Source organism: Neodiprion pinetum, chromosome 1 (genome assembly GCF_021155775.2).
Source record: "Neodiprion pinetum isolate iyNeoPine1 chromosome 1, iyNeoPine1.2, whole genome shotgun sequence".
In the NCBI taxonomy this organism is placed as follows: domain Eukaryota; kingdom Metazoa; phylum Arthropoda; class Insecta; order Hymenoptera; family Diprionidae; genus Neodiprion; species Neodiprion pinetum.
The window spans coordinates 30004713-30126608 of NC_060232.1; the positions used below are offsets into that span (position 1 = coordinate 30004713).

The window sequence follows — 121896 nt, forward strand, 5'->3', positions numbered from 1 at the left end:
TTTTTCCATCGGCCAAACTGGCGAGTAACGAGCTGCTGTATAATTGGTTGAAAAACGGACTCGGTTTACTTTTACACCTCGCTTTTCGTATGTCAATTAACGAAAAATGAAAGTCCGCTTCTACTTTTTTCACGTAGCCAGTTGAAAATTCCATCACAATTTTCATTAAGTCGTAATTAAGCCTCCCACACGCTGCCTGTAGATTTATGTTACACGTATCCACAGATTTCTGTCCTTTGGCACACGTGGCGTTAGTTATAATTGAAGGTTTGGAACGAAAGAGAGAAAAGTCGAGGTATCACCTTGCAAGAACAGTTGAAATATCAGGAATCCAGCCCGTTCCACCACAAACTCAGCACTTTTTTTTGATACCCTTGACAATGACACTTTGAAAATTGAAAATAGAAAGAATAAAAATCCTCGAGTGTAAAACTTTAATGTATTTCTTTTTATTATTATTAAAGCAAGTGACCTATTAGCTGAGTTCGTGTCGATTCTAGCAACTGAAAACTGATTGCAAAGTCGATATTTCATTTCTTTTCTATCTTGTCTGGAAATTAAATTATTGAATAATTAGTACATGTTTTCGTAAATACGAGTTAGCTTATTTTTAAAATACGGAAAGTACTTCATCACGTTCCCATCGTTCCAAATTTTGTCACGTACTTTTTTAAGTGCGTCTATCGTTTCTATTTGTAATCACTTTTTGTATTTTGTTAAATATTTTCATCCATCGTCATTCAGCCATTTTATGAAATGTCGTATACACGAAATCATCAAATAACACCTCCGATTTATAGTTGTGAAATTAATTCCAATTAGGAATTTGCTGCACGGGTTTATAATTTAACTAAATAAACCGGCCGGCGCTGTGTTTGGTAAATACACGCTGTAATTTCTGAATGAATAATTGTTTCATTTTACTCGGCGCAAGTCTGAAACAATGGCACATGCGCCCGTGTACGGAGAATTTTCGTTTACAGTTTAATCAATCTAAAATGCGGCAAAATAAGGAGGTACAGAATTTTCGAACTTTGTATTAATGCAGGGGCAAAACAATACCGATAAAATCGTAGTTCTGGTCATATTTCACTTCTCTCTTTCACCTCGGCTTTGTCATCGTATCCCGTTTCGTTCATTGTAATCCTCGGTCGACCTGCAAGCTTAAATTACACTTGCAACACGCTGGTTACACTCGTGGCACGGTATATTCATATATACACATGTACACATATATCTTGAGCATACCGTAATTTGATCGGGGCACAGAAGTGCGTGCAGGTAAAATCATTTAGCGTTATCTGGCGCCCGCGGGGATTAGTTAGTGAAACTCACGTCGAGCTGCCTCTGGTATTACACCGAGATTTTAATTAATCGTGGCTACAGCGCCGAGCACCGGAAATTTCCATGGAGGATATCGTTTATCGATAATATTCACATCCAGTGTCCACCGTGCTTTGACCCTATCCTGTATCCCGTTACACCGGTACTTAGACAAGACTCTTATCGCGATTTCGGAATAAAAATATTTCCCGCATAAAGCCGTGAAAGCGTTGTATTTCACGTCGCGCAAAATTCAAAACGATTCTTGAACGGCTGCGTCCCTTCACTCGATTTTTTTTTTTTTTTTTTTTTCATCTACAAAGTTGCTCTCGGAGATGTCTGCAAATAATAGAGAACAGTCGCTAAGAAAATTTCACTCCGGTCTCTGAGGATAATATTAAGAGGGAATCGTGCTGCTGATATTAGTGCAGGGAACTTGCGGTATGAGTTGTTTTGATAGGAAGCTAAGACAAAACTAAACATCCCCGGGGATCCAGGATGGACTCTCGGATGAAACCAGACAATGAGAATCGCGAGCACCGAGCCGGAGAAACGGTCCGTAAAAGGGAAGACCGACCGTTTGTACGCGAGCGTAACTTTCCTCAGACGATTCGGAGTGTCGCGTGTTATTGTAGAGGAGATCAAAATGAAGAGTTATATTTCGCCCTGCAAGACTGGGCCGTCCATCGGTGTAGAAAAATGGTGCGAAGTCCTCGTGCCGCGGGATTTAAGGGCTCGGACGACCGACCGAAACGCTGTCGTGGGGCTCTTCGATCAGAAGGGATGAGTTGGTGGCAACGGCAGTAAGGACGCATTAACGACAGTTATTGGTCGTAAACAACCGCAAAATCGCCATTCCGGTTAAAGCCGGTTCTATCGCTCGAACAGCTTATCAATAACCTGACCCTCCCACTATCACGACCGTCGCTACCTGCACCTTCGTTTACCGCAATGCCGCCGCTACGATGGACAATCTTCACCCTTTCGTATATAATGAGGATATAACTACCGGGATGGAATTTATTTCCAATATTGAACGAGTTCTGTTGAATGATTTCAAAATGTGGTCAGAATTTTGTTGGCCTTGAAGCTTTGTTAATGAAGTTGGACGGTACCACGGTCATGATTGAAGTGCTATTGACGCTATTATGAGTAAACGTAATTGACCGGTAATTTATAATACGAGCGTTTAAATCAGCTGCCGTGACAGGTTTTCCGATAACATTTTTCTCCTATTTTCCTTTCGCTTATTTGCAAACTTATTTGGTCTTATTTCACGAACCTGCGAACCTTGGGGTCCTTTTGTAGCTTCGCTCTTTTGTGGCAGACCTTATTCAATTATCGGAATTGTTAATTGCGATTCCTGTAAACCGCGGGAATTCCCGCTGAAACGAGTGCCGTGTATAAAAAATCGGGTGTTAGAAATGGGGATATAAAGAATTTATAATCTGTTCGATCCTGAGAATTTTACTATGTAGTATAAAAATGGGTGACGTGCAGTAAGGAAATAGACTATTGCGCGATATACTTGCTGGTCCAAGTAGTAGCCGCGAGAGACTTGCCAACCCGAGGCAATTCCCGTTGTTCCCTTTGCTTGCAAAATTCATGGGTAACTAGCTTCTTAATAATTCAAACAGAACCGCGGCATCTCTCTATCGTGTACGTGTAAACCGCTTCTTTGGCGGATGCAATAACTTCGCAGACGTTTGATCATTAGGGAGTTCGGTGGGTAAGCAAGTACGAAGGATCAGCTGTTGCCGTGACAACTGCCTTATTTTCATTCCTCGCAAGCTGTCCGCGCCAACTTACTTTGTGTGATGAGTAAAATTACTTGCTTTGTTCCCTGCGCCAATTCAATGTGTACTTTTCCAGAGCTCATGCCCTTGGTGATTGTTCTTTGAATTAGAGGATACCGTTATTATTATTATTCCTTATCGTTGTTATCTTTTGCAATAGATAACGAGTTAACAGGTGACGCTGAGTAAATTTACAAGCAATTAATTAAGACTCTCCTGAATTGAAATCGAAGGAAAGGAGAATCGGCTCTTGTTCACGTCGTGGTGAAGATGTAGCATGATATAGAAAGTAATGTGTCCTGAAATGATACTAAGAGTGAATTATGAAGCAAATTTATTTTTTTACTCCACTTTTGGGAACTTTTCTTGTTTTGGAGACTTATACCTTCCGAGCTGTTCGGTTGGCGGAAGATGCTGAAAAGTTTACGCCACTGAATCCGGGATCAAGATAAGATAAACGACTTTTGTTACGCACCGGCACGCGATCAGGGGAGAGAAAAAAATCTCCGCGTAATCGGTCAGCATTTTCACGACGACCAATCCCGGTTGACGGTATGCGCATTTATAGGTACCCCGTCCGAGATAATAACTCAGTAAAAAGGTGTCGTCAAAGCTCCTGCAGAGATAAAAAGAAACTGTAAATCAAAAGAGAATCGCACGTGGCTCTCAAGCGGCAATTCCCACGGCAACATCAACGTTGTTCTCGTCGTTCTTTCCTTTTTCCCATTCTCGAATGCTGTTCAACTGTCTCTTCGCCCGCCGTGGCGAAAAAGAAATGGAAGAAAATTCGACCGAAAAGAATAGCTCCAGACAATTCCCCCGCGCATTGGAAATGCATATCGTTTTTTCATGACGTTTCGCCTCGAAATTACGTCAGTGACGCCGCTACAGGTGCAATGTGCTCACAAAACTCGCACATTGCGCGTAATATAATGCAATCCTTTGCCTGGTGGCACGTGAAATACCCCATTAAAGTACTCCATACGTTACCGTTATAATACGAACTGATTCTGAACGGGGGGTCCTTAGGGAGCTGATCTGATTGTAAGAGCACGGATTGTGCAGTGACAGGAAAATACCGACGTGGCTTTGGTGCGTATAATAGCTTTTCGATCCGCAAACGAATCACGGGATTATTAAACAGAGATTTCACGTCAAAAACAATACGTCTCTGTACAGTCTCTTAATCCGTTGTGCGTGCCTTGCAATTTACACAAAACTCGTGACGCGAGGTTTGGTAAGTCGACTCGAAGGTCGAATTCCATGGTGTTTTCAAATTTTTATAAAGTGACGCTGGTGTAGAATACCTAATAGAAACAGTTCGAAATTTATCAGCAGAGTTTCTAAATCTAATCATTCACCCGGTTCAACCCTTGCTAATTTGTTCATCCCATTATCCTGACCTGCAGGGTGATTGTCTACCCGTGGAAAGCCTCTCGTACGTTCTGACTCTTAATGACATCCGTCATCTACGAAGAAGTGAATTTTGCGGTCTGAAACAGACAGTGAGTCAGCTTCACGCATCCACGAAGCATCGCCGGTTTCGTAATCGCAGTAATTTGAAGTTGGAGAAATTTGTAGACAGCCAAATCGCGTATATTTCCCCGTAGCCGTAATCAGGTGCTCAAGAGCGCCTTGCTACCGATTGCCATCCGCTCGAAGAAAGTTTTCTTCACCGTTGACACGACGATTCGGACTGTTGACAACGAGGGTTTTTTCCTCGGTCTTGATCACGGCACGATGTAATTCGAAGCCTTGTACAGATCTTCGGAGTGATGAATTTAGACAGGATTCGTAGTGCGACAGGTGCTAGTGAGAGCCGAGGTAATCGTATTGACGTTAATTATTACCCACCTTAACTCGAGACAAATTCGCGGGTGAGCCTTTCGTGTATCTCGCCGATTTAATTAATTCAACGCTTATTCTGAATTAATTTATTGTTCAAGTCGGTTGACGAAAATTGGTGCTCTGCTCTTCGGGGAGAATAAGCGCGAAGCGAGCGACCTAAACGCGAGTGACGCGGTTGGGTTTGGAATGCGTAGAGTATCACGCGTAAGTGCTGAATATATTTTCTAGGGCTCGTATAATTAATTGTGCTTGCGTTGACGCCGGCTGAAGCGATGGCTAATGACCTTCGCCGGGGATCCCCGAGGCCTCGTCTGGGCAGGATTCCACGTTCGAAGTAGAAAAATTTACACAGGCGAACATTAAACCGGGGATCGTTCAAGCGTGCCGCTATAATTACGATTTCAGCAACCGAGGCTCGGTCGCGGTTCGCACCCATAAATTCATGCGATCTTTACACACAGGCGGCATGAGCTTACGTGCTGCTGAAGAGTCCTGAGAAAACAGAGGACCTGTACATGCGCGCCGGCGAGAGTTGAAGGGTGGGTTTGACGGGGGTGGCAAAGCTCTTTTAGAGGCAGAAATTAAATTTCGAACACTCCGGACCGCTAACAAAGTTGACTTTTCATCCGTTATGCAGACACAGGGGCGAGCCTGCTGATGCAGAGAACAAACGTACACCCTGAACGGCCTCGTGAGTCGATTCGAGCTTATACCGAAACACCGAAGACTCGCACAGCCGGAAAACCGGTTTTTCGATTTGCTAATTGCGCCGGATTTTCGGGTGTGATTCTTCACTGCAAAACACGCGTCGAGGCGGCGCAAAGCTGTTCGTGTTTTTGGGCTGAAGTCAAATCCTCGACCGGAGTTGCAGCGATTCGTGTTGTATCAGTAGCTTCAAAAGCTCGTGAATATGATACATTGTATGCTGAAATTTCGTCCGGGATACGGAGAGTTTCGAAGCGAAGTTTGTGATTGAATGCCACCCACACGTGACGTGGGAGGGCTGAGTTGGATTATGTCGTGCATATACGTGCGGGGGCATAGGATATATAAATAGGTGCAGATGCCGAGTGATCGACACCGATGTCACCTTCGGCATTATTAATTGGACCTCGATAATATAATCCAGGCTTTTCGTAGTCTGCATTTCCATTTGATCGGGTGTCCGATCGTGACTAGACAAGATGGAGCTGCATGACGGCCCGTGAACCGCAAGTTTTACTGGCCTAAGATTTGAAAGTGTTTTAACCCTCTTTGATAAAGTACGGAGCAAATAGCGTGGAAGTGATCTTAAATAATTCTTGAAAGTTATTGAAGTGGGTTGTTACGGCCCTTCGAGTTGAGTGTTCGTCATAGGCGAGAGGCGACTATAAACTCAAATGCTTAACGAAAGCAGCTTCAACAGTTTCAGTGTTATTAATTCCGGTTGAACGAAAACGGCGTCTGGCTTTGCCTCCACAGTGCCAAGAGTCGGCGGCGTTGCGCTAAAGAAACATTTCTATTTAATACCCTTCCCACGTAACCGCTAACTTTCCAGCGCAAGCGAGAGTTGAAATACCAGCCAAGAATTTTTTTCCACAACGAATTACCGAAGTGAAATTGAGAATTGCATTTGTATTGCAATGAATATTCCTTTGAATAATGGAAATTTGTAGAAATCATGCCATTTCTTTATTTTTGCATTGAATGATGATAGATTGGAGTAGTTTCTGTTCAGAATTGCATGTAGAATATGGTTGTTACATCCTTTTTGCGTTTTTAGATACGTGGACTTGGATAATTCGAGATACATGCGACAACGTCAAAATCGATCGGGGCACCCGCTCATGACGACATTTCGGATCTGAATTCCATTCTCCGTTGACCGCAAGCTCGGCGTCCAGAAAATGGGAGACCCAGGAGGTTTCCGGAAATCAGACTCATCTCCCGCGAGTGAAAAAGCACGACTAATTCACCAGGAAATGGCTCTGAGGGTGCAGAGATGCCCGGCCTTCGGTGGTGAGAAAATCTATAATCAGCGTCGAGGTTGGATACCCGGTAAAATCGGGGCCAGAAGACACTCCAGAGCTCGTGGAAATAATTGTTTTATCGATTCTCTCGCCTCGCAACTAATGATAGCTTTAACGCGACGCTGTGTTCATTCGAATTTCAACCAAAAACGCGTGCGCAAAGTGCCACTTTGTCAGGATATCGTTTTGGGATCGGATTCCAAGTTTGTGGAAGTTAGTTACTACGGATCAGAGTAAAACTCCTGTCTATTCAGCGTTATTGTCTTCTAAGAATATCGTATTCCAACTAGGTGGGTGTATACGAGTTTTATGTGAGGTAATCGAACCTGCTTCCTTTTAGTTGGCACGTGCGGCATTGGTTTCTGGCAATATGTCACGTTCGCAATTTTTGCCAACGACGGAACCTGCAGCTGTATCGCTTCTTCGAAGATTTAACGACACACGCTTTTTGCGCTGGACTCTTATTACCCGGAATATGTGTTTTTCCTACTTCTTTCACGGTTGTTTTCCGAGAAAAATGCCTCGCACACTTTACTCGGGATGTTTCGACGCGTGAGGCTTATGGTCAAGCAAGGCTCAAGTGAGTCCTAAAAATAAACACGAATTGTTCAGCCGTATCCTAACAGCACCTGCATTTTTTCTTTGGAGAAAAATCGGGCATAGTTTTACACCGGGAATTATCAAATGAAGGATATCAGGATTACGCAGAAGTGGAGCTGACTACGGTTAGTCAGCTTACAATTAGCTTAAGAGATAAATTGTTCCGCCATCTTTCTATCAGGGTAGAAAGGATTTGAGGATGTTTTACCGAGATGGAGAAACTTCCCTAAACTGTCGCTATTCGAACTTTCCTGTTTCTTTTCTTTCCTCGGTTTGTATTTTTCTCTTTTCTTCTTCTTATTTGTCCGCTTCGTTGGAACATTGCTTTTGGTTCGATCAAAGTGACGAACAAACGACCGTAAGCGAGAGAAGGAGGACGAAAAATATGTCTTATTATTTGTATCGCTGATTATGAGCTTATGCCGTGACGTACACGAAGCGAAATTAATTTCTCGATACGGAGTCAAAGCATTGAGTTATAGGCGAAAAAGAGAGTTTGACAGATGGGGGCAAGGGAGGAAGGAAAAATAGAGGGGTGTTGACGGCCGAGACTTTTTTCTCGTTGAAAATAGATCAACGTCAAAATTGGATGCTCAGTTCAATAACACGGAAATATTTATTCATCGTATTGGATCATATTTCATATATAGCATATTTTACCGCCATGAAACTTTGGGAAAAGTTTTCGTCGTAGAATTGTCTGCATTGCAGTTGATTTACCAAGTTTCTGATTATTCTTCCCTCACTTCCACGTCGTACACCAAAAAACTTTCGGCATTCCAGCAAAACGTAAAACTTCGATCGAGAAACGGCATCTGCAGCAGCTTGCAATCTTCGTGTTACACGAAAGACTAAACGGGAGAGATCAACAAAAACAAATAGTTATGCTAGAGAAAAGCGTCGGCGAAAAGTTTAAATAAACATATTCCCGCGCGTTTTTAGTAGGTAGCAACGTAAATATTAGCTACCCGAAAGAACACATGCCTGAAAATCTTGACGCCGAAACTGTGAAGGATATAAAATTAAAAACATGTCTGGAGGTGAACTGATAAAGCGAGGAAAGTGAAAAACTGAAAGGAAAAATTATTACGCCGCGTTAACTAGGTAAATCAGTGTCCAAATTCATTTCTAGGCGGCCGGATTTACGAGAGGCCTAAAACTGTTATAAAGCTGTAACCAGAAGATCCCGCACGTATATGCAAGAGGAGGAATTATTACCGCCAGGAACAACGATGACGTTTAGTTTTCAAGTTAGCTTAGGGTAGCAATTTATCTGATACGGGGTTAGGCTTTCTGGCACTATCGTCTATGCAGATATAACTTCAAAGGTTTGACTCTGAACCAAGGCGTCAACGTGTAGTGTACCTGATGTGTCTAAAATCTTGTACGAACGATAACGCCAGATATTGTAGATTTTATTCTGAACCGCGCGGGGCTGTTGAAGTATTCGTACGATCAGTGAAGCAGCTCTATCGGAAATTGTCGTTCGTTGAAAGGCACAATTAGTCTGGAATAAATAAAAAAGTTCCTCGGCAACGTTTGTCGATTTGATGAAAAAATTTCCGTCGACCAAACACCGCCGTGGTGATACAATAGTAGAGTGTACCTTTGACCGTTTGACGCGAGGTTGAATATCATCATGATTGAAACTCTTGACCTGCCAACGAAGCTGCCGTTAAACTTCAGCCTCGACGGCCTCGTCATCCTCAAAGTAATGTCTTCTCAGGTTGTACTTTGGGGAGGCATCGTCGAAGAGAAGACGGACCTACGGTACCAGTTTCCAAGTCAATGGAAGACTGGGAAGCCAAAGTTTGACGTCAGCTTCGTCAGCGGAACAAGAGTTCCAATCGTTATAGTACCTACAAGCTACTCTGCGGGCCTTTGTCACGTGGTAAATAAACCGCACTACCAGCTATATCCACCGGTTGTCAACGGATGAAAAATTTCAGATGTCACGAAGAGAGAAGCAATTGAAAAAGCTTGGGTATAAATAGTTTTGGACAAATTTACTCTTACTCAGCTTGCAGTTCGAACGCTTCGCGAAGCGTTAATTCTGTTGTCGGAATTCGGGACAATGATCGGAGATCCTGACAGGTATAGGATGTCGATACCGGGGGCTGCGGATAAGTGAATCAGGCTACTTTCAAGGGTGGGCTAAATTTTCAGAGAATTAGAGATCGTTTCGAACTTGTGTCGACTATTTTCTCGTGTTTGTCAGAATTAATCGCAAGAACACCGCGCCGCTCAGTTCAGTGGTAAATTTTGACGGTACACACGCAAGCAATTGATGGCTGTACGACCATCAGTCTTCTTTCCAATCATCTCAGATACGGCTGTTTTCTCTCGCGTGAACAAACGACACTGCAAATAAGATAGACGGGGTGAAAATTAAAATATTGAGGTAAGTGAGACCTCGGGCCAAGTGGAATTGAAGAAAATTCGGGAGTGTAGAGAAGCCTCTTCAGCCGGAGCTCCGGTGTCTCGTTCATCTTATTTCGCGTCTTGACCCGGACGCGAGACTGGTTATGGCGTGACGGGTCCTTGTATAGGTAGGTGTGATATTACACCTCGCGCCGAACGCGAGACGCCATCTACGAACTGGCACCCATCTTGCCTCGTCGGGTCTTTGATGCATGGTCGTCGTACAACGGATGTAATTGGGCTGCGTAATTTCGAATTGCAGCGATATCCACGTGGCTAATTTACGTGCTGGCTCTTCTGTAATTACAAGGGGCGTAAGATGTCGGACAGGTGTGATGCCCGGTTGAAGAACAACCTCAGTGTCGCTTTTATATCTGCGGACATGAGAGATAATGTTGCGTCGCATGCAAAATGGAGTCTGACTACAATTTCTGTTTGCATTAGCTGGAAGCGCGGAAATTAATACGTATTTGCATCTCCGGAGGCAGAGACTGGTGGGATTTGTGCAGCACCTAGTGTGTAGGCAGCTATCGTACTTAACACGTAATAATATTGAAAAATGGTGAATAATAATTTGGTCGAAGGCGTATTTTCATGTCACTCTTCTATTTTGGAACTTACCGTTAGCGCGTTGAGTCCGGCCAATTCTAATACTCTGTAGGAGGAGTTTACCCTTTAGCCAAAAAACGAGAAAAGCTTGCTTAGCCGGGTTATCCAGGCTTCGAGTTCAAGGCAAAGAAATATCTCCGCATAGTCACCCACGAATACTTGCAGCCAAAAATACTTGCTCCCTCGGCACTCAAGGATTTCGAAACGATAGGTATATAAGGCTAATTCGCTCAAGTTCTCAATGGTGGGATGTTTTTTCATCGCTAGCCCTGGATGCCCGTGTTCATAATGTTCAAGACGCGGTGCTTAACTGATACTGTAATATTTTCGCTTGAAATAAACCGCCCTGACTATGCCGCATCTCGTCACGTTGCGCTTATGCTTATCCCAGAAACTCCGGAAGCACCAGCGATGACCCAATTAGACAACCTGCGGGCGAGACTATCTTCTCCCACCTCTCTTCGCTCTCTCCATTTTCCCTCCCGGAGCGTTTCTCGCTCGTGAAACTTCCTTCCTACCCAGTTTCCCATCACGGATCTTACTTGGCACTTCTAAAGTATGAGTCCAAGTACTTGACTTGCGTAGCCAATTGGTAAGAACTGTAAGAATCGAATGAAAACTTGACTGTACATTTTTTCAAGACGCGTGGATCAGGATGCGCAAACATTTATCTCAAGCGTAGAACTGTGTAAAATGGTAATTTCTAGTAGTACTCGAACGTGTTTGAAAGCCATTACAGGGGAGTGCTAGACGTGGATCTAATCGAATGAACTCGTTGATGGCTTAATATTCCACGAAAATAAATTTGGTTGGAAGCGGTGCATATTGTGTTGGAATTCTACTATATAATGCCGAGGAAATTTGATGCTTTTGATGCATTACTGTTACACGTGAAACTCGATTGAGCTGAACGCAAATATTCAGCTGAATAAAATTCAAATTGCATCTGCCTTTCCCTATTTTGTATCATTCCGCGTTTTCCTTACCTAAAGTATTCGAAAAATTCCGGTTCTCATGCGGGTGAATTCTTTGCCCTGTTTTTACAATTTAGTTACGGAAAACATCTGCCGCAAAGTGAAATTGCGAAATATCAAGTATTGAAGGTACCCAGAAAAGTTGAAACTTCAGTCTTTGATAACTACATAAGATATAAAATCCCCCGTTCCGTTTACAAGTAAATAAATGATGAAAAACAACATCGTCCCACGCAAGATGCAGTAGAATCAATGTTGATAAAATATTACAGCATATCTCTGCCAGTTGAGGTAATTAAGAGGACGTGGTGTACGGAATACCAGTGACCCGAGCCACCATTAGTCTTGCACAAATCATTCGCTGTTTTGTACACCGAGCAGTGGAAAATGCGAACGCGGAAGCCGTGGATCTTATTCAACGCGGCCCATCTGTTTGAAAGCGTCTGAGACAGCTCGAAGCGCCTGAAGCTCCATCACAGTCCTTGATACCGTCTAAGCTCTAACGCGTCTATCATCAAGATTTACCGATCTATCGGGCTACCTAAGTCAATCATTTATAGTCGGCAAAGTTTTCTCGAAATCTTCCAGTGACTTTACGCATCTGCGATTCTAAGCTTACCCGCTGCAGGGTTTGAATTTTTTCAAGCGAACTTTACGATTGATACCTCACGTGTTTTCACACTCTTGCCGAAACGTGTTTGCGCCACATGCGGTTTAAGCGGGAGATAAATTCTATAGAAATTCAGGCAAGGAAACGTAAACTGGGAGGCCGGATCTTTCGCTATCGCGTTAAAGGGTATATTACATTATCAGGAAATCCGAGACACACCCTCCGATACACCGTTAAAGCAACCACCACCCCACATCAAGATCGCTTATCTTATACGAAACCCTGGCCTCTCCATTCTCTAGATAGGGTTCAAGCCGCAAAGGATGTCGCTGATGTTCGTAATCAGAAGAGCCCCAAACAACCCACGAATTTCGAAGTGGATGCTAAAGGACCTCCCGCAACGCGTTTATCCTTCGATTCCACGGAGTCAAACTCAACTAGTAGTTTTTTCCCATCCATTCATTTTCTCCGTCTGGTTCTATTCCCGCTTGTTTCGTGCTCTGATTAGCTCTGATTCACGCTAAGTTGACCAATCCAATCACTGGTCGAACTTCGAATTTCGACATGGGTAGAGAATCAGGGTAAAATCACGCCCGCGGTCCGAGCGCTGATTAATCGTCGGGTTAGTCGGGGCAACACGAGCTCGTGAAGAATATGAACACCCTTACTAACAGTAAAACCTTTTGTCCCGTGGTGAAAAATGCGTAACAATTTCATAGACCGTTGTTGTTCTGATTCGAAATATTTTTACGGCGAGTCTAGGCAGACAAAAGAACGTCATCGTACATTAATATTTATTCTCCGAATGACAAAACGAACTTGTAAATATACTAACCCACGCTCGCGAGTGCTCTTATCCACCTGTACCAATAACAGTATCACAATTCCGTATAATGTAAAACCAACTAGCATATCCCGAGGCTCTTGCTCCCAGTATGAATTAAGAGTGTACTCTGAACATGCAACCGGAGTTTTATGAGCATCTCTGGTCTAGTTTAATATAACGTTTCGGGCGTTCAATTCTCCCGTGACGTGTAACTCGAAACGTATAGTAATTGAAGCCGTAATTAAACTTTATTACGACTCTATAGGCGAGCGTTGCAAGAATTCAAAAGTTCAATTTAGTAATATATACCTAGTCGACGTTGCATTGAGTTTCCTTTGATCAACGTCCTGGTTTTTTGCCAACGCGTTTCGTCGTCCGTCATTGAGAGAGCTACTTGTTACAGGATTCGCTGGATATGGCTGATATTTCTATGAAAAAATTTTCCTACGATGGGATTTCGTGGTCAGAACGGGCAGGCAGTCTAATTCTGGGTGTTAAGACTCTTGGCAAGTTGTAATTGTGTATTAGGCAGCGCAGGACAGTTTAAACTCGATCAAATGAGTCTATAAACGAAGGCTGCAAGTCCGGGACCAGCGCGACAGTTTACGGCGACCCTCGAGGCTGTCTGGGCTTTCGTGTGCGCGCTCAACTCCAATTAATCAGGAGCCTGGACATTAAGGGCGGCGGAGAACCCTGGAGGACCCCGGGAGACCCCAGGGGGCCTAAAATAACAATTCCGAACAATCTTGTTGACTCAGATTACGAAATTCTCAAACCACGACGTACTGCGCGAGTCCACGTTGAGTATATAATACGTACCTTACGGTGGTTCCGAGTACAAGGTCGCGACGCTCGGAGTAGCTCTTACCTCCCGATCAGTGTAATTACCCGAATGGGTTGTCGTAGACTGGAACTAATTGGGTCTGAATTACAAGATCCAATGTCTACGTCGAGGAGTCGAGTTCTCAGAGGAAATCAGGTGACTGAGTAACTTTTGTAGTCCGTAGGAAATGCGAAAGTGGCCGAATAGGTGTATCAAGAGTCAAAACGATTGATCCCACCCGCTCGGTAGTAACATTCCCGTTCCAGAAATAGTCCAATTTCTATTAACCGGTTATCCATGTACCTACATTGACGTGCATTTCTGAGAGGTGAATCTCACCAGCCCGTCCGGAGGACCTGATACGTAGGATTGGCTCGAAAATCGACAATCGAGTCGATGCGACCGAATTGTCGAAGCATGCGTGCGCCCCAATTGTTATGCACAGCAGGCTGCACGTGGCCAACATGATTTCATTGATGCTCAGTTAGAGATAGATTGCATTCGTGGCTCGATCGATGCAACGTCCCTGGTTCTCCATCGTTACAGAATTTCCAATTACACTGCGAGTCGTGCACCGTAAGGCTGTCGTTACTCCTCACTGTGCGTAACCAGGAACGAAAACCGAGCTTACAGGTAATTGAAATGATTCTACCTCCAAATCCACTTCGATAATATTTATTCAGGTTAGGGTAAAACCCTTGCAATACTCAGACCTCGAATCGATCGGAAAAGAGGATTCGAAAGATCAGTGAAATCGTAACACTACTATCGTGTTGTAAGTTACATGAGCAGGCTTTGAAATTTGAGAAACATATAGAATTCTCCCGTGGCCTGCAGCGTAAGTAATTTGAACTTTGTAACCGGGCAGTAATTATAATAGACGTTGTTTCTGATAAAAACAGATTTTAGCAATGCCCGTAAATGGTTTGATTATTGTGATTTGTTTTTTTTTTTTTTTTTGTTCCCGAGGTGATCAGACGCAGACGTTTTTAGGTACGTAACAACTGCACGTTGTCAAACGAACAGTACTTTTGCTGGGGTAAGAAATTCAGAAGTCGAGCAATTTGAATTATTTTCTCGGGGGTAAATTCACTCGGGGATTCAATCTTATTCCATGTTCAAATTCGTCTAAGATGATTAACCAAATTTTGACATTTGCAAGACCAACTGTCGCCGCGTGAGCGACTCCATTTGTCTGTATATCATTAGTTCACGTGGCAAAGTTCAGCCTCCGTTCTTACCTTCGCATTAAATTCAATTGTAAGTAGAACGGCATTCGTTTTATTAATTTTGCTAATTGTTTACGCAGTTTAGAACATTTTTCCCTGAAACTTCAGTTATATGTGAATTCGATTCGTTATAGTTACCAATTCAGCGCTGAACGGGGAGATGAAAGTTTCTTGTACTCGAAACTACGCAGACAAGCACGCATCTAAAGGGTGGGTACCGATTGATCTAAACCCAGGATAACTTTCGTGCAGCCACTAATTAGTTGAGGTTATAAATATGGATGACGTTGATTAGCACGATGTAATTAAACATAGTGTGACACCGGGGTTTCAAACACAAGTTAAATTGCTACAAGCGGTGAAGGATCAAAGGAATGTTTGACGTGTTTCGATCACAACTAGATCCCCTTATCTCGTACGAGAATATATAAAATTAATAGTTTTTGTTTAGCCACAGGTTCCAAACAAGAAACAAGCTCTTCCTGTTTTCCTGTAAAAAGATACGGAAAGAAGAGGTCGTAGGACAAACAAAGCCGTCGAATACAATTGTTAGATGACGTGACATTCCATTCCCATCAATGCCTGATCGCATGACTGGTGCATTGCGATTTGGAGAAAGGTTTCGAGGCTCATCTTTTACCGCTTGCGGGTCTAAAGAAGGAAAAAGAAAAAAAAATAGAAAATTCATCCCAGCGGATCACAAAGTGATATTAGATACAAAGAAACAAAGAACGTTGATCTGGGGCTTGGCTATCCACTTGGAAACTCTTTCAGGGTATTAGGAGAAGGTAGGTATATCAAACGCGCGCGGAAAGCTGAGTGAATAAGTCAAGCGATACTTTGGACGCGTGTAATTTATTATTTATCCCACGTTTGTTCGCCGGCTGGGACCATTTTCATTGATGAAAAATATACAACCACCGCAAGTGAATATGTATATAAGCACGTGTACGAGCAAAGCTCACAACCACGACGAGCCCTGAAAACCTGATTTCGCTTTGTGCGTCGTAAATTCTCGCCATGGAGGAGTTATTTTTGCGTCGAGCAGTTACTAAGACGACTGTAAAGATCAGTAAATTGATCAATACTTGTGCCTCGCTCAGAGAAAATATAATGTGAGAAGCCGCTCGTGATTCTTTCCGAAAATTTCAAAACTGCCGGGCAATAAGCTTGTTTTTAATAACTTCTTGTAAGATACGTTGCACAGCAAAAGTTTCTTCTAGGATTTCTCAAAGTTTATCGTTACCACGATCCGACTCGCGTATACTGAGATTAATTCTTGCAGAGCTGAATACAGTCGAGGTACCAGATCTACTTGGCGTAAAAACCAACCTAGAGCTACTATATAAGCCTGGAAAGCCGTGAAACTAACAGCCTCGAGGAATTAATCCTCCGTAAATGCATCCCTATTAAAGGTATAATGCATACTTAGGAGATGGTATTATTCTATCCCAAGCATCATTGATCTGTGGCCCGGAGTTGCCAGCTAACCTCGAGTGTCCATCAAGTGTGATTACAGCCATTATTACGGATGGGTCATCCATTGTCAGCTTTTTTACATCGGCGTTAAGATCGCTTACCTCTTTCAAAGTCACTGGAACGACCCTGTCTCTAGTAAAAAAAATTAATGATTTCATGCCGAAGAAAGGTGAACAATCTCTCTCTCTCTCGTTTTAATGTATATTTTTATTAATTTTATTTTATTTTACTTCGACTGCGCGTCCATTTCTGCTTATTCATATTTTTATATATTTCTACATTTTATGTTTATTGATTTTTTATCTCTTTACTCGTTTAACCATAGTTCTATTTTCTCCTTCCTCATACGTATCTTAGTTTAGTACCAATTTTAATTTTATTGCTTCTTTTCGATTTAGCTTATAATTTTTTCTTTTCCTGCTTCGTCTATGCACTGTTTATATTCGCATCCGAGGAGACTTGTCCCAAGGCGAATAAACGCTTCTCTCTCACTCTCCTTTTCTCTCTATTGATTGTGTATAGCCGAACAAATTCTACTCTGTATTTGTCCGGGCAAGTTTCGAAGACGGATAATGCAGAGATCAAATTCTACGGCTATAGCACATAATAATACATCCTATTCTCTGCAAAGCTCTTCAAACCGGAGGAGCCGAATGTATTGCTGACTGAAGAAGCTTCCAAGAGCTCAAGAGACTCAACATCTGATCGCTCCCATGTATTTCACTAGCTGAATACTCTTTGCACTTCTCGAACGTGTTTGAGACGACTCGAATTTCTGCACAACGAACGTCGAGTAAAAAATCAACCCTCGATATTTGGCTTCAACGTTTATTCCCCGATTGACGAATAAAAAAAATAAAAATAAAAAAAAATAATCAAGAAATTAAAAACTCTCCGCAAGTGCAGAAGTGATAAAATTTTTCTCTTCAAATCGACGCACTCGCGATATCCGTATAGAATAAACGCCCAGTCATTAATCAAATATTTATCTTCAAAAGGGAAACGTCGTCGTTGGCCTGTTTGCAGAGGAGTAAATTCCGGTTGTCCGTTGCGGTGTACCGGGACACGACAAACGGGGAGAAGACGCGACAATGTGAGATCTACGACCCCGGAATGAGGCTGCTGTATTTAATGAGAGACAGTTGCGCGGCAGGAAACCTGTCGGATGCACAGATGGCGAAGTTGCATATAATTGTTGGCACTGATATAGAATCCCGTCGCCGGTTCTCATGAACCGGAAACTCTACAGTAAAACGGTTTCATCCCTCCCCCGAAGTTAACATCATAACGTTAGCGATTCGCTGATACGAACTCTTGGAAAATCACGTCCAAGTTTCCCCTTCGTAATTTTCACCACCTTCCGATCGAGCGCAATCCTAGAATAGACGACTTCCACACTGGGACCTTGTCCAAAAGGGTGTCGAAGCTCGATCTGCGATATTGCTTTACCTTTCTCAGGGCGATAAAAACAAACAACGACCCCCGCATTAAAACAAAGGGTCGAGAGTTTCGCGGAAGTGGCGACAAGGTTAAATTACACACCCACGCTCCAAAATATCTTTCATGCATATTGCGATGTGCAGGAATTATACCGCATCAAGACCAGCTGTTCGGAACACGCGGTTCCCATGCAGATTCTCCCCGAGTCCTATCCCTGGATCCCGTCTCCGTTCTATTTTGCCCACACTCGATTTGCACCCGCTCACCTCCCGCTTGTCGCTACACCGGTGGGTATGTTTTTGTGTGTGGGTGTCTCTCTCCTGCAAGCTGCGTACATGCACATCCATACGTACACGCAGGCATACATATGTACGTACGTAATATTATGTGCATATGTATTGCTCGTGTTAGTACCGAAATGCAGGACATAACACCCGGTCTGCGAGGGAGAGGCACAAACCTGTTTATACGGGGGGCAATCCGCGTGAAATTTCACCCAGTTTCAAACCTAGTGTATATAAATCACGAATTTGGTAAGCGTACGCTTAGGTAGGTTTTGCTACCCGCCATCCACCAATTCGCAGTTGTGCTTTGTTAAGGCGAGGATTTGAAACATTCCGGAATGGCAAGCGTACCAACCCTTCGTTGTAATCCTTCGCCGTCCGCTCCTGGTGGTGAAAAGAAAAAGAAGCATTTCGGAAGGGAGCATTCAACCGGTGATATTTCTTGGCTTGCAGGCAACTTTAAGGGCCATCGAAACATCGCTCCTTTACCGCTGAACTTTTATCCAGATCCTTGGACCTCCTCCGAACACTCTACCGCAACTTAATCTTGAAATGGAATTTCAGTCAAGTCAAATCGCTGCCCGCAGCAGAAAAGTACACGTCTACGTATCATTTGCCACCGAAGGTAAAGCGCGCCATGTTTTAGTCTAACTGAAATCCTTGGATGTGAAGAGTCCTTCGTAGGTACATCGCAACATTGCAGCCAAAGCATTCTCACAGTAAAGTTAAGATCGCGTGTATAAGTAATTTTATGCAGAATGTCGACGACGCCGATCACAAAATTATCTCAGACCTGTGGATTACACATTGGCAACTGAAATTAATAAATTCGCAACGTCGACTCCCCGTGACGAAGGGTAATCAGCAAAGCTATGCCTGCAGAACTCGAGAGAAATGCCTGTTGAATTGGAACAATGCGATTAATATATATTCTGACGTAGGGTAGACCGCGGATTAAGTTGCACATGCGTTGATATTAGTCTATTCCGTTTCTAAACATTCTCCATCCTCAAAGCAGAGACTGTTCTCGAATCATAACTCGCGTTAATTGGGCCCTGATTGGCCAGATTATTAGTTCAGTCTCTACAGAAGGAGTTTGAGCATCCGGGGAATAGTGAATTTGAATAATAGTGTTCACAACATCGCACAGATGTCGAGGACAACCGATGTACTGTGAATATCATTACCGGTCGTATTAAGTCGCAGAAATGCTTCTACCTGAGGCGAAGTAGTTGGATAATTATATCGAAAGAATAACGAGTTGCAACGTCTGGGGATTTCCATATTACTGCATGAATTTCAATTCGGTTGAATCTCGTTGATATTAGATTAGTAAAGTTACACAACCAATGGGACATGTCGCCTTCTGCGTTAAAGTCGGAAGAGTTACGCGATTTCTCTGATACAATACAACGTAAGGAAATGGAAAATGAGTGGGATGAATTTTTTTTTTTTTTCACCTCTTTATCGAACGCCATGCGCCTGAATAGCATTCGGTAAGAACGAAGTCTTGGTATGTGTTTTATTGTTATATGTATTATATATATATATATATATATTGCTTTATTATGAGCAACGCTAAAGTAGTTACGTCACATAGTTTTATTAAAATTGTTTATCACGCAAGTCACGGGACGTTTTTTACTGTAAGTTTATAGTCCATACCGACCAGGAGCAACGATAAAAGTGTACGAAACACTGTCACCAGCTAACTCGTAAAAAATTGTTTATACCTTTGAGACGGCCGCGGAATTTCTTTGCATCGTGCACTGGTTAATAATTGTTCGGTGTAAGTTACGCCTTAGGTCCGCACATCGAATAGAATGGTAATTGGCATTTACTATCGTCGCTCTCGATACTGTGATAAGCAATATTCCTAATGCCGAAAGGTAAAATTTTCCACACCTAGGTTGGCATAGTAATGCAAACGTAGTACACGTATAACACAAGCGCGAAAATATTTCGCAGTAGATTTAGCATATCGAACGTATAGGGATGAAGAGTGACACTCTGTCGCGGTATGAAATCGAGCATGGATTTGAATGGGTAAATATTTCAGTTCACCCTCGATGGCGCTCAATATCCCGGAATGAAGGCACGTCATCAACGCTGGTTGAAGATTGGATTGTTCCGCACACCGTATTTCTCCACCCCGATCGGTTTCCTCTCTCCGCTGTTTTTTTATCACTCCCTCCCTTTTCACCGATATTCAGCAAAAATCCAAGGTTACGCATACGCGCGTATCGGCGTGCCGATGAAAACTCACAGATTAAAGTCGCGAATCTGTAAATGCCCAGATCGGAAAAGATAGAAATAAAAATCCTCCCCAGTTCGCCGGCTGCCGTACGTTTCAATTACTTTCTGCACGGGGCGTCGCTGCGATGAGATTTCTCCTATATACCAACCCCAACGATTCGCCAGACGAAGACATTCCCAGTAGCTATAATCGTAAAAGTTCCAGATACGAACCCTTGAGTACAACAAGGCTCACCATGAATTTTTTTTTTTTTTTTTATCTTTGCAACCTCTGTGCACACATCGCTTTGGAGAATCGTCTGTCCTATACACACGAAATGAGGAATTTGGAAAATTTATGCTCAACCTTATACTTCGTCTCTTTTTGCACACCTACAACTTACCTGTATCTGTAAGAATCTGGAAAAAAAAGTCAAGGAAAATGTGCAGTCGTGTCCCAGAGATCACCCCTCATCCGTTTCAATTGTTTTTAATATTTTTCTGCATCAGCATTCTTCGGTTCAACTATCGCCACAACGCTTGAACGACATATCCGTACTGAAAGGTGCAAGTAATAATGGCTGTCATTCACATCCATTCGCTGTTTATTATAAAATCCGGCGTGACGAACAACTCATCGGTTTAAACAATACCGGTAGCTAGCATGCATCCCTGAAGTACGTTTTAGCCGAATACCACCGATCTTCTCGTCGAGACGAGTTGACGAGTCTGACAATGAAACTCGTCACGAGCCTTTAGCGCTTATGCCACAGGACGCAAAGCTGTTCATGTGGCATATTATTCGGGTACAAAACATATCTCCGTGCGTACACAACGCGAGCGCTCATATCCGGCGTTTCCTCAGGCCATTAAAGGAGAAGTCTCGAATATAATCGGACATATTAACCCTTTGAGTCACATGTTACTGTGCTGAGTCAACTTTTATAACAACATACTATTCCATAATTTTCGAGTCGCTGATTACGAATCTGAAATCGTATTCATTCAAAAATTCAAGACTGCAGAGTCAATATGGTAGACGGAAATTTCAAATTTCTTCGAATACGGTCAAAAAACTCTATGCAAAGATTTTGGGAGTCATTGATTCGACTGGCCGTACTGTATTTTCAAAAATATGATTTCAGATTCGTAATCAGCGACCCAAAAGACTTACGATTCATGTAAAACATGTATACGTGTAGAGGGGCAACTTTCTCGCAATTGAATTATTCCTTCAATTTTTACGATTCTTTTCAATCCATTTGGTTCTAACAATAATAATTTACATTATATCGCAATAATTTATTTCAAGCATTGAAAACTTATTAGTATACTTTAAGAAATAGCAAAAATCCGCAAGGAAATATATTGAAAAGTTCTCTAACTATAGAAAAAATGGATGTAAAATTGGTGGTCAGAATACTTGCCACTGTGACTCAAAGGGTTAACAGGCACGTACAAAACGCGAGATAATATTCCTATTTTTACTCACTCTATGAAAGTGAAGTATAATTGTTTTTCCCGCACACAAAAGTTTAAGGGTGAAAAACAGACCCTTCGTTTACGAATATACGTATGTCGACGGAATGAATACGTCGAAAAGGCGTGTTACTAGACGATAAGTTTCTGGCACGAATTCAGGTGACAGTTAAGATTTTATTTAGCCGTCGAAAAATACCCAGCAACAAAAGCGAAGCAGAATTCTATGACTCGCGGAAACGAGGAGGAAGAGTGTGAAAGAAAAGAAAAAAATAAATATAAATATGACTCAATTCCAGCGAAGGTTCGCTGGCAATCTTGTCGGTGCGCGTTATACTTTGAGCCAGCCTCGAGAATCTGGGAAGAAAAGATAAAGTCACCTTTAGTCTGGTATAACTAGGGTTTCCTCGGCAACGCCGCCACGCAGGTGAAGTGTCGGAAGACCAAGAGGGCTTCGGGGAAACGTACACGCGATAGAGTGGACGACGCGAGTCGAATGGCGGATAATAAGGTCCCAATAAGGCGTTTTCATCCCCAGGGAGATGGTTAAATTATAGTTACCGCCTTAGCGGGCTTTTGGATCTGGGAGAGACGAAGCAGCGGCGGACCTGCGAGGCTTTTTGGTAAACCTTTCGAGGAAAGGGATTATGAATTATGGTGATAAAAAAAGATGCGTGATACAGCTACCTATGCAAGGTGACTTGGCGTTACTTTTCGCATATACAGGCGCTCTTACGGGTGTCCGATAAAATTTAGCAACCGCAGAAACGGAAGAAGTTATACAAGTCTCAAGGCTGGCACGCTCCGTGGATTTAAATAAGCGAGTTACACGTTAACAAAGTTATCGAATGAAAAAGATGTAATTGCGGGAGTGTAATTATAGTGGGTTGTTTTATGGCTGGACCGAATATTGTTGGAGTGTTTCATTTATTTTTTTTTTTTTTTATTTTTTCTTTTTTTACATCCTCGATTACATTTTTAATCTAACTTTTCCTTCCACGCGGAGTTATACACCTCGGATTAAAAGAAAGCGGTGGCGGCCAGCAGCCGGCACACGAAGCGGAAAAGGTATGGAGGATCACGTGTGTGTGTGTGTGTGTTTGCAATCTTGTGTGTGTCCTGCACACAGCCGCGAAAAGTTGTACGGAGCAGTTAGAGCAGTTGGAACAGTTGAGGTTAATTGTAACCCGCCGGATGTCGATTGCGGGTAAAATTTAGCGGCTCGCGGAAAATAAAAGAAGTGCAATCGAACGTAACGAATTTTCACCGTCCCGGCGGTATAAAACATGCCTTATTGCCCCCCCCCCCCCCCCCCTTTTCCCGCCCGCGAGCCGAGCTTCGGCAACTCCTACAATTAACTCGAGGCGAAACTTTCGCCTCCTCGGAGTCCCAGTCCTGCAGAGGGAGAAAAGGAAGGGATAGGAAAGAGCGGAAACGGCACACAAAGTTCGCCGACAATTATCAGGAAATGTGTCGAGCGCCTACCGAGATCTACCGAAACCCAGCCGTCTACCCACTTATTTCAAATTCATTAGGAACCCGCGGGCAAGACCGACACCCAAGGCGAGCACTCTATTTCCACCGCCCTTGGCAGCTTGCAGGGGATAAAAGCTCTCGAGAAGCCGATGTCTCCGTGTTACTTCGCTTCGAGGTGTCTTGTACGAAGAAATTAGGGGGCTTTAACTCCGAGGCACTTGCCGTACCCTTTGCTAAATCACTTCGTGGATTATATTTATACGCGGTAGTGTTTACCGGCAAACCCTGCAGGTACATTTTGGCTCGCTTGTGACGTCTAAGGTAGATTTTATGTATAATACACACCGATCCACCACTTGCCACCTCTTGGCGCTGATGATTGGCGCGGAAGAATGACGTATGGAAAAATCGACGAAGGGCGGCGTTTACCCCGAAATCCTCTGTCCGTAATTATAGTTTTAGAGGCTCTTGGCTCGTTTTATGCCCGGATCGTGAGATCTTCAACCGACTTCAAACACGGATAACCGCTCGTTCAATTAGAATACAAATTAGAGGGACTATTGTACGGACGGAATGCCGAACGTTTATAATTGTCCAGTATCCCTTGGAGCCGGGTCTGAATGACCGCTGGATCGCATTCTCGGAAATTCGAAGCTTCGGGAGTCTCTGGAATGCGAGAACCGACATTGCTGAGCTGTTTCTGACCCGCGGTGTCGACCGGCTTGTCAATCTATTCACTCGGATGTACACGGGTCGAAACACATTAGCTGCCTCCCGCCGCCCCTGCAATTCATCTCCAATCGCACACAATAACCGCGCAATTTCCGTCAATCCAGACAACCCGCGCAACGTTGTCTCGAATTTGTACGAAGACAGTGATGCATCAGCATAATTCGTTCGGGATGCCACGCATTTTTGCCGAGCAGAATGTTTTATGGATTTTCAAAAATGTTTTTCTCAAAATTACCTAGTTTCTTCCTCTTTTCATCGCATCGATAATAATTATTCAGGCCTCAAAGTTGGGACATCTAACTGTAACGATGAAAGGGTACAAACGTCGAGACACGAGTTTCAACGTCACCCGCTCGAGTCTCCACGCTTAGGTATTATTGGTGACGGAACAACACGCGTCTGAGAATCATTCTCAGTGATTAATTCCCACTCTGTGTATTCGCAAAAGCCGGGATTAGACTTTGGGCAACAAATCCACCCTAGTGAGGAACAAACGTCGAGTCCGTGCGAACCTCGTCGGTAGCTGTGCCGCCATACGTCAAAACGGACGGAAAAATTTCAGGGTTTCAAATTCATCCGCGAATAATCCATAAATTGTAGAACGATGCCGGAGAGCTCAGCTGGACACGCCGGGGATGATGCTAATGTACGGTGCTGACCGTGGAGGGAAAAAGCTCACCGGCATGGCATGAATAAGTTCCAGGGTGCCTTTAAGAGATCCGTAGAATATCGTATGAGACTACCGATGTGCAACATCCGGAAGGATGACTCCGTCCGGGAAATGAGAGTGCCCTCGTGCGCACTAAGGAGTTAAGATCGCCAGAGTAAGGAGAAAATGTAGAGAAAGAGGAGGAGGGTGGGGGCTTGTAGGAAGGGTGGAAGGGTTCGGGATCTCGGCATCTCAGGGCGTCTCACGTTAGCTGGAAGCAATTTTAGCCGAGCTTCCCAAAGATGGTGCGAGTGAAATACGCTATAATCCTATACAAGGATTCCCCGAAGCTACGGCGCCTCGCGAACTTAATCGTTATTCATCCCGACGCCTTTTGATCTCGCCTCGCTGCAAGCCCTTTAAACTGTAAACGAGTCTGTTTAGACATGAAATCCGATTTCACACGCGTTCCCGATGCGTAACAGGAGGGGGGAAAAAACACCGAACGTCGCTTAGCCGGAGAAAAAGCTCTCCGGAGAGATGTCGTTATTGCTACTTCCGGGTAAAACTGCGCTCTGGCTTTGTCATCCGGATATTAAACGGACTCGGACGAAGCGCAGGGGCCCATTTAAGAGCTTAGCGAAAAGTCTGCGTGTGCGTAAAACCGGAAGCCTTTGTTACCCATTTCAAGGGTCGGTACGTCGCGAAACCTGCACGGGAAAGCTCGTTGTGTACAGCTGCGCCAAGCAGCTGGTCGCTATTCCTCGGAAGGCAGGCGGTATACTCGTATGCACAGTCGATTTCTCGTAACTCTGTTCGATATTCCTGCATCGTGAGAATCGAAGGCGAACCGAAATTACGACGTGCGTTAAGGAACGTTACATGGCCGTTTGAAACTTGGCTCACCTTGAACCCCGTAATTAGGTATTGATTGGTGCTTACGCTCAGAGGAGACTTGAAGCTGCAGTTGGTACCGTGTGGTAAAGATCTGGCGGTGAGCTTTGTCCTAGCTTGACATTGTCAGGGAAATTTAACAGGTAATGGGTATAACGTACGTACAACCGTATTTCTTGATCGGTTTTTTTATTTTTATTACCGTTTTTTTTTCCTTCTTTCAAAAATCCTGCGCGACGTGCCGTGTGATTATTATTCGTGAAAAGTAGATAGACATACAGCTCAACTCCGAGGCTGAAAAGTGCTGGGCAAGCTGAGTAAAAAAAGAGAAAAATTGCCGAGATAGCACTTGCGCTGCAATTCTCGAGTGTGCAATGTTACAGCGCGGATAGCGATTCTGTCCTACCGATATAGAAGTTGCAGCAAGACTGGATGGAATCTCAGGTATAACTGAATTCTCCACGGTCCGATCTTCCTAGGCATTCCTTCATATATATCCGTATATACTGTATATACCAACTACGAATTTTCTTTCGCTCCATTCTTTCTCCGCTAAGTGTGATCATCCTTTATTCATTCGTTTGTTAACTAGATTATTTCACAAGCCCAGGTCTACTTTGGTCCCCGGGCAAAGCGAGCCTCTGGAGGAATCAGAGTCCGGATGCAAATTCAAACGGTAGAAGCAGGACCGACTATGGGTGAGAAATTTAATTAGGACTCCGTGCCAGACGCGTGCTTCTTTTTTTCCCTGTAACAGACACAATGCCACGGCTGTAGGGGAAATCTTTATCCAAAGCGACGGCCAGACGACGAACGTCGTGACAAATCTCGGCGCATCGTTAGCAATGGGAAAAAATGTAACGGGGATCTATGGACGGGATTAACCCCGATATTTCGACGATTCGAGATTACGGGGACGGATGGTTGGGAGACTCGATCGCTGAGAACTGCACCTTCGAAACTCACTACGTGCTGGAGGTTATTCGACGATGAAGAGCGGAGGGCGTTAAAATTCGACTGTATAAAAACGCAAACTGCAGACTCTTGGATGGAACACGCGTCGTTTCTCTTCGTGGATAACGGAAAAAGATGATCGGTGGTAGGTAATAAAATAATATAAAGAGAAGCGATCAATTTCGATGAATATTATTTGACAAGAATTTAAAAAATCCCGCGTGAGGGCTTCCTCGGAGATTCTCGAGGGATTACGACACGGCGAATCGATGGGAAAAGTAAGAAGCGAAAAAGAAAACCGAAGAGAAACTCGGCGTTCTTGGGACGAGGACGAAAACTTTCACGGAGATTTCCTGATTTATTATCACCACTCACGTAACCGCCACCATAAAGTCTTTCCACTTTTCGCACATCTTACAGATAGGCACAGGTATGTACACCGTGTATATTATTTATATGCGTACTCACATATCTCTTGTTTTCATTTCGTTTTACGCGTGATTTCCTTCCTGTATATTGCCAGACCGTATCTGACGCACGCTTCGGTTATCGACGGTGTTTTAAAAGTCAAAAATTCGGCAAAGCAGCCTGCACGCTTTCCACGAACTTTAAAACGGCATCTTCTCGACTAGGAGCCACCTGTCGCAGCAACCATTTCATCGTCGTCGGACAGACAATCGCCACAGCCAAGGCGCTGATTGTCAGCGGTGCGATTAGCGCCCAGATTACCTGAGATAACAAAGAAGAGCAAAAGTAAAATTAAAAATACTCGGGACGTTGAATCACTGGACAATTTTCACAGAGTGAAAATGTCGATTCTACTACTGTAACGTGAGACCGTATAACTTACAGAGCGATAAGCGATATAGAAGAGCGGTAATAAAATGAAAACAACTGCGGCAGAAAATGGTGGGAGAAAGTCGGGGAGGAAAATGTATATCGGTCATATCTTTAGCAGGTATCCGACGACAGGATTCTTTTATTTTTAAAGCTTATCAAAGTGGTACAACGCGATGTGAGAGGGAATAGAGGGTGGGCTATAAATTTTTCTCGGAAATTTCCCCTCGATTCGTGCAGCCTGCGGGTCTCAAGATCCTGTAACAACTCAAGTTGAAGCGATAAAAGTGCGAAATAATAGAAGCGAGAAGAAGAAGAAGAAAAATGAAAGGAATAAGAAGAAGAAGAAGGAGAAGAAGAAGGGGGAAAAAATTAGGAAATATCGAAATAAGAAAAACCTGGGTCAACCTGAGGGTCCAGGCTTGCTTCGTCAGCGAGTGATTGTGTTCGGTAATGCAAAGTCTAAAAAAGTCTCACCTCTCGCACCGATTTACGGGGTGAATCGTCGCGGCGTTGTCACTCGACAAAGGCTTGTTCGCCGAGAAGGGCGGCGGCTTCACGAGCACAATCATTGCGTCGATCGACGACAGGCGCGCGTTATTTTTCCTCAAATAATACCTACCACCTTCCGCCGTAACTCAGAGAAGCGATCCGCATCGCGGAACTACGAGGAGATCAGATATCTGGTTTGATCGCGCATTTACAGCGCTGACCTCGTTCTCCGGAGTAACAACGATTTATCACAGCACGCGGTGTATCTACATTTGCAATTTTCTAAAGCACGCTGAGGATCGCGCGGATCTCGCAGCTTCCGAGCTTCGACTCCCGAGGATATTTGCACGTCACCCTTTCCGGCCACTCCCTCTATGCATAACGTGTTCGTCAAATGAAAACAGTCGTAAGTCGGAAATCGAATATTCATTCGATAAACTTGAACGGGATATTTGCGTGTACCTGCCTTTCCGACATCCGTTATTGTAATACAACACGCTGCGATCAGGCGCGTTACACCTGTGATCATTTGGCGAATAGCGCTGCTGGATAATTAGTGAGTAATTAGCATTGCAAAGGGCAAATTCTCTGTACGTGGGATACCCAGGCGACGACGATCCATCCCAGGATGACGGTGCCGGCTGTGTTCAAATACGACGTGTATTCCGGCCTGAGAACCGATCGGAGGAAGGGTGCCTTGGTGCACAAATCTGCCAGCAGGGCTTCAGTCTATCCGGTAGTAAGGAAAGCATCGATTAGTCATTATCTAATTAGCACGCGGAGCTCCGGATCGCAGTTGAGCCACCCCGCGGTGATTATCCTCGAGTTTAATCTTTCCCGTTCAACAGTTTGTCCTTCGTTCCATTTTTTTTATACGATCACCCCCTATTTTCACAATTTTTACACTCGCGATGGAAAGCGCATAGACGTAGATACCCCGGATCGCTTGCAAATTCGTCATGTTTTATTTTTCGTTCAACCGGAAGTGGTCGTATGGAATAGAGGCAGTACGCCAAGTACGCAGTTGCGGCCGGATTGCGGACAGCTGTGCTAACGGAAGAACGCGGTCATCCTGGGAAAAAGTTATTTTCTAGCAACCCTCGTGCTCTTCCGTAATTCAACGCGAGTTTCTCGTTACGGGAACTCATTTTGCTCCCAGCCATTTCGTTGCCAGATTTTCGGTAAACTTTGTCGCTTCGCGGTTCGGCGAGGACAAGCGGAACTGACGATTCGTGTCACGCGGAGAAATGGAAGCATTGTTGCCGGAAAGAAACGAACGTACGTCAAAGACGACGTAATGTGAGTATAAGAGATAATTTTTACCGATATCCGTTTGTTCCAAAACTTACGCGAGGTGAAAATTACTGAATCAAGACGCTGAAACGCCTGACAAGAGGGGAAACCGAAGTGGCGAAACAAAACTAATTTTCAAATATCGACGCGGAACGTCTCGTGAAAATTTTATTGTCAACGTATGTTTGTGACGAAATGGAGGTCGAACTCGCAATTGATCGGTCAAATTATAACGAAGCAATTTTACGAGCTCCGGAATATTGATTCAATTATTCAAATTCCATTTCGAATGGGTCACGTATCGCATATCTTGGGAGGGATTTCTCTCTCAATGTATATGCATACATAAAGCGTGAAAAGCAATCAAACAATCGGGACTTTGTACTCTGAAGGAGAATTATATTTCAGGAGTGCTAAAATTTGAGATTCGAGCTCTAATCGTGACCCGTAATCTCGATTTCACAGCCTTTCGGGCGAAGTTGAAACTTCGCTCGAACGAAATATCCTGACGCGGCTTTGTGTACAATTAATTATCTTGGATCAACCTTTGCCATCGGCTGCTAATTGCTTCGTACAATTAAGATGTGAGCACTTTGCATTTCCACTTAGTCCGTGTATCGATGTAGTGCCATTTTTGAGGTTATTCGGCGAGACTGAGAGACACGGTATAATTACTTTTAGTACTAACAAGAGCCGATGGATTAAAAGCGTTATCGAAATCTCTGCGTTACGGAGCTCCTCCAAAGTAAAAGTCTACCTACTTACGTTCATGTTTCGCGAGCGGTGAAAATTTATCGAACTGAAAATTTGGATTTATGATGAAAAATAACGATTCAAACGAAATCTCGTGGACAATTGAAGAGTGTCCGGTTTCAATTCATTTTTCCTGCTATTTCTTTTGCCGCGCCGCAATCTGTTTGGTTTTATGAACTTCAATAAGCGTCCCCATTTTTTATGCATTCACTTCCAGTTCACAAAACTCATCAATATCGTAGGTATATTGCTATGCACTCGGATGCGTAAAGTGGAAAACGGTAAATACGGTAAGAAAAGAAAAAAAATCACGTTGACGTCACCGCTCGATCGTCAAAGGGAAACGACAATATTATAAATCAAATATCAAATAATTCTAATACGATATTCACAAAATTGCCCGTGGTTATTCATTACGTATACAGCAGAGCCTTGATAATCGGAACGATGCCGTTTATTTCCATTTTTGATTTGCGAAAGAAAATAAGATTTCATCTGCAAAAATTAATCAACGCCGTTTATACAGGTGAAAGCCAGAATAAACTTACCGTGGAAATAATTTTCTTCAATTTTGTTCTCCCTCAAAGTTTTCTGTTGTCTCAGATAAGCAGGTAGGTATGTAATCAGAGCTAATAGGGTCAGGCTGCATCATACCAAATATTTCAATCGAGACGATGTAAGTTCAAAATTGAAAAATATGTACGTATAATATAGACTCAAAAAACTGAAATATGAAAAAAAATGTGAAGTAAAAAATAACAACTATTGTCGTGTAGAGCAAACTTAAATTATTATAATTTATGTCAAAATAAAGTGTGTTCTACTCGGCAATAGCTGTTATTTTTTACTCCACATTTTTTCATCAAGTCTCTATTATATGTACATATTGTATGTAGGAGAACAAAGGCGAGAAGATGAGGAAAATTTTAAGAGTCGATACCCAAGTTAGACGATAGCTAGAGAATTGAAAAAGATGCGGAAACCCGGGATTCTGACATGCGTATAATACCATACGATACGTAATTAATATCTCGTGGCCTCGTGGCCGAATATACTTTTACCCGGCCTCGATTTCATTGGTAAAGTGAAAAAACGTACGAAACATACCGCGAATTACTCGAATACAGATTCTTTACTAATTCGTTGATACGACTTGAGAAAGAAATAAATAGTCCTGAGCCGTATTCGGAAATAAAATCGTTTTTTACTTTCGTCAAAAAATGACGTCGTCGATTATTGTGCGACGGTGTACAATGATATTGTAGTTTCGTTTAAAAGCACATGTGATATGATCATAGGCAAAAAATTGTCATGCGATTGTTTTCAAAGCTGAAAGCCAGTAGATTCGTAACAGGAAAAATATATCCCATCCATAACCGCCGTATGACTTGTAATTCGACGATTTGCGTAATGGCCAAGTTATTTATACTCGTGCGATGCTTCAGGAACAGCTCGATCCGCTACTCGGTCCATTATTCTCCAGGTATTCTTCAAGATCTAATTCATCAGGGGGAGAAAGAAGCTCGTCGATGTCGTCGAGGTTCGGGCGTTGGCTATTCGAGGAATCAGCCTCTTGGCAGTGAAACATTTCGACCGTCACACGGGAACTTAGCCGGGCCGTTAAGATGATCAGGATCTGAGAGCAACCACGAGTACAAGATTAACTGGCAGAGGGCTCGTCGGCCATGCCTTGTTCACAACGTGTCTTTGACGGTAAGCCCAGCGCCAAACCGAATCCCTCGACTTTCCTGTCCCGCCCCGAATTTCATCCCTACAACCAGACACCGGACCGGGGTTGGAAACTGTCCTTGAAAAGTCGAGGTTTCGGTGACTCTGGACCACGTATAATTTTCGCGACATCCGTAACACCCAGTTATTTACTCTCTGTATCGTTTTATTTGCAACGAAGTTATGAATAATCAAGATTTTCGGTTTCAAGGTCGCATTATACGTAAATACGTATATATTATACACCACGGGCTTGATTTTTACTGCTTATAAAAACACAAAAATCCAATTTTGAACGAGTAACCCTAATCGATTGGTTTTTAATATCTTTCACGAATCTTCTGTTGAAAAAGGAATATTTTGAAAACATGATGAAAGTGGGCAGGCTTTTGGTTCAGAATCTACAGGCGGAGCAAGTAATTAAAAAATGAGAAAAATCGGATTGAATATAAATTCCAAGAATACGAATTTACGTTTTGTTCGTTCCGTCTCACTTTTTTTCTCGCACAAATTATGTTTCCAATTTTGGGAGCAGTAAAAATTAAACTCTATTCCAACAAATTTAAAACCCAGTGAAAAATGTTTTTTTTTCTGTACACTCTACGCCATGATTAAAAATAAAAAAAACAACCGCCGATGATTAGGGTCATACTTAGGTCGGTTTGTTGTGAAATGCGTCACGTACACTTTTCTCTTCGGCTACAACTTTCGACACATAGTCCGCGCCTCCGACCGAACCCTTTACAAATCCTGCCGAATTTCCGATTACCCACGCAACGACGAATATTGTTTGCACGAAGGTGTGTGTGATATAGTATACAATATAAAGGAAAGACATTCTAACGCGAAGAATGTCGCATAGTTCGCGTGCACCTCGTCTGGCCATCTGAACTCGGTTTGCATCACAATTACAGTGTACGTAGATACGCTGAGTACATGGTGCCGGTGTAATTATGGAAATGAGCCTCATTGTTTGTTAATCGGACAGCAGATCTCTGCGGCGAGGACGCGACGGTTTATCTGCGTTGGCTTGAATCACGTATACCGCAAGGTACCTACGTAATTTTGAAGCGAAAATAAGTTTCAGGCCAAGCGCCGTAGAAACAACGCGGAAAGAATATCCTTACAAATACTTGACGCGTGAAACTTGTTCAATCGACATCTCGACGAGGTTGAGTTAAATTAAAAATCAGCTCGCTGGAATTGTAATTTCAAATCAATGTAGGCGTGACAGATACGGTCTAGATACCCATATTTCAAGGCTCACAGGCGAAGAATCGAGGAAAATAGAATCATCTCGTTCTGAACGCACATGATCTGCATTGTTCAGTGTCAGAACACAACTAACGCAGTCTGTCGTGTTTGTTTATGAATTTTTAAGCCTCGTTGGCAAGGTCTGTTTATACCTATAGCTCCGGCTGCTCTTTTCTCTGCATTTTTTTTTTTTTAACTCATTTTTCGAATGGTGCAATTTATTATCTCGCAATAGTCGGTTAATTATACAGTATTTCTTCTCCCCTTCATCCGTTTACGGTAAAATAAATAATGAATTTACGTTTGACGCATTTTATATACGCCTCCATACCGAACTCAAACAAAGTTCTAAATTTAATCGTAAAATCAGACGCAAATATTTATCCAGTTTGAAGAACGACAATATGTGCCGAAATAATTAATTATTGGTTTTCAAACGGTGAAATTCCCTCGTATACCAAACTCAAACACAGATCCGAATTTAATCGTAAAATTAGGCACAAACAAGCAGGTTCGGAGAAACAGAAAACAGCTAAAAACGACGTAACAATTAGCGAGCAGGACTCGATGCGAGCTCGTTGATACGGTGACGATAAAACAATCTGGCAATCGGAACGGATGAGAATATGAAAATTACGGCAGTCAAAAATTATTCGCGACGACGAGGACACCGATTTTTTTTTTTTATTTATTACTCACAAGTATCAGGTCGTTCACTTGATGTAAAAAATAATTTGTCATCGGTGTGACAATCACGAATATCCACTCGGCGATGTGCGACAAGACTGACAACATCACGAGGAATCCAGTCAGTATGAACAATGCGGTGAGTTCCAAAACACCGACGGCAATCTGAAACGTGAAATAATATCGTACGCCCAAAATCAGACTGCAGCACCTAAAAAAATCCCCCCTCTTCAAAACTGCTGTAAAAACTCGTTACTTTAATTTGACCAGAAATTCGTAAGAATACTTTTTTCCAGATGTTACGGTTCTGTTTTAGGGATGCGACATGTGAACCGAATTGCTCACATCGAATAACGGGACACGAACGACCCTAATTTTATTTTCAACGTAGCGCCGATATTTCAATTTGTTTCAATGTATACAGTATTTATTACATGTTCGTGCGACACTCGGATAGCCGTGCAATTATCTGTAAAGCGATTAGATACGAGCGTGTGATTGTGTTAGCTGCAATCCTTTAATTTCAGCCGATTTCAATCGCAAAACATACATTTCCCCACGATCAGGGGGCTGGACGGTGCCAACTTCGGGCCTATCATCGTCAAATAAATTCCCCGATAGTCGAACGCGAAAAGCTTGAATACTCACCGTTAAAATCGTCATTTTATTGGTTTCGACGCCCAAAGCGTGCGGTTTGGAGGGTTAGCCAGGGTGATCAAGGCCGAAAGATTGTGATATCCTGATCCGAAAGTTTCATTTTAATTCCGCCGTGATTGTGGAGAGGCTTCTTCGTCGGACAACATTTTGGCTTCTGGGACAGTAATTTTACCTCCGCATTTGTTCAGGGATTCAGAAAGGACGAGTCAAACTTCGAGGGTTGAAAAAATTCTGCCGACCGACACGCGATCCATCTTTTTAGACAGATGCGTAAAAAGCAGCCGGCCGCCGATATCCTTTTGTTTGCGATACGCAAGCGGAGAGTGAGTGGGACGTGCAATCAGGATAATCGTAGACACTCTTCGATATTCGGCCGAACCGTTTCACCGTGAAAGATATCATTGGAGCCAATCGTCGGGGGTTCACCGGCACTCAGATCTACCATTAATCATATCTCCGATCCCGTCATTGGCAGTAAACATTCAACGAGCTTTCGGCATTAGACGTTTGACGTTCAATCAGGTCTCGGATCGGTCCGTCGCGTCGTCGTCCTGCAGAAGTTGATTGGTCTGACCGATCCGAGAAGCTTTCATTCACACCCGCTGGCTCGCATCAAACGTCCAACGCTTTATTTATCTTTTTACTCACTCAAGCCGTAGAAGCCTCGTACAAGGCTTATCTCAGCTACGGTAGACGTTACATGTTGAATGGTTATTCACGTCGAAGAATACGCTCAACGTTTTCCCAATGCAGCTGTATAGGTACCCCTTATATTATACTCTAAGATATAACAGCGAGGAAGGAAAGTGGAAATGGTAAAACGAAGCGTCGATTTTGGACTGCTGGACCTGCAGGTTCGCGGATCGAAAATTGAATGGAAAATTTAAGGATAGAGCGGGAATTGTCCCGAGAATTTGCATCTCGAGTTTCGGACAAATAATGTAGCCCTGGCCTCTGTATTTCGAGCTCGTCGGCGGAAAGTTTCGATTCGTGTCGCGTGTCGGGAGAGATAGGCAGAGGGGCGGGAATTGAGAGGGCAACCGGACTACGTGTTTTCTCGTTTCAGCGAACTGGCACCGAGCTGATTATTTCGAACGAGGACGCCGTTCTCCAGGTGCCGGTTTCGCGACATTCGACAAATGCAAGACGGCCTGCATCCTCCGGTCCTCCTTATATTTTCCCGACACTCGGAAAGCGTCGAGTTGAACGTTGAATGTCAAGAATCTCATCTCAAGTGTCGTATTTGCGATTTGAACGTTTTTTTGGCTTGCGATTGGGTTTCTCCCGAGATACTCTTGCGTAACTAACGGAGTTTAGGAATACTTAAACGTTATTATGCAACGTAAACCGGTTCCAAAGATATCTACGAGCATGCCTGGCTGGATTTGCCTGCGAAACTTTTTATATTTGAAACATCGGAGTTACCGGTGACTCGAAAGTATCATTGAACTCTAGAATGCGGCTCGCATTACGGAGGGGTTAGAAATTGAGAGGATCTGTACCGTTGGGGATAAGAATGAATTTTTTTACTAAAAAACTTGAATAAATGCATACGGAAATGAGGCCAACGCCGCGGGAACTCTCGGCTGAAAATTGAGGGGTGTAAAAAGGATGCGGCGGATTTATTTCGCTAAAACCTTGCGTCGGTCTTTTGGGACCACTAAAAAAATCGGAATATAGGGAGTAGTTTCGGAAAGTGGTACGCCTGTTGGCCATTGGTGTCAGGATTTGGGTACTCGAACTCGCCCTCGTTCTCTGCACAACCCTAAGAAGCGGGATGGTGCGCGTATCGTACGAAAATCGATGGTGTCTGTGTGTGTGAGTGTATATATTCACGTGATTGACGGTGATACAAGCCTGGCGAAAAATAGTCGCAGAATTCTTTCAAGAATAGAAACCGGACGCCGGATGTTCCCAGGCCGTATTCGCGATAATTGTTGTATACTTGCACTGTATATTTACAACATGGATCCACATGAGTCATTGAATTTTTCGTTGACCTCTCTCGTTTTCTCCGTACAGTATCTTTCATTCCGAATGTCAAAGTCATCGCTGAGTCGGGAATCAGATAGTGATTACCTGTTGTGTAATAATACATCAGCTTCTTTTTTCTATACCTACGCATAGCTCGAATCGTGAACTGGCAAAATCGAGTAAATTAATATCACATGCCAGACTAGTCGACAAAACACAGTTGCGGCGAGCTTTGCCAGGTTAATTATGGTAGTTAGCGTCGAGGTTGATTATTCCGAACTTACATTTTGCTTATCAATTCGCAATCGGCTAATTCTACAAAGCAGGGTAAAACGCGTTTGACTTTCGTAGGGAACTAACTCTGTTGTCAGACCATTTCTAATCTGGAAATTGCCACGACAAAGCTCACTGTAATATATATCAGCATTCAAAACATCGCATTACTGTTTCTAACAGAGATATTTTATTACATTAGATAGACAGATAGATTATTACAAGGGTACTGAATATCAGTCCGCCTCAGCTCTCTGATTATCGCGATTATTGTTATATTAAAATTTGGTCAAAGATATCGGTATGTTGCGCGATCAGTCCGCGTTTCGAAGTGTTAAAGCACCGACTCGTGACTTAAGGAAAGCTGAAGTCGGTTTATCGAAACCAAATTTCGTCGAGCATGTAAGGGACGAAATCGAACAGAATCATCTATATCTGCGATCGGATATCATGCCCGTGTACAGAGGAACTGAACGAAGCTATTCCCAAAGAGACACTTCATTACAGACGGTTCTCCGCAGCCGCACGTCACGCACGACAATAACACGTCCGCGGTCTTCACCTTTATAGATATTCGGGAAAAGAAACAAGTGTTAAAAGAACGTTACGTTTCTCGAATAATTCGCGACTCGTGATGTTCCCGAGGAAGAGGATATTGAAATAATGGAATTGAAAGCGGTTCGACCGTTCTTGATTTGTCTGATCGGATATGTGTAATTAGGAAAAGGTGAATGACTTGCTTGGTAGTGTTTTAGAGAGAATAACCTTGCACAGTGACTGTTTTAATCGATGAGTGATAATTTCTCCTCCATTTTTTTATTTTTATGTTTTTATTAGAGAAAATGATCTCCTTTCGGGATACATGGTGCGTCTACCGCATCTTTTCAATTTACTCTTACATAAAACATCTTCAATAATATTCGTTATATGTATACAGTACGTTTTCTTCTTCCTTCTCTCACTCTATACTTTTCCTTCACGCTTCGTTCTCACGCTTTTCATTCATTCTATTTCTTGTCCTTCGTCGCTCATCAAGTCTTCAATCCCTTTGTCTGCTCCTGAGTAGTCACATTCCCTCATCACGTGGATTACCGTCTCTTTTTCCGTCTCGCATAATCTGCGTATCTTTTTCCCCTCTTTGATCCAGAATCTACTTGCTCTCCATTAGTTTCCAATCTTTGTTTTCCTTCCCTTACTTTTCTCCTGCAAATACCTTGGCATCTTTTCCGTTCTCCATCTTTTTTTTACTCTTCGTTACACGTTGACTTCTCCGGTTTACTTTCTCTTTCTCTTCTTTCTACTCCTAATACTCCGTTTCTCCATAATTCCGCCACGTTGTGAGTGATAATTACAAACGCGTGGGAAAAATCTAGATAGGGGGCATCTAAAGTGCGTTGTGACGGCTACGGTGATACATGGCGATAATGACGGTAGTCACAATGTGGCATAATGACTGGGAAGTGCGCGCGAAACCGAGAGTCAGAAATTACGTGACGCCTGAGAAACCGGTGTTTGAATGCAGAATCGAGAGGAACGTGCGGTTATGAACGAGCCAACTGGACGCCGACGTGCAGGGTGAAACGAGGGGTAATATATTCATACATAGTGCAGTAACGTAGCGGGAATGGCTCTCTGATTGGTTATTGGAAAACGGAAGCCGTATCCTGTGACCTGTTCCGCTTCTGGCTGGACCTGCAACCCGTTATTTCACGAGACCGCTGCTGCGTGAGGATCGTTTCACATGATCAAGGGGTGCGTACTTAAGGTTAACGATAATCTGGGGGCATAAATCGCACGTGTGTCATATTACGCGGTTCGATTGAAATTTCAAACATGTCTGTAGTTGTTCGGCTTCGATGTACGGTGTTGATCAGTTTCGTAGGTTATTAGGAACCCGAGTTGCAATTAGATGTGATTTCAATTAATTACGTTCTAATTATATCAAAGGAAGCTTAGAAGCATCTCTTCTTCGAACTTTCTTTCATCCCCATTTTTATTATCTATAATTTTCGTACTTATCTTCGGATTTAATGAGTTTATTAAACCCCGTGATTACGGCGCGGAATGAAAAAACAAAGGATTGTTAGCACTCTGGTAAAATTAATTTCGTTTGCGCATGAATAATTCTTAGATAATCAACGCTGTTATGCGAACAAGCGGCGTAGCGCTCACGCAGAAGGAAAAGTTTTTTCGCTGTCGCACTTGGAGCAAAAATTTCGGATCTTAAATTCCAAGGAAACGAGAGCTTGCGCGAATTAAAAAGAAATTAGGTTGCGCAAATGAAATTTTGCTGCAGACAACGAACTATGGAGAATGGCGTGTAGAAAATATTCTCATCGTCGAGGACGGAAACAGTTTTTCGCACAAACCGATAACGACTGCTAGCCGGACGCATCGTACCGGAAGTATTACTTCGGGCTGTTTTTTTTTTGCTCTTCATCCGCTCTGAAAGCTTGGTTAAAAGTGAATTAAATTCCTGGGATCTGATGCAGTTATATTCCATCAGCTAGTGAGCTGATCTATACACAGGGCATACTCGTGACGTGCCCATCTAAATGCGAACACGTGAATTGAAAGCAATCAAGGCAGGACTTTGTCATCAGCGGGCACTTCCGGTTATAACGTGGAAACTGAAATTCCGCGCTTATGTAAAGTGTGCGTACGGTACATACAAACCTATGCCAAGTGCAAGTCAATGCTGCTCGACGCTTCAGGTTATCGGAAAACTTTCATCTTTTTATTTTCAATTGGTTTCTCGTTCCTCACTTTGTCCATCAGAAATAAATGCTGTGATATAGGATACTCATCCGTGCTCGATTAAACACGTTCGTTAACATTTCCGATCAATTCCTGTATTATAATTACAGGTTTTTAGCGAATTGAAATCACATAGAAAATTATCAGGTGAATGGATTTGAGGCAACGTCATTAATTATTCATCAGCACAACGCGCAGTTGACTCGACTGAATTGCCTCGTTTTGTTGCACACCAATAAAATACGAAGTACCGATGAATTTTCTCCGCCATGATAATCATCGTCATTCGACGCATTCGTTCTTTATTGTTTTTTTCCATTTCGCCCAGATAGTCCCATCCACCACAGAGTTCGCGCCAATCGCTGATGTGGTTGAAAAGGAAAGGAACCTCGAAGAAAATTTTGAAGATGCTCCTCGGAGTTTCAACATATTATAACAGAAGTAAAATTGATGCCTTTTAAATCTTGTTTAAAAAACGGCTTACCAGCATGTTAGACTTTATTTTATCGTTGTGCTCGTGGATGACTCTGAGGTTTTTTCCGAACTCCTCGATGGCCCGAAACCTTTTAAGATACAGAGTAACGAGCCCGAGGGCACGGCGCTGCCCGTTTATCGGACATATCGTCGAGCCTTGTTTTATCTAAGACGATAATCGTATCGCGGTCGTTTACATTCGATTTATAAACTTGATCCCCTTGATCGGTGAAAACTTTCTTGGACAAATACTCGCAAAGCGAAGAGATCGGTGTAGCGAGGATCGACGTCGCCGACCCAAAATCTCCGTGTCTAATCGCAAGTTCATTTAAGAAATGTGAGGATGAGACGTGGCGAAGGATTTCTCTGACTTTAGAGGTAAAACCTTGCCAATTGCAAATGGCAATTCTGTACTTTGCGGCAGTCTGGGATGATGTAATATTCCCGGCGACGTTTTTGCCTCGGCAAGTGCTTATTATACCTGCACGTACGTTACGCGCGGAGCTTAATCCATCAGCAGGGATTCTATACGTATATATCTACCGAAACGTAGCTAATCTAGACTTGATAATTTCCGCTTGAGCGCGGCGATGTTTCCGAAGCATCAAAAGCGCGCTCAACCGCAAGCTCCTTCCCTTACAAGCCCGCATAGCCGTGGGACATGCGGCACAAAGGGAATCTGCAACGTCGGGACGGCAAAACAGCCGCGTTAACAAACGTATAAAAAGCTCACGCTGTCCGTATCCACGAAGGTAATCACGTCCGGACTAAAGCAACCGACATGTTGCCGTTCCCGAAGCTCGCTTCCCTCACTGCCGGACAAATTCTCCAGAGAAGCACAAATCAACGACCAATCCGCCCTTCGTCTGGAAGACGTCGCCCGAAGCGCAGATCCTCGGCTCCGCTGTATGCCTCCTGCAAAGAGGGAATCTGGCTCTGGTAAAATCTGGTTTTTGACAAATTTCCCAAAGCACTGTGGCCGGCAAGTCGCCTTCGCGCTGCAGACGCCCGAGCCCGAAATTTATGCACGCCGTTTCGGTGATCTGTTTAAAACTCGAGGTCCCAAAGCCACGGCCTTGAATAATTTTTATTTTGTAAACAGGCTGCCATTCTTTACCGAGAATCTGGTCGATGTTGCAATATGATAATTGAGAGATACGTACGTACCGTATTTTTCAAAGTCGCTAATGAATTCTGTGTAACATTTGCAGGCACCTTTGTTGAACGATATTTCGCCCGGCAAAATTTCCATCAGAAAGATGACCAGTTCCTCTTTCGCCAGGTTTACACGGGTATTTCTCACGCGATGTGCTACGGGCAGAGATAATCAATTAGTTAAATCGTCTTGCTGGCTCGCTTATTGTGGATAGAAAAAAAATAAAAAATCCCCGGCCTTACCTTAGCTACGACGATCGTAAGTACGACGTAAAGGACTCTTTTAAAGACTTAAAAAAACGGTCTGCAGTCCAACGAAACCGTAATTGATTTTTATCAACCACGTACCGTATTTCGGGAAGGCTATAATGAGACGAGCAAGCTCCTCGCAGAGCTGGATCAAGCGTAATTAAAAGAACATTAGATCAACTTAGACTTATTTAAGTACGATTTCATAGCCCATCCTGCTTACCTTTGCAAAAGTATGAAGATTCGAGACGAAAGGGGCTGCTCAACTTTCGTCGTTTGTAAAAAATTCGCAGGGTTCGATTTATTCAAAAGGTAATTTTGAAAGCTGAGCGGTGGGCCTGATAAAAGTTTTCTCGTTTCTAAATGGATAATGCGAAACTGTAAGGCCGCTAAAGCCAAGGTGATCGACAGTTTCGCTTCAACGCATCAGATTACTCGTCTATGATTTTATTTTACTCTTACGGTATTTCTCATGATGAAAACTGCAGCGTGTTTAACGTTATGAGTACGTCAAATGGTTGATAGCGTGGAAATGACAGAAATTTTTATAGCTATTTGACAGATTTATTGCATTGTCAACCATCGCATGTTAAAGAATCGAATGCGCACGAGAAATGATAAATGGATGGAAGTAGCGACGTGCAAATCCAAGATTCTAAAAAACGAAACACGACTAAGGTATAAAAACCAATTCCAACATAGTCGCCTGGTACGATTCTCCACACCTTGTGTTAGACTATGAGGTGTATGAAAGAGCAAGAAACTAATAACACATCTTGTACGAGTTACGTAAGGCGCGCGATGTTTTTTACACAACTGCATAAACCTCGATCAATCCGTTGAACGAATTAGTTGAATGCAGCGATCAAAGTACCAATTATATTCCACCCAGACTAATGACTTAATCTAAGCGACTGGAATATATTCTGTCGTCATTATAACGTTTTTGCTGTTAAGTCAGATTCGCGAATCAATGGAACTGAAACGAATTAAATATCCACGCGGAAACGACTTTTGAGTCTCTTCTACCTATTGCACGAAAAAAAAAAAATGTTGGAGCATTATTTTGCAGTCGTTCCTCGCACACAACCGGCATTGCTTTCGCATTCATAATTCGAGCACGTAAAAAATGACTAGACCGGTTGTCCTTCGAGTTTGAAAGATTAATTACACTGATCCAAGTAATTATGGTAACTGAGTTTACTTCCCATTAACACCGCGAGAACAACACGCAGTTTGAGAAGATTTAGATATTTCGCCAGGCGCTTTTTTCGATACCATACATATATTCGTAGTGGGAAAATATCGACTATCCGATTTACCACAGCTGGGTCAGCAAAACCCCCCGGAGACGCGAAGTAAAAACAGTGGCCGAACACTACGCGCAGCAAAACAGATAACAGGGTATCGGATCTCTGGTTAGGATCACGCCGCACCGATCTCTCGGGAGATAATTCAGCGGCGCGTGAAGGCTGGTTAGCGTATCAATTATCGATGTGGAAGATGGCTTCCTGCAGTTTGCACACTCGACTTCCGCTCCCGCGACGCCACGTATACTCCCTAATCCATATAATATTGATCGAAGGGTGAAACGAACCAGGGATGAAATGGAATTGGAGCTGGACCGGTAGTATAACGCACTGGCAATAAGTTTCGTGCCGCAACAAGGGCAGCCTCTTGCACTCGAAGATAAGAGTACGAGACCATAACGAACCATCGCTCATCCATCATGGGCGACCTCGGCTGGGCAGCAATCAGAACGTCGATTTCCTCCGCGATCCTGGTAAGTTTGAGGACTTTGAAAAAGGAGCCGAGATCCGAGATTCAAGCACCGGGACCTTGGGCTGCGAGGCATGGCGACGGTCAGATTCGAAACCGGTAAATAACGAAGAGCGTTAAAACTAATCGCTCGCCGAATAAAGCCGGGGATTTTCTCCCTAAGCAGGCAATAGCCATGCTCTCGATGCCTCGATGTTTTTTCGGCGATACGTTAGGGCGAGATCTGCAGAGACAATTCTTCCTCTGGTTTGTATTCCGCGAGACCGAAGCGCGGCGGAGGAATTTTAAAGAAAGGGAGAACTGCTCGAACGCGGGATACAAATCAGAAGCGAAATAAACGGTACGAACCATTTGGCACCGTCGGGCTGAATCACCCACAGCCTGTCTTCCGAGACGTCCGGGCGAACCTTTTTCACCAGATCACGAAGCAGCGTTATCATCTCCGAGCTTTCGTCGCTCGGGAGAACGGACAGCACTCGGGAATTTTCGTTTGCAAGCCGTCCCAATCGCGTGAAATTTCGTAACTGAAATAGGCGGCTCTGAGTTGGTTCGGCACGGCCGAATTGACAATTCACCGCGGTGATTCCGTTACCTGAAGATTTTGAAGAAGATCGAAACTCTTCGAGACTCTGAGTCTGATTTCCGACGGACAACCCGTGGACGGCAGTTGAATTACGAAGTGTGACACATCGCCACCTACACTAAGAAAAATTTCATTTGTTATAGTAACTAGAAATATTCAGTAAAATATGTGTCGTTAAGAAAAACTGTTTGAATATTGTTGGAATTACGAAAAACAAGGTACACGTGACTATTTTGCGTTGTTGTCGATACTTGTTCTGGCAATTGCAACGCAAAATCAGTTCGTTCGGTTTACTGTACTTTTTTAGTCAAACAAGGCTTTAACGTCAATTTATTGTTGCACAACCATTAAATTTTCACAATAGTTACAAGAAAATATAGTATCAGTGATCGTGATGAGAAAGAATATTAACGGATACTAGACTTTCCGGTAACAGATAGAAAACTAATTTTCATTTCGTACCTAGAACTATATTTTTCGATTGTGGTAAAAAATGAAAATAGTTAAGGACTAAGCGGTAACCGGAACTAAAGATTTCTCTCAGTGTGCTAGACAGCCGACTTGACCTACAAGTTTGGACAGAATTAATGCAGGCATCGGCGTCTCGTTGATACGAATTACCGTTCGAAAAACTGTCTGCAAATCCTAGCGAAACCCTTTCTATCTAATTGTGAAAACCTTTCGAGATCTGCATCTTTGTCATGACGCGGTCAGCGACGTCGAGCTTTCCCAGCTTGCTCAGCGCCTCGAATTTCCCGATATTACCGATCTTGAAACCGAACCTGAGGTCCTCCTCGCTTCTCGTACCGCAATACGACCGGCTTGCGAGAATCGCAGACACCTTGGTCCTGATAGGATTGGGGCGCAGGATTCTCATCGCAAACCGACATCCCGGCTCTTTTCCGCAGAGACGCCTTTAGCTTCCGTTCAATGATCTTGACGAAGCGACTGATTTCCCTCTTGCTGTACCCTCTGCATTCGCCCTGCACCCCATTATCGCATTACGTTCGCGAAGAGTTTTCACACGGCTGATGTTCCGAGCCGTGAACTTCCGCCGCTCTCCTGCGGGATGACAAGGACTCGATTTCTGGGAGAAAGGGACCTTTGTCCTTGAAATCAGGGACTTTCGGAGGACGGAAGGGCTCCGGCGAAGACGGCAACCCTCCACAGCAGGCGCAACGTCGACCTCGTGAAACGCAGGCGACCCCAGTCGCCATATGGGCTTGCAAGCTTCGTAGGGTGACTTTTTTCTAATCTTCCTTCTGCGTTTTATCGGTGGACTTTTAGGACTGACGGATTCTCGATCAAGCCTCATGTTCGCGGGGGTTATATTATATGTTCGGCGGTTTTGGTGCTCCTTTCATTCGATTTTTCAATCAATTTTGCGTACCGAGAGGATTATATATCTTACTCCGATGGTTGGCCGCGATATTTACGTCAAGATAATTAATGCACATAACTGTCAATTAGCGCTGAGCTGCTTGGTCGGAAACAAGCAAACGTTACTGCGATCAGGTTCGAGAAGTATATGTTGGTATATGCATCTACGTCACGCAGATTTTATTCGCAGAATTCGATAGCAATAAACATTGCTGTATTCAGTTTCGTCGTCAGTCGGACCTTTTGCGAAACAAACCACAAACAAGCAGCCACACTGTGGAGATACCGAGAACTGGGACTATCGAGATATCGAAAACAAATTTCAGTTGATACCTGCACCAACGACGAAGATACTGAGAAGAAATAATTTATGTTTCAGGAATAATTATTATAGTTAAAAAAAAATGACTGTCCACTTTTACGTAATGTGTGTTTCCAGTGGAAAGGTACGTCCCATCTGGAGTTACGTAACGGAGTAAGGCTGACCGGGGACTGGAGTGCGTGCATGTATGAAGTGGAGCAAGAGAGCGAAGTCAATAAGAGTAATGGTACTAAACTTCACTCGCCAACTCAATTACGCAATCCCCTGTGGAAATTTTGCATCGATAGACAAAGTCGACTAATGTCTGCCGGAAAATACGGCGAAAGAGGTGATGATCGATTTTCATACACTATGTGCTCTGTTGTAAGCCAGGCGCACGAATGACTGTCATCGCGGATTAATGAATCTGCAGTCCATTAAACATTAACCGACATCCGATGACGCGTGCATATTTTGTTGCACTGTCTCGCCATGCAGCCAAGCCTACCTGAACAGGTTTTTGTTTTCATACCAAGCGGGTTGAGGTCACGGCAACCTCAACCTCAACTGCATAGAAAGAAACGGAGGCAAGTCCTGCATAGTATAAATAGGCGAATAACGCAGAATTCAATCAGTTCGTGGTACAGCGTCGCTCAGTCAGCATCCTTACTCTTCTTGCTTGATCAATTTGGATCATTCTAACCACCCGGAGACGAAAACGAAATCAGCATGAAGTGTTACTGCCTCATGGTTTTGGCCTGTCTCGCCGCAGTGGCTGCAGCCGAAGAATATTACACTGACAAATGGGACAAAATGAACACGCACGGGGTCATTGATAACGATAGACTCTTCGAGAAGTACAAGAAATGCATACTGAATAAGGAGGAAACTGCATGCCCTCAGGACGCGTTGGAGCTAAGAAGTGAGTAACGATTCGCATAAGCACGATTTATCGAACTCTCTTCGCGGACTTCTTCGCGTAGACAGTTATTACTTCTCACTGAGAAAGATCAGTAAGCTTTTCGTCTCACAATCAGCTCGGTATCGCGGAGTTAAATCCTTGGCTGATGCAGCCGGATTTATTATATTCGCGATTTCACGAGCGGCGGTTGCAAAATGAAGGTCGACAGAAAGCGAATTGCCGAATTAAAATATCAACACTCGATTCGCTCGGGAGCTTAGGCGGTCGGTGTTATTTAGGTATATCTGTATGCTCGTGAAACGCTTTTCGAGAAACCCGCGAAGACGTGGATAAGACGGATAAGGATAATTATATCCTGGAGTATGCGAGAACCAAGCGAATCTCGCAAGTGTGGCACAGTCTAGTCGCGAGACTTGAATGAACGCAAACTCTAGTTTTTGAAGCTGAGCTCAGCTGTCACTCAGAGGCGAATCAGCTTGACATGTTTTCCCATCACTTGACTCGAAGCGAAATTTTGAAGGACGATTGGTTAAAAGGTGTCAGTTCGATTCAAGGTTAATTTATGTGCAGCAAATTGTCGTGCCATTTAGAATGAGGTTTCTGTGCCAGTTTCGAGTTATCGAAAGTGAGAACAAAAATCAGTCCTACGGTCATAAATCATTTGACGTAATTAATATACCGAATGACAGTCAATACTGACTCAGAGACGGAGATCTAACATCGTTCTTTTCTTCGTTTGCAGAGGTTCTTCAGGAGGCGCTGGAAACAACGTGTGCCAAGTGCTCGCCAGAACAGGAAGTGAAAATCAAAGACACGCTCGGGTACTTGTGCAAGAAGAAGAGACGTGATTTCGACGAAATTCTCGCAAGGGTCGACCCGGACCAAAAATATCGTACTGCGTTCGAAGCGAAATTCGGGAAGCTTGAGGGATGCCCTTCAACATAGATTTCCGGAAAACTCGAGACTTAAAATGATATATTAATCGACGAGTCTCGCGCTAATCTTATCTTAGTTGTTTTGTTTTGTTTGATTTTGTTTTTCCTGAATTCGAGCGTACGATTAATTAGTAGTGTAATAAAACATTTTTGCTCTTATAATAATTTATATCATTACCTGTAATTTACCGAACCGCGCCGGAGTCTGAAGTGAATTACAAAGATGTTATTTAAAGCAATCACGATCTTAAGTGATTACTTCGGAACTTTCGATTTTATAATACCTGTTAACTTGTTCGTATCTCCGCTCAGATTGATTCCAATCTCCCAAGTAATCTGATTAACCATGGATAAACGACTTTATTGTTCGTTGTGAATAGGAATAAGGCAGACCTGTGTTTACACAGCTCATTGCTCTTCGGCCGTTAAACCACTCTGTTTTAAGACTTAGTTTCTGTAAAATACGTCTAGAAACATACAGCAAATACATCCAGGCCTACGCATATCATACAATATAGATTCAAAATAAATTCCACGAACCAAGATTCGCCGGCGCATCGCCCGATATCACTAATTCAGGATGATGAACAGGACAAAAGTCCAATGGTCCTTTGTGTTTTTCATCCGCCCGACGTGGTTCGAACCTATTGTCAAATTCCAGTTTTAATATACGGTGTTTGCATCGGTTTACTGGCTATTGATTCGTTGTTTCGATACGAGGCAGAAATACATGTATGTAGATAGACGTACTTTCATACTCATATCACTTTGACAAAAACTGTTTAATAAAATTATTCGCGCACGGTTATCCAGGAACGGCTTCGCCGATTTCGTACACATAGGGTGGCCTTTTTTATTTCGCCAAGAATATTCCAAATTTAAAAAGTTTTTTAAAAAGAAATAAATGTTTTTATCGGTCTTTCAAATTTTCGTAATATGAGGTTGGCAGAATATGATCGAACGCATGATTCTCGTAAGTTTTTCCCCCTTTTAATCGAAGTCACGAAATAGCGCAAGCTCCTATCGTAAAATCGCACACCGGACATATTTTTCATAAAGCTTTCAGAGGCGCGGTCCGATTCGCAGCATTAACGCCGCCTCCGTTAATCCATGGAATTGTGGTGGAGAATACGACTCAATATTTGCTTGGCTGTAGACCGGTTTATCTGTTGTACGTCATTCATCGTGATTGAAAAAGCAATCAGCCGTTCGCGGACTAAATTTACTTGCTTAACATTTTAAATCCCGTTTAATCAAGTCTTGTATCTTTTGTTTCCACATAATAACAGACTGCATTATCTTTTCGTAAAGCCGACGGATGTGATTCACTCGAGAATTTTGATATCGCAGCTAATTAACATCGATTTATACATACGTATATCCGTTACGGAGCTGTCGTTCTGCCTGGGTTCAGGTGGTACCAAAGATATTGCCGGAGCATAATACGATACATCGCGGTGGAATATCGGCACGCTTGAATTTGCCAACATAGTGAAACGTATCGTTGCGAGGTAGAAACTATTGACGAGCGCTCGTCATTGAAACGATCTCGTGCAGAGTGAAAATGGGAAATAATCAATTAGGCAATTTAAATGACGCGAGTACGGAATTGAAAAGAGCACCGTGAAACAAAACGCCGAGCACCCAACTGTCAGCACTGCAAATTGCCCCTGAAGTAATAAACATATTTGTCTCAGAAATTGCGTACCAAAGGCATTGAAGAGACACGGTCGATGCCACCAACGTCTGTGCCATGCGCAAGGAATCCAACTGTACATCGGAAGCATTGAGATGACAATAATATGTTCTGATCCGGTCGCAGCTGTTCTCCGAGACGTAATTAGAACGTTAAATTAATGAAATTTCATTATCGAGAAAGCAGTGCAATGGAGGAAAGGAGAAACAGTCGGATGCATAAAGGCGAGTCAGCCTGAGCGACGTTTATTTATTTTTCGAAAAAGTCCATTCTATGCGACATTATTGTAGTATTCTAATACTCGTGCTTTTAATTCAATTACATACATGCACACTTATTGATGATGATTGCGCAAGTAACATCGAGAGGTAAAATAGAAGCAACATGTTTTCGTAATAGATAAGAATTGTTATCAGGAATAATGTTTTTATTACTTTCAAATAAACAAAATACGTTACAATATAAACTCAGCAGGATACCGACTATATCCAGTGCGAACTCTTTTCGAGCGCTGTACGATTTGGTTAGAATTTTTCATTCAGTGAGTGTTTTACGCAGAGGAGATAAAAACAATAATGGCAATTTCGTATAAATTTTTACTAACGATATCTATTGTTGCCAGCTCCATCGCACAAGGCCCTGTTATAGGTAAACTCGATGTTTCTAAAAAACACTCACGTCTATCGATCCAAGTTTTTTCGAATTAATAGTAACATCCGCGTTTACATTGCTTCGCAATACCCACCCGCAATCAAAATCATGGACGGAATTAGATCGCGTCAAATTATGCAAACGACAAACGACAGAGAAGCCGGGATAAGCTCGAATGAATTAGAATGACGAGATGACGAGGGTCAATATTGAGCTGACGCAAGGGTGAAATTAATTTACAAGATTCAGAGGAGGCTGTCAACAATTACGTAAACTGAATTATAACACCCGATGGCGGAACTGTACAAGATTTTCCGGATATAACGCAACGCTCAAAGATTCAAAACGATTATTTCGCGCCGATGAAAAATAAACATACAACGACAGTGTAGATATATTACGTAAGGTCTTGTGTGAAGGTGATAATTAATTAATTTATGATCACCCAGAAATACCGTCCCAGGTTACCATGGATAATCTCTACTGCTGGCTCTACGGAATGGGTGTGCAAAACTTAAACTCAACGGACTGCAACCGAACTTGCAAGGCAAACGGGACCAGCAGAGTCTGCGTTTACACATTCGTCCTCGAGCACTATCACGCCATGGGTTCGTAAGTATAGAAAGTCCGACAAGACAAAAAAAAAAAAAAGATTGGCTAAAAAACTCGCAACGCCGGTAAGGAGCATTTCTGATTCACCTGCGACTCACTCCGGCTACGCCTCGGGGTTCGACAATCACTTAGCGCATGCAGTTCGACCTTGATCAAGTGCAACCAATTAACCTGATGCACCGTTCGTTCCAGTGCTTGTGGAAACTGCTCTCGTGGCGTCCTGGAGGACTGCATGCACCCGCAGTGCATCACCGGAGACGGTACAGAGCGCGGTCTGATGTCTATCAACAGGATGGGAATCGGGCCAAGCATTCAGGTAACCGCAGCTGGTTTCGTAACCGGCGAATTATTGATCACATTACCGCGGAGCCTCTTCATGCCATTTTCCATCCGGCTGGCTCCAGGTTTGCCTCGGAGACCTCGTCGCCGTCAACGTCAAGAACCAAATGGGTGGCACGGAGTCGACCATCCATTGGCACGGCATACTCCAGGAGGGAACCCAGTGGATGGACGGAGTGCCGAAGATCACTCAGTGCGGCATACCGGAGAGCAGCAGCTTTCGATACGTTTTTTTTGTCAACGAGTCCGGGACCTACTTCTATCACAGTCACACAGGTGAGCTTTTCAACGTACAGAAACGTTCGAGCCGCTTGCTTATTAACGCGCCGGTTTAACGAAGGTTTCCAGAAAACCAACGGACACAACGGAGCGCTGATAGTGAGGCGGCCGATCAGTGACGAACCGGCAAGGAAATTGTACTCCGAGGATAAATCCGGTCACGTGATGGTTTTGACGGACTACATGCACGAGTATGCCGAATTGTTCTTCCCCGGGCTTTTAACCAGGAATCCGGGAATAGCACCGGCCACCTTTTTGATCAACGGTCTCGGCCGATGGCGTGACGTAAGATATGATTTCTCGTGACAAGCGAGCTGCATGATCTGTCAGCATTTCACTGCAAAATAATTTTCACCGCTCTAGTGCACGAGCCTTGAGTGTTTTCCCCATTGAGATGAAATCCGACTTGTTGAATCGGGAGAGTTTTCCCCGCGTTAAATTTTAGCTCCTGTCATTGAAATTTCAGCCGGCAACGAATCGGACGACCCAGACACCCTTGGCTACTTTTCACGTCCAGGCCGGAATCTCTTACCGTATGAGGATCATCAACGCCGCCAGTATGATTTGCCCGATGCAATTGCAGATCGAAAATCACACCATGACCGTCATCGCTACCGACGGAAGTGACGTTCAACCTAAGACCGTCGACGCGTTGGTTTCCCAATCGGGTGAACGTTTCGACATCGTTCTCAACGCTAGTCAAACGTCCGGTGCTTACTGGATCTATGTCAGGGGACTGTTCGTCTGCAACGACGTCGATCGCGTCGACCAGGTCGGTGGCACGCGATAGCTGTGATGTCGGTACCACTAGTTTTTGCGGCTGGTAACTTTTCGTTAACTTGATATTCGGCTTGAGATTCGGTTAGACCAGGCCGAAGGTCGCTTGAACATCGGATCGTCAATATCGTGGCGAAAGGAAGCGTTGTGTCAAAGTCCAATATCAGAATTTGACGAGTTATCACCATTTGCTCGATGAATTTTCCCCAACGAATTTTGAGCGTACAATTACTCTGAAAAATAATTCCACCAATCCAACGAAATAAGGGGCTGTTCAAAAGACTAATTGAAAGGTGCCTTCCAGGTTGGGGTTTTGTCCTATGGTACCGCAGATAACGTGACGGGGATTTATCCTGAAACACCGGAGCCCACGCAGGATAATCCTCTTCCATTCGAAATTCGTCTTAATTACCCGAACGCGTCGTGCGAGGCTTCAACGACTGAAATTTGCGTGAGCGAGCTGGAGGGATACGAAGACTCGTCGCCGTCGGATATCCTCGGCGAAACGAACATCACACGGATGAACGTTACCTTTGGATACTGGGAATGGACAGTGGAAACGCTGCATGGAACAATCAATCACCCAACAACGGAGTTCAACCCATTCCAACGTAGGTGCAGCCTAGTAAAAGAAGTTCTTAAATTTTTCTAATGCAAAGTCGATTTCAATCGTTGGACTAATCAGCCTTGCGAAATGTCACCCGCAGTGAGGCCTCCGGTGATATTGGAAACCGGAATAATGAACGGCATCTCGAACGAATTCCCCGACACTGTAATGATGCTGAACAGAAGCTCAAACGCGAGCTTTTGCAACGAGCAAAACAAACCCTCCAAGTGTGCAAATGGCAGTTTTTGCATCTGCACCCACGTCATAGAATTACCGTACAAGGCTAACGTGGAATTGGTCTTGTCGGATATCAATGCTCGTGAGTATTCCGACAGTAGAAAGCGATGCTTCGTCGCCGAGAATAACGTTTTGCATCTGTATTTCCAGTTTCTTTTCCACCGCTGTCCCACCCTTTCCATTTACACGGCTACAAATTCTACGTTATGGAAATAGCGCGCAGCAACGAATCGCTGACGATGACGGGGTCGCAGAGTCCAAATAAAATTCCCCCGCTCAAGGACACGGTTCTTATACCCCAAAACGGTTCGACGAGGATTAGATTTTACACTGGAAATCCAGGCGACTGGCTTTTCCACTGTCACTTCGAGTGGCACATGTCAATTGGAATGTCGGTTGTCTTCAGAGTCCATGGTTCCGTTCCCCCACCCCCTGAAAACTTCCCGAGATGCGAGAGCTTCGATCCAATTGCTCCATGTAATCGGAACTGCTCCTCCAACTAGGCAAGGTCTCCAACTTACCACCGCCTGGTTTATTACCTCTTGCACCTGAAACCTGCGAGGTTCTTGACGCCGGACCAATTTGTGATTGAAATACTCAAGGTAACTTGACTGGTGTAAAGGTCGCTGATATTAACACTTCCGTAATAAAGGGAGAAATCAGTTGCGTAGAAAATATTCATCAAGGAATCTTCACCGACCGATTCGTCAACTTGACATACGTCGATGATTCTGAGGATATTCTCACTTTAAATATAAAAGTATGAAAAAAAAACACAAATCATTTTTTGATGGGATTCAGGAGTTGGTGAAAAAACTGAGTAATAAAAAAATCAGGTTTGAGGAAAAGGTAGTATAAATATTCCATATATCTAGGTATAAAAATAAAAATGGAATGTACATGACAGATGTGAGAGAGACGCACAGAGGAAAGGGAAAGCGAATATTGAAAAAATGAAGGAACCATCTGTAGAATGAGGCAACAACTTTCAAGCCGTGTTGTTATCCGGAGATGGTTCGATGTATTTTTGACGATACTTTCCGTCCGGGTCATACTTTCCACAAAGCTGATCCCACTCGTCCTGCCGGTTTTCTCTGAAATTCAAATAAACAGCATTAATCGAGAATTTTCTCCCTCCTCCCTCCCTCACACACACATACAAATGCTGTTTTCTTCACGCACATCTTGACATCCACCTCTGACTTGTAAATCTGTCATTAATTGCTGCGGTTCATGTATTAGTTGGTAAAACTTGTTATTGCATTAAAAATCAAGCTACTGGAGTGGAAAGATTGTTGCTCGATTGTCGTGACATAGCTTCAAGGTGAACCCACTGAACTCTGAACGCATTCTCGACTTTTCGGTTTTGCGTAGCACTACCTAACTGATTATTCCTGAGACCGGCGCTGGAGCGATGACACGTTAATCGGCACGATTCAAAAAATAAAACAAATGAAGATAAAGTGGTTTACGCGTTTCAAGTTTTTCAAAATAATCCGACCCAAAATGAAACGCCTCGAAGCCTCATATAAATCGTTGTATGATGCAAATGTACGAATTTGGATCCGGAAAAGTAATCAAAAAACCTGTTCCGTGAGAAAGTGCGCTATCGCGGACGTGTATATTGCTATCATCACTTCAACGATATATAATGCATGCTTACTCACGATGAAAAATACGTTAGAAAACAAACCTATAAAATAATCGTAATACTATATTTCAAGCGTTTGATAAGAACCCGTTCTACGCATCTATTTAATAGCAAATCATAACGATAACGCTAATAGGAAATACGGAGCAGTCGTCCTTGATTTAAGAATAAGGAAATCGCGTCGAAAAATATAAGCCTTGGAACAGAGCAAAAAAAAGTTGTTTCTTTGTGGTAAAAAGATATTTCCTGGTTGGCTGGATCGGCAAAATTTAGTGGAATCATTCGGATTTGAGAATATGTGCTATATACATATACAGCATGGCATGGGAAATCCTTGTTGGTATCGAATCGGAAGGCCGATGTCTTAAGTCCGATAAGCTGGTGTGACGTCTATGATTCCGCAGAATTTCCGTCTGTGTTTGCTGTCCAGCGTTTATAGCCCGCGGCGAGGTGAAAGACTAAACACATTTGCCAAATTGCTAAAGGTATTGCAGATCGTCATTTAAAACTGTGAAAATTTAATGCCTGGTCAGATCGGAATGATCATCACCAGCGGCATAAACGTACGTGCCGTGCGACTCGTAAATACGCTACTGTCTTGCATAACGCCGGAAATGATTTTTTGCAGATTCCTATCACGCACATCTCGAGATCCAATCTCAGACAATGTAATCCGCGTGCAATCCCAGGAATCCTTCCACTCATACAGCATAACAAATCAGGCTTTTCGAATACGTGGGCGCCTGGAGAGTGACGCAACGCTGAATTAATTATGACCAATTACACGCGAATCATCGTTCTCGCTCTGTAAACAAAACTACTCATCATTCTCGCCTTGCCATTATTTTTCACTGTTTTTTCATTTTTTTTTTCTTTGATCTTATATCGTTAATATCGTTGTTAAATGGAAAAATTATGACATGTTTCTGTGAACGATGTTAAAGAGCAGATTTATTTTTTCACGAGGTGGGGGAGCAGACTCACCTCAGAAATCGTATGACCTTGGCCGCTCCTTCCATTTGACTCTTGGTGCATTTCGCGCAGGCGGTTTCCAACGCTTCCGGCAGCACCCCTGAAAGCAAGAAAATTTAAAAGATGACCACCAGTTTTGCAGGGAAAGAAAGGAATCGTGCAGATACACGGGATGCGCCAACGCCCGGAAATTAACGGTCTACATTTGTAGCAACGTCAAACAGAGCGATAGTTCGTGCCTCTGAGACAAGGCGCGGTTCGCTACTGAGAAATGACAAAACGCTCCTGGAATATGAAGCGAGGTTTAGCGATTACGTATAGAGCTGATCGCCTCCTTGCGTGCAGAAAATAACGATTCTCTGGTAGGTATAAGCGACGAGCATCGGGTAATCATATCCCCTTGAGTATCGCCCGGACTTTGCTGAAACTCCTCTGTCGTCGGCTTGGTTCATGGACTGAAACCTTGAATGCCGCGCGTTTGGTTCTACATGCAGTATCTGATTTAAAATTCATCCCGCAAACGATGCATTGCGATGATAACTTTGGTAGGTGTAAAAAAAAAAATTTGCAATCAAGCTTGTCCTGACGGGATAAAACGAAGGAGCTGCAGAGGTACGAGTCGAATTTGGATATCATTTATTCTTTACTGTCTGACGGTTGAAAATGCATAAGAAAAAGCTGTCGCAGGAAAAAATGTAGAACGTGTAGAAATTACAAAGTAGAAGTCTGTCAGACTCGGAGAAACTAGCTACAGAGAACGGGCTCGAGGTTCGTTGATCTTGCGATTTCATCAGCAGTCCCATCACCTTGACGAAGGTCAGGCTGGAAGTCCAAATTCAGAGACGCTCGTAGGAAACGTTTCCTTTCTTTTTAAGATCACAAGTCTTGCGCGTATAATGTGAGTGAATAATCAGTTCTGACATTATTACATTTTGCGCATTCCGAACGTTCACCTTTATTGCGATGCGTGAAGAAAATCAATGGTACGTGCAACGTTTCAATTTTTACGCATGAAAAAGCTCTGTGTGTGTATTAAATTTTTTCACAGGACGTAATATTCGTTGAAGGGTTAACGAGAGGAAATTTAGGAACGAATCTGGAATTGCGATGTCGATTAATTCGATTTTGATAATGGATGAGCGGATTATTAATATTTTCTGCTCACTCTCTCTCTCTCGCTTGTAAAGCTGTGTATTACTCAAGTAATAGATGCGAGTACTTGATTAATGACCGCCACACACACTTAACACAGTTCATTGAGGCATTGAGTAAGCGACCTAAATTATCATCCCCAGCACTACCTACACTGGGAATAATTCGCTTACATCGAATGACATATATTGCAGGTGTTGTGACAGGGTGATTGGCACCGAATTCAAAAGTGAATGCATCAATTACGTCCCCAGGCAGGAAATCCATCACAGTGAACCACAGTCGGATGCCTCCAAGGTCGAGAAGTGAAAATAATTCTAGCAAAACTGGCACAGTAGAATGATTTCGACTTCCGCTTGGCTAATGAGGTTTGATTTTTTAACTGTGTCTAGTGTGGTGCGTCTGAATTTCTTAAATTTACTTACGGAATGGTCAATGACTCGTCTCACTTGCGAGTCGGGAATGCCGAAGAGTTTATCTCCGTTGCCGTGTTTGATAAGAACAATAATTTGAGTGCCGCACTCTGATTTCTGAGCAATCTTATTGTTAAGCCGGGTATTTTACTCAAGAAATCTCCTTTCTCTCCAAGAAAGAAGAGCCAACCTTTATAACAAGATAGTATTCCATGATTTCTTTGGTCACTGATTACGAATCTGATATCGCATTTCAAAAATTCAAGATGGTGGATCCTATATGATGGACGATAATTTCAAATTTGATGGAAAAAGGTCAAGAAACTCTGTGCAGGGGTTTTCGAGGCTGCTGATTGGATTCGCCGTAATGAATTTTCAAAATCTGATTTCCGATTCATAATCACTGACCCCAAAAACTTATAATTTATGTAAAACATGTACATGTGTGAGGGAGTAAATTTTTCGGCAATGAATCATTCCTTTTCAGAATGTTTTCAGAATTTTTTCGGTCAATTTGTTTTTAACAATAATAATATACATCATATCGCAATAATTACTCTCGAGTATTGAAAACCTATTAGTATGCTATCAGAAGTAGCAAAAAACGGGTAAGAAATATGTTGAAAATTTATCTACATATCAAAGAAATGCATATAAAGTCGGTGGTAAGAATACTTACCACCATGACTCAAAGGTCGATAAATCCTTGTCTTTAATGGAAACAGGTACAAGAAAGATGAATATCGAGTATCTTGTTCAAGAATGGGAGCGGTAAATCAATCTCACCCCATCAGCGCGCACTCGAACACGTCAAACGTACGTTGTACTTTGGTAATAAGCACGAGCCGTAAACCGCAAAACCGCAAAACGAGCAGGACGGAAATTGAGACGCGTCCGCGGAATGGAAATTATATGACGAGGAAACTCACTCTTAAGCTCTTGGCCGTCAGGAGGGCACGGACCAGTTCCCATCAAGCACTTGAAATAGTATTGCAGGAGTCGCGTGCTGTCCAGGATGTCGTCGATGTTGACCTTGTCCCATCGGGTCGAATAGGTGTTCTGCTTCGGCCAAATGTAACCCCGAACTTGAGTCGAGGCGACGATCACCAGGAAGCACACCACTGTCAGGGCAAGCACTCTAGAGGCCATGTCAAACCGAAGTAAGCGAAACGGAACTTTCAGCCTTGGTTTTATAGGTGGCTCTCACCCGATCCAACGCAGTAGCTTGCATCGAAGTTGGCCCCCTTCAGGCGAGCCTTTATTCTGACCAGATTTTATGCCGTGCCCGTTTATATATATATATATGTATATAAGCGAACCGCGGTGTGGGTAAGAGGGACGCTTTTTTCGCCAGAAGGCGGGCACCGCTCGTTCGGCCGATAAACATGCATATATACGTGAGTACATCGCAGCGAATTTGATCGGTAATGATCGTTCATTTGTATATAAAAAGCCAGGAGCGATCAGCCGTAGCGTCCTGGACGTATTGTGCTTTAAGATTATACGGATGAACTTCGTTAACTTATTGCTCGATACCCGTCCCTTTCGACCTTACAGCGACCAGTGTTTGTATTTTCAACCTGCACCTGATCAAGGTAAGAGCAACTGTTTATACAGATCCTCGAAATATTTTTCCCGTCGACTCTTCTAAAATGGAACCGACCGTCTTTCTTCACGTCTTGTTCCAAATACGAGTTCAGCCTTTTTTCATAAGTTTTTTACACATTGGATCACTAATATTATCAGACGTACTTATACGTAGTTATAAGCCTAGTATAATTGATTTCCTGTCGATAAATATCAATCGACTATATCATCGTCGTGTAGCGATCTCACAGCGACTGTAAGAGACAACGGGCCAACGTAAAAAACAAGTATTAATGTTTTAATAACATGGCAACCAGCGTTGGGATTCGTTCTGGAACATTCTTGCTCGTATTTCTTGAACCATCGGTTCTGAACGTTTTTCGAATTACACGTATTATAGAAGAAACCGCGAATGGTAATAAATACGATAGTTGGATTGTTGAGTAATTCTTTTTACTTTGCTTATTGCAGAAATTTATGCGAGGCCACAAAACCGTTGCACAAAATTCGCTGACTTCTACCTCTTACTCCGATTGCCGTATAGCTTATATTCATACCGCGCTACATTATATCTCGTGAAACTTTTTACCGTCATTTAATACGAAAGATACGTTACGCTGTCTGTTCGTCGCTCGAAGTGTTTCAATAGAGATAAGAGCAGCTCAAAGTTTTCATGCTTCTGAAATAATAAAACTCTATTGCGGTCAGTGTTTGAAGAGCGTAAACTCAACGCTGATAGAAGCGTGGACCTTAAAATGTTGTTCGACATTTTTGAATAGAACGCATATTTTTTAGGTGAATCCGGTTTCTCGACAGTCTTATCACTTATCATTCTCTATCGAAGCGATATTACCTGAAAAAACTGGTTTTGAAAATTTCTAATTTTGTCAGTTACCTCTGCATGTAGCTGCGTGCTTAATATATTTTTAATTTATTCCCTGGACAACCGGCAACTCTAACGTGATTTGACGAATATCAGCTAGTAGCAGATTATCGACAGCCCGGTTGCTCATCGGAGTAAAAATCAATACCTTTTTTATATCGATTGCCCGAAGACACGACCCATCGATACATCGCAATAAGAATGCTTGAATCCTAACTCCGATGTTCGAATCGATAATTGGCGATCAATAATTATTCAAACTATCGCGCACTTACTCACTCTATGAAACCGCAAATCGGCGTTCGGAATCTACCATATAAGTCGGATTGACGTACGTAGGTATATAAATCGGTGAGAAATGCCTCCGTGATTGAAACGAAACCATCGATGGCGCCGGTATGCAGATACGGTATTGTTTATATGGTTCGCAAAGTCCCGTTACGATGCGCAGGTATTCAACATGCCAAATCTAGTCGTAAACCATGCTCAAAGTCAACGTCTCGATCATTACACGTACCACGTGTCGTTAGCACGCATTGCAGTGATCACGTATTTCATGTCAATATCGAATAATGCTTACGCCCAAGGCTCGTTATGTATGGGAATTCGAAGCGGGCGAACAGTTTGGAAAAAGAATTTTTTCAGGACTTCGAAAGATCCAAAAAATAGAATGTGTCAATTAGAATTGCCGAAAATTCTACTTTAACATTTAGCGATGCTGACACGTACGTATTCTTGAGAGACGCTTTGACATTTCGCTGGTGAATTGATAATACTAAATTTCCAAGCTCAAGTCACTGGAACTGAGTGACGATTTTAGCATTTAAAACCCACCGCGCATATTTGTGATATCTGTTTATACACGTTCAACTCGGAAGAATACGAATGCTTCGAATCAAAAATTCATTTTATCACACAAATCCGATAAAAATACAGTAATAAATGTCGAAAAGTCGTTGATACGTAATCAGGGTAACTTCGCAAACTCGAATTACGGGTGATTATAATAGCAGTTCCTGGTTACATTTACTGCATCCGAAACGTCACTGAGCACTCATTAAAACCTGGCCTCAAACACTAGGAGAGATTAACATTTCGTAAAATTTCGACGAAACAAACGTATAACTGCGCATGTTTTTCAATCTACAATAAACTGAAACTAAATTTCGAATCTTATTATTCTCACATGTTGATTTATCGGAGCTGTCAAAAAATCTTACATGCTTCACATAAATTATACACGCGAATTGGTTGTTGATGCTTGAGAAGGGAAGTGAAAGAAAAACGAAGGTTGAAATGATGTTTCTTGGTTAAAATCTGCAATCTTTAATTCTAAATGAATTAGCTTTATTTTCCAAAGACAATAATAACACCATAGGAAGAGTGGAAACGCGATCTAGGTTAACGATTGCGAAAGCGTACCGGAATTTGTGCAGTAAAACGGTAACGATATTTTATCTAGCCACGGTTTATATACGTATATCACGTATGCATATATATACATATATTTATCCCGACTCGCGGGATTTGTTGACATATGAGTAAACGAAATGGTATTTCACATTGCAGGAAAGGGGTGGAATTGTATGTTTGCATATCTGCAGTGCCGTAACACCTCCGACAGCCGCCAAACAGCGTTGATCTCTTTTCTATTGAATGACCCTGATGATGATAGGTTTATATCCCGAGGAAGATCTACGCCTCACAGACTGGCTATGGATAACTATAACCGGTCGAACCTCGGACCAAGACGACTAGTCATGATATTTGCATTTCTGGTTCCGTTTCGAGTGAAATAACCGATTCGTACAACTTTCGCGTGACCTGCATTTTTCCCGAGTGTATACGGTGCGTGTGCGTGTAATGACAAGGCCGGTCGTTGCCACGATAGTCGATAATTGATCTTTTCTTTTAAATACCACTGTAATCAGCTCAACGGATGGTGCAAAAAGGGAGGGTGGTAGGTATCCCGTTGACAGTGGTGAAAAATGTACTCTTTAGCGGCCTTAAAAATCAGGAAAGAGAACAAAGACTCGGAGCCAAATAATCCGCAATATATACAGTTCGTCTCGATCTTTCTTTTTTTTTTTTTTTTATTTTATAAAAACGATGTAAACGCAAAAACGAGAAAAGTTTTATACGCATGCATTATAGGTACATCTTATACACCTAAGCTGGAGCCGAATATTCAATATTACAAAAAGCACGGTGACCGAGACGTTAAACTTTGACAGCATTTAAATTAATCTCATTATCAGTTCTGCTTATTCGTACAATTTCTTACACCAAAATAATCCGGGCTTAGGCTATATATATATATATTGTGTTGTGCGATTTTCGAACGGTCCGGCATTTTTTTGCCATATCCGTATATATATATACGATATATTCTGATCGATGGAAGTCCGACAAGTTGAACCACTGATCAATCGACCGAAGCTTGAGAAGTAGGTACCGGCCAATGATCGTTGTCTCGCGTTTTACTGGCAGAGGGTAATGATACCTGCAGGTGATCGCGAGGTGTGCAAAAATCATTTTAGCACAGTCTTCATACCGCGAAGCCTTGCTACCTACGAACGACTAAATAGGAGTCGACTAGATAATTGCTGTTCTTTGCTCTGACGCGGGTAACGGCAGATTTCTAATCTAAAGCGTACAGCAGTATGTAAATTAGACAGGTCAGAGTAAATTCAAGTTTGGGTTACCAATTTTTTTAGCCAAATGCATATAATTATATCATTTTCTCGTATTTCGCAGTGGATTTCAGTAAAAAAATGTTCCGCTGATTAGAAAGCATTATACAATTGTAATTTTCCAACCGGATCACACATAAAACCGTATACTGATTTTATTTATTCAGCATTAGCAATTCTACAACTCGACGATGTGAGAGTTGTTGAATTATATTGTTCAATAAACGTAACTTCGTTTTTTTTTATCGACTACGGAGTTATCTCCCATGTGGAAGAAAAAATGTTTTATCGTTATGCAAACCAATTCGAAGCCTGCGTATTTAAATAAGTAATTCTCATCGCCCATACTGCGGATTTGGTTGGTTAAAAAAAAATGTTTATAGTGAGTTAGGTTCGATATTCTACTGAATATATTGAAACGCTTGAAGCGAGTTATGCATATACGGATATTGCCTGTTCGTTGGGTTGGTTGTGGTCGTGACAGCATCTTATTGTATTTGTACATATACGCTAAATCAGAGACACGCAGTTGTTGCATTACTTTCAGAATTGCTTGAACGATCGATACCTTAACCAAGCCCGTAAGCCTTTGCCGATTAAAAATACTCATGATCTAATCAGTATATCTACCAACTCAAAGACCGAGCATTTTCGGCTAGTAAAAAATTTACGATTGCAATTAGTCTCAAAGTCCAATGCAGGACAGTTGAGACGCTTTAAAGCCTGTCAATAATTTAAATGGTATAAACAAAAAATTGCCGGTCACAAAAATAGCAGAAATCAGAAACACGATCGCAGAGTTATAGTAAAGGATATATTTGACGCTTTGGACATTCGATTTTAGAAATCCACTGTTCTCTTCAATAGGAAAACAGTAAACACATATAGGAAGGAAAAGAAAAGGATATCGAAATTTCATGATTACGATAACTATTTTAATGGCAAGCCACTGCGATTATTCAATTGCCACTCCGCATTTAATATTAGAGTTTAGCACTGGATGAAAATAGTTATCTTAACTGTAAAACACGGATGTCCTCTCGGGCAACTGCATTCTCCTGTGGATATAAAATGGGAAAATCCAAAGAAATTTCCGTACGTTTGCGGATGGACGGATCTAAGCGGTAGAATTGTTAAACGCTATCCGCTCTACGCGTTACGAAGCATCGTGCAAATGACGAGTCCCCACTGAACATGCAATGTGCTTTGAAATAATTTCCCCTGTAATTCACTATGATCGGCATTAATTGACGGTGGTCGGTGGCCATTCTCAAACCTCGTCATTATCTGAAATATCTGTAATGACTTGCGACATGATACAACAATATAATGCAATTTTTTATAATCGCCGGTTTAATCATGTGCAAACATGAAATTTGCAATGCGAGTGGTCAACTCTTCGCAACAGTTCCTGCGTTTCATCGGCGCACGGCATGAGCTGACCGCAAAGCTTTTCGCGAATGATAAAATGCGGCGAGCACCGCAGGAATGATCACAGCCCAACGCGCACACCTACGGCCATTACCGGGCTGTAATTTATAATTCCATGCCGTACCTCCCCTGGGTGACAAGGGTTGGCAAGGAGGTGGATGTTGATTGCACGTCTATTAACTCGGCGAAGCACTTCCCGCACGTTGAATAACCGTATAAATATCGGGGGTTACCGTGCAGTCGGAGTTAGTCTAATGCAAAACGTTATCTCGACATCTTCCGTCAACGATGTTTCGAATCACCTTTGCCGCCTGTTTCGCTATCGTCGCTCTGGCGATAGTCTCGGCCGAGGAACTCTACTCCGACATACACGACGACATTGACGTGATGGGAATTCTCCAAAACCCCGCGGTCCGCAAAACTTACTACGACTGCTTCATGGATTTGGGACCATGCGTTACCGAGGACGCGAAATTCTTCAAAGGAACGTATATGTCGTTTACTTTAAATCGAGTTACCGAGGAGGTTGAGATATAGAAAAGCCTTGATGGTTCATCATTTCGATGAAGACGCGATATTCGAATCAAAATTTCACACCTTAAGTCGCTGCGAGTGAATGCTCAAATTTAAATCTTACTCAAAAATTTACGCAACTGTAATTATACAAATTTTGTTAAACGATGTACACGAAGCTTTCCTTCCGAATACATGACGAAACTATTTTTAACCAAATTTCACCTAATATTTTACACCGTCACGGATGATAAATTATAACAGGTTTCGATGGTTATGTGTAAACAGTAATACGTATGATAAATGTATTTTCTGCCTGGATAAAAAATTATCAAGATATTGGTTTGAGGAAAGAAAAAAAAAAAAAGTTCGTAACGTTTCTTACAAAAACGCATTTTCTCGTTACGGATTTGACCGAAATTTCCGCAACGAGAAACTTGAACCTTCTGCCAAACGTCACTAATTCGGCGTATAGAGTTTCGCGTCTAACCGCTGATTTGTGTTTATGAAAACAGCACATTTTCCGGATGCAGTAGCCAGCCACTGCCGTAGATGCACGGTAAAGCAGAGGGAGCATTTCGACACCGTGGCTGTATGGTACACCGAAAACGAGCCGGAAGAGTGGAAATCTCTGATCGCCAAAGGCATCGCGGACGCCCACAGCGGGAAATAAGGGAGATGCTGAAGAAACATCGATCCTAGATCGCCGATCTCTGCGTGAAACCTTCTGGATCCCAATATTAATTAATACCTCTTGATATTTCAATTATACATGCTTTTAATATCAAAATTCTGTATGCATATTTCGTTGTCGTCGTTGAAATTCTTGTGAAAGCAGCTCTTTGTTTCAACGTGCAATCGTAGATGTTCAATAAAATATTGCTTGTTCAAAGTTTTGCTCAAGAGTATTTCAACAAAAAATTTTATCCGCGCGTCAGGCCAGCATGTGAAAAAACGCTTCGTTATGCAAAAAAAAAAAAAAAGTATTCAAAACGAAGAAAAATTCAGCAATTGTGATTCTAGAACTCGGGTATGTGGAGAATTTCAAATTACCAAACAGCAATATCAATTCCGCTTTTGAAATATCTTGTTGACAGACTGTATGTATAGCGAGTTTGATTTAATACCGATGTAAAATACAGTGAGAAATCAATAACGAAGATTTAATTGCGTTTAACTAGTGCAGTTCTAGCTGATATATTAATTATCTGGTAGATAATTATTATGGTTTCGTAACAGCGTCCAATTGAAGTCCACAATAACATTACAGTCGTGCAATCATCGCGTTATTCTTCGAACGCAACGGCTGACCATTTAATATCTTTAAGACACAGCAAACTTTTGCTGTAGAAAGAAGTTGATTATTCAACCAGAATATTTCTCACTTGCAGAAAGGTCAATAAATTCACGCCAATGATATCGGGAAGAAAGTCTCAATCATAAGCTGTGTCAAGGTCTACACGTAGTATTCATTGCCAAAGCCTTCCAGAGCCGGCTGGGTGAATAAATTGTATGAGAAGGAAAAAAAAAAAAACCGTGGCAACGGAACTATAAAAGGTCAAAAATATTGTGGAGTCGTCGTATTTTTTCTAGTTTTTGGATAAGGTTTTTACTGCATATATAGTAAAAGCAAAGTTGTGTATCCTACGTGTAGGTATATCCTTATAATTACAGACAAAACATCTTTTTTTGAATCTCGTCATATTTACTCTTACCGTATCTGAACTTGAGATTGTAACCACGGTTGTAACTCTCGGTATTGTAGCGTTTGCGTTTTATTGGCAAGGTACGAAAAAAAATAGGAAAAAAAAAGAAATATATGCAAATGATAAAATGAACAAGATAAGTAGAAACAATCACAACCTAAGCTGCACAATAGCAATTAAACATCACCAGGCCGCAGTTTGTAATGGCATATTTATCCCCATCGAGTGACATGGCGGTCGAGGAGGGGATGATGATTGCGTATAAGTTGGCTCGCCGAAGGACTTCCCACACGTGTTAAATAACCGTATAAATATCGGGGTTTAACCGGTAATCAGTGCCAGTTTGATGTGAAAGATTATCTCGACACTATCAACAATGCTCCGTATCACGTTTCTTGTCGGTTTTGCCGTCGCCGTTTTGGGAATGATCGCAGCCGAGGAACTTTACCCCGATAAGTACGACGACGTTAATGCGACAGAAATTCTTCAAAACGATCGCCTCCGTAATCAGTACTACAAGTGCTTCATAGGCTCGGGACCCTGCATTACCGCCGATGCTGTATTCTTCAAAGGAACGTATTTGTCTGAATTTTAATTTTTTCCCTCCGTATTTCAACTGTAAGAGAAAATATTCATACTATAGTTCACACCTCGAATTTATGAAAAATCTGTAGAAACCGGATGATGTTGCAATCGAGAATCCGGTTCGGAAGTCTTATCGAAATATATAAATCTCATACTGTAAGCCGCATATAGAATCGATATTTCAAGTTTTGAATCGAATTAATCTGAAATTTTTCCATCCTTAGTGAAGAGTGTTGAGCGTAGTGAATATATTATCAGTGGAAATTTCGTTGAAAGACGTAATGTTAGGATTATTGCAATAATACGCGTCAAATATCCTGCAAAAGCTCATTTTCTCAGACGGAAGTTGATAATTTCAAGCTTTCCGCCTAACGCATTTTTTTTCGTGTAGATATTTCTGCCTGACCCATGACTTTATGTTTATTAAACAGGATTCTTTCCGGAAGCAGTATTAACGAAGTGCCGTAAATGTACGGAAAAACAAAAAAAGACTTTGGATATTTTGGTGGATTGGTACGCCAAAAATCAGCCGGAACAGTGGAACGCCCTTGTCGCCAAATTTCTTAAAGATGTCCAGAAGAATAAAAATTGAAAAAGCATATTTACTCAATGAGGGAAATAAACGCGGATGCTGAAAAAATATGAAGTGAAAACTTTGTATTTCCGTCGCAAATGTCTTCGGTCGTTTTTAAAACATGCATGTAGAATTTGTTATTACTGTTAAATTATTTGTTATTATGGTTTTGTTAAAACGTACGATATTATAAATATGATAAATAAAATATTTACCCACGGAGAGTTTCGGTGGAATTAATCCAACACGAACCTTATCGCGTCAAATAAACTTGAAAAAGTAAGCATGTAAAAACCTAACCGATCTTAGCTTAAACGCGCTTCGCTTCTTTGCGTAAGGTGCGATCACACAGCGCTGATTTTCCTGATATTCGAATTTGAATATCCCGAAAGATGGCGGAATCGGCAACTGCTATTTCGAAACCGAAAATGTGACGGGGCGTGAAACCTCATTTCGGCACATCTTCTCGATACGAGCAGTACTCCGTGGAAATTTCGTCCAAATCGATTCAGTGGTTCGACTGGAATCCTAACCGCATTAAATCCGTGATCACGTATACGCACTTTAGAAAATTACCGCAGTCTTTTTTGAATGAAAAACTTGTTTCACCGGTAACTCTAAGAATCTTTGTTTTTTTGCAATGGCAAATGTACGAGGTACTCCGTTCTATACTAACGATCGTTTACAACGAGCTACAACTTATTCGAAACGTTGTATTCGTCGGACGAAACTATACGCAGTTCTAGACAACGTGATTGCGACGAAGGAAAGTTACACGACGATGAATATTAATGTTTTTGAATCATTTGAATGTGACGATGCATCATTACTTATTTATTCGTAAAAATGAGTATTTTTTATTTTAGACAACAATTCCATACGATATATCGTATACAAGTATACATAGTTCAAGTAAAATAAACTTATTGACGAATGGCCTGAAGTGAAGATTTCGAGATTCAAACTGGAAATCGTAATGCGGTATCACACGTCGGTTAGCTCTGTTCGTTTAGAAATCGTGCGAAAGATTCTCTGTACTTCCCATCAATGTCATATTTCTGAACAAACTTGGCCCAGTCCTCGGGTCTCCGCTTCATGATGTGGTTCGACATCTTTCGAACATTACCCTTCATTTTGTCCGTACACTTAGCACAGTTCGTGGCAAGTGCGTCGGGTAGAATAGCTGAAAGAAGCAGAAACAAGTTCACGTCAATTTAACCCGACAAAAAATGACCAAGTGAACGATTTCGTTTCTCCGGTTCTTTTCGATTTTCAATTTCACCTCCGATGGTGGAATTTTCCAAAACTGCTTCAAACCGGACGAAAAAAAAAAAATATAAATGAAGCAATATTTTTGCTTGCCGTACTTTTTGCACACGTGTAGAATCGCGAATCAGTGCTGTTAAAATCTCGATCATCCCAAGTGTTGGTCAATAATATTTGAACTGGTAAGCCGGAAAGTCGAAATTATCACTCGTACGTTTATTGCTTGCAAATATATAAATTTAATAGATGCAAATGACGTGCAAACATAATTATAGTTCCGGATGAAAAAAATCGAAAATAGCGATGACCTTCCGAATAAAACTTTTTGACAATAGCTTGTAAATTTGAAATACTCACTTCGGAAATATCTTCCGTCCGGAGAGCAAGGTCCGTTGTACAAGACGCAGGCTATGTATTGGTTTAGGAGTCGGTCGCTGTTAAGAATAACGTCTACGTTGACGTTGTCGTATTTGTTGGAATACGTCTCGAGGGACATTGTCGATCCCAAGGTCAAGAGCACAACAACTAGCGCCGGTAATACCATCATCGTCGATTGCATGCCTGAACAATGAATATGCATAGAAGTTGGATAATCAACGATCAATGAAATCTTATCACGTGCTGTACTGTTTAAAAACAAAACAAATCAAAAAAAATAAATAAATAAATAAATAAAAACGTAAAAGAGCCGAGGCTAATTGATCCTATAAATTGGACTCCCTGGTAAGCATGCAATTGTATCAAGATAATGCGATTAGAACGTCAATATCAACTGTCGTACAGTAACTTTGCAGATCACTGCTGAAATTGACTATGAATTGTCCGTACGAAATTCGGGACGATATCATTCACTGCAAAATAATCTTCACTTACCGAATACACCTAAGAAGCAGAAGACTATTGGCGAGACAAAGGAAAGTGTAAACGGAGAGCACTTGCAGGTGAGTATTATACCCTGGATGAGTTTATCCCCCACTTATCGTTAACCTAGAGGTCGTGGTGCCTCCGAAATACAGATAAATATATGAACATGCCATTTGAATGCGGCACGAATTCATCCCGTATTCCATGCTAGTGTTTGTTCCTTGTGTCACTATTCTTCTTGAGGGGCAACGATATACTAGCACGTGGCATTGATGGTTGTAAACGAGCGATTTGTACTGAGAAATTCATCCGAATGGATAGCATATGCTTCGGCTTTACAATGAGCCGGAATCTTTTTCCCCGAATTTAATGTGCCAGCAAAATGTTTTCCGCATTGGATCGACACGCGGCCTGTGTATAATATTCGGAATTTGTTATTTACAGATAATTTATGGTTAAGGATATCTGTTATTTACTTATACAATGACTTATACATACCAAACGAATGATGGAATTGAATCAATGATCTTGATTCGCAGGCCTTCGGAAGTTGATGGCAAACAATACCTAACGTGCTTCATTGCTTCAAACCGGATTTTTATTTAGCATGTTAGTAACGTGCGAGTATACATATATCGTGTGTGCGCTACATAACGATGGAAATGATATTGACACGTTATGTGATTTACGCAAAACCACATTAAATATATGAGAACGGAGACAAGACCAAAGCCTTCGGTCATTTTGTGACGGTCGACAAGGACACAAGCCCATCAGTGACTTGAATACGAAATGCGCTGACTAACCGTGGTTGGATCTCGTTGTTTTCCGACTCTGATTTTTTTCCGCCTATGACGTCCTGTGGCTTGGCTACAACGAAAAAAATTTCATCATAACCCGCATGTTCTCCGCAAAATTTAATGCATCGGTTTTACTTTTCATCGTAACTAATTGCAACGATACATTGACGAATAAATTCCGCGTCGCGAACTGTCCCGCATTGCTGTACATCTTGAGTGAAAATTGGAAAAGTGGTAGAAAAATAATGCATTTCTAACCCCTTTTCTTTCAACGAACGGTGTGCTAGTTCCAGAGCGAATATGAAAACTGCGGCAAAAGTGCCACACAGGAGACCCAGAAATGCCGGGGCTACATCGTTCAACGCAAGGCTGTTAATAACTGCGGTGCTACCGAGGCATTCCGGTTTCGGAGCAAGCCAACGCTTCTGTTCTCTGGCCAGGATTCCGACTTCCTGCAGACGCCGATGTCTGCGCCATGTAAGAATTTAAAAGTACATAATTTGTGCTCGCATTTGTCGAAGCTGTCACCTTTGTCCATAATATATGCTCACATGATCTTGAGATGCTCTCTGTAGGGATTCTCGCGCGATGCCCACATCGCAAGCACTGACTTCCTGATGAACGGGATCTCGGCCAAGCTGCAAATCTCAGGCTGAGCGAATTCTTGGGCAATCTCCTCGTAAGCGTCAGCAGGGGTGGTGTGATAGGCGAACGCCCCTTCCTTAACCCTTCGGATGCCATCAGAGCGGGGAAGAATCTTTGGTTTACCTTTATCCAGCAGCATCTTCTCGTAGAACATCTTTTCCGCGGGTACAGTTGATATCTATACTCATTGGAAGCCCCGAGAAATTCGAAACAAGTGGAATCGCATGCGGTGTCAGTCGGCTGTGATAGAGCAACAAGAAGAAATACACATACTTTGAAGTAGTGTGGAACATACGAAGCGTTCTCGTAGGCAGATGGCATTCCAAAATTCAGCAAGTCCCCAATCGTACGAATATTTTGTGGGGGGTCCGAGAGCAGCGACGAGACTACAGAAGCGCTGTAAAAGTTGTACAGCAGCATGCTGAAGAGCGTGAAAACTATGAAGAGGAGATGTCCGCTGTGACCAGGTAGAGAGCTGTGCCACCCTGAGAACAGTTGGAGTTTTAGATCTCGAGGGGCTTGAAGCCGCGGTTCGCAACAACGATGGTTTCTTAAATCTCCACCTTGCTGAAAGAGTGTGGCCAGAGTCGAATAGATCCCAAAGGACCAAGGGTTCCCATTTTCTTGCCTGTGATAGCGCGTCCCGATACTTAGAACGACAGTGACAAGAAATGACAAGACAATCACCGCGTTCCACGTAGAAGGCGACAACGGCTCCAGGAAAACATTCCTGACGGAGTGACTGGCGGGATGTTTGAACAGGAAACCAGTCCTGTAAGCCGATTTACTTAAATGATTTTAAGACTCAATTTCGTGCGTTAATCAAAGTAATAACTGTAAGCATTGCTCGCCAAAATGGGTAGTTCTGCACGACCGGAGTGCAGTACTCCAACCGTTCTTGCGTCACAACGGTACCGCCAAGAGTGAAATCGGCCTCCCTGCGTCCCAAGGCACCCATCATCCCAAAGAAGGGCGTCCCATTCCATCGTCCACCGTAGTCGAACCACGTGGATATTTCCACTCTGGTAAGAAATTTTCTCAACGTTCGTACACCGTTTATTCTATTTGAGTTTTCGGCCGTTCGTATATAGTTAAACCAACCGCACTTACGAATAGTTGAAGAAGTCGCGAGGGATTACACCCAGGGCGTAATTGATCTTGGATATGGTGTCGTAGCTTCTGTTCGCAGGGTTGGAAAGATACTTGATCGGGTCATCTTCCCGCGGATCCATGTACGCCGTCTGCAAGTGAGCAATAGCTCAGTAGTCCACTTTGTAGATGAAAAAAAGGGGATAGATGCGGGAAAACGATGGTCTCACCACGGCAGCAAATTTCAGAGTAATCCCGGTGAGGTTTTGGCGGCGATAAACCGGGCTTTGCAGTTTGAAGATGTTCAAACGAGGGGACAACGACCGCCAGGTGCCGATAAATGTCGCGTTCAACGTCCCGTTTCGATCACTTCCCGTATTAAATATATCGTATAATTTGACGGTTTCCTCGGCTGTGATTGCCACCACGACGTCGGCATCGACGCTCAGATTCAACCCTCCCATGAACGCTAGGGCGTCGCTCTTATTATTGCTGGTCAAAAGCCAGGAGTAGGAATGGTTGAACATTTTGCCAGCCGAAATCTGGAAGGTAAACAAGTCTGCTATATTCATATGAACATTGACCTAAAATCAACTTTCGAGCTCTAGATTCATACGAGTAGGCAATGTCACCCCCATCAGCAGTTCCTTGCTACTCTCGCAGTCAAGGTCTGTTGCGATATTTATACTATGGTAATTATAGCGGAGGAGATCCTCCAGCGATTCTCTATCACCGCATATTTTCGATGGATTAAATATCGTCGCGCTAATCGAAGCATTCATTATTTTTCGGCTCAGTGATACCGAGTCTGTGAATAAATTAATAAGGATACCGATAATATTCGACTGTATTAAAATCGACAAATTGTGCAAAATTATCGCTAAAAAAGAAATACAACAATCTTAGTTGAATTGAACCTACTGTGGATGGGAAAATCAATGTTCTTACCAAGATCTCGTAGACAAAGGAATGCCGAAAACAAACGACTGGCATTTTTGTAATCAATGTAGTCGATGATTAAATTGCTCAGCTCATTCTGATCTATCGAGGCCGTGACACTGGCCAACAGCTGTGCGAAGGTCAGAAAAATCGAAAGATACATATCTTGCAAAAGCAGAAACCATTTGTCAACTATAACTGTAAGACATCACGTCAGGGTATAACTGGTTTTTGATATTGAAAAAAAGGCTAAGTCATTGCAGTTTTGCGCAATGTTAGGCACACTCCCATTTACGATAGTCATTTATTGAACTATAAGCCGTGAAAGGTAATGTGATCGGTACTCGTTACATTTTATGAGTTTGACTTTAGTGTCAGAAGTAAAGTCAAACGTCAAGGAGACCATTTCTCGCCAATCAAATAAATTTTGGTACCTGCTGGCCGTGAGCACAGTTTGATCAACAATTCAATGCTTTCGATGCAAAAAAAAAACCAAGCAAAAGTTTGTTTATTCCAAGTGTATAAAAACGAGCCATAAACTAAAAGTATGAAAATCTAGAAGCTTAGATTATCTTCGTCTGTCCGACTGCACAGCTATTGAGTTTTTTTCAATTCCGACGAATCTCACGCGTTAACCAATTATTTCAAGCCTGAGCATTAACTCGAAACGATTACGTGCAACTGATGCTTTTATTGCCATTGATTCCGTAAAATAGTATCCACGTATTTTTATTGCTTCTGGTCTCATCTCTGAATCAATACACATAAATATATGCACAATCTATTCGAACGCGCGTCAATATCTAAGAAAGTGACAAGTTACCTTGAGGCTAAAGGAAACTCAAACATCACGTTACGTTTATTCTTTGAATCGAAGGAGATACCTACGTGGGGTGAATTTCGACGAGTCTTTCATCTACCCAGATGGATACCGAAAGACCTCTCGTGCATCTATTATCTCTTCGCGAGAATCCTTTGATCATTTTCCTGCTTTGGCGTTACGACAGTTTACACGCGGAAATATCCCTTTACCCGAACTGTCATACCTTTCTCAATACCTCAACGAGACATTTACGACATGACCGCCAGTCATCCATACTCGATATTACGTGCTCATCGCATCGTCCGCCTTTGATCAGCGACTTGCTACAAACGCATCGCCCTGTTCCGTTAAATACTTTATACTCCACATTATTGCATTAAATTCCAAACGTCTGTTTAGATTTCATGTAAGTGTTTCTATACATACGTCACTACAATTACGATTTGCGTTAATCACCATTCGCCATTGCCAATGATTGGCTACGATTAAATATTCATGTATGTCTACGTTTACGGTTAACCGACAACTTTTATATTCTTTACAGTCATCTGCTGTACAAGTATAATTTTGGGTTCGTTCAACAGTTTATACAGCTAGAAACCATGCTCCACGGGAATCGTATAAGAAATGAAAAACTTGCACTACCGTCGAACAGTATTTTGCACCCTAGAGGTAGTACAAGCGAACGGCGATGAAAATGTTAACATGTCACGAGGAAGTTCTGTTTCTTTTTCAAAGCGGTTCGTCGCTTGGCGTATTTCTCGAGGTATATAAGAGTGCCAGCCAGCGTCATACCCATCGAGAGCAAAAATAAAGCTGGTGAAAATTCCTCGAGGGATACAGGAACCGGGATTGCACTGTGACTCTCTGGACAAATCGGCTTCCGGTAGTGCCAAACGTGCCGCAGACGTTCGGCCATCCCTCGTTCGATGATTTTCCGCATCCTGTGTGAGAAAAAAAAAAGAATAATCGCAGAGACTTTTGTGGCTTGGAGGTATATTCGACAAGTAAGACGCCTCACTGACCCGTAAGTGACCATTTTTTTAAACGGTGAATGTTTACTCGTAACCGTAGCCGTATGTTTCGGAGGAAACAATTGGATTTCTACGAGATCGCATATTTCGTCCTCGGCAAAAGTGTCCTGAAAATTGGGAACATCGTAGGTGAATTCCGGAAGTGGATCGGGCGAATATTGATCGGTTACCGTGATTATCTTGTAGGCGGTGGCAACGTCGACGTGAAAAGCAAAACCGCCCTTTTGTACGAGGCTAAGACCATCGCGAGGGCTGTAATACGCGGGCTGCTTCCGCTTCCTGGAGGGTGCTACTTTTTTCTTGTAGAGCTGCAGCGCCACTGGATCAGTGGTCGTCTGTCGTTACATCGAAAGTTCACGGATAAAGGCAAGAGTAAATTCGGAAAGATCGGACGAGGCAAGCCTTACCGCAAAAAAATCGTAGTTGTAGGCGATATCCTCGATTCCTACACGCAGATCGCTGTCCAGGAGGTCCTTTAGGGTGTTTATATACCTAGGGTGCTGAGCGAGCAAGGAACCCACGATACTGGCTGAGTAAAACTGATACAAAAGCAGGCCCCAGATGAAAAGGAAGATGAAGACGATTCGCCCGGAGAACAACTGCGGCCCATCCGTTAGACCTGAAAATTACGTATGCCTGATAGGTCGGACTTCGGCAGAATCGCGTAACGGTCACACGGGGTGAAAAGTGATATCCTGCTTCAACGATGAGGTCTAAAAATGTAAAAAGAAATATATGCGTGTTGTTTAAGGATCGTAGAAGATGCTCTATCAGTTTTTCTGACCAAAACTGATTGTCTAAATATTGTAAAACATCGGCAAAGTTAAGGTAACGTGTGTAATGTTTGAGGTGAAATTCACCCAGAGTGACCTATTAGGAATACACAACCGAAGTGAAGTAGACAATTCTGAATCAAAACAAAACAGTATTGACCTCATTCGGTTCGCTTGACGACTTGCAGTCACGTCGCGTATCTCCGACTAGAAGGTAACGCAGCAAAATTTAGTAACGTACAGATATTGGAATTTTCCTACTGTGAACCGAGTCCACGATCGAGTTCAAATAAAGATGATTACGGAGCAGGGGAAAATCTTGGCAATTTACCTTGCTGGCACAAAGAGGCGGCAACTATCAGAGCAGTCTCCGAAGCAGCGTGAATATCGAGGGTAGTTTCGGCCGTACGGTGAGTCAAACGAGGTTCTACCTTCACTGTAATGTACAATAGAAACCAGCACACAAAGGCCGTCAACATCGTGAGTATCCAAACGTTGGGCGCGAAGGGCCGAAGGAAACCGTTGCGAACTGTGTTTTTCTTTGGATGGCGAAATATGAAGCAGGGTCTAATTGTAAAAAGAGAAACGATTCGGTCAATCTATATTTGCCTCGATTTTCTGGGTTCCATTAAACTACGTGCATTGAAGTTGAAAATTAAATTCTATGTGTTCCTGAATCCTGAGTGCATTAAACACTAATTTCTCCTCTAGAGAGACCCAAGTTCCGCGATTTGAATTTTTTTTTTATAATGTAACGATGATAATTTCAACCTCGCCAGCCAAGTTTGAACGGTAAATTCGGCGACGTCGATTCGTTCTTCCTTGAACTGCAGAGGCGTTGCACCAATATCAACTCTGCCAGCAATCATGTCACCAAGCATTCCGTTAAACGAACCGTTCTCCATGAGATATCCCCACGAAGTGGCTTTCATCAAATTCATCCTAAAGAATCACTCGTTAATCGCGGCATAAGTCTGACACTAAAGTCGACCGGGTGAAAATTAGCAGAGGGTGTTTTGTACGATCAAGAAAATCCGTCGAACGTTAAGCGTGCTATGTCTCGTAACTAATTGCACGATGACTTGACAAACGAATGTTTTTCTGAATCAGTACAAAACATTCCGTCATAAAATCAACATAAACATGTGTAACGGTTACTTGAAATTGTAAGAGTCACGCAGCTGACAAACCAGGGCGTAATTGAAACGGTGCATCGTATCCAGGTGCCGGTTAATGGGATACGTTATGTACGTCATGAAGTCTGGAGTAGGAGTATGAGTGATCTAAAAACACAATCATATTGTTAATGAAATTGTTGAGCCCGGTCGGCTTAAGTTTTAAAAAAATCGCCAACAACAAATCAATGCATGCTCAACGTACAGCGATCGAGACGTTGAGGGAAAGTCCGCGAAGATCGCCACGTCGTTGGTACTTGTACTGCGTCAAATTGACGGTCAGACCTTGTTGCACATCCCACTGTCCCATATAAGTCACGTTTAGATCACCCCCGTGTCGATAACTCGGGTTGTAAACATCGTAGAGTTCGAAAATGTCGTTTGCTACGACAAGAGCAACGACCAACTCGGTTTCGATTGTAAGAGGCAGCGTGCTCAGTAAAGTTCTCGGCATCGTCTGGTTCGTAACGAGGAGCCAAGAGTAGGACTCGTTGAAGGGGATGTTTTGTTCCGTAAACTGTTGAGATATTTCGTTCGCGTTATAGATTTCAATCGACGTTTTTTGTGCGTGAGAAGTGAAAAGGGCGGAAATTGATACGTTGTGAAAATCTGCCGAAATGAAAAGCCTAACCGATACGTCACCTGATCAAGAACCAAACGGCTCCCCGGACAGTCCAAGTCCAAGACAACGCCGAGTTTGTAATAGTTGACGGTCAGAATTTGGCGCATATTCAAGCTCTCGTTGGGAACGTAGACGAATCCAGTTTTTATACCAGAATTCATCAGCTCTCGATTGAAAGCCGTTGTTTCTGTCGTGGATAATTAAAACACTGTTTAATTTTCAATGTGGTGCAGTTCTCTAACGGTTCAATATTGACAGTAAACAGGAAAGAAGTGTGTAAAAACTAGATATTAAATCAGTTCGAATCATTCTGACCTTGGCTTCGATCACAGCCGTAGGTCAGTGAATAAACCGTAATCTGATTGTGTGAAAAATGATGTTTATTAATTGTGCGCAAGTTGTGAACTAGTGACAATTGTCTCTGGATGGACCTACCAAAATTATTCCAGCAGGCAAAGACAGTGACCTGGTGAACGTATTTCTGTTTATAAAAATCCTCGATCAGATGACCGGTGACGATCCGTTCCGTTCTTACGAGTCCGTAAATCGTCGCCAAACACACCACGATATAAAAAGGCCGCATCTTGGACCCCGAAAACGATCAGACAGCAAATTTCCTGACGATCCAATGACCGATGCAATCCTTGCGCTTGTAAGTATGAAAATTTTCTATCCCACATCGATGTCTACGGTTACGCAACGCTATTTCCGCCCATAGATAAGCGTAAGTAATGCACATCTGCATAAATGCACCCCAGGGTACGATGCACACTTGTCAGTTTCTCCGTTGCATAATTTCAATGTGCATCTTCAATGCTCTGAGTGATTATTGTGCATCGTGTATCGACCGATCAACTCTTGTCTCAAACAATGTGATTCAGCCACAGCATTTAGCTGGTATCCAGGTCTTGGTTCTTCTTTGATAAAACCTCACCGAGGTGCTCAATGCTCGAGACAAAAAAGCCGACTGGTATCGTTTTACACAGAAATTTGTGAGACTCTGTATGCAGCTGTTACACTTGTTAAAACTGTTTGAATCCTCGAGATACCGCGTTCGACAATGAAATATCGCATTGTGCAAACCCTGAAGAAAACTACTCAAGTTTCTGCCTGTCAAACGAGCGAACAGAATCTGCGTTTTCCCATTTTTTTTCACGTGACATTTATAGATTTGAAATTGGAGCCAACTACAGGTTGTGTCAGCGTAATGTCGCCTATTCGGATAGAAAAATTACACGTAACCCACGTCTATAACAGTCTTTTCACATAAAAGTCGGATATATCTAATTTGCGTGCGTGTTTGGTTGTGAGCCGATTGCCAAAATTCGGGTTTTTAGGACTCGCAATACAACCTCGGTCATGTATGTGGTCACTGTAATAGTTGAGCGAAATTTGAATAAGGTATCTTTACCTGTTTACCATATCGTAGAACAATACTTACTTACAATTAGTCGTCACATCATTTTTTGACCACGAATTTCCCCATCCGAAATTCGCCAGAGATTCCCAAGCATAATTATCCGAAACGTTACATGTATCTAATATTCTGCGATGGAATTACAAGTTTGAACAAAATATATCACACGATAGTCGGAAATTTCCTTTATTATGCAGATATGAAGATAATCGGTTATAATCGATATGATGTGACCGACAGTCACGCTATACACTCATTGCATTCTGCATATTAATTTTCTCATCGAACCGATGAAATTATAGTTTCGCAGTCACACCTATACTTATAGCTCGAAACCTGCGGTAAAACGTGTTTTGATCGGTAATTTTATCGTTCCCCTATTACATCTTCGCAGAAAAACTATAATATATAACACCGACGAAGGTGTTGCTCAAGAAAACCGGCTCCTGCTGTAGTTTTGCAAACTATTCACATTTGTAGGTCTATTTTTTTATGAAGAAAAAATCGTCAATTATATGTCGGTACAGTCTCGTCCAACGACTGCTACTGTGTCAGTGTCAAGATCAGATTCCACATTAGCATTTCAATATACGTTCAGGAAAAACGTGTTTTGAAGGTTGATCGTGCAACTTATACCTGTATTGCGCGAGTGATCGGTTTTCTGCATATAGTGCAATGGAATTTTAAAAAATCGGTAATATAATTTGAAAAAGTACTTTATTTGATCTTATTATAATATTTCGCGCCGTTTATATGATACATACATCGCTTTTAACTTCAAAGTTTATACATTTTGCATTCGTCGGTACGTATATTTAGGAATATGGTTAATGTGCCCATATGCATGTACGTACCTTATACTCTATAGCTTATATCTTATTAGCTTTTCGGCGACCTTTATACTTATGCAAATTGATTATACAAGGCGTGTACTTGACCAGCTGATATTTCAGTCTCAAACACCGGTTCAGATTCGAAAATCGCGATGGATTGGTTACAAATATACGTCAAATTATAGAGTTTTGAGTAAGTTGGACGCCTTTGAAAAAAACTTTATTGATCATTGCAAATAATTCCAAAGTGGTTTATAAAATGACGTATAAGATTTCAGACGAGTAAGCGTGGCAATGAACAAATGATAGGGTTTAGTTTCACCGTGTTTGTACAGCGGAAACGTCAGCAGCCTCGTAACATTTCGGACAACGGTAAAACATAATCCACTAGTTTTCATTTTTAATTAAACTATGAAAATAACAGTATAGTAATGTGATGTGCTAATTACCGAGAATTTGTTCAACTTCACAACCACCGTAATGAAATAGCAATAATAGTAAAGGTATTTTTTTTTAATTAGAGTATAAAAATAATATTAAACTAACGTAGTACAATAACATTCAACAGTACATTAAAAAAATCTATGCTTGAATAACTTTAGTCCTGATTCCACTAAATATTACATATTTACAACTTTTATTATTATTCACCTGACAACTCTTTCAAAAATCACTATGTCAGATGGAAACTTGTTAGACCGTGTTTCACTAATCATTTTTCACTAATCTACTTTCTGCACAAATTGTGCAAGAAGAATTTGAAGTAGGATTGATTCTATAAAAAATGATCACACATTTCATCAAATGACTAGCGCGTAATTTTACTTGTTGATTAGTTCGAGTACGTATGATCCACGTTGGTAGAAACAACTTCCATACAGTATAGTTAGGAATGCAGGCTAAATCACAATAAGTTAAAAGTAGCGCTGTGATAAATTCATTCCTCGTTGCTGCCGAAACTCTGAAAAAACATATTTTTGCAGATGAGTTAGAGTTTTCATATATTCAATTCAATTTCGGTTACGTTCTTGAGTGACTTTTATGAATGGCTCAGATGGATTATTAATTTTCAGTGAACAATCAAAGAACCAAGCTTCAAAATTGAAATTACGGAACTTTCAAATGTACCTAAAATTTGCAATATGGCAGAAAAAAGAACAACAGGCTGTTGTTTACAGAGCATTTAACGAATAATATGTATCGTATTTATTTTCACATAATTACATATTCTGTATAATAGAATACTGAAAATTATATTTGGACGTGTATAATCTTATACGTGATATTATAAAGCTTGGGTGCGTAGATAATTGTGCGCATACATATATCATTTTCAGCTATAAAATACATAGAATGAACAAGATAATGGGATATAGATGTATAGGTAGGTTTCACAGTTTTTTTTTCGCTTATCACGTAGGAAAGTAAGACTTGTACTTTCGAACTTATGGAAGATGAGACCGCCTATTCGGGTCCGTAATTCTTCACTAGATTTACTCTTTTTCCTATTTCTACGTAGTATCTATTTTAAATAGACATATGAAACGATTTTACTGAGATGAATCGATTCTGTCTATTTCTCACTGGAAGACTATTAGCGAAATCGTTTGGCAATTCGCCACTTTTTTGCAACGGGCATAAAATTATTATCAATTCGAAACAAGTGCGAAAGTTATGGTATCACAGATATGGAACCAAATATACAATGATAAAGATATTACTAAATAAAAAAAACATGGCAATGGTAGAACTGCGAATACAAATACGTAAAAATCAAAAATAAAACTAGCATATTATAACAATGACATAAGAAAAAATTCTATTCGTTCGATGATCCGTAATAAATCTATGAAAGTTTCGATTAGGTTAGCTCTATACGTATAACGGGGAATAATCGTTAGAAAAATATGAAAATGTGAAACGGTTTAAATTTATGAAGACTTAACGGAGTGTACCTTTAGAGCAGCTTTAAAGCCAATAGTAACGAGAATTCCTAAGCCAAACATAACAGCATGGGGCAAGTATTTAAATCCAGGAATATTTCGCTTCGCGGTCAACATGCCGAGCAACTTCAGTTTGCCATCAGTATATGGGGGATAGCGACACCTGGAATTATTATTCAGAATAAATAATTCAGTATTTTGTGTTTGTGTAAACCTGAGGTTAAATAAAAGCATCAAAGATGCAGAAAAATAAAAATGGAAGGTAATACTCACGAGGCAATAGCCTCTCCCAAACCATTAAACGATTTGATGAGGGCTCCTTTTTTATGTACAAACGTATCAAAGCTGTACTTTCCATGATAAGATCCCATTCCGGAAGCACCGACACCACCGAATGGCAATGTGTCAACTAAATCAGAAAATCAGTTTGAATTACTCGGTGATAAATAAGTTGTCACAGTTAAGAATGCGTATCTCAAAAATGATCTACAATAAGTTATGTCTGGTGCAATATTGAACCTCGCTAGACTATTCTGATTAGTAATTTAATCCTGATTACATTGCAACTAAAGTATGGGTTGGGATGGTGTATTGCCCAACAAAAACCATCAATAAGTAATATGAAATCGAAGCATATCAGTTATTTGAAATAGGATGAATGATTTTTACGCATTGAGAAAATGATTGTCAGTATACCTGCGAGATGTAAGACCGTTTCATTCACGCATACGCCCCCGCTACTTGTATTTTCCAAAATCAGAGATACATCAGCTTCGTTTTTACTGAATATGTAAAGTGCCAGTGCCTTCTCCCTGTACCAAAAACATTCAATAGACACAGTATTATTATTGTGAGGCAGTTTCTTTTCGTCATTGTATTTCAGCCAAACGAGTTTTGCAAAAAGGATGAGATTAAAAAGTAGAGAGTGTATTGATAAACTTGCTTCGTGGTTAAATTCAATTAGTAAAATACAATCATACCGGCTATTAATGAATTTGATGGCTTCGTATGCATTTGCTATGGAAACGATAGGTAGAATAGGTCCAAATATTTCATCATTCATTATTGGGTCCGTTGGTTTAACATCAACCAAGATTGTTGGGGCAATGAATTTCTCAGCAGAGTCTATCTCTCCTCCGACAGCGACTTTACCATTTCCAGACAGAAAGCCAGCTAAGCGTCTTGATAAAAATGTAAATTCTATTATTTATGGTTCTTTGTACAAATCCTTTCCTATCTAGACGATTTGACTGTCAACTGATTTCCAGCCCAAGTATAAAGTATGCCTCACTGAAAATGACGATCGCTGATCATCCGAGTAAGATCTGGACTGTCCTTTGGATTGTCGCCATACCACTCTTTTAGGACTTTCTTAGCTTCATTAATGAGTGCCTCCTGTACTTCATGAGTACACAATACATAATCTGGAGCAACGCAAGTCTGTCCAGAATTTATACATTTTCCCCATAATAGTCGCCTAGTAGTAATCCCTATGTCTGCAGTGCTGTCTATGTACACTGGACTATAAAAGAAATGTATTATAAAGCTTGAGATGGTTTTCAAAATGGTAGATAGTAAAGAAATTCGCCTAGTCACTGACCTTTTTCCACCAAGCTCAAGCGTCACTGGAGTTAAATACTTGTTCGCAGCATCGCGAACTATTTTTCCAACCATCGTTGATCCCGTATAAAATATATAATCAAATCTTTGCTTCAACAGTTCTGTTGTCTCAGGCACACCACCCAATATCACATGACAGCATTCCTGGAATGAATTTAGAAGCTCGATACAATTTTCTGGAGTTTAGTTTCTTCAAAAAATAGAGCGTTAGGTTAACTTACGTTGTCCAAATACTTTGGAATCAATTCAGCCATAATTTTTGACGTTGCTGAAGAAACTTCCGAAGGTTTAAGAATAACACAGTTACCGGCAGCCATAGCAGCTATCATAGGAACCACCGAAAGTTGGAAAGGATAATTCCATGGTCCAATAATTAGAACCACTCCATACGGATCTTTATATATTTTAACGGAATCTAAAATGTTGACAATCCCTTTCGGTGGCTGAAATTAAACAAAAAAATTTAACATCGATGGCTGTAAGAATGTAATACAAACGTGAAAAATCAATAAATCTACCTTCTCAGGGGCTGACCACTCTGCTAGATTATCCAGTAGAAGGATAGCTTCATTTTTTGCAAAGTCTAAGTCCAACACTACGTTCTCATATTTACACTAAAACAAAAATTTTTCTTACTTATCAAAGCAATATAGGGAAAGTAGCTCTGAGTACAGCAGAGTCAGAAACACTTTTACATACTCGTCTCAAATCAGTTGTCAGAGCTGCGTGTATATCAGCAATGTTTTCATCGATCATTTTAATAAATGCTTTCAATTGTTGGATTCTCCATTTCAGTGGGCGCGTCTTACCACTCAGGAACGCGTCTCTCGATCTTTGTACAATCTAGAACAAGAAAGTAATTCGATCAATAGAGTTTTGATCTTCCTTATCTCCGTAATAAAAATATAGTGTTTCAAACTACCAAAGTACACATATTGCATTATACTGGTATTTTTGAAAAAGTATAAACAAGAAAGATGAGATATTGACACATTCCATTCTTTTTATGTATGACTGATTTCATTTCATCATTTAACCGTAACTGGCTAAATCTCAAGTAACTGTGCGGTATATTTGTCTTTGAGAGTTAGCTGCACTGCTTTTAAATAGATGACCATTTCGTTGAGCCGAACAGTCGTGTACTTGACTCTAAAGTAACCGTTGATTGAATATGGATGATGACCTTGGTTATTTGACTTATGCTTAAAATTAACATGTCTATGAGCTGTAACATGTTTTGTTAAAGGAGTGGAATATCGAGTAGCAGCTGAGATCGTATTCATTGAGAAAAAATACAAGAATAACTGAAAATTCAATGGAGTTGTATAGTTACACTTTTATATTGTTGAAGTACAATTTAACTTCGCAATATCGAGATATTAAATTTTAGAGAAAATACGTTAAACTAAGAACAAGTTTTTTAGTCCTTCATTGTCATCTCAAACTGATCAGATGAGCGATAATTATGCAGTAGGACATACATCCTTGAATAAAATGAGGACTTAAGTTGATTAATGAAAGTTTAGGCACTTCTGAAAATGCAAAGTAAACCAACTCACATCAGCGTAGCTTGACATAGTTGGTTGTGCTGTTCCGTTCGCTTCGGCTGTGAACAAAAAAAGAAAAATAATGTTAGAAAATAAATAAAAGATTCGGAATGCACGCGGTAAATTACACGCAGTGCGAGAGTCAACAAACAGTTTGTGAAACGCGTAGGCGTAGAAAAAATTGTTGAGAATTTATTCCGGCTTTCGCAAACAATTGCGATTCAGAATTCAGCTGCAGGAATCGTTTACAGAGTAGTTGTCATCGGAGAAGTAACAATAGTCGGTATAATCCTGAGATTAAAGCAATATTTTTTTTCTCCCGCGGAAATATGTGACTCAAGAAAAGTTCAAACGTATCCTTCGAATAAAATGTAATCGCATAGTTCTCAGAAATCGAACTTGTCATTACCGTGAAATAACTTCACCTCGCCTTCTATTGTTTCGTGAATCAGCTGATCACTGAGCGTCTAGAATGAAAATACGGAAACCGAAGCTAACTTCACACTCATGCGTTGCGCACGCGCGATCATCTGCATCGCGACTCTGGAATTGTGGTTCATTGTAAGTCGCTGTAAGCGCGGTTCGTGGAGATTCCCATCCGTAAAACTAATTTTAAAACAATGAAATTAATTAAAGCCCCTGCTCAGCAAACGCCGTTATTGACGGCGGCGGCAACGTTACGAAGATAAAACAGGTCTGCCCTTGATGATTATCTTAATTGCGTGACAACATTCCGTACGTTGATATCACCGCGTATTTATTTACATGCAATGGGTAAATTCAGAAGACGTCAGTAAATTAATTAAACATTTCTTCGAACGGTGTGTACATGCAGTTTTGAAATTCCATAAAAAAAAAAATATCCCAACCGAAATTATCATGGCCAAGTAAAATCGTAATTTTTTATTAAATTTTAACCGATTAATTTGTGTTTCACAGTTATTTTAAGTTTTTCTTTTTCTTTTTTAATTCTCAGAGGTCAATGCACCTTTGAAGAATTCAAGCTTTGCTAAAATTCTTCCGTAAATTATTACTGTTCGGATGGTTTTTTTATTAGAGAAGCTATGTTGTAACCTAGAAGTTGATAAAAAAAAAGATGAATTGGTTAAGAAGTCAATAAAAAAAAAACTACCCTGCTTGATATTTTTGGTTTTGGCTACAGAATTTATGTAATTTTTTTGCATACTTTTCAGAAATATCCAATTCACCGTTTTCATAAATACAGCTGACAGAATGCCTCGCGTATCAGTAATTGTAAGGCCCAAAATGGAAAGGATGAGGGTAAGACTCTAGTCAGATACGCTATACAGCACCATGGTTCAATTCATACATCTTAAAGGTTTGGAAAAATTTTCTCTTGCATTTATAATATGGTTGGGCATTTTGGGGAGTAAACATTGACGTAGATCTTCTCGAAGAACAAAGAAACGTTAAGATTCTCTCGCATACAATCTAATTACACTTGGAGAGTGATTAATGATTAATTACATGAATTTGGTGGCCTGTTCCACTTTGCTCAGGTGTATTGATAATAGAAGATGCACTATATTAAATTAATACGTTTCAGGAAATCAGTAAAATATTTTTAATGTGTAATTATTTCATGATGTCGTAAACATCGTATTACTGGACAATTAGGTATAATACTATATTTCTGCCGGGCCTTAATTAACTTTTCTTCTTCATACGGTGATATAAGAAATCGGTTTCAGTCGTATATGACTTTTTTTGATATCCATGAGTCTTCACGTTGTTGGAGCTTTAATATTACCAAAACAAGTTTTTAGAATAATTTCGGTCTATCTGTCTGTCCCGACAAACTCTCCACACGATCACGAAATGTCGCGATTACATTTCTGAAATTTAGACGACTTTACGTTGAATAGTAATAAAGTTATAAATGCAATGGGAAACAATTTTGAGGAAAAAAAGACAGTTTTAATGACATAAGATTTTGATCATACTTGATGGTACTCGTAGTAATTGAATTGGTTTGTAAAATGTTGTAAGCTATGCCACAAAAATGACTATACTTATGATTTGTTTTGGATCGGGTTGCAAATCTATTTATAAAATATTGATTACGGGACGAGCAGAAGAATATTATTACAGCTTGTGCGTCAGAAGTCAGAAATATTATAATTCCGTACAATATTGCAGAAAAACATAATCTTTGTCAAAAATTGACAAAATAAAATTATCGGAACGTAATTGAAAGCATATATTCTAGCCAGAATTTTATGATGACTGGGTATATTGTAATATCATCGCGTGAACTAACCAAATACGTACAACTAGCTCTCGTCACGAAGGTATTGCAAAACCGTAGGAGGTCATTCGTACACTTTGTTCATCACAAATCCTCGCATTGCTTTCCATAGCTGAGTCAAACTTAAACCTTTAAAATCAGGTGAAAATAAAATCATACTTATTATTTCTTCCCAATTAACTAACACCGCGCATGGTCATCCGTGTTCAATGCCAACAACTTTTTCTCGCGACCCATATTATAGGTATGGTAATGTAATTTCTTACAGGTACCATAACGCTTCAACATGCGTATCGACAAGCTACAAAATTTTTTTTCTTTCTTGGCTCTTAACCTTCGAAATTAATACACTACACGATGTGCTACTGATACGAAACCCTTCATTTTAATATAACGATAAATTGAGAATTGGATGGTTGGCCAAAACACGAGGAGATTGGGACGATATGAATTGAACGTTTACAATATGGCACAAGTTAAACTTTCATAAAGCCAAAGGTCGGAGTCCGCGATAAGAAAACCACTCGTGCCGTTAATCGAAAAACGAATGCAATTATCCTGGTGCGTGTAATAAAATAATTGTTGAACCACAAAGAAAATTCCAGTAAGCATGCCTGATGCTTGCAATCACATCAAGTTTATCCATGCGGTCAAAGGCCATGGTCATGAAGGTGTAATTAAATCGGCGCGAGGCGACTGCGAAAATACCGATCACAAAATACGCCTCGGGCCTTTTTACTGTATACAACTAACATGATATTATCGCCGGGTAAGTTAGCTTTAAAAGTATAGTCGATAATGTTTTTGCACGTGTCGCAGGTGACGTCAATTTATAGAATTTGTTGTTCAAAGACGCGAGTCGCTTACGGCAGCCGATTGACTTTCTGATTACTGGCACGAGAGAGAAACATTATAACGAATAAATAACTTGATACGGTTGCAGTTATTCATAGCGTAGGTATGATTTATTATTTTTCGCACGCATCTTCGTGTCATATAAAGTGTTAGGTATTTATAACACACGTGACACTGGTATTATTCGTAATTTATTTTTGCGTGCACGGTATTTTAATTGTTGTCACGATTTAACCGTCGGAACATCTCACCGTGAATTCGCAAAGATTCATTTTGATGCGGGGATGGTTCTACGAGAATCCTGACAGAGCTTTGCGACTCTCTAGAGTTTGTTTCTGCGAGTACATCGTTCAGCACCGTGGAGGATTCGATCGATTCGAGTGATTCGGTGCGGAAAACAATTTCTGCCGACATAATTTATAACAATAAATTTTCAACTTCAACAACCGTTGATTTCGTTCGACGATAGAAAGCACCACTGTGTATATGAAAAAACAATGATATAATTTAAATTGAACGGTGGATTAATCCGAGACGTCTGTGACATTTGTTAGCGATTCATCTACATCACTAAATTCAGAGTCCATCGTCCAGGGTCAGATATGTAATTAATGCGATTTCTCCTCGTTTAATTTATACGGTCACTGTGATTTATGGCCCGTCGAAATCTCCGGTTAAAGTTCGAATCCCGAGTCTGGCGCCACGGACCGAAATAACTAGTTTCGATTTTCAATTTGAGAATGTCCGCCTTTCAGTTATGTCCGCAACATTGTAAGTACAATGCTTCACGCACTCCGGGCAATGGATTAGATCTAGCGACGAGACACAGGAAACATTCAACGCCATTTATTAAACAGTAATACGTATAAAGCGTCAAATTATTCACGTGGGAGAAGGCCGGTTATCCGCACCTGCGCAAAAAGCGCTTCAATTGGTCATGAAAACGCTAATCGTAAATTGCCAGTCCAATTCCCATTTTTACTTATTACGAATTGATAACTCATGTATTCTATTAGGTCACGCATATCTGCTCCAATTACCCGTGCTTTATTATAAAGCAAATGCTCTAACTTGTAAGATTTATGTCCATAGTGAATATTGTGGTAAAATTACTTTTTATCAAAGTCACTGACCGCAGTAAATTACACATGATATGTTCGCAGGAATATGTCGCACGTCATTGGCAATATACAAGGAATCATTCGAAATGTACTTGAATTTCCCCCAGTCACATTCGTCGGCAGTACTTATATAACCCCCATTCAAAAGTCTGATTGTTGTTTATAGGAATTTGTCTCGTTAGACAAAAAATATGAAAAATCTAAATAAACCTCGCAACGTGTCTAAGAATCGACGCCAAGATTCCCATGCACCATCTCACGTTCACTTCTTCTCGTGAACTCGATACACTTCGTTTATCTCTATCTGTGAACACTCGTGACGGTTGAGAACTCCGACAAGTCTCTCATGCGAAACTGAAAGCGATATTCAAAACCAGCTTACACTACTTACACACTGTACGCACATATAATAGCTGTTGTCACAAAATGATACTTGCACAATTCGCAGGTTGAATACCGCACACTCGATATAATCTATCTCACCTGTTATCAATCGGTGCGCCTGGTCCGCCAACGATCAGACTGGAGTTAAGCGTGGGTTTGAAAGCGAGAACGTGACTCTCAAAAAAAGGAAAACACGTCGGCTGACTATCGAAGCGACCGGTTACTTACGAATTATGTCACTGGCCTATGGCAGAGAGTCCGAAGTCTCACAACGAGTGTCTCAAAGCATTCAAAGTATCCGCAGCTCAGCCGGTACTCGCCAGTGTTGATAAGCCAGCGTTGTGAGATCTTTTAAACAATGTCAAATCTTTGTCCGAGCTTAAGTATATATGCACACTGCAGTTGCCAAAAAAGTTACAGCTGCAATATACGTATAAGAATATACATTATGCTTATGCTTGACGCGCTGTTTTATGCAGCGTTGATGCGTATCGATAATCGTACCTATAAAATCTCCAAATAGCATACACGGAGAGTAAAAATCGTTGAATCAAAAAAAAGTAGGCTTCAGTCAACTATGAGCGCTACAGGATACGGGTGATGATGTAAATATCAGGTTGATACAACCTTCCGTGACCTGAACAAATTAAACGATAAACAGTTCTACCGACGAATGACTAATTGGTTTGAATACCTAGAAAGGTGATTAGACGACAAAATATTTAGATTAACGATTTGTATTGCTTAGTTGATTGAAATCATATTTCCCACAAGGTATTTTTTTAGTTTTTTCTCTCTTTTTTTTTTTTTTTTTTGTATCGAGCACCGACGTTCCGATCTAGATCAAAATAAAAATTTTCAGCCTATTTATGGCAATTGTTACAACTTTCAGACACGAAATCTAATTGTAATCGAAAGCAAGTCTTATGAAACGCATTTTTAGTTTCCGAAAAAATGTGGCTCACTTATGTTCGGGATTCAGACCTACAGTGCTGCCTAGTGTAAATCGCTGTATCGCGAGATTATTATTTTAGTATGAGAATTATCTATCCTGCATTGTTATTTGTAATCGATATAATGTGAAATATTTCAATGTCTCATAGCTAATATACCTGTCTATAATCTTGTGCCGAAAATATCGGGATCTGAATATCGTCGGCGTAAATACAGTATTGGTAAATTATGCCCCCTTAAGAATAAATTGGCAGTGAAATTACGACTTGCGTGTTATACAGAACCGGGACTGTCGTGGAAATCGAACACGTGTACGAGGCGCATAAATAATAAATAATTAGCACACGCAGAGCTGCTGGAAAATTCCAGACGTTACCTATACGGTCTGAGAGTCATTCCGGTCTTGCATTGAGCTACTAACTATATATTTGATCGATATACCACGTGTATGATATTATACGGTAATCAATGAAAACGAAAGCGAAGAAAGTGCACGGATAATATATCACATAATTACGAACAATTTTCAAGTGATTTCTTTCATTTTCAGCGTGCTTCCTGATCTTGTTCGACAGAGCGATTAATGATGGGTTGTAATTACTACTTAATCAGTTTGTAATTTCCGCGTTCCCAGTTTTACCGTTCCGTCGACCGTGAAGTTCTAATAATGCAATACACCTTGACAAATAGAGCGAGCTCAAACCAGAGTACCCGATCAATAATAATTTAGTAATTTAATAATAATACAACACACGAATTTGGATATCTTTTGGGTCAAACTTAAGCTTTCAGAGTATGTTTTGAATGTGTAACGCACGGACGTTTTATTTGTTCTTCAGTAGTTTTCTTTGTTTTCTTAAACGCGTCTCTTGATTCCTCTTATAAAGTTCACATCGATCTTGCTAATCAAATATCTCTAGAGGTGTTGAAACCTGCGCAAATATTTATAACCCGTGATGAATACAGGATTATCGCCAAGTTGCTCTATGGCGAAATTTCCGTCGGAATAGTGTATTTAATGAATTCAATAGCCAGGTTGTGAAAACAAGAAGTTGTTGACATTGGATAGAGTTAAAAATAATATAAAAACACTCTGGTTTGATGCCATGGAAACACGAAGCGCGGGAAAAACATTGTACTAATTATCATATCTGACAAGCAATCAACAAGATTTCAAATGCGCTGCTTATGAAGAAACGATAAGTGATTAACATCAAACAACGAAGCTTGCAGTTTAATGATATTGTTGAGTGGCGCTAATATTATCAATTCAAAATCTGAATTCAACCCTACCTTATTGGCAGGTATTTAATCTGCGATTCTTCAATTTGGCGGCTTGAACCTCGACCAGGCTTGTGTAAGTAAATACAGACTGTGTATTGGAATCGCAAACCAGTGAGCGTAGATTATACAAAACTGATCAAAGAGAGCTACGTTTTTCATTGGGTCGTGAGGTATCGCTGATGACAATAAAATGTACATTTCTCGCTATCGGCAAGCTGACGGCGACAGGGATAATCTGTAATAATTAATTGATAATTTACTCACAAGTTTCACCGACTTGTAGAACGATATCCGTAGGTTGTGACAAATTCACTTTAGACCCGTCGACGTTTTGTGCAGATTCATGCTCGCTGTCCGGACTTTCACAGGATGAAAAGTCAATCCTGTAGTTGGGAACTGCGCGAAGGTCTGTAGGGACGGCTCCCGCCAAGTCAACCACGGTGCTGTAATCACCCTGAAAGATCATTCGATACAGAAGGTCTCAAAATACGAAGTACGTAATGCTGCAAGTCGGATCGAACACCTTTGAACGGGGGACAAAAAAAGTCTCACTGAAAGTACGTACGCGCGACGAGTTCCTCAATATTCCAGCCTCCATGAGTGATCGGCTACTAAAGATTGCAGCTTCAACTAACAAATTTAATATGGCGGTCGACTCTAATGACTGGGATGAATGACAGTCGTGTGTTTTAATTTTAACCTTCGGACCTTATTTCAATTTATAATCCCCACAAGCTGCGTCGTTTATCAACTCGTATAAAAAGTCACAGTAACAAGTCGCATTTACACGTATGCACGTATGGCTACGGTATATTGTTATATGCCGATACTTGGTCGGGCCGCGGTTCGATTGCTTGTTCCGTGATGTAAAAAATCCGGTACACATCTATAACGCGAACACGTTTCCCCGTGCAAGTGCATAAACACACAACTGCAGATCCGACTCCCTCTCTTTCTATCCGCGATTATGTGAACTAGAAAGTCTGCTCAGACAAACTTTCATACTGTCAACCTGAGCGAGTTACGCTCCCGATCATCGCTCATGTAACAGCAAAGACGAGGGCGATTTTTCCTAAATTTTTATCATATCCGTTAGCGTCAATTCGCAACTACGGTACAACTGTTCGGAACGTTACGTACTCACCATGCTTGCACTTGCGGGGAAAAAACGCCAACTACGCCCAGAGTAACACTTAGATGATTCGAGTCAGCACAAGTTTGCGTGTTTTCCAGCAGTATAAGTATTGCGACAAAGCTCACTTGTGCTCACTTTACACACGAATATTATACGTATAACGTTGAGCATTCGCCGGTACGGACGCGTTAGAAACCTGATCTTTGCTTGCAGGGATCGTATATCGTATAGTTATCCTCCGTAGAATTATTTACTGCCTCTGGCGAAAACGGTTTCTGCTGTATCCTGAATCGGCGGTTGCTCTCGCAGGATACTGCTGCCGAGGATACCTGTGTGAACACTTTTTATGCTTGGAACCCTCCAGAACTTCTTCGCATTCGACTATAACAGCATTTCATGTTTTATTGCCCAATATATTTATTTCATCTACTCGATAATCGTTTTATTCCTTTTATCTTCAGAAATAAATTTTGCCGAAAGTTAAGGCATTCGCGAATTCATCCAGCCACCTATAGAGTGTGTGAATGGTAATGGATGATGTTTTGTATTTCGATTTATTTATTGAACTAAAGATTGAACAGTGGATTTTCTGGACACACGACATTCTCGAGGAATACTTATTATATATATGCTACTATCAAGTAATTGGGACAACATCTTTTTTCCAACATATATCTATATTAGGCTGGTCCTTATTTAGGGTGTTTTAGAAAATTCCTGCGGACAAGGTGGAAAAAAGTTTGCAAAAAAAATCAAAAAAAATTTACGCAAAACTTGAAGCCTGTAGGTCAACTCTAAGAACTGCCTCCAAGGCAGTGAAATTTCCCATTTAAATAACGTGGGAATTCGAGCTTACTACATTCTTTTTTTTTCCCCGCCTTAATAGTGCTTCGAAAAATCTGAAATTTGGTTTACGTCTTCCCTGTAGTCATAGGTATTTAAAAAAAAAGGCTGATTTCCAGCGATTAAATTTTCGAAATCCCAGAACCTCAAAGTTGTGTTTCGTCCGCAGGAATTTTCGAAAACACCCTAAATAAGAACCCCCCTGATGTATATGTATAATTATATATATATATATATATATATATATATGTATATTTTTTTTTTTTGAAAAAACCTTCTTGTTGATGTCTTTTTTAATTTGAATGATTGACAACATCGGTACTACCTGCAATCCGACTGATTGAAGTAAGAGGTTGTTTTTCTAGGGAAAGTTAGGGCCGAATTATCTTTCATTGGCAAAGTAGTGATGATATAAATTATGCATTTAGTACATTACATCGGTGATAGTGAAACATGTGTATTTTGACACAACTGGATGTATGCTATCACTATCTGTACGACTCTTCTATACGACTCTTGGGAATAGACTAGACGACGATTGCTATAATTGTATGTTGGAATAGACAATCGGTGAAACGATTAATTGATATTCACAAATTATTAAATTAAAATATCACTACATTCTTTTATCAGCGACACAAGAATATGTGAGGAGGCGTTATTGATGAAATTGATATTAAGAAGTATTCGAGTATCAGCCACTGCAGGTTACTCGACTCGTAATTTTCGATTTGTGTTCATTTGTGCGTAAGAATTTTCGAAAATTTTTACGAAAAACATAACTTTCCCCAAAACTTTCCATGCCTGATAGACAAACGACTTATATTGCTCCAAAGGATACGCGTATACATATGTCCATGTGAAATAATTTTATTCCTCTCGCTTTCCTTAAGAATATATTGACCACAACGAAAATGCCTGTTTATGTAACAACGAAGCAGATTGTCATGCATTGACATTGCATGCAGACATTGGCCCCGCAAAAAATTGAACCAATAAACAAAATCCAGTAATCGATAAAAAAAGAAAACCTACATCAATATTGAATGGGGTACGCTGAATAATCGCAAGGAGCTAGAACACCACTTTCATGACTGATATCTGATAAACTGCCTCAAAAAAAATTGTTGACAGATTCGACTAAGGTTAAGTAGAATAATTAAAAGCCTTGATATAGGACAAGAACCCGAAGGTTAAGTAGAATAATTAAAAGCCTTGATATAGGACAAGAACCCGAATCTATTCAGCCTTTTGCTTCTACTGCAAGTCACTCAGCTGGTTCGGGAACAAACATGGATTGGTGAATTATTACACAAAATCAACGAAAATTTAGAAACGCTATTCATCGGTAAATAAAACCTATAATAGTTAAGCGAGACGTGTTTTTTGGAGGGCCATTCAGAGATCAGACGTATATGGTTATAAAATATAACGATTTATTCATTTGTTATACGAAAAAAATATCTGTACATGTATGATATCAGTTTTCAGAAGAACAAAAAACAATAACATGTATATCTATCATATACCTACGTATGTGCATACATGATACATGTATATCATCATATGCATAATACTTTCGTTTCCAAATTAATTATAATTTTGAAAAAGGCACTGTACAAAATGAGCGCTGCCAACTGGGTTTGCAATATTAAATGCATGACGTGTGTAAAAATCGATTTATGTTTCAGACTTTTAGTCAAGGTTTTTTATTGCAGCGATTTTCATATGAGCTATTCAAAAGCTAACCGGTCATTCTAATATATAAATATTTAATTTAAGGTCAATTGGATTGGTTAGCGCAGAACGACATAGACTTATACGCAAAAAATATAAACGTCACGACTACTACGTGCCGATTCTTAATTACTATATAATATGTACAAAGAGCTGCTTGCGCCGAACACAATTCGATAAAAATATTTAGTTCTCGCATATTTTTGAACAGCTTCAATCATAGTTATAAATACATCTGATCGTCGTTCACAGGCAGAAACAACATTTTGGTACGTACATTTACTCTCTACTTTTAGATTTTTCGCTGTAAAACATTTTTGCCAGGTTCAGTTGCAGATGTGATAGAAGGTCACGCTTTGATGAGGAACGATATGAAAACTTTATCTAATTTTTTTTATTAGTATCAATACCAATCCTTGAACCGTTCGACTGCTTTCTGCCATAGTTCTACTATTGCCTGATAATCCTGTTGCCTTTCGCGTTTTGGACTGAACACTTTCTCCACTTCACGAAGTTGAAGTAATTCTTCTCTGCTATTCCACACACCTACGCATACACAAGTGAATTAGAAGCTTATATCGCATACAGTTCTATGTAACACGTATCAGATGTTGCTTGAACCCCAATTTATAAAAATTTAGAACGGTCATGCGCTCGCATTTTTGACGTTCATTACGTAGAATCGCAACCCACAGTAACGGTGTTTGATGATTGTGCTATTTTAACAGAGGAACGACTTACCAAAGGATAACCCAGCCAAAAATGCAACGCCTAAAATAGACATTTCGCTGCTTATGGCGCGTTCGACTTGCAAACCAGTCACGTCAGCAAGTAGCTGCATCATGAAATCGTTTTTCGAGACGCCACCGTCAACTCTGATGATTCAAAATTATCACAAGTTATTTCGTGTTTATGCAATATATCGTATAGATTCAAAATATAATGCTTTTTGCAAAAATATTGGTTAACATAATCCAAATTGACTTTGTGCCATGTAATTACGGCGTGGTCAATTATACGCACCTTATCCTGTGATATGTAAATTCTGTTTCCTGCTGGAGAGACTCGTATATCAGAAGTATCCTGAATACAATACTTTCCAGGATCGAGCGAACTAGATGCGCCTTGCTAGACGTAGGCTTCACTGCGAGGAAACCCGCGGCCGCTGTGTGATCATTGATCGGTGCCTGTCGATGCAGGAAATAGATTATTCATTTATTAAGTATTTCAATTAGAACAGGTATAATCTACGTCAGCAACAGCAGTAATTAGTGAATTGCCATTGTCGACGTACGAATTGCAACGATGCTTGTATTATAACGCGGATGTGAAATAAAAATTTAGGACTCACTTGCAATCCGCTAAACGCGGGGATAAAATAAACTCCATCGGAGTCTTTGACGGATTTTGCTAGATCAGACGTTTCCTCAGGCTCGTTAATTATTCCTGTAAATTTCAAGATTGTACGACAATTCGTATACAAGTATACTGTCCTCTTATAAAGTTTGATCAGATTGACTATCTCAGAAGACATGTAACGCACATTTTCTCAATTCGTTTACGCAATCAAGTCGCATAATTACATCTGCAATTAATGCACCTATCGGAAAATTGGATGCAAATATTGAAACAGACAGTAAGTTATCGATGCATTTAAATGGTTAATCTTCACTCACCAATGGACTTGGCCCATTCGATAAGGGAACCCGTGTCGTTCGATGCACCTTCGACCACGTAGATCGTTTCTGCTCCTAATCGCCAGCCCACGAGCGGATAGAGTCCTGCATAAATTTGAATAGTTGTAAGTATCGACGTTAAAATAGGAACGGGAAAAACGTGGCATAAAGTTTTCACCAGTCAAAGAGGCGTGAGGATTAGTGCCTGTGTTAACATTCACGAAGGTCCCCGTTCCCAAGGTGATCTTCAAATCCCCTGGCTGAAAACTGGTCGATCCAAACAAGGAAGCTGCCTGATCTGCCATCTGCGAAACGTGAATTGAAAATTACTATCAAATGAATTCATTAAAACTTATCTAGATATACCCATAAGAAAAATATGCCGCTGACCGCATGTTTCAAATTACACGAATTAAAACAAAATCAGAAAGTGATGATTGATCACGTGTCAAATCATTTACAATGAGATTGAAAGCGTTTCTCATACTCTGCAACGAAGTGCAGCTATTCGAACGCTTTATCCAAAAACAGTGTTATTTCCTCGAAGATGTACTTACCGAGCAACGAATTGGTATTTCAGCCCCGAACAAATTCTTTGGGACGTTACCGAAATTCCCAGCGGTGTCGACTACCTCGGGGAACATGTGTCGGGGCAGTTTGAACATCTTTATAGCCCAGCCTGCCCATTGCATCGTAAAAGGATCGAAGAGTCCGGTGGCGGAAGCGCTGGATGCGTCGGTTATATGTTTACCTGAATTATATTTTACATTCGTGAGTAGTGAGCTCGAAAATGAACTATTTTATTTGTTTTGCAATTTGAGTCGCAGTGGGGTAGAATTATTCCACGCTCCAAGGAGATCGAATCAGATCTTGACAATACGTTCATGTAGCGATTCAGGATCACTGATATATTGGTAATAACGATTATAAGTATGCCAACCTGTAAATTTGTAGAGAAGCCAGCAATCTACTCCTCCGAACACCGCTTTGCCTCCCATCGCAGCTTCCTTCAGACCAGGCACATTGTGTAACGCCCAAGTCAACCGCAACGTCGTCTAACAATGAAAGGTAATTATAGGTATATCATGAAATACATTTATGAATATAGTATCCCAAACTCAGCTTAAAATTGCTTCGGAAATGCTGATGTAGTTAACGTCGTGTGCCGATCAGAGATTCCACTTTTATAAGATAAATACATTGTACAAAACTGTCGTTGGCGGGACTAACGAGAATTTATATTCTACACAGAGAATAGGTATGATTTCAATGTCAAATTTATATTTATATTCATTGGAATACTAATCAAAGCAAGCGGACGTGACATTTTCACGTATCATTTACGTCGAGAATAACCTTGCGTTAAAAAAACTTAATATTAATTCGCCAAATACTGTCCGGCAGTAGTATTCAAATTTACGTATCTGAGGATTAGATTATACAAGTTTCTTGAAATCTGCTGAGTGATTTTATGCGGATCATTTTAATTTAATTAACGGTAAAACCACTTGGGGTTACGTAATTTGTTTTTATGCCGAAAACGTGAGATCTTTGTAAGTACGCTGCGTTACGTGAGTCGATAATACTGAAAAAATCGAGATTGGTATAACGTACTTACTCATATATCCCGTCCATCCGAGCGTACTAATATTGTATATATGTACCTGAGTATTCATTAGCTTCAAGACGCTGCCAGCTAGGAAACGTTTACTCCCAGAAATCATGTAGAGAAAATGTGCACCGGAACGCAACCCCTTCATTGTTAAAGAAGAGTTCCAATCCTTCACCATTTGGTCTGCTCGCAAGTCCTTCCAGGTGATGAAACTGCATCGGATTTTTAATAACAGGTAAATTCAGTAGAGTAGGAATTTTATTCGAGAACAAGGCCAGTTTGTAAAAGAATTATAAAAATTTTGAAGATCACAACGTACTTGTGATAATGTTTCCCTGTCTCGCGATTCCATGTTGTGAAGCTGCCTCGCTGTGTCGATATACCAATGCAGGTTATCTGATTAGCTTCCAAGTTTGCATCTGTAGTGAAAAAATTTTATTGGTATAATAAATGTTCCGCCAAGTGTTTCATTTTAAAGTCTGTTGAACCGATCGACAGTAAAAAAATTAGAAAAAAACACCTTGCAAAGCATCTTTCATCACTCGAATTATAGTCTCCCATAATCGGTCCGGGTCGATTTCTACATATCCGGGTTTCGGATATATTATTTCCACCTGAAAAAAGTTTTACGATTAAGTTTAATGCAGCGGTACTTTGCATAATCATCTAAATGTAATTTCGAAATCCGAAAACTTGTCGTAACCATAACAACTCAACATTCTTACATCCTACTTTCTCATGTAAACAAAGTGTTCTTAAAGTTCCGACAAGTATTTGACTGATATCTAACCGTAGATTCCTATAATATTAAAGCACGTTACTGAGAACATTTGCTTGAATTATAGATTTGCGCTGAATAATCAAGTATGGATATAATAATTAAACATAGCTTGCATCGAGTTAGGCGCGCTGTACAAAAGTATTCGTACGAACAGCGTGTTCGCAGCTTCAGCCACTACGCTTTAATGTCAAGCACATTGATTGTGAGACCGTTAACTGTAAAATATATCTAACAGTACTACATGGATCTCGCGCCCACATCGCTACTAATAAAAGCGTCTGTGCCAGTCATACATTCATCCGTCTTTCTATCGTGGTATATGATTACATCAACGCTGACAATGAGTGCAAGGTTTGATAACGGCAGTCCATTCATCCACGTTATATTATTCCGGATTCTTTTCTGTGTTGTTTTGTTTATTTATTTCAATTCAGACGTGCAGCTTTGATGGTTACAAGAAACTAATTTTTTCTTCAAACAGATACAATTATTGCGGACTAGCGAGAATCGGCCGAAAGTTGCAATGGTCAAAAGCAGTTTATTTACTTTACAGTCACCATCTATTGACACTCTAATATATTCTGAATAGAAGCCTCCAAGTTTTATTGCAGTATATAAAGTTGACGTTGTAATATGAACCGTGTGTATGTATACTTAATCAGTTTCGCAGCAAAGTCAACAGAAATGTTGGACACAAGGTGCTTTGAATTTAGTTCTCTACAACGATCAAGTAAATGTATGTTATTCTCGTGGGACATAGATTCTCAGTAACGACGCTCGTTCTTCTCAGCTTACGCTGACAAAGGAGTCACGAAAAATTCAGTAAACACTGAATAAGGTGCAGAAATATTTGCAGAACTATTCTGATCCACCTGTGTTGCATACTAAAATCTGGCAGCTTATACATTTGTATATAATTTCAGTATTATATAATCAATTACTATAATTATTATATATACCGTCTGATCGCGAACCGAGGCTTGGCAGTTTAAAAGTAATTACGTATAGCTTGAATCTAAATAAACGTTACTATATATTTTCACTAGAAGACATTTGTAAAGAATGCGGCCGTTGAAAACAGATTGTTTATATTCATGCAACTTTTGATCTGAATACGTATTTACCGCTCCAGTTATAGCGTACAAAAAGAGGCTATTTTGTCGATGCGGTTAATTAAAATACAGCAGTAGTGAATTCCGTCGCAATAATCACGAAACAATGGTATTCGAAAGTACGAATAAGTCTTTTTTGCAACTGAAATGCGCGTTGTGTATAATTGCGATATACGTGTAACGAATTTCACCTTTAGAGTGATATTATTGCTTATTTCCGTAGCAAATTTGTCGATTTTTACACCGAAAAATGTAACAGAATAAATTGAAAGGAACTTTAGCATTTATTATACGCACTGTTATGAATTATGAATAATGAAAATTATTATTTAGGTCACTGTTCTGATATCAGGCACAGATATTGCCAGATCTAGATAATTGATGGATCTCTGTGTAGATGTAATAACTTATCACCCAAGATTCGAGTGCTGCACTTACGTAACTATATAAACAATTAGATATATCGCGATCCTGCACAGAAATGTGAAGCTAATTCCGTGTTGGGTTTAATACTTTTAATTCATCTAGATGTATTGTAATAGATCAAACCTTTTCCGATGCAGCACCAATGGTTCTCACATTCTTGTCTATGATGTGACATCGAACAGTCGTCGTCCCAACGTCGAGCGCCGCGACGTATTTTAACATTGTCGAACTTGCCATTTGGCTCGAGACATCTATCTGGAAAAGAAAAATTGATGAAATTGTCAATGCTTTTCAAAAGAACCTCCATCCGTGGAACATCGAGCGTTTAGTACCAATTCCGCTCGCCAGGTCCTCGGTTCATGAACAAAATTTTTCGTCCCATGTGCCGTGTGATCGAAGATTTACAGCGCACCGCGTTCTCACAGCTGTAGTGCAGACCATAGTGTAAGAATATACTTTATGCTCTAAACGAAGATGCGGAGTAGCAAAGTCACGTGACAAGCCCCCCACGTGACGTCACGACAATGATAGTTAAATGTAATGACGTTATGTGCGGACGAAGCGGCTGTGGATGCGCAAGAACACACCTTACATACTTATACTATGGTGAAGACGACACGAGGATCGGACCACTTTATAATGCAGGATTGGGATTTACAGCTGACTGTCGAAGCTGTCGAATCATACGTATGTCAAATGCGCCAAGTCTACAGGGCGCTGACTTACCGACGTCCGTGTTCGATACGCAGAATATGCCTAGTGAGTATTTTGTATCGTTATAAATAATTATCTCGACCACCGCGATCAGCTCGGTTCGACTAATACCGCATCTCAAGTCGGGCTTCGACAGCTCGACAATCTCTGTTGCGGTTTATTACGGCCGCGTAGAAACGATGCAGAGTCCCTCGCACACGCCAAATCCTGCGCATGTGCCACGCGTAGCGCGTTACCCACGATTGTTTGAAACTTGACTTGCGTTGGGCTTATTTATAGACGACTGGCCAGCATGATCTACGGCAAAAACGAGCTCATTCCGGTCAATCCGGTTTTCTTGTTTTTAATAAGTCGATGTAAGAGGAAAAACAGAGCAACACAAATTTTTTCTTCGAAAGGATCACTTTTATTTACCAAAAGAAACGTTATGACGTATAATGCTGAATTGCCAAAAAAAAAAGTCAGATATTGGAAGATGTGTACAATCAGATTCGTTATCAACAGCTATTAGGCTAAAGAGTAAGATCTTGAGTCGTAAAATTAAGATCCTTTTTTATTTTGTTCGGAACGGATAATGAATCAATTCTCACAAGATCTTGGAATATGATAACTCAAAATGTAAAGATTTACAAACACAAGTGTCGACTTCTTTTTTCTTAAATTTATGTGAAATTTTCATCTACAATAGCTATTTTACTGGCGATTTAACACCTCATAAACTAGCTGCTGTGCCAAATCAAGCATACCGTGGTTTTCTTTAAACTTCATACTTCTTTTGTAGAGATGCAAGTTCATCCTGCGATTTATGTTCAGACACTTCACAGTATTTGAAAATCGTTTTCAAAGCTGTAAAAGATTATTGTATATAGAGAACAATCATTTCCGTAATGTGTAGCTGCTTACAAACATCTTACCATTTTTATCAGCAGTAGACATGAACATAGTAAGAGCACCGAATCGCTTTACTTGTGCAAGGTCTTCGAGATATCGAAATAGTGGCTTTTTTCTGTTTATAAATTCAGTTGACAAAATTGTTAATATCTCACTGAATGTATCCGGTTCCATAGAGTCTTTAAATAACTTGTGTATTGTATCTACAGGCATTTGCTAAAAGAATATAAAAAATAAGTAACAATGTGTCGAATTGATCATTCGGACTGCTAAATCTTGTAGAATTATCGTCAAACGTTACCTCCAAGTAGAGGAAGCGAAATTCCGGGTCCTTATTTTTTTTCCAATTCATGAAAAATTGTACCGTAGTTCTTGGCACAGGTGGTAATTCAACGTGCTCGAGATTTGTTGGTCTAACTTTATCGTGCTCAACTTCTTGCACTGGAATTACTTCACTTATCAGTGGCTCTATTTTCTTGACGGTACCTTCTATATTGCTGTTCCTGGATTCTGTTTCTTTAACTTCTATTCTTCGTAGCGGTTTCTGAAAATTTTAACTTAACAATTTCTCGTTTCATTTAATTTAGTAGATATTTATTGGGAATTACGAGTATCGACAAATCAAATGGCTTTGTTGTTACTTGTCCCAGCACCTACTTTAGATCTCTGGTGAGGAGGTTTCATGACCGGTTGTATAATAGCGACATCTTCTCCTTCTCCCAATGACCAACAGGGAATTTTTGGTTTTGGAACTACTGAAGATGTGGGCTCTATATTCTGAGGCTTTTTAACAGGACCACCACATAGTTTTTCCCCAATTTTCTTTTCAATTGGTGTATCATCAGTAAGATCAGATTGTGATACAAGTAAGGGCTAAAAATATAAGATTTTTATGCGGACTGTTTCACATTTTACGAATTTCCAATACACCCATAGACAATTGCAAATCAAAACGTTAAATTTTCGGTCATTTTTCACCTCACCTTTGAGCTTTCGATTTTTTTTTTCACTAATGTCAACATTTTGCTGGCATCCTTGTTTGATGGATCCAGTTTCAACACTTTTTCTAAATCCTCCATTGCCTCTTTATATTGCTTCAGTTCTTTTCTCGCAGTAGCTCGTCGATGATAGGCTTTTACGTAAAGTTCATCGAGTTGAATAGCTGCTGTGCAGTCAGCTTCTGCCGAATATAAACTAGTAGAAAACAAATTTCTCTTGTTATCGAAGATATCAAATGCCAGCTTATTACGCTACTCGAATAAATCGTCCACAACTGAAAATCGCAAGCAATCCAGAGTTTTGCACTTTGAGCACAGAGAACTCACTTGTCCATCTTGAGATGGCAGAGTGCTCGATTAGCGTAGAACACAGCATCGTAGGGAAATACTTTAATTGCTTCATCGTAAGACTGAACCGCTTGGCTCCACTGTTGTTTTTTGACAAAAACGTTCCCTTTCTCTTTATGAGCTACTGCTTGATTGTGATTTTTTTCAAGTTCTTCTTTGGACAATTCCTCGTCTGATGATTCGTGTTCTTCCTGCCTATCCAATTCTTCACAGGCTTTGTCCTGGAACGTCAGCAAATTCAAGGTAAAAGAGCTCAAAATTGATCTACAGACAATGCGAAGCTAGTGCTTTGATTAAAAATTTTCAACTTTAAACTTGTGACATTTACCACATCAAATTTATCCCACGAAGTGTAATCTGACGACTTGATCCGTTTCCTATTTGCCTCATTCTCTGTTGTCTTTGGCTTAACTTGTTTGGCAGCGCTCTTTTTACGGCTTCTGATTGGCGGAAGTACCTTTCAGCCAAAATAGCAAGCGCGGTTGAATTAAAAAACTAATTGATTCCTCCTTAACTCAAACGACATAACCTTGTAATAATAATGAAATAGTAATTCAGAAAAATATACCCGATCCCCCGATGCATGCAAAAGCTCAGAGTCTTTACGCTTCATTTGTTCTTCCCAGTTTTTCATGTCGTAAAATTCGCTCTGCAGATCGGAGGAATTGTCACGGACCTGCTTTTGCAGCAGTATTGACCTGTCCACCTCCATTATACCTGAAATATAACCGATTTCAGAATTGGAGATTCATGTACGTGTTGAGTCTCCAAAATTGTTCTTTATATTTTGTTCCATTTTTGCTCAGGTCCCTAAATTTTGTTTCTATATTTATTTGTTAGAACTGATTCTCTATTTACATATCGTAAAAATAACTCTCAACTATTTGAATAAATGTTGATTCCGAGTAAATAACATATAGGCAAGACAACAATTTATAGGTTATGATTTGGTAGTTTTTATGGAATTTTACTGACGCGCCTGAGTAGAAGATTAATATCGCGTGAATTTTGATGAAAGGTTTGCGTGTCACGCTTGTTTAACTGCTCAGTTGCTGAATTTCTTTCAAATCCCGAATCCCAAAATATCTAAGTTTTCGGTTTTTTGTCTTTTGAACCGACTGAACTGACTCAGCGGACTCAGCTGTGGATATCATAGAGTTATAGAGTCTATGGTCGTAAGACCGTGGAGGCGACTCGACTCAACCATTGATCAAAGATTTAAAGATGGCATGCAAAGTCCGATTCGTTTGGCGGGTAATTTGAAGAATTGCGATTTAGTGCTTCGCGTTCACCGTATGAAGCGTTATTTAAACTTTGAATAATTAAACATGACATTGATAGAAGAAAGAAAAGAGGCGACCCGGTAGTTTCTTTATCATCGGGAGCTGTTTAACACGCAATCCCCTAAGTCACAAATTTTAATTAACTGTTTTCAGTCAACGAACACGATCACCAAACTCCGAAGGAAGACAATACGAATAGAGGCGCGTACGAAATTGACGATATATTATGTAATTGTCCTCGAATTAAAAATATACCTTATTGCATACTCTGTTGCATCACTTGCAACTTACGGAGGGTAGTAAGAATGCACTAATGAATAAATCGACTAATGGTATCGGGTCATTGTCTAATTAGATAATTGTTGGTGAACTTTAGAAGATTAACGTATACATATGACTGAAAAATGTAGTTACGACTTGCTATTACATTCCGCTTTGCTGTCTATAATTTCTTCGTCGTTTTTCTTTATACAAACAACAAAGTGTATATTTATGTAATTCATCTATGGCCGGAACAAGATGTATTTGAGCGAAATGCTATGGATGACCATTGAAATCGGACTAAGGTCACTCGTATCGTGGCGGACCAAGTTGCAAGGAATTGGGTCGAATTTAATTTATGGTAAGGAAAGTCTTTATCGCTGGCAGTTTTATTATTCAATAAAGCAACACTGCCGCGATATTCGCTCTATCGTATACTTACGAACTATTTAAATTATAATTTTGCGGAGTACATTTTGAATCAAAGCGTTACTTGGGAAATTCTGCAGATTTTTATTTTGAGTTTTTTTTTGGGCATTTATGTGGCAGCATTCACATTTGTGAATAGAAATATACAATGTCATATATAGAGATAAATGAGAAGAATTACGATACGTTTATAGACTTTAAAAAAGTTTTAAGTATATTAATTGTCACTATCAGTTTTCAGAGTCAATGGTGCAGGAGATATTTTTAACATCTGCAGTACAATATAACAGAGACCTGTGTTTCAATCTTACACAAGAAAATGGAATGCTTTTATATTGGTTACTGACCAATTGTACGTCCCTATTTCATATTATCTCCTCTCGCATGCGACTAACGATAAGATTGTTTATTACCTCACGAGGAATGTCACGTTTACCGAAAGGTAAGATAACATGCGTACGAATTATTTATGCGAAAAAATAAATTACCCATAAGTTGGTAGTAAGAATAAATTTTTCAACTGTTTTAGAAGTTGACGATTTCATTTTTATGCTTCATAACTACTAACTTGTTCAATCTCTTTAATTGAAGATAAAAAAACGATGGTCTTGCAAAACATTAACCATGGGCATATATGAGGGAAAGTAGCTGATATTAATCCCCGCAGGCCAGACAATATTTCGCTATTGTACCACATCTGCTTGGATAATACAGCGTCATCTTAGGAAAAATGGCTTCGATAGAGTTCATCTAATGTCAAGAAATTGAAAAAAGAGGGGGAGGTAATTTTCGAACCACTCTAGGTAGTCTTATTAAAAAATAAACAAATTTATTTTGCTTCCGTCTGTCCTTTGGCCGGGTCATTTTTGGCCACACTACACGTTATTCACTATTTCCAAATACCTCTGCTGAAAATATTTGAGTGCAGTATTTTTCCAGGTAAACGATACAGTGCAGATTATCCAGATTTCCTAAAGGATGAAGAGAACTGGACAACGTCGCAGCCTGTGTCAAGCATTACCGAGTATGCAGGCATTGAGCTTGACATTCGACCCTTTTAGATTTTGGGAAACTGCCATCGAATCAAGATCGACTAGCCTCAATGTTAATTATTGCCACGATGCACAGACGAGTGGCTGCCGGCCAGTTTTGTGATGCCAGTTCGCACCAGTAAGCGAGTAACGCCCGATGGAAACACACCTGTGTGCTTTGCTGGTCTGCATTGTAAAAACAATTTTCGAAATTGTACCCTAACACTCCGTGGTGGATATAGTGATAAAAACTTGTTAGTTCTAAACCAGTGACATTTTATTTCCCAATAATTTGTCTGGTGAATTTATCTGTTTCGACATACTAAACAGCGCACATCCTGCGTTGCGAATGAAAATTCTTCAATTTTTGGATGTGCCTTCAAGCTCCTTTGTACCACAAACATGAAAAAATAAACCAAATTAAAACACTGTGCTCGTGATTGACAACGGCTAATCAGTGTTTGCTCTGATTCGTACACTTAACAAACAAAAAAATAAAAACAAAAGAAAAGCACGCTACAAGTGGATGCAGTCGAGATGTAAAGCATGAGCGCTCTTATAGATTACTCTTCGTAATTTCTAGAAATTAGTTGGCGAATCTTTGGGACCATTCCAATGACGCGGAACGACCCGCTACAATGACAGAGTGAAGTAGACCCGAGATTTTTCGAAGGTAATTCAACGGCCGTTTTAATCATACGATACGTAAGATACTTAAGATACGCCCGAGATCGTCTAACGCTATATACTTTAGAAGCACCGCGCAAAAAGGAATAACAAAAATAAAATTCGCCAACAGGAGACCGAAAATAGGCCAACGGTAGACGGTTTTATAAGTTTTCTGAAGGGCATGTCACCTGCTTCGTTGCTCTCCGTATACCTATAAACAATTTCATGATGTTCATCGAGGTTATTGCTGGGGCTTGTTTGTTCCTTGAAAAAAGAACATGAAATATTTGCTGAAATAATTGCTTCATATTGTTTCAATCGCTCGTCTAATTAATCCGCGTTGATAAACGTAAACATGATACACTGCAAATTATCCGATCCATGCAGGTCCTTGATGATCTTATCAAAACCTTGTGACCATACTGTTTGATCAAGTGGTTTCATCGTTTTGGGAACTGTGCTTCGAGGTATAAAATAACAAAAATTGCAAACGTGCATTTTATCATTTTATTTCTGATCACTTACCGTTAAGGAACGTTTAAGAATGCTCGTAAACACTCTCGTTCCACCTTGATACTCGACTGCACAGCACTCTGTGGCTGAAAATTCTCCTCCGCGGCGGTTGCGGAATAGCGCATAACCGGTGCACCTACTTATGCCGCCTTCAACGTGTCGTGTGAGATGAAATCAGTTTGTCGTCAACTTGTACGAGCTAACAATTTTCCAAAAAGCTTTCCGCTGACGTTCGCCAAGAAACGAATGGAGGGAACTAACTCAACCATCTGTATTCTATAGATCGAGTGTTAGCAAGTGTTACACTGTCCGAAGCCGATGGTTTTCTCCATCGAAATTCTTTTAAACTCGTTACGAAACGATGAAAACAAAATTGGGAATCTATCGTGATTTATTAATTTCCATAAATTCGTTTCAGACGCATGATTCTGATCGTATTAGTTATCTTCCGTTAGGTACGTGACGTGTTCGTCACGCGGTGCCATGAATTTAATGCTCTGCATGCGGTTAATCACGGTGCAAGCATTCCAAGCCGATATTGCCTGTGTAGTCATATTTATCCAGGAATGTTTACAAACCCGGCATTCTCGGTGGCTCTAAAAGAAGCAAATATTTATATAAGAGTGAAAAAATGCATAACAATATCCTGTTAACACATTCTTCACTGGGTCAATCACTCGGTGCAATGACCAATGAGGGTAAGTCAACGCTCCGAGCATTTTTCGCGGCATGTCATTACTCTTATTATTATTATTATTTTATTTCTATTCTCGTATTCAGATTTTGGACTCTACGGTTTTGCTCGAAGAAATATACCTACATTAAAATACGAACAGTCGCTATACAGAATTGACGGAGGTCGAGGCGTAATATCTCTTCAACTTCAAACTAAATGAAACATTATAATTTTATGATTTTTTGACGAACCAGTAATAGCTAATTTTTCATCTTTTTGCTCGTTTGCTCCATGCCTGATCAAAGTTAGAACTTAATGAACAGTTTCGATGTTCTGCGGCGATCAAACGGCGCAAGAATCATTCGCCTGTATTGGAGAAAAGGTAGCGCGATATCATTATCTCATGATTGAAACGAGCAAGCCGGGTAAACGCGATTGGACAGCCCCGGAAATCTAATATAAAACTATTTTCTCAGGCGAAATCATTTTTGGACACAGCTATATTTACCGCCTGGCTGCATACTGGCGCGATTCCCACGCTGCGAGGCTCTACGGCGTGTCTCAAAGAGAACAGAATGACCTCCACTCTCATAAGCCACACGATTGATCGACTTGGTCAACAAAGGCGGGAAGCATCCGAATTATATTTTCAGTCTTTAACCGCGTACGATTCAAATCACCCGCCATAAATGTCAAGCGTCTATACTTTGAGTGTTTGATCTGGTGCTCTCTGTTCCAGCTGTAGATACTCGAAACAATTGGAGTTAGCTGTAATGAAGCGAAATTCGCGTTTTCATAGATCACCCTATGGCATCGCGTCAATTCCAACGTGGTTTGGTTATTACATAAACAGAACGACGATTAGTTATTGAATTTAAAACACGATCGTAATCCGACTTCGCATGCACGATTCATAACGCCGATCGTTTTGCTTTTATGGATTCAGTGCATGTCGTAAGACTTTTTAATGATCCGTTTTCGTGTTTATTTTGTAATAACACATGAGGTTGACCGGAAACTGCAGGGAAACGACTAGGATCGTTTACAAAATACAAGATTGGCGAACGATCTTATTAACAACGTCGTTACATCGCGAATCCGTCCTCATCACAACTTTCTGCAGCTAGTTGCAGATCATTTCTTTCATCTCTACTTTAGGCATCGGTTCAACATGCATACCTCCCCAAATTTGAGTAGCAATTTGTCACGCAGTAGAAATGAACACGTTTGATAAATCGGACAAAGCAATAAATGTTGCGAAAATAACTACAGAGGGCAATGCGCATCTTGGATGGAAATGAACGTGGATTCTTCCCCGACCCAAACGCACCTACTGTCCTGATGTATGTACTACAATCCTTCAGCGGTTATTTCCGGCAAAGATTGCTGCTGCAGTATGAGCGGTATTTTAAAAGCGAAAATATTCAGAGTGCATGACACGCCCGGTTTTTTCCCTTGAGTTTGTTAAGGACGGCCTAGCGCTTTTCCAAGAGCAAGTTCGTCGTACCTCGCAAGCTCTTGGTATTGCCTTGCCCTCTCACCCTGGGACATTCCCATTAAATCGTTGTGAATTTTTCAGGGTCATATATCAGTTTTATCGTGTGCCTATACCATCACGATTTCAAAAGCGATGTGTTCTGAAAAAAGGTCGCAGATCGAAACCGCAAGAGAAACAATGTCAATTGCTGTTAGCATGTAAAATGAGGCCTCGAATATTCAGGGCGCAAAACTCTGCACATCGACGTGACTGCGAATGGTTTGTGATGATGTGGAAAAGACGCGGCGATTATACGGGGCGATCCATTGCTTCGACTACATATTTGTCAACCATCCCCTGATCCAGTGAGTTATGTTCATCCTGGGACGTGCGAAATGAGCAAAAGCGTTACGAAAAAGATGTTCAAGGTTGCGAGGACAAAGACAATCTGAAACGGGGTAGCAAGTGAAGTTGGCATTGCATAATGACGGTCTCGTATCAATATGAAGTTGCAAGCTCAACTAGCGGGGGTTTCACCAGGCTGCTGCTTATGTGGCGTGGATCACTGTACAAACTGATCTACAGGGAACTTCTACTCTTCCTGGTACTCTTCGCCATTCTTTCAACCCTTTACCGCAACGTATTTACCGCCACCCAAAAAAGGTTCGTTTATAGTACTTTTCCAGTGTCACAAATGTCTTTCACCTCTAAGGAGGTTCACAGTGGAGTTTTTAAGATTCGATAGATGAACACGTATGTAAAACTATTTCTTTCAGAGATTTTGAACAGATCGTGGTATACTGTGACACTTTCATCAGCTTGATTCCTCTGAGTTTTGTGCTCGGATTTTACGTATCATACGTGGCTGGTCGGTGGTGGGAACAATACATGGCCATACCTTGGCCTGATAAGTGAGTTTAAGAGAATAAGCGTGATCAAGTTTCACAATCCGATTTGCATTGCTCCGCATAGCATGCATTAAAGCCATATTCATCACGTTTAAGAGTGATGCATTCCGTGGCGCTTTATGTGACTGGTAATGACGAGTATGGACGTGTACTGAGGAGGTCCTTAATGCGGTACCTAAATCTCTCCTTGATTCTGGTCCTCCGTTCAATCAGCTCAGCTGTTAAAAGGCGTTTTCCAACCCTCGACCACGTCGTCGATTCAGGTGAGAAAAATTCAAGCATGTTGCGAAAGCCGATTCACAGCCGTCTGGCACCTGTTGGTAAGAATTCGACTTTACGAGATATCTGAGAGTACAAGCTGAGTCACTAAGGAAAAAGTATAGTTGGACCGTCTATTGGCTACGTCTACATTCTTCAATGAACTATATGTGCCGCCGTCGTCTGAACTATGAATAGGAACGAACCAACTATACTTTTGTGCTATTTTCTATCATTGTCCATGCAAAACGGCTCATCTTTGAAGTGGCTTTGATTCGAATTTGTTGCGAATTTATTCAGCCGCGGTCGTGTTTGCTCAACAGGTTTTATGACTGCTTTGGAACTAGAGCTGTTCCAATCCGTACCCAGTGTGGAGTTCAACACTTACTGGATACCATGCACGTGGTTTATCAATTTACTAAAGGAAGCACGTCATAGCCAACGGTTGACGGATTCGCAGGGGCTGAAGATAATAATGGAGGTTCGTAGCAAACCTTCTCCTTTGGGCAATAATCAATTAATATGAAGCGAGTTTTGCTTCAACAAGTTAATCATGGATAAAACAGTGCAGATGTAAATCTGATAAACCTAATACTAAAAAGCATTCCAAATTTAATAATTACACCGAGACTAGTAGACCATTGTGATTCAGTAAAAGCCATATGTATTTTTCGATCAAATTTAAAGTCCCCGCTTGCACGTTCAAGTAGATTCACAAAGCGTAGATCTTACATCCGGTTTTCTTATCGACACAGGAATTTAACGAATTTCGGTCCAAATGCGGTCTTCTATGGAGCTACGACTGGGTGTCGATTCCATTGGTGTACACCCAAGTCGTTACTTTGGCGACGTACAGCTTCTTCGCAATTGCTCTCGTTGGTCGTCAGTACATAGAAGGAGCTAAAAAGCCGTTCCAAATGCAAGTCGACATCTACCTGCCACTTTTCACGATTTTGCAGTTCTTCTTCTTCATGGGATTGCTCAAGGTACTTCACAGCTTTTTGACCAATATCAGACCGAATTCAAATACTTTCTGCCGTACAGTAAGCTGCAGATCAGTTGAGCTACGATTTTTTATAGGTTGCCGAGCAACTGATCAATCCATTCGGAGATGATGATGAGGACTTTGAGTTGAACTGGCTGATCGACAGGCATACAAAGGTAACTGACGGGTAGTCAAACAAAGTATTGCAATTGGACACTGATCTACACAATTTGTAAATCTCGATATTTCAAACATACGTCGAAAGTTGGACATTTTGCCAGAGTGATAAATTAGCAAACGATTACTTTTTCGCAGGTATCCTATTTGGGTGTTGATACTTTGATGATGAGATGTCCACCGCTAGTTAAAGATATTTACTTCGACACCGAGGACTTGACGCTTCCGTACACTGAAGCATCGGTTCCTTATAAGAAGAAAACGTACCGTGGAAGTGTTGCCAATATGACGTAAGTCCCCCACTTCTATTGTGAATTATTCATCAACAATTGAGCAAAAATTATGGCACTCTATTGAATATTTTCGACTTTCACACTTAGGCTCTTTAGAGTCCGATAGACTTTCTTACCTTCAAATTTTACAATATTTAAACCATGCGCGTGTCTAGGGTACCGGAAGAAAAACAAACCATGTTTTTACCCGACATTTCCGAAGAACTTGAAGAGACCGGAGCGACGTTACCAACGCCGCGTGCGTCATCAGCGAGCCTAGCTACTCATGCGACTGATAGTCCACTCAATAACAGGCGGTAAGGTTGAAGCTGATTAGAAACAGTTATGCAGTTTCCATACCTAAGCTTAAATAAGAACGTCGAATACAAAGAGAGAAATAAGGCAAATTGAATATCTGGAGTCATGATCGTTAGTAAGTTAATTTCGTTTGTTTCAGCCAGATCAGCGAGTCCCCTCCAGCTACTCCGCGATTACCTCGAAACCTTTCTGAAACCATTATCCAGTTTGGTGAGGCTTCGATCGAATCGGAAAGAGAACACCGAACGATAGCAGATGCTGTGAAAAAGCTCGCGTCAAAGTCCCTCTACAACGTTACGCCTCAGGCGGCGAAAAAATCGTTTTTTGGCACTGGAAAGGTCACCGCGAATCTCCAACCGTGGCCAAGCGCCACGAACATTGCGCGGTACAACGCACAAAATGCCGGAGACATGCAGCTTTCCGCAATGCCCGTGCCTGCGACAGAGACCATAGACGTTAATTATACTCCACAGAGAAAAAGTTCTCTCAAGGTGAAGCAGTGCCCCCATTATAACGGGGGCGAGCAATCTGTGCCCGTTGAACAAGTTCGGAACGCCGTGCAATGCGGTGTGCAGGGCATTGTTAACACGGCGTTTTCCCAAGAGCGATTGTCGCCTAGTAGCTACAAGAAGAGGGAGGAAAATAGTACCAACTGCAGTTGGGATAGTGCTCATGATGAGAACCGTTTGGAAACGTGTCAAAAACATTCGTGCGTACGTCGCAAAAACTTTTGCCAACACAACACGCGCTCGCGGCCTCCTTTGCGAACGCATAACTCTCCCAAGTATCTTGTTCGACGGCACAAGTCGATGGGGAGCGGTAAGAAAAAGGGTGTTCGGTGGAAATCTGTCGTTGACGATACAGGCGAGCCGACCAATCGGAGGAAAACCATCGGCAGCGTTCCAACTGCTCAGATAATCATTGCCCAGACAGCTGCAAGCACGCCGAATCTCTGTGCTTTAAACGAAAATTATAACTCCTGCCAGCGGAGAAACAGGGATTCGGACACCTCGAGTGCTGACTGCTCCTTGGAGTGTCCTTCAGGCGATGATAATCAGGCCCACAAAACTCAGTGCAAAACGTCGTCGGACAAAATTTTTCATATATCCGAAAACTAGTCGGGTAATTTTGGTTTCCAGGCTATCTGTATAAGTAAATGTGCAACGTTCTGATGTCTTCCAAATGTAAAACGGTACACGATAGCAGGACTAATTAGTTGATAGGGAGTAAAATGTATAGGTATAAAAGACAATCGATTACACTCTGCAATTTTATGAAGAATTTATACGAATGTATGGAAAATCAAAGGGGTGAAATTGACCCTGTTTTTCAATAGTATACTTAATATTATAGATTTGCAAGAATGTATCTTATATGCAGAATGTGAGAGTAAAATATAATAAGGGATATTTTTACAGTGATCTCTTCTATGGCAATGTAATATCTATCACATTTTGTCTTTGTTAACAGATCGTAACATTTTCAGAAAAAAAACAAATTACATAGCGAATTTATACCCGTGCAGAAGATAATTAATTGAACTTTGGAACTTTGAATTCAATAATGATTACTGCGTGACGCACATACAGATCTAGATACGATATCTAATATTATCCGGCCCCACAAATTTAGAACAGTTACGTGAGTGCATTTGCAAATGCACAAGTAAATCTGTAGCTATCTTGAAGATCGGAGCTCGATCAAGTAATTGAACATTTCATTGAATCTGAGCTATATAATGAAAGAAAAAATCATTTCTACTGCCCGATAGTTGAAGTACGCGGCTTATCGCATGTGTAGCCACGGTCACGGCATCTGTCGCCTCTCGGTTAGGCAACCGGAGTTACACGTTCAATTTATATTGCCTATCTCAAGGGCAACAAATAGCCGTGACCGTGGCTGTACTTATAATCTACGTGCGCTGTTGTTTTTTTAGGAGCGCAGCAGCCTGGGCCCCATTTTAGTTACATAAATTGAAACATCATTGCAATAGGTATAGAAAAAAAATTCGTATCCCTAAGGCAGAGGAAGTCAACCAATTTCAGGCAATGATACACTCGCAGAATTTTTCCCGTAACGTATATCACTCACCAGCTTCTACGTGCTCTAGCATAAAATGGGGTGATTATATCTGCACAGTTTATAATCAGGTTATAATTACAAATCCTATAAGATGCTCGGTCGTTTTTATAACGGGGGGTCGAACAATAGAAACAGTCTGAACTGCGTTCCAAAACAATCGCTTATTTAATTGTGAGGCAAAATCTATAGTATTTTTATTTGGAAATATTTTCATGGTTGAAATGATATTTTTCTCGTCTCGTGACCCGTCTCTGTTTCAAGCCAAGGTTAAGGCCGTTCGGTATATGTCCTTGAAATGCATATTCGCAGTATTTTGAAACACTTGAGTAAGTATTCAAGTCAAGATCATTGTACACCATTTTTTGTACTCCCGTTTGCGATTAACACTACCGGATGTCTATTTAAGCATTTATTTTGATGAGTAAACACAATCGTTTACTACGGTAGAAGGTATAAGTAAATAGTGTCGAATAAATGCTATCTCTGTAATTATCTAGCGATTGATTGCTGCGGTGAGCACACAGGAATTCGATGTACTTATGAGGTGCTAACTGTCGATGGACACACTAATTACATCGATGCAATGATAACTTTTACTACATAGTTCACGGAATCGGTCATCGTAAATTGAACGATTTGGAATGGATATCATCGTTCAAGAGCTGGCAGGAAAAATAACACGACCAACGCATACGTACAGGTATTATATAATGCCATGTCCGAACAAAAGTATTCTGTACTATATTTTCAGGCCTTATCGTATGTATGTAAAGTACAAAGCTCGGGTTCTCGCGACGAACAGCGTATCAACGCATCAGAATTTTAAATATAATATGCGGTATGAAATGGTAAAAGCTACAAATATATTCTCGTGGCAATTGACACGCACATGTCACGTGCCATGGATACAGCTCTGCCAATATGCAGTACATAGTAGTAGGATGTGATCTGTAAATAGAATGATACTCTGTACTGTATGTTTTCATCGATATTTCGACATCGATTATAGTTGCTGTTATTGGTGCTGATATTAGTATCGTAAATCTCTTATGCGCATATCCATCACGCCTATGTACGACATAGACATAATAGGATATGCGAAACGGTCATTGCGCGTTTAGGTCAGTTCATATTCGTCATTTGCGACATTCACCTGCTCCAGTGTTAAATCGAGCGTATAATTTGCCGTACAAAGAAATTGCCTGGTACTCCGCTGTGCCGTGTAATTATTCTTCTTATTATTGTTATTGAAACACCTCAGTTTACTTAGCATCCTCGATTCTACGCCGATCGGGAGTTCGTTTGACGACACGTACGTATACAAGAAATAGACCCAAATCAGCTCTCGCTACAGTAAAACTGGGGAATTTCGAAACGTATGCTTCTTCGTATTTTCGATATTCTTTTTAAAGCAGTGCATAGTTGCGTGGAGCTACAGGCGAATTTGAATTTGACAAGATTTGGTACGTGCGTATAGTTTTTGTCGCTTGAAACTTCGCTTATTCTATTTTTTTTTTCAGCAACACGTAACTCGAAATTGCTATCAGATTCAACATCGTCGTACGGTAAGATTTTGGTCGACTCAACGGGTTCAATTGAATTTCTGGTCACTCTTTATCTCTCGGTTATCTCTGTACTGTACTACACCAATATACCTTTGAACCGCGACAGAGTCCATCCGACGCGCTCGTGACGCTGTCGTACCGCTCTTTCTTACCGACCGATGAGTCATTCCTGCGCGTACGGGCAACTCGATCGACTGTCGGAGGGAGGGATCTTGGAAAAACTTCAGTACATACCGTAACATGGCGCGTTCCAATTGACCCGCGTTCGTTCAGCTGGTCAGCTGTGCTCCGCAAGAGCTCGCGAGTCGTCAAACAATTCGTAGTGTACTTTATTTTGATTCTCGGTTCAGAATCTTCTCCGTCGCTGATGTTGCGTTCCACGTTATTCCGATTGTTCCTTTTCTACAAGAAGAGACAGCGCATCGTCGAGGTGTAATTCTGGTAATACGCTGATACTTTCCCAGGCACGTATTGTAGAATTTGAGTAAAATTTCACCCATGCATCTATGCAACACGCGTCGCTGGCAGGCAGGATCAGGCAGTGCAGCGAGTGTTCCGCTCACATGTACTGTTATGTCCTCATTTTCTACACGTACTGTAAACGTTTCTTGTCTTCTGGATAGAATTTTGCGCATGCTGATGTACGCGATAAGTGTTATTTAATTTGGTAGACGTATTTCGTGACCTATAACCGTCAATCGTTGAGCCAATTGTTGCTAAATAACAAGTTTTCTTTGTAGCATGTCTGTACGTACGTGCGTATACATGTATTTATTTTTAAAATATCACATGCTCAGCTCTTCATTTTACCCGCACAGCTGATATAATGACTGATAAAAGTCGCAATAGATCTGCAGTTATTTCTCACTTGTTGCACTATTCCTGATGATTCAAATATTGGGAAGCAGTAATTTTTTTTTTCTCTTCGAAATTCATTACACTGACCTTTGTTGAAACGTTCATGCATATTTCCGCACAACATTTGCTGGACAATTGCAGTTCCTCGGTAATAAGAGAATTGTGACACAGTCATAGTGATAAAATTTTAATGTAGTAATACGTATATACACTCTTTAGTTTTATCTACTATAACTTTTATATACTCGCTGTTCGCTAAACTCAAAATTGGTGGAGGCGACACTCACTTTGGACATTCTATTTCTAGATACGGAACACCTCTAATTGCCCTTTTATTGCAGCCATGAGAAGTGTATTTTAATTTTAACTTCTTAGCTGTCTGACGATGTATTTCTCTATTTGAATGTCAATCGGTATGTCGCAGTATTGTAGCTGAGCACTATTCATAATTTATAAACTAAATTCTTAGTGTTCTAACAAAAATTATAAAGTCTCATCACCCCCTACAATGGATTGTTATATTTAATACCAAATATATAATAGACATTCTCGTTATCCATACTAACATGTCTAATGTTACTACTGTATTTACTTAATCCTATCATTTTCCAGAAAACTTTACTGTATTCCAACCGGCAAAACGCACAGTTAGAAAAATATACGATAACCAAATTAATGCATAATCAGAAAAATGGTCACTAAGAGTGTGGCGGACTGGACAACCCAAGATGTTGCAATCTGGTTGGAAGAAAATGGTCATTGCCGATTTAAGGACGCTTTTGAAAATGTACATTCAATAGATGGCAGAGCACTCTTGACCCTAACGGAAGAGGATCTGAAGCCTGAAGTGATGAGTATCAGATGCATTGGAGATATCAAAAGACTGCACATCAGTATTAAACAGTTGCAAAGAGACAACATCACTACTTTGTACGAGTTGGGACAGATCGACTTGTTCCCATCGACCACTTACTATACTCATCAACGCCAAGATGTGAGTAAATGAGCAAGGCTGAAATTTGTCAAGCTACGAATGTATAGATAAAAAATATTAAGAGTTAGAGCGGTTCACTAGTTTTGGTAAGGGTGACAGAGAGTACTGGTTCAGGCCCAATCGACCTTTCCCACAGAGCTGCTCTATGGGTCATGGAAACTATCAATTAGCACATTTGCTTACATTTGTGTTGATTACTTATAAACGATTCAGGCGAAGCAAATCAAATTTTTTATTCAACTTCCTGAATATGTTCTCTGTAGTTTCAATAGTTCTGTGTTCAGCTCTATTCTGTTCAACAACTAATTTTCAATTGAAGTAAAATGACACTGGAAGTCATGTGACAATTTTTCACGCATATATTACTTACTAATCTTTGAATTCAACTTTCCGAACAAAGTAGATACGGTCGAACATGGTATTATTATTATTATTCAAAATTAGTCAGTATTGGAGTCAATGTTTTACTGATGTTTCAGGTACCCAGCAATGGAGTGGTTAACAATGACGCCTCTATGGAACACGAGTCGTACTCGGCATCCGTGTCTGAAGATGGCCAAGCATCTCATCTACCACCAGAAATTTGGAAAACTTTCATAAGCTTAGGGTACCTCTTCATTGTCACATGGATCACTGCCTTCGTTATGGTCATTGTTCACGATCGAGTACCTGATATGAAAAAATACCCACCATTACCAGACATATTTTTAGATAATGTTCCACACATACCGTGGGCTTTCGATATGTGTGAAGTAACAGGGACGTTACTGTTTGCCATTTGGCTGGTGGTGCTTATCTTTCACAGATATAGGTAATATAGTATATCGAATCACATTCCTCATTATATAAAGTTTATTTCAGATTTTTACCTCAAAACTGTTTGTATTCTGCAAAACCTATTTTAATCTAGACTTGACATTTTCACCAGGTTTATATTACTACGAAGGTTCTTTGCCCTGTCCGGGACAGTCTTCCTTTTGAGATGCGTGACCATGCTCATAACTTCTCTGTCTGTACCTGGTGCTCATCTGCAGTGTCAGCCAAGGAAGGGGTCTGATGAAGAATGGTCGGGGTATGCGTACGTATAAGATCTCATTTCGACGTAAGTAAACGTGATTTTCAGTACTGATTATACATTATTGTCTTTTTACAGGACTGCGTATGGTGAACTCTACAACAAGATATCTATGGCGTATGTAATCTGGAGAGGCGCCGGTATGTCCATTCAAGGAGTTCGAACTTGCGGTGATTACATGTTCAGCGGGCATACAGTGGCATTAACTATGTTGAACTTCTTCATAACTGAATGTAAGCTACATTATTCAGTATAGCTAATATCAAATTGCAGTAAGGAATGGAGAGTAACACTATCAACTTAATCTTTTCATTTTCAGATACATCAAGGCAGTTGTACTTCCTACACACGTTCACGTGGATGCTTAATATGTTTGGAATATTTTTTATTCTGGCAGCGCACGAGCACTACTCTATCGACGTGTTTGTTGCATTTTACATAACTTCTCGACTCTTTTTGTATTATCATACACTGGCTAACAATCAAGCCTTAATGCAACGGGATTCCAATCGAACAAGAATTTGGTTTCCACTGTTCAGCTTCTTCGAGTCGTCGGTTGACGGGATTGTTCCAAACGAGTATGAATCCCCTTCAGAGATCATTTGCAATTTGATATGTGCCGGAAAGGATGTGTTCAATTTCGTTCATTCTCACATCTCGTTTCACAAAGCCCAGCTTTGCAACAACGTTGAGGAAGTTCCGTCGAATGGCAGAGGCGGCGATAGTGGTAAAAAAAAGAAACTTTAACGTTACGTCAATTTTTACAAGGTGTATTATAATATTACGAATTCAAAAAAATTGTTATTCCTTTAGTGAACTTCGCTTTGTACGTATGCATGAATCCATATGTGAATGAATTGTATGCATATTGCCGTTGTTTCTGTAATCTCAATGAGACGCATTCGATCGATTCGGAGATGTCTCTGTGTATCTATTACTTATTGTGTAAACGGTCAAGTTTCGCACGTATCAGTTTCAACGGCAATATATACGGAACTGATGATCACATTCCCGTTAAATGCTAATCTTTTTACTACGTAGTTAGTATACATTGTATATTCTAGTCCAAAATGAAAATCATGGTGCCGTAAATATCACGTCGACCTAAATTGATGATAAGATATTTTTAGAAATACTTTAATCAGCTTGGCTACAAACTATTTTTATACATGCAAACTAGAAAAACATGGAGAAAAATGGAAAATAAGATTTGATAGACAGAGGAAAAGGAAATATGCGCCCACGATGCTTATCCGATATATTTTAAAGCAAACACTTCGTGCTTTAACAAACACAATTTTATAATGACATCTGTAGCACCCTAAATATAATATGATAACATTATTATACTATTCGCTCACTATGTCATTATTAAAATGAAAAATCTAGCGTAAATTATTTGTTTATTATGTTAAAACGTAAAGTAAGTCGCACAATTACAATTTACTTTTGCCAAATAATGATACATATATTGCTATTGAGCCAATAGAGCACAAAGATCATTAGTTATACATATTTAGTTGTGTATATATACATATAGGTTTTCCATTTGCGGAATATATTATTTATAGACTGATTCATTAGCCATTACATCTTGAACAAATTTGCTGTAACATTCTGACTATAAGTTGAAGTTTGAGAAACTGGATAGAATTAGAATAATTGCTATTCGACCGCAGACACGGTCAACTAATTCTCGAGTAAATTGAGAAACTATTTTCAATAAGTAATTAAAATTCATAAGGTTAAAGATTTTATACCGGACTTCTAGTTTATAGCGTCAATAAAACAAGTGTTTTTCAAACAAACAAACCAATTCTCTCTCCTCCTCAGCTACCGCAATTATTTTAAAAATTTGTTTAAAGCATGAATAATTTAAATTGGCACAAGTACAAGATGTTGAAGGTCAACGAGAAGAATGGAACGTTAACTGAGAACGTGTATGACTCTTTGTCATTAGGTAGACCCATGATTGGAAAATCTCGAGTAGTGAGATAGTTAAAAAATTGAAAAATCTGTCCACATTAAGTTTTCTTGTAATCTAGTACTGGCTCATCCGGGATCGACTTAAAGTCGGTGCAGTCTGGCACTTCCTTGGGAGTCTGGATCTCATATGAGTTCAACGATTCTACAACAAGAGAGTTACCATGCACCTGCATTAGAAATGAATATTTTTCACGAGATAAGGTTGGGCTTTGCTCCAGTGTTAGTCATTGCTTGGGCCAACGCATACTAAAAATGGACACGCAATATTCGGTGTGTCCGCTTTGTTGAATAGCAGTGTGCGTGTAACCTCAGCTAACGGTTATTGTGAATCTATAACGCTTTTGTCGATATATTTGCAAAACGTAGTTGCACGCCTATTTCGGCGATATCTATCTGGTTCTTACGTAATTCGTCCGTTGAAACGGAAATGAATGTAAATGATCAAGTCCGTGAGATATGTCAGTATCGCTTGGTGAAAAATAATATAATAGATTAGATAAAATATACCTTCAAGAAGGTGTTACGAATATAATATATGATCTTTCCTAATCATTATTGGACAACTTCGAGGTTTGTTGAGTAAACATCATTCGGAAGCTATGTAGATGTTGTTTTACAGGAGAGACTCATTCGGCTCAAGCCTAAACTTGCTGAAAACAGCATATGTGAAATTACGAGAGGAAAGAAAAAAACTTTGTCCGTTGAATTACTAGTTTCTGAAATATGAGGGTCTGTGCGTTAGAATTCGAAAGCTATAAATGATTTAGATGGTTCCGATCACAAATTAACCTATGTCGAAATATGATCAGATTGAATTCGTGATTCTCTACATCGACGTATTGAAAAAAACAGTTGCGGACAATCCCAATACGCTGCGATCAACGCATCAAAAGTTACAGCCCAAAAACCGGAACCCGAATTTTCGACATTTTTCAGCAGGTGCTTTTTCGCTCGCCATTTCTCTCCTGTTGGTCCTACGCTCTTTTCGCTACGATTTCTGAGTTCCTGAGGGTCCAAT

At 40.9% G+C, this 121896-nt stretch overlaps 13 protein-coding genes and 1 long non-coding RNA gene across 60 annotated transcripts; 6 read left to right on the forward strand and 8 right to left on the reverse strand.

The window, feature by feature from the left end:
• Window positions 1-27049: 27049 nt before the first annotated feature.
• LOC124210835 (uncharacterized) lies at window positions 27050-45727 on the reverse strand. Of its 6 annotated transcripts, XM_069133056.1 has the most exons (7): window positions 41497-45727; window positions 41268-41418; window positions 41037-41180; window positions 40603-40784; window positions 33747-33899; window positions 31495-31701; window positions 27050-27419 (listed from the first exon to the last, which is right to left on the reverse strand). In XM_069133056.1, the coding sequence occupies exons 3-6, from the start codon at window positions 41119-41121 to the stop codon at window positions 31507-31509; spliced, it is 615 nt and encodes a 204-aa protein (XP_068989157.1). In that variant the 5' UTR covers window positions 41122-41180; window positions 41268-41418; window positions 41497-45727; the 3' UTR covers window positions 27050-27419; window positions 31495-31506. The 6 variants fall into 6 exon arrangements, 5 of the variants coding, with proteins under 5 accessions (XP_068989157.1, XP_068989158.1, XP_068989154.1 ...); XM_069133057.1 differs by lacking the exon at window positions 27050-27419 and having other exon boundaries at window positions 31250-31729; window positions 41497-45726; XM_069133053.1 differs by lacking the exon at window positions 27050-27419 and having other exon boundaries at window positions 31250-31701; window positions 41497-45721.
• A 210-nt stretch (window positions 45728-45937) lies between these two features.
• LOC124210834 (ejaculatory bulb-specific protein 3-like) lies at window positions 45938-48012 on the forward strand. Its single transcript, XM_046609277.2, has 2 exons — window positions 45938-46238; window positions 46981-48012. Exons 1-2 carry the CDS (start codon window positions 46046-46048, stop codon window positions 47181-47183), a joined length of 396 nt encoding a protein of 131 aa, XP_046465233.1. The 5' UTR covers window positions 45938-46045; the 3' UTR covers window positions 47184-48012.
• LOC124210832 (ejaculatory bulb-specific protein 3-like) lies at window positions 47336-57708 on the reverse strand. Its single transcript, XM_046609274.2, has 3 exons — window positions 57489-57708; window positions 55007-55094; window positions 47336-53465 (listed from the first exon to the last, which is right to left on the reverse strand). The coding sequence occupies exons 1-3, from the start codon at window positions 57706-57708 to the stop codon at window positions 53360-53362; spliced, it is 414 nt and encodes a 137-aa protein (XP_046465230.1). The 3' UTR covers window positions 47336-53359.
• On the forward strand, window positions 48954-58415 carry LOC124210825 (uncharacterized). Of its 4 annotated transcripts, XR_011176269.1 has the most exons (13): window positions 48981-49093; window positions 49344-49410; window positions 49492-49517; window positions 49970-50132; window positions 50325-50448; window positions 50537-50747; window positions 50812-51035; window positions 51217-51522; window positions 51832-52138; window positions 52235-52453; window positions 52522-52973; window positions 56341-57167; window positions 57285-58415. XR_011176269.1 is itself a non-coding variant. In XM_046609237.2 (11 exons), exons 1-11 carry the CDS (start codon window positions 49030-49032, stop codon window positions 52872-52874), a joined length of 2064 nt encoding a protein of 687 aa, XP_046465193.1. In that variant the 5' UTR covers window positions 48981-49029; the 3' UTR covers window positions 52875-53834. The 4 variants fall into 4 exon arrangements, 2 of the variants coding, with proteins under 2 accessions (XP_046465195.1, XP_046465193.1); XR_006881311.2 differs by lacking the exons at window positions 56341-57167; window positions 57285-58415 and adding an exon at window positions 53279-53834; XM_046609237.2 differs by lacking the exons at window positions 56341-57167; window positions 57285-58415 and having other exon boundaries at window positions 52522-53834.
• Window positions 58416-63381: 4966 nt separating this feature from the next.
• Window positions 63382-64469, forward strand: LOC124210837 (ejaculatory bulb-specific protein 3-like). Its single transcript, XM_069133059.1, has 2 exons — window positions 63382-63640; window positions 64185-64469. Exons 1-2 carry the CDS (start codon window positions 63442-63444, stop codon window positions 64337-64339), a joined length of 354 nt encoding a protein of 117 aa, XP_068989160.1. The 5' UTR covers window positions 63382-63441; the 3' UTR covers window positions 64340-64469.
• Window positions 64470-65663: 1194 nt separating this feature from the next.
• Window positions 65664-66776, forward strand: LOC124210836 (ejaculatory bulb-specific protein 3-like). Its single transcript, XM_069133058.1, has 2 exons — window positions 65664-65948; window positions 66393-66776. The coding sequence occupies exons 1-2, from the start codon at window positions 65749-65751 to the stop codon at window positions 66547-66549; spliced, it is 357 nt and encodes a 118-aa protein (XP_068989159.1). The 5' UTR covers window positions 65664-65748; the 3' UTR covers window positions 66550-66776.
• Window positions 66777-67526: 750 nt separating this feature from the next.
• Window positions 67527-68344, reverse strand: LOC124210833 (ejaculatory bulb-specific protein 3-like). The gene is made up of 2 exons (XM_046609276.2): window positions 68155-68344; window positions 67527-67714 (listed from the first exon to the last, which is right to left on the reverse strand). Exons 1-2 carry the CDS (start codon window positions 68342-68344, stop codon window positions 67527-67529), a joined length of 378 nt encoding a protein of 125 aa, XP_046465232.2.
• Window positions 68287-77922, reverse strand: LOC124210827 (uncharacterized). The gene is made up of 19 exons (XM_046609247.2): window positions 76997-77922; window positions 76582-76748; window positions 76145-76456; window positions 75923-76047; window positions 75536-75706; window positions 75096-75331; window positions 74399-74610; window positions 73663-74326; window positions 72144-72332; window positions 71828-72003; window positions 71426-71737; window positions 71217-71347; window positions 70958-71128; window positions 70380-70878; window positions 70013-70284; window positions 69720-69929; window positions 69160-69531; window positions 68671-69072; window positions 68287-68423 (listed from the first exon to the last, which is right to left on the reverse strand). The coding sequence occupies exons 1-17, from the start codon at window positions 77142-77144 to the stop codon at window positions 69435-69437; spliced, it is 4092 nt and encodes a 1363-aa protein (XP_046465203.2). The 5' UTR covers window positions 77145-77922; the 3' UTR covers window positions 68287-68423; window positions 68671-69072; window positions 69160-69434.
• Window positions 75571-113739, forward strand: LOC124210823 (bestrophin-4). Of its 21 annotated transcripts, XM_069133042.1 has the most exons (18): window positions 96810-96950; window positions 97134-97247; window positions 100771-100869; window positions 104864-104966; window positions 105269-105476; window positions 105626-105816; window positions 105974-106738; window positions 106865-109266; window positions 109503-109765; window positions 109829-110063; window positions 110177-110311; window positions 110405-110571; window positions 110890-111047; window positions 111322-111552; window positions 111647-111727; window positions 111867-112018; window positions 112177-112317; window positions 112458-113739. In XM_069133042.1, exons 10-18 carry the CDS (start codon window positions 109885-109887, stop codon window positions 113434-113436), a joined length of 2223 nt encoding a protein of 740 aa, XP_068989143.1. In that variant the 5' UTR covers window positions 96810-96950; window positions 97134-97247; window positions 100771-100869; window positions 104864-104966; window positions 105269-105476; window positions 105626-105816; window positions 105974-106738; window positions 106865-109266; window positions 109503-109765; window positions 109829-109884; the 3' UTR covers window positions 113437-113739. The 21 variants fall into 21 exon arrangements, with proteins under 21 accessions (XP_068989150.1, XP_068989149.1, XP_068989151.1 ...); XM_069133040.1 differs by having other exon boundaries at window positions 105626-105837; window positions 109503-110063; XM_069133039.1 differs by having other exon boundaries at window positions 105963-106738; window positions 109503-110063.
• Window positions 78679-91517, reverse strand: Aldh-III (Aldehyde dehydrogenase type III). 5 transcript variants are annotated; one of them, XM_046609251.2, is made up of 13 exons: window positions 91354-91517; window positions 91053-91242; window positions 83934-83980; window positions 83074-83217; window positions 82893-82988; window positions 82596-82817; window positions 82355-82518; window positions 82046-82276; window positions 81735-81935; window positions 81451-81566; window positions 81028-81163; window positions 80767-80917; window positions 78679-79772 (listed from the first exon to the last, which is right to left on the reverse strand). In XM_046609251.2, the coding sequence occupies exons 1-13, from the start codon at window positions 91384-91386 to the stop codon at window positions 79749-79751; spliced, it is 1755 nt and encodes a 584-aa protein (XP_046465207.1). In that variant the 5' UTR covers window positions 91387-91517; the 3' UTR covers window positions 78679-79748. The 5 variants fall into 5 exon arrangements, with proteins under 5 accessions (XP_046465207.1, XP_046465209.1, XP_046465211.1 ...); XM_046609253.2 differs by lacking the exons at window positions 91053-91242; window positions 91354-91517 and adding an exon at window positions 88779-88933; XM_046609255.2 differs by lacking the exons at window positions 91053-91242; window positions 91354-91517 and adding an exon at window positions 88650-88791.
• LOC124210829 (glycerol kinase 5) lies at window positions 94181-101075 on the reverse strand. Of its 6 annotated transcripts, none has more exons than XM_069133052.1 (14): window positions 100837-101074; window positions 100443-100535; window positions 100234-100365; window positions 98312-98405; window positions 98111-98210; window positions 97844-98003; window positions 97120-97234; window positions 96737-96930; window positions 96358-96484; window positions 96180-96284; window positions 95855-95949; window positions 95527-95690; window positions 95245-95378; window positions 94181-95049 (listed from the first exon to the last, which is right to left on the reverse strand). In XM_069133052.1, the coding sequence occupies exons 3-14, from the start codon at window positions 100345-100347 to the stop codon at window positions 94907-94909; spliced, it is 1545 nt and encodes a 514-aa protein (XP_068989153.1). In that variant the 5' UTR covers window positions 100348-100365; window positions 100443-100535; window positions 100837-101074; the 3' UTR covers window positions 94181-94906. The 6 variants fall into 6 exon arrangements, with proteins under 6 accessions (XP_068989153.1, XP_046465213.1, XP_046465214.1 ...); XM_046609257.2 differs by having other exon boundaries at window positions 100698-101074; XM_046609258.2 differs by lacking the exon at window positions 100443-100535.
• spag (RNA polymerase II-associated protein spaghetti) lies at window positions 101214-104206 on the reverse strand. 2 transcript variants are annotated; one of them, XM_046609265.2, is made up of 9 exons: window positions 104041-104206; window positions 103630-103778; window positions 103390-103518; window positions 103041-103282; window positions 102699-102909; window positions 102373-102588; window positions 102017-102259; window positions 101739-101931; window positions 101214-101670 (listed from the first exon to the last, which is right to left on the reverse strand). In XM_046609265.2, exons 2-9 carry the CDS (start codon window positions 103771-103773, stop codon window positions 101582-101584), a joined length of 1467 nt encoding a protein of 488 aa, XP_046465221.1. In that variant the 5' UTR covers window positions 103774-103778; window positions 104041-104206; the 3' UTR covers window positions 101214-101581. The 2 variants fall into 2 exon arrangements, with proteins under 2 accessions (XP_046465221.1, XP_046465220.1); XM_046609264.2 differs by having other exon boundaries at window positions 104037-104206.
• LOC124210839 (uncharacterized) lies at window positions 110214-112282 on the reverse strand. The gene is made up of 3 exons (XR_006881317.2): window positions 112138-112282; window positions 111190-112033; window positions 110214-110622 (listed from the first exon to the last, which is right to left on the reverse strand). It is a non-coding gene; the product is annotated as an uncharacterized lncRNA (long non-coding RNA).
• Window positions 113740-115525: 1786 nt separating the features above from the next.
• Window positions 115526-120698, forward strand: SMSr (Sphingomyelin synthase related). Of its 9 annotated transcripts, none has more exons than XM_069135455.1 (7): window positions 115526-115712; window positions 116316-116406; window positions 117436-117817; window positions 118297-118628; window positions 118746-118895; window positions 118971-119125; window positions 119212-120698. In XM_069135455.1, the coding sequence occupies exons 3-7, from the start codon at window positions 117515-117517 to the stop codon at window positions 119637-119639; spliced, it is 1368 nt and encodes a 455-aa protein (XP_068991556.1). In that variant the 5' UTR covers window positions 115526-115712; window positions 116316-116406; window positions 117436-117514; the 3' UTR covers window positions 119640-120698. The 9 variants fall into 9 exon arrangements, with proteins under 9 accessions (XP_068991556.1, XP_068991560.1, XP_068991552.1 ...); XM_069135459.1 differs by lacking the exon at window positions 116316-116406 and adding an exon at window positions 117131-117236; XM_069135451.1 differs by lacking the exon at window positions 116316-116406 and having other exon boundaries at window positions 117131-117817.
• The last annotated feature ends 1198 nt before the right edge of the window (window positions 120699-121896 follow it).

Bases quoted from the DNA above. Each gene is read 5' to 3' on its own strand.
- SMSr (XM_069135455.1), top strand. From the start codon at position 117,515: ATGGTCACTAAGAGTGTGGCGGACTGGACAACCCAAGATGTTGCAATC. The intron at 118,896-118,970 runs GTACGTATAAGA...GTCTTTTTACAG, and splicing joins GAAGAATGGTCGGGGTATGC to GACTGCGTATGGTGAACTCT. The intron at 119,126-119,211 runs GTAAGCTACATT...TTTCATTTTCAG, and splicing joins GAACTTCTTCATAACTGAAT to ATACATCAAGGCAGTTGTAC.
- LOC124210835 (XM_069133056.1), bottom strand. From the start codon at position 41,121: ATGGAAATTTTGCCGGGCGAAATATCGTTCAACAAAGGTGCCTGCAAA. The intron at 40,785-41,036 runs GTACGTACGTAT...CCCTCTTTGCAG, and splicing joins TAGCGACTTTGAAAAATACG to GAGGCATACAGCGGAGCCGA. The intron at 33,900-40,602 runs GTGAGCTTTTTA...TTCACGTTTCAG, and splicing joins CCTTCGTGGATACGGACAGC to ATTGCCGTCGGTGTTTTGGA.
- spag (XM_046609265.2), bottom strand. From the start codon at position 103,773: ATGGAGGTGGACAGGTCAATACTGCTGCAAAAGCAGGTCCGTGACAAT. The intron at 103,283-103,389 runs GTAAATGTCACA...CTGACGTTCCAG, and splicing joins CGTGGGATAAATTTGATGTG to GACAAAGCCTGTGAAGAATT. The intron at 102,589-102,698 runs GTGAGGTGAAAA...TTATATTTTTAG, and splicing joins AAAAAATCGAAAGCTCAAAG to CCCTTACTTGTATCACAATC.
- Aldh-III (XM_046609251.2), bottom strand. From the start codon at position 91,386: ATGGAGGCTGGAATATTGAGGAACTCGTCGCGC. The intron at 83,218-83,933 runs GTGAGTTGGTTT...TTCTTGTTCTAG, and splicing joins CTATGTCAAGCTACGCTGAT to ATTGTACAAAGATCGAGAGA. The intron at 81,936-82,045 runs GTGAGGCATACT...ATTTTTATCAAG, and splicing joins ATCAGCGATCGTCATTTTCA to ACGCTTAGCTGGCTTTCTGT.
- LOC124210836 (XM_069133058.1), top strand. From the start codon at position 65,749: ATGCTCCGTATCACGTTTCTTGTCGGTTTTGCCGTCGCCGTTTTGGGA. The intron at 65,949-66,392 runs GTATTTGTCTGA...TTAAACAGGATT, and splicing joins GCTGTATTCTTCAAAGGAAC to CTTTCCGGAAGCAGTATTAA.
- LOC124210832 (XM_046609274.2), bottom strand. From the start codon at position 57,708: ATGGCCTCTAGAGTGCTTGCCCTGACAGTGGTGTGCTTCCTGGTGATC. The intron at 55,095-57,488 runs GTGAGTTTCCTC...TCTTGCTTTCAG, and splicing joins TGACGGCCAAGAGCTTAAGA to GGGTGCTGCCGGAAGCGTTG. The intron at 53,466-55,006 runs GTGAGTCTGCTC...TTTGAATTTCAG, and splicing joins AAGGTCATACGATTTCTGAG to AGAAAACCGGCAGGACGAGT.
- LOC124210825 (XM_046609237.2), top strand. From the start codon at position 49,030: ATGAAATTTCATTATCGAGAAAGCAGTGCAATGGAGGAAAGGAGAAAC. The intron at 52,139-52,234 runs GTAGGTGCAGCC...TGTCACCCGCAG, and splicing joins GGAGTTCAACCCATTCCAAC to TGAGGCCTCCGGTGATATTG. The intron at 52,454-52,521 runs GTGAGTATTCCG...CTGTATTTCCAG, and splicing joins CTTGTCGGATATCAATGCTC to TTTCTTTTCCACCGCTGTCC.
- LOC124210827 (XM_046609247.2), bottom strand. From the start codon at position 77,144: ATGCGGCCTTTTTATATCGTGGTGTGTTTGGCGACGATTTACGGACTC. The intron at 70,879-70,957 runs GCGAGCAATGCT...ATCGGCTTACAG, and splicing joins GTGCAGAACTACCCATTTTG to GACTGGTTTCCTGTTCAAAC. The intron at 69,532-69,719 runs GTTAGAAATGCA...TTTTCGTTGTAG, and splicing joins CGTTCGTTGAAAGAAAAGGG to CCAAGCCACAGGACGTCATA.
- LOC124210833 (XM_046609276.2), bottom strand. From the start codon at position 68,344: ATGATGGTATTACCGGCGCTAGTTGTTGTGCTCTTGACCTTGGGATCG. The intron at 67,715-68,154 runs GTGAGTATTTCA...TGCTTCTTTCAG, and splicing joins GGACGGAAGATATTTCCGAA to CTATTCTACCCGACGCACTT.
- LOC124210837 (XM_069133059.1), top strand. From the start codon at position 63,442: ATGTTTCGAATCACCTTTGCCGCCTGTTTCGCTATCGTCGCTCTGGCG. The intron at 63,641-64,184 runs CGTATATGTCGT...TGAAAACAGCAC, and splicing joins CGCGAAATTCTTCAAAGGAA to ATTTTCCGGATGCAGTAGCC.
- LOC124210834 (XM_046609277.2), top strand. From the start codon at position 46,046: ATGAAGTGTTACTGCCTCATGGTTTTGGCCTGTCTCGCCGCAGTGGCT. The intron at 46,239-46,980 runs GTGAGTAACGAT...CTTCGTTTGCAG, and splicing joins GGACGCGTTGGAGCTAAGAA to AGGTTCTTCAGGAGGCGCTG.
- LOC124210829 (XM_046609258.2), bottom strand. From the start codon at position 100,347: ATGGCAAGTTCGACAATGTTAAAATACGTCGCGGCGCTCGACGTTGGG. The intron at 98,004-98,110 runs GTACGTTGTGAT...AATCCGATGCAG, and splicing joins ACAGGGAAACATTATCACAA to TTTCATCACCTGGAAGGACT. The intron at 95,950-96,179 runs GTGAGTGAAGAT...TGAAATTTACAG, and splicing joins CGAATGGGCCAAGTCCATTG to GAATAATTAACGAGCCTGAG.
- LOC124210823 (XM_069133049.1), top strand. From the start codon at position 109,885: ATGACGGTCTCGTATCAATATGAAGTTGCAAGCTCAACTAGCGGGGGT. The intron at 110,572-110,889 runs GTGAGAAAAATT...TTTGCTCAACAG, and splicing joins CGACCACGTCGTCGATTCAG to GTTTTATGACTGCTTTGGAA. The intron at 111,553-111,646 runs GTACTTCACAGC...GATTTTTTATAG, and splicing joins TCTTCATGGGATTGCTCAAG to GTTGCCGAGCAACTGATCAA.